This window comes from Peromyscus leucopus, chromosome 13 (genome assembly GCF_004664715.2).
Source record: "Peromyscus leucopus breed LL Stock chromosome 13, UCI_PerLeu_2.1, whole genome shotgun sequence".
NCBI lineage: Eukaryota > Metazoa > Chordata > Mammalia > Rodentia > Cricetidae > Peromyscus > Peromyscus leucopus.
In genome coordinates, this window is record NC_051074.1 from 33096494 (window position 1) to 33206689 (window position 110196).

At 44.6% G+C, this 110196-nt stretch overlaps 2 protein-coding genes and 2 pseudogenes across 2 annotated transcripts; 1 reads left to right on the forward strand and 3 right to left on the reverse strand.

Moving 5' to 3' along the window:
* Positions 1 to 11361: 11361 nt before the first annotated feature.
* Positions 11362 to 75398, forward strand: Serpine2 (serpin family E member 2). The gene is made up of 9 exons (XM_028884103.2): positions 11362 to 11507; positions 45610 to 45890; positions 50423 to 50650; positions 56816 to 57013; positions 65067 to 65265; positions 66501 to 66601; positions 70157 to 70243; positions 72708 to 72791; positions 74645 to 75398. Exons 2-9 carry the CDS (start codon positions 45632 to 45634, stop codon positions 74680 to 74682), a joined length of 1194 nt encoding a protein of 397 aa, XP_028739936.1. The 5' UTR covers positions 11362 to 11507; positions 45610 to 45631; the 3' UTR covers positions 74683 to 75398.
* Positions 75399 to 78496: 3098 nt separating this feature from the next.
* On the reverse strand, positions 78497 to 79064 carry LOC114703327 (annotated as a pseudogene).
* A 10446-nt stretch (positions 79065 to 89510) lies between these two features.
* Mrpl44 (mitochondrial ribosomal protein L44) lies at positions 89511 to 94598 on the reverse strand. The gene is given in 6 exon segments (XM_028884102.2): positions 89511 to 89956; positions 89959 to 89987; positions 91583 to 91637; positions 91640 to 91760; positions 92710 to 93178; positions 94379 to 94598. Coding segments are annotated over 6 exon segments (1008 nt in total). The 5' UTR covers positions 94558 to 94598; the 3' UTR covers positions 89511 to 89801.
* A 5063-nt stretch (positions 94599 to 99661) lies between these two features.
* LOC114703329 lies at positions 99662 to 100834 on the reverse strand (annotated as a pseudogene).
* Between the last annotated feature and the right edge of the window lie 9362 nt (positions 100835 to 110196).

Genomic DNA, 110196 nt, shown 5'->3' on the forward strand with positions numbered 1-110196 from the left:
TGATAACCTCTAAAAGACCCGGTTCATCTAAAGCACTATTTCCCATTTATTGCACGTGATGTGGAACACTTAGGAGGCAGTTCAGAACCAGGACATCTAAGTTAGAATGATGGTCACGACAGCTGCTGATTGAGAGTTTTCTGGATGTTTTTCTGTTTGTTTGTTTTTTTTTTTAACATAATTTCATTCCAACTTCCCAGTGAGTCTGTGAGGTAATATGATGACCTTCAACAACAAATAATGGAAGGCTTCGAGGTATGTGGAGAATTCCCTAAGATTGCAGGTTAGTAAAGTAGAGAGCTTAGATAGAGATCTCACTGATCTGTAAGGCTCCAGGCACAGGCTCTTATTACCTCAGTCTCTTCTTGGTTTACCTACATCCTAGGACAAGTCAGATGGTTTTTGGCCCCTAGCAAGTGAGATCAACCCTCTTCTTTTTTTTTTTTTTTTCCTCAAGACAGGGTTTCTCTGTGTAGTTTTGGAATTCATCCTGGAACTCACTCTGAAGACCAGGCTGGCTTCGAACTCACAGAGATCGGCTTGCCTCTGCCTCCCAAGTGCTGAGATTAAAGGCATGCACCACCACTGCTCAGCCCAACCTTCTTAAACTCTAATGTTCATATGGCTCAACTGAACATTTTAACATTGTTAAAAAAAAAAAAATAGGTTGTTGGTCCAGAGTAGTGGAGCACATTTTTCATCCCAGTAATCAGGAGGCAGAAGCAGGTGGATCTCTGAATTCACCACCAGTCTAGTCTACATAATGAGTTGTAGGCCAGCCAGGCCTGTGAATTGAGACTCCCTATCTCAATAATAATAATAATAATAATAATAATAATAATAATAATAATAAAGGTTGTGAATGTAGTAGGTGTGGCAAGACCTGAGATGCTACCAAGCAGGCAAGTTTCTGAGGTTGATGGCGTAGGGTATACATCTTTAGAAACAGGGCACCATGTCAGTTTTGATTAGTATGCATGAGTAAGTCTTCTTAACAAGTTCAGATTCACAGGAATGCCACATGAGCAGATGTGAAGAAGGGATTCCCTCGTGCATTATTTAATGAGAATCTCAAAGATGATCCTGCAGACACCTTATAGAATCCACTTTAACACAGCAGCGAAAACAGTGAGTGATCTGTAAGGCCCCTTCCTCATCCTAGAAGTCTTTGAAGATATACTCAGTGTTATGATGTTATAGATACAGCTACTCAATGACTCTCACTGGCATTCTTGGTGCTTAGTTGTTTATCCCTAAGCCCTTTGAGGCAAAAGTCTCCAAAGTAGACCGGAGAGGCAGAAAAACGTCCTTTGGATGGCTCTTTATGTGATAATTGCTTCAAAAGTTTCCATAGCTCTCTATGTCTGGCATAACAATAATTGGTTTCTATTCTTTTATAAGAGCCTGTCTTTCCTCAGAGCTTCATAAATGTGGGGTCAGTGTTACCCTCGTTAAGGCCAAAATGCTGTTCAAGTAGAGCTGATAAGTGGAAGCAGGGTACTTCCTCATCATTGAGACCCTGGTGGCTCGTAAAAGTAAGAATTGCTGTACAGTAATGCCTCAAGACACAGCACAGGTCAGCTGTGCCCTGCGGCCAGCTAGAGCTGATTAAGAGTCTGATCGTTAAAGACTGACTCATTATGATGATAAAGAGTGTTCTTAACTCCAAAGCTATCTTGAGAATTAGGTTGTCTTCTCCATGTGACCTGAGTGAACTTTGATGATGGCCCATGGGATCTTCCCAAACATGTATATACAAACCAACACAGTTCTTAGAAATCTTTTCTGGTCTGGCATGAAGTCAAGAACTTAAGAGGATAAATTATTTCTTTCTGAAAAGAACTGGACATCTCATGACACTTGTCTTCATCACCCCTTCCCCTCTCTGACATCTGTCAATAAAGTCTAGGGAAACCCATATAAACACTACCATTTGCTGCTCTACAATGTTCCAGACATACTAGCAGGTGCACCAGGAGGGTTGGTGTGGGAGGCTACAACAAAATACCCTAGACTAGATGACATATAAGAAACAACAATTTATTTCCCACAGTTTTTGAGGCTGAGAAGTCTAAGAACAAGGTCCCAGATGAGTCAGTGTCTGGTGAGGGTCCATTTCTTGGCTCATAGAAGGCCGTTTCATCTTCTCTCTATACTATAGAGAGTCTATGGCTTCACAGAGCAGAAGGATAAGGGTCTTCCTTGGGCCTCTTGTATAAGGGCACAAAATTCCATGCATGAAGCGTCCTCACAGTCTAATCATGTCCTGAAGACTTTACCTCAATGCCATCCATTGGTCATCAAGTTTTGGCATGTAAACTTTAAAGGGACATAAACATTCAGACCACAGCAGTTGGTGTAGAATAGACCTAACAAGAACAACTTGAGCTGGACCAGGAAAGATAACTGTGTGTTTCAGTATGATCAATAACAACAATATACATGAAATGCTTTGGAGTTTACAGTATGCTTCATCCAACCCTATGAAAGACATTCTTTTATTCTTCTTTTAGACTTAAGGAAACTGCAGCCCAGAGGCATTAAATGGCTTCCAGATGATCATGAGAAAGTGACAAAAATGGACAGAAATCCAGGTCGTACTTTCCGTCGTTCAATGCTGCAAAGGAGGAAGGCCTCAAGTATAAAAGAAGAAACAAAAATATGCAAATAATCTAGGTACCAAGTCTCACTTGGATCCTCATGTGGATGTCCCCCCTTGGAACAGTGAAATTAATTGGATCATCCATTCATTCAATAATCACATTATAGTTTTCTGTAATAATATTATATTAATATTAATATATCAATTATATCATAATTAATATAATCTATTATTGTATTAATATTATATTATTAATGACATTAATACTATATTAATAATAATATTCTATGATAAATTATTATAATCTTCTCAATTGAAGGAACTGTATGAAAAAAATAGAGATATCTGGAATTGAAGATAGGATATGATTGTAGTAATGACCTATGATGTAGGTCAGTAAGTAGCTGACCCTCAGAGCTACAGGGCTGCTGAGGAAGGAGAGGTTGAGACTGGCTGAGAAAAAAAAATTGCGATGGTTTTCATGAGAGAAAGGTGGTGGATTATGCCCCCATATGGTCAAAGTAGCCCGTTCCATGCCACATATCTTCTTGAAATGTAATTTTGCGATTTACCTTATTATGAACGGAATTCCTGGTCCCCCAATCTGCTATGTTGAAGTCCTAAACTCACTAATGTGGCTGTATTTGAAGACAGAGCATTGAAGAAGGTAATTCAGGCTAAATGAGGCCTAAAATGGGAGGCCTTGACCCAGAAACGCTGGCACTATGGTTTGTTTGCATGTGACATGGGCCCTCCCCAGGAGCATGTGCTTGCACACGTTATTGCTTGCACACTTCGTTCCCTGTTGGTAGAACAGGTTTGGGAGGCTCTGATGCAATTTCCAGGAAAGGAGGTATGACTGCTGGAGGTGGGTCACTGAATAGGGACCTGTGAGGGATAGAACCAGCCCCACTTCCAGCTTGAGAGCTCTGCTTTTGGGCTTGCTGAGACGTGAGAAGCTTCTGATGGGTGTTTTCACTGCCATGAACATGGCTATGCCTTCCCTGCCATGGCTGACCGTGAGCCAATAGAAATATTTCCTACCTTAACTTGTTTCTGATCTCTCTCTCTCTCTCTCTCTCTCTCTCTCTCTCTCTCTCTCTCTCTCTCTCTCTCTCCCTCCCTCCCTCCCTCCCTCCCTCCCTCCCTCCCTTTGTTCCTCCCTCCCTTCCCCTCTTCCTCTCCCTTCCTTCACCTCTCTGTGGCCAGTGAGGACACAATAAGAAAACAACCATCTGCAAAGGTACCTAGTCCAGAAAAATCAGCACTACCAACACACCTTGTTCTTAGACTTCCAGCTTCCATAAGTCAAATGTTCATCGTATGTCACTCAGTCTACAGTATGAACAGACAGACGGCTATGCCTCTCAGCAAGAGGAAGAGTCAGCTCTTCCTCTTTGGATCTTAGATAGTCCATGACCTGCTTGAATCTTGGCAACAGAAGTGACATTGTACCACATCCAAGACAAGTCTCTAAGAGAAGTTTCAGCTTCGGTTTCCACCATCTGGTGGTTTGAACTACAACACAAAGTCTAACTACTACTGTAAACACCACACAGAGGAGATGCTTTTGAGTATGAAGTGTGACAAGATGGAAGAGGGAACATGGAGATGAGAAACACAGAAGGCAGAGGGTAGAGTTCCAGTCATCCCCACTGAGGAGGCACACATGTGAGGGAATCCACCTTCAGCTGGTGCCTGCACCAGCGAGCACAGAATGAATTAGATACCAGCCATCCCAACTGAATTCTGCTGGGGCCAATACGTACAACTATAAACAAGCAAATGGCAGTTGTTATTTAAACTATGGAGATGTTGGCTGATTGGTAATGCAATGCTAGACATCACAGGTGAGAAATGGGGCCAGAGAAAATGGTTTGAATAATAGCACATTGATAGAAAAAATGTAATATAATTATAGATAAACAATTCTGATTGATAAGGCTTTAAGGAATATAGCAGGAAAATGAGAAGGTGAAGCGAGCAAGGTAGACTAGGGTAGAATGTGGGGGCCTTCACTGCACTTTTTTATTCTGAGCAATTAGGATGTGTGTTGTGGAATATTATTTTAACTAGGCAAAGATGTGTTACATTTGTTTATGCTGCATTTTTTAAGGATGTTATGATGTGTGTTTAATTACTTAAAAATCAAACGTCTGCCTAAGGCAGGTACCTGATTGGTCTATAAAAAGCTGAACGGCCAATAGGTAGGCAGGAGAGGGACAGGTGGGGCAGCAGACAGATAGAATAAGTAGGAGGAGAAATCCAGGCAAAAGAGAAGAAGAAGAGAACCAGGGAGAAAGAGAGGGACACACCCAGGGCCAGAAGCAAGGAAGCTGGCAGACAGACAGACAGACATGTAAGTAAGATGTTCAGAAGGAAAGAAAATTAAAAAGCCAGGAGGCAAAGGCAGATAAAGAGAAACAGGTTAATTTAAGTTAAAGGAAAAAAAAAAAAAAAGAGCTAGCCAGAAACGAGCCTAAGCTAGGCCGAGCATTCATAACCAAGGAAACAGGCTCAGAAATTAAATTACCCTTACTTAGTGCTGGGGCTAAGATCTGAAAGCAGGCATTCTACTCTGGATTGTGAGCCTAGCCTTGAACGGCTGAGCCATCTCTCAGGCCCAACACAGGCTTTCTAATGCCAGAGTATTCACCCATCACCTCTGCAGAAGATTGCCTATGCCAGAGATTGGACTGCAGGGACAAGAAGGGCGTTATCTGAGCAGATATCAGACAAACACTTTGGAAAGTGCATACATCTGTAGACAGATTATGGGAGCTGTAAGAGTAGGAAGGGGGACTTGGTGCGGTCTGGGTGTTAAGTAGTAGGGGGTATGAACTTGTTGGGAAAAGAAAAAGGAAAGGGAATGAACAAGTGGGATTTGAGGAAGAAGCACCACCGAGGACTAAAGCCATGGAGGGGGACAGAGTCATTCTTTTCTTTATGGCTTCAGCCATTCCTGTTAGCAAGCCTGTGAAGGCGAACTGGTTTGGGGACTGGCATGACTCATCCTAATGGTCAGCTTAATGGGATTTGGAGTCACCATGGCAACAGACTTCCAGGCCTGCCTGTAAGAGATTGTCTAGATTAGGTTAATTAAGGGGCAGAGAACTGTCCTAAGTGTGGGTGGCATCATTCTGTGGGTTTAGGGTCCCAGACTGAAGAACACAGAGAAAGCTCTGAGCACCGACATTCATTGCTCTCTGCTTTCTGACTGCAGATGCAATGTGACCGGCTGCCTCGGGCTCCTGTTGCCATGATGACGACGGGCTGTACCTTTGATCAAGCTATAATAAAACCTTCATTCGATTGCATTTGTCAGGAGTTTTGTCACAGCCATAAGATAAATAATAATTACATGGGCAGAGCTATCCATTTGTCTTTAGACTTGTTATGTGGAGGTACTGACTAGGCATTTGATGACATATATACATACATATGTATATATACGTATATGTGTGTGTGTATATGTACACACACACACATACACACACACACACACACACACATTTATATTGTTTTGGAATCCATGCAGAACTCACCAACTCACAGGTATCCAGTAGTGTCAGTGAGGGGTCCTTGATTATACTACAGAAATAAATGTCCCCATAAAGTAGAAAGGGCTCACAGAAACACTTGTTCCCGAGCTTCTGTTCAAAAGGGCAGAGACAAGGACGGTGCTGAGCCCCAGACGAGAACTCACATTCTCATCAGGCTGGGATGAGCAGGCTCCTAGCTATTCTCTCCAATCCTTGGAAGACTCAGAGCACTGGGAGGAAATCCAGTTAACTTGGTTGCATGCCCACCCCTAAGCTAGGGGAAGCAAGGACAGTTTGACTTCTATTCCCAACAAGGTGGTACATGGAACAGAAGTGCTTCAGTGGGCAGAGAGATGGGGAAGAATGGGTAATGGCTGGCTACATATCCATCAGTGTGCATCCTACTTGGGGAGAGTAGAAAAGACGAAGCCAAGGTCAGTTGGTCTCACCTATGTGAAGAGGAAGATTGGATGAGGGAAAGATAGAGACAAGCAAAGGAGTTAGAAGAGTCGTAAAAGACAAGAGTTGTAAAAGCACAAGAATTTACTGTTAATATTCTGATCCTGCCCTTTGGCTCCACCCTATGCCCTGACATAAAAACCTATTCTCTTTGAAACCCTGTCTGGAAAAACAAAAACAACAACAAAAAAAACCTTTTTTTTTTTTTTTTTTTTTTTTTTTGAGACAGGGTTTCTCTGTGTAGCTTTGGAGCCTGTCCTGGAACTCATTCTGTAGACCAGGCTGGCCTCAAACTCACAGAGATTCTCCTGCCTCTGCCTCTGGAGTGCTGGAATTAAAGGTGTGCGCCACCACCGCCTGGCTTACAAAACCTATTCTTAAGGGAAAACTCCACCTATTTTCTCTCCCATTTTCCTCCCACGAGGTGAGCACTTCTCGAACCTCTCACCCCCATCTCCCTCTCCCTATCTCTCTTTTCCTCTTTCTCTCCCTCCTTTCTTCCCACCATCAAATAAAACTTCACTGAGTGCTGTCTGCATGGCATCTCTGTCTCTCACCCGCCGCGGCTACCCGCCAGGACCTCCAGCATGTGTAATATCGTAACATTTACTACTGCTGGAAGATCATGGAGAACGATAACCATCTCCTGGGTTTATCAATGTTACTGGTAACGTTGGGAAGAGAAGGATGGAGTGGACAGCTGGTGAAGAGGGAGGGGAGACTAATGATGAGCCTGAGTGGCGGGATGAAAGAAACTCCTGGAAGTAGGCAGGCAGCATCCGTTGAGCGGTGATGAAAGGCATGCTAGGTTAAGTGGTGGGAACCTCGGTGATTCTCAAACCGTGCACCTTCTGCTGTGTTTGGTGAGATGTAAGTAGAAAGCAATGCCTAGCCTAGCACCTAGCAATGTCTGTGCTCTGGAGTTGTTGGTGAGAAGTAGGCAAGGAGAAAAGAACAAATCGACTCTCGGGCTTAATCAGTTTCAGAAGTTACAGAAAGAGGAAATTGGATTTACTTGAAAGCCAAGTTTAGAGGGAAATAAAAAAAGCAAATGTCTTTTATAAGCTCAGCCGGGATACAATGTAGCAGTGCAACAGTCTCCGAAGGTAATTGTCTGAGTGAACTGTTCTAACCAGGCTCCCCTCTCTGGGTTGGAACAGTCTTACAAAACAGGATTTGCATCTGTAATGTTGTGTAACAAGCAGCTTTGTGGTATAATATCTTTTAAATGGAGGGTAGATAGGAGAAAGGCAACTGTCACTATCTTAGTATCATAATCTCTCTCAGTCTTCCAGACAAAACACCATCCCCCAGTGGGAAGCTAAAGACAGCTTTTACTCAAATACAAGGTCACTTTCTGTGGGTCCACGGGGGAGCAGTGGAGGTGGGGTGGGGGGATTCGCATTTATTCCATGGCACTCAGCACTGGACCCCATCCAAGAGAGGAAACCAGACTAAATAGATCATTTGTTTTATTCTGTTTGGGAATTTCTTGCGTGTCTCTCCCAACTGCAGCTTAGGGACACAAAGCCAAACTCAGAGCCCTGGCTAGAGCTGGCTAAAAGCCAGGTCACTTTTTTTTTTTTATTTTTATTTTTAAAGGACTAAATAGCTTGGAGCTGTAGCTGCAGATTAAGGCAAGCCACACAATCGAAGGATGAAATGAAATTCTACTGTGAAGGTGAAGTTGGGAAGAAAGGGCCAGGTAGGAGTTAAGTGATTTGTATTGCTCAAAGAAAACGGAGACAGAGAAGGGAAGGACATATCATGGCCTGGAAGCACCCATCTTTGAGAAATGGACTTGCAAGAAGGGTCAGATGCTGGGAGGAAGATCCGCAGTTGGAGTCCTCCAACAGAGGTAGGGCCCACGCCATCTCTGGACCTTCGCACCGATGATGGATGGCCAAGTGTCTGATGGTGTGAGTGGCATGGAAGGTGTTCCCGGGTCTTTGCTGTTGTCCTGCCTTGTGAGCACGGGGAAGGCAGGCCAACGCCAGCCACGCACCCTCAGTAACCAATGTCGTTGGTATTCCTAGCAGATCGCGCTGGTAGAATGAGGCTTTGTTTCGAATCCTTTCCTCTGGGGGGAAGTTCGCAATCCATCTCATCCAATGGCCAAGGAGAGAGAAGCATCCATGGCTGGGCTTACTTTAGTGTGTTGGTTAACACTGCATCCTGTCTGACTTCAGAAATGACAAGTCAGGGACAGTATTGCTTAAAATGCTTCTTCCACACTCCTGGGGAGAATAGGGAAGTGAACGGCAGTCGTAAAAATGTAAACAAAAGAGGCACCTCCTAAAGACTCCTGAATAACATTCTTGATAGATGAAGAATCTTGACCAGTGGTTCTCAACCTTCCTGATGCTGCGACCCTTTAATACAGTTCCTCATGTAGTGAGGAACCATATTATCATTTTCTTTACTACTCATAACTGTAATTTTGCTACTGTTATGGGTCAGTAGCAAAATGTGATAATGTACATATCTGATATGTAGGATATCTGACATGTGACCCCCTATGAAAGGGTCATTGTCCCCCAAAGGGGTCATGACCCCACAGGTTGAGAACTGCTGATCTAGATCCTCTTTATGCTCTAACTGGGAAAATAGGTTTTTCCTCTTTGGAGACGTTAGCTGCATTACAAGACACTCAAATCCTTCAGTGTTTGTGCATTTCTCTCAAAACAGTTAACTGGAGGAAAAGTATACAACGGGAAGTAGTGTTTGAGATACGAACCACCGTCTCCCGTATTAACATCCTGAGAGTGGTATTACGAAACGGCTTTGCAAAACGTCACCCCTGAGAAAAACCGGGCAACAAGTACAGGGATCTCCACCGCACACCTAAAACCACCTCAGTTGGCAACGTCAATGTGAAGACAGTGTGGTCCAAGTGTGGACGCGGAGGACTCAGCGAGCTTTGCTTATCTGTCTTCACTCATACTTCTTCTAGTAGTTTCTCTAGTAGTTTCTTACACGCCCCCACCCCCACTACGCCCCCACACACACAGCACTTGGTACACACACCAGGGTCTTGTGCACCTACCTGAGTAAGCACTCTACTCCCTAGCTACGATCCCAGGCCCTGACGCCCCCATCTGGAAAGCAGCTCTTGGATTTTTCAAATGGGGGTGGGGTGGGGGTGGGGGTGCGCTGCTTCTCTCCGGGCTGTCTTCTCTCGCCTCCCCACCAGACCCCATCTGAATTCTGCCTATCCACAGCCCACCCTCCCAGGCAAACTCAGCTGCAACCCTGTCATTACGGCCTCTGAAAGTCTCCTTGCATCTCTGTATCCTATCTACACACATATCTGAGCCATTGCTGTGTGTGGAATGACCCCCCCTAGGCACAGAGGATACCCTGAGCTGGGAACCGTGTGAAGCTGGTCTCTCTCTGCTGCTCTCTGGTGACATGTCCTGAGGAGGGACAGAGGAAACGTAGCAAGAAGCAAATAGGGAAGGGTTAAAAAAAAAAAAATCAAATCCTAATGAGGTTTATGAAGAAACGGAGAGGGCAGGAAGTGACTTTAACTCAGTAGTCCAGAAAGGCTTCCCCGAGGAGGGGATAAGGTGTAACTTGTGACCTGCAGAATGCATGGGCAGCCTCTCAGGAGCATTTGGGACAGAGGGAACAAGAAAAATGGGATTTGTAAACTGTCATGGCTGTAGAGCAATGGAAGGTTTTCTTTTTGTGAGTGTGATTGTGTTTCCTCATTTGGGGTGGGGGTGGGGGACAAACCTCCCATAGCATGTGTCCCTACAAGAGGAACTGTGAGACACACACACACACACACACACACACACACACACACAGAGTCTAGCAAGGATACAGGCACACCAGTGTGGCTGCAGGGCGATCTGAGTTGCTCTAACAGTGGGTGCAGTTTATCTCACGGCCCTAGGGAGATTGACCGCCTTTCTTCCTCGCAGGGGCCAAACGTGGGGCCTGCCGGAGGAGGGTGTTGCACCCAAGGCAACAGAAATGACCATGAAAGTTGGGCCCCCACAAACCCGACTTGAGCAAAGGAGGCCTGAAAAAGGCAGAAAGGGAGACCCAGGTGATGGACCACGGAGCAGGACAACCATCTGTTGCTGGCCTCGGGTCTGCAGCAGTTTCCTACTCCAAAGGTCTCATGAGCAGAAGGTGCAGGTTCAGAAGACCTGGATTCCCAGAGCTTTGCGCGTGCCTCATGCTGTCACCACAAGCAAGGGCCCAGTTCTCTGGATGCCCTTGCTTGTCATGTACCTAGGAGCCCCATAGCTAGCTCATCCTCTGAGCAGGGATAAGTTGGCTCTGGGGCACCTGAAGGGAGGACCTGTTCTAGACCTCCAAGTCCTGGCACGGTTATCCCCATCACCTGCAGGATCGTACACTGACGCGGGGCGCCCCTGCTCTCTCTAAGTCCCAGGGACACACCACTGGTTTCGGTGTCGCCCACTCACTCCCCCACATGCCCATCTGGACGACCCACGTGCGGCTCGACCCCGGGGTTGGCGCCGCACCTCGGGCCGGGCGCGTCTGGCCGGCGCTTTCTGGGGACTCGGACACCGCTCCCCCCCAACCCCCGCCTCCTCGAGGGGGCAGCATCCGGCCGCCGCGGGTCCGGCAGGGGGGGCGTCCTGGAGTCCCCTGCGGTGGAGGGACGCTGCGGCCGGCTGCCACACAAAGGCGGCGGCGGCGGCGGGAAGGCGGGGCGGGGCGGGCCGGGGGCGGGGGAGGCAGGAAGGGGCGGGGGCGGCGGCGGCGGCGGCGATAAAGCCCCCGCGCAGCCCGGCCGGCTAGTGCTGTGGTTGCACGGGAGCGCGGGCTGCACGCGTCCCCGCCGCCTGTCCCCCCCTACCCCCGCCGCTGCGCTGTCCTCCCTCCGGGCTCCGACCGCCACCTGGGGATCCAAGCGAGGACGGGTGAGTACCGGCTGCGCGGTCCCCGCCGCTGGGAGGGGAGCCGGGGACCGTCCCCGGGGCTGCGCCGCAACCGGGCGCCGGGGCGGGAACTTTCTCGGGCCGCCGGGGCCACTGCTGCGAGCGCGCCGGGCTCCCGCGTCCCCTATCCCCGAGGGCTGGGGCGCCCAGGTGTGCTCGAGATGGAGGGAGCCGCTCGCCGAGCTCGGCGTGGCTGCGGTGGGTCTTGGAGGGCTGCAAACCGTGACCCTGAACCTGAGGCGTCGGGCCACTCAGGGCTATCATCGACCCCGCACTTTGCTTGTGCGCGCCCGGGACAGGGACCAGGAGACCCACTTTCACTGGTTACCTTTGCCTCAGCAGCGTGGAGGTGAGCAGCGATTTAGAGGAGAGCTTCAGTTCACACTGGCCTTTGCAACAGGCTTATCCATACTATGCAGTAGCAGCTCTTTGCTATATATTATTTATTTCCATCAACTGTAGACCAGGGTATTGCGAGGCCGCTGAGTGACTCCAGGTAAGGTGAAAGTACTCAGAAATCCTGGGCGGAATTCGGTATTTAATTTGCCCCCAAGATGAGCAGAGGGAAAGCTGCTATTACATAAGACAGCACTCCACCTTCAGGTATTAGAGAAGGTACTGTTGAGGATTTTTAGTGTTTTAATGAACAAAACAGAATCTCCGCGTGTCTCTCTTGAGAAATCTCCAAACGCGGCTGGATCTTGCTTTGACTACTTTGCAAAGAACGTTCTTATATTTAGCGTCAACATAAAAAGGTGTTTGAAGGTTTGACTTTCTCTTTCAAGCTAGGAAGCCGTTTACTTCTCTGAACTCTTCTGGAACAATTGATCTGATAGTTTTGTACCGTGGGAGATTTTGTATCGGAGTGGGAATACAGATAACTGGGAGAAATGGCAGCTTTACTGATTTGTGTATCTAAAGCACACTTAGAAATTGAAGGTCCTTTCAACACTTTCTGTGGCTCTAAAGCAGGAATTATACGCTGTTTGCAACATTTAAGCAAAAAAAAAAAAAAAAAATTCTCAAGAGACATGCGACCAATAATGCTTCCATCAACTCTCGAGTTTTGGCTGTTTTTCAAAATAGTGTTTGAACATTTCGTTCGGGGGAAGGGTGACGCCTGAAGGTCATGAGACGATGTCATCTTTCTTTTCTGGAGATCCCCAACAAAATCTATGCAGGAACCACCCCCCCCCCCCATGAACTTGACATATTAGCACAGTTTTGAAAAGACAGAAATTACTGGCTCTCCAAAGGATGTTAGTTTTCAGCTTCACACATAGATGATTTGACAGTGGTCAGAGATGGCTGAAGATGGTAGAATTGGAAGCGAGATGATGACCTGACCAGGCTCCTGGTCCCGTTCCATGTTGCTGCCCTCTTGTAGCGGTTCCTCTCCCACATGGTTGGGGACTTGGGCCATTTCTTCCTCCTGTGGCAGTGATGCTGCAGGCTCAATTCCAGGGCCATCTCAAGTCCAGTGGTTTCCACCCACTCCATTCACTCAGTCCTCTAAACATGTTCGAGACTTGCCCTCACCTGCAGGTGCTCCGCCTCTGTCAGAAACCCGGCATCTGCCGGGCATAGTAGTATATGCTCAAAATCCCAGCCCCTGGGAGGCTGAAGCAGGGTTGCTGTGAGCCTGATCAACATAGTGAGCTCCAGGTCAGCCAGGGCTCATAGAAAGACCTGTCTTAAAAACAACACACACACACACACACACACACACACACACACACACACACACACACACACTTCATTATCTTTAAACCATAAGCTCCTCCTACTTCCCCAGGCTACAAACTGGCTCTCCCATTGGGAGTCTTCAACACAAAGGATTTTCAGGGGCCTTCCATGCTTCAGGTTCTACAGATGACCTAATGACCCTGTAGAACTGAGACCATGCTCCTCAGAAAGTAAAGGCCACCAGACTTGTCCCATGTGGTACCTCTGTGCCACCCTGTAAGCATTTCCATATTTACCCACCCGTCTGCTCAGTCTCCCCAGGCCTGTGTGTGCCTTAACGTTTTTCTTTCGACATTTTCCACCTTTGCTAAATATAGCAGGTCCTTGCATTCCTAGGATTATCATTCTTACAGGGGGGAAAAAAACAGACAGAAAAGCATACCTATGGTAAATACTGTGGGGTAGAATGGCAGAGAAAATAATCAAGTTGAGCTGGGAATTTGCAGAAGAGGAGAGAAAAGGCTCCTTGTGTCAGTGAGTAATGTCCCCAGCTGTGTCCTGAATCCCAAGCCTCCCTCTGCTGAGGAATCTTACCCCTCTCTCTCTCCGTCTGTTCATTCTTGCTACAAGCCCCATTGTCCTTCAGCAGGAATTTTGCAGTGCTCTAACTTCCCCTGTTCTGGCCTTTTCACCTTTCCCCTGGTAGTCACCAGATTCTTAAATTAGTTGCCACTTCCCAGTTTCTCTTCTTCGCAGGCCCTGCGAGTGTCCCCAGAACAGAAGAGCCTATGATTTCCTCTATGAGCCGTCTCCTGGGTGCCCAGCTGGCCTCTGCCATCTCCTGGGTGCCCAGCTGGCCTCTGGCATTTGACACCAGACACTTTCTTCCATGCCTTTCTCCAGCTTTCCTCCCTTCCGTCATCTCTTCTCCTTTCTGTGGTTTCCCAATACCCTGCCTCTCCCTCAGGAACGCTATCCGTAGAGTCTTTGGCTGAACCATTTTCCCAGTTTCACTTGTCACCATTAGGAAGTGAGTCCCAGGTTGCCGTCCGAGCTAAGAGCGTTGTCGTATATTTCCACTAGTTGCCAGCTTGGAGATCTGAGACTGACTTTATATGTTTGCTCGTTGTATGCAGGTATACATGTATGCATTTACATGCTTGCACAGTTCATCTTGTTTTTGTTTGTTTTGTGTTGAGATAAGGCTTCTCACTGGCTTGGAGCTCCACAGCAGACCAGGCTGGCCGATGAGCCTGAGGGATCCTCTTGTCTCCGCTTTCTCAGCCCTGGGATTATAAGTAACACCATGCTCTTTATTTTTTTAATATTGGTCCGAGGATTGAGCTCACATACCTACCTGTACCTGTGCTTGGGTGGCAAGCGCTTTATCACCTAAGCCAGTGGTTCTCAACCTTCCTAATGCTGTGGACCTTTTAATACTGTGCCTCATGTTGTGGTGGCGCCACTTTGTTGCGACCTCATAACTGTAGTTTTGCTACTGTTATGGATCGTAATGTAAATATCTGCTATGTAGGGTCTCTGATATGGGACCCACAGGTTGAGAACCGCTGATCTAACGAAGTTATCTATCTCATCAGCCCTGACTTTAGCTTTTATGCCCACCCCATATGTCCCTCATTAGCCAAAGTTTTTATCTTTTTTCTTAATGGCTATATAATTCCCCAAGGTATACAAGCGGGAGCCTCCAGTAATGCCTAATTTCTGTATATTCTGCTCTGACCAGTCACAGTCCCGTTGCTTCTGTGTGCTGTGTGAGCCCATGAGCTTGCCTCTGTTTTCCCTTTGTGTGTAGAAACGACAAAATGGTGGCCAGTGCACCGCTTTTAGCTGGCCGACATATATTGGCCTGAGTGAAATGTACAGAAAAATTAGCTAATATTTAGATTAGTTCTGGAGATTAGTACTTGGAGATAACCTTGGGTTTATTGCTTCCCTTAAAAGGCAGAAGGCGTGGAGCATCAATGTGGAAACCCTCGGTGGGTGCTAATCTCCTTGCACTTGTCCATGATGGAGGATAGCTGCTTTCTGGTCCCTGTGGACCTGTGACCCCCTCCTTGACATCAGCTTTGTGGCTTTAGAGTTAGGAACTGTGGGCTGGGGCAGCTGTCGGCAGCCTGGGAGTCCTGGGGGGCTACTGCAAGTTGCCTGCACCGAGAGCTCTGCATCCTATCTGTCTGTCTCAGATCTCTGCAGGCTCCCTCCACCTGCCTGCATCCCTCCTGACATAATCCAGTACCTCCCTCTTGGTGTGGAGTTAACCACCACTCTGGAGGGGCGGTGTAGAGTCAGGAGATTCTTCAGGTTGGAAGGTGACGGCTCAGTGGTCCTTCTGCAAGGTTGTCCCTGAGCGTCTCAGAACGCTTTCGCTGTGGCTCATACAGAATTCTGGTATTACCTTACCTGTGTCCAGACTGCAGCCTCTGCTGTTTCCACATACCTCACTCCTTTCTCAACTCCACGTACCTCCCTACACACACACACACACACACACACACACACACACACACACACACGCTCCAATAGGAGGATAGGGTTTGGTCAACTCACATCCCAGGCAGTAGTAGTGAGGAGACTATAAGTATGAAGGCACAGTCCCAGAGGTATGTAGTTCCCAGAGTCATGCAGACCTTCCACTGCCCGCCCCCCCAGCCAGTGTCTATGGTGCTCAGGGAACTTTCCATAACATATCAGGAACTCATCAGGCTGGTGGCTGTCCAGTGACCTGACCCCATCTGTGCTCTCCTCTACCCTTCCTGCCTCCCTGCCATGTCCTCTTCTGGAAGGTTGTTTCTTCTACACTGGGCTCCATGGGGTCCACATACAGGATGCTGCACTGTATCTCCCTGCCTCGGTCTTGTGGTACCTTTGCCTACTATTTTTCTTCCATGCTCACTGTCTGGATAATTTCACTTTTTTCCAAACCCAGGTCTAGTTATCTTCTGTTCCCAAAGCCATTGCTGATAATCACTGCTTCCAGCTCTTGGTTACACACATGCACATGTGGTATACACACCACACACACACACACACACACACACACACACACACAGTGCGTACACACCTCTGTGGTGGCAGCTGCCGCCTTATAGTCAAAGGCTTTACCTGTCCTTGTTTTAATTTTATTTGCAAGCTAATGTGCGAACTAAACTGTCACCATTTTTTTTTCATAAGTCTGGTTCATATTCTGTGTGGAAAAGGGGCTGTATTTCAGGCTCAAAGGGGAACTCTTTAAAAAATAACCTCAACTTCAGGTTATGGTACTTCTACTTTTAACATACGTTTTCATTCTTCTCTGTGTGGATAGGTGGATATGTATGTGGACTTTTGGGTGTGATGGCCAGAGGACAACCTCAGATGTTTCTTCGGTGGTAGCCACCTTGCTCTTTGAGAGTCTGGAACTCACCAATTAGGCAAGGCTGCCTGGCCAGAGAACCCTGGGGATCCATCCTCTTGTCTCTGCTTCCCTAACTGGGATTCCAAGTGTATACCACCATGCCTGACATTTAAAAAAAAAAAAAAATGTGCTCTGGGGATTGAACTTGGGTTCTTGTGCCTGCTTGGCAAGCACTCCTGCTTTCACTTTTTTAGAAAATGTTCTGAGCGACCACATGTTTTGAGGTAGAACATTAGGAAACAAAGGCAGTAGTACCAAAAGTGCTTCTCTGCCTGTGACCACTTGGAGGATCCCCCTGACCTTTCTCAGCCTACTACTGTCTTCCTTGAGATCCGCTGGCTGGGCTGCACTTTGCCTCTCGTGGCTTGTGTCAGGAGGGATGATGCAATGTGGACCGTGGTGTACTTGGTGATGATGGTGTATACCTTCTTTTTTTTTTTTTTTAATTTATTTAATTTTATTTTATGTGCATTGGTGTGAGGTGTCAGATCTCCTGGAACTGGAGTTACAGACAGTTGTGAGCTGCCATGTGGATGCTGGGAATTGAACCCGGGTCCTCTGGAAGAGCAGCCAGTGCTCTTAACCACTGAGCCATCTCTCCAGTCCCTGGTGTGTACCTTCTTAATGACATTGGTTTTCCTGTTTGTTTATTTTGTTTATTTTGTCATGGTGCTGGCTCTCTGCAGCCAAATTTGGTGAAAAGGACCCTGGACTGGAGAGGATCTGGGCTGTGTTGCTGACAGTGTATAACCATGTAGAACTCGGTTTCCCTCTGTATACAGTGGATATCACAGAAATAAATGGTGTTCACGGTTTCTTATTAAATATCTTATAGATTTAAAAAAAATCTATAACTTCTTGGCTTTCCTTTCTAATCTAGCTTTCTCATAAATATCAAGTCTAGATGACTTTTTTCCTTGAGTGCATTATTCTGTGCTTACATACCACGACGTTCCCGTCCATCTCTTTCTTTTATAATCCTGTGAAGTCATTTAGCATTAGAACGTAGAAATAGCACCATGGGCCAAGGGGAAGATTTAGTTGATGTTTCTACTCGGAGGCAGTTATGAAATTGTTAAATGAATTAGGACCCTATGCTTGGATCTTCTTTGTGAGCCCGTTCCCCATATATAAATGTTCTCAGTCTTCACTTCCAAACCATCTTTCTTCATGAATAGATTGCATGCCTGAGGTGGAAATCAATGTTGGTTAAAAAAAATATATCCTTGGGAACTAAATGGAGTCAAGCACAGTAAACTGCATCTTAAGGTTCTTTCTTATCGGTATGTTCACAATTTGTCTAAGGATGCTGAAAGCTTACTACTATTTTATTATTCTTTAGAGAACCACCATCTTCTACTGAGTAGGCTGGGTCTTTTACGTAGCCCACAGGGCCTTGCTTTATTTTACTGTTTGATTTCTAGGTTTGGATTTAAGCCCAGGCTGGAGAAGTCAGCATCCCTACTGAATCCCTTTCTTTTTTTTGGATGGGGGGTGGGGGGCAAGAATGGCCACCAAGCCTGCGCAATCTCCTGTTTTGTAATCCTGTTGGTGTATTTTGATAAACATATCCTCCATTTCATGTCTGGATGTCTCTCAAGGTTGGGTAGACATCCTAGTTCATGATCATATCAGGAACACCCAGACCCATGCTACTGCTTGACCTTGTACTCAACCTCTCCTTCAGAAGATAAAATAGGAATCCACTGTGCCATTCTCCTCTTATCAACTGATCCTTAGAAGAAAGAAAATGTAGACAAAATTTTAACATTAAAGCTCCCTTCCTCCCACCCCACCCCCTCTCTCTCTGAAAAGGCTGCAGGCATCTCTTGTTGTGGCTGTAAACCTTGGTAGATACGCTTGGTTTTTACACCTTTCCCTCCATGCTCCCTGACAGCACCATATGAGGGTTTTGGTGACTTAAGGCATTTCTCTTGAGAGTAATACCAAACATAGCATCAGGGCCCCGCCACCCTTCTGCCCATCCCCCTCTGTAGAATGCCGCCAACACATCCAGCTATAACAAAAATAATCACCTGTTTTTATAGGCAAAATCCGGGAAAAAAGATATGGGTAGCAAGAGCGTTTCTAGCAAACACAAAACCCACTTGGGTTGAGTAAGGTGCAGCTCTGTGTGTGGCAGAAGGCTTGTGCATCCTGAGTTGGAGCCTTAGCAAACCACCAGACAAGAGATTTAAAAGCATGTAAAAGGCAAGTGACACCTTCCTTCCAGAAGGGGCCCCTAGGAATAATAGAGATGCTTGCTGATAGCATTTGGGTTTTGTTGTTGTTGTTGTTAGTTTAGTTTTTATTTGTTTGTTTGTTTTCCTTCATATTCTGAATACAGATCGACCTGAGAAGTTCCTTTATTGAGGATTTAGTCTCTGTTTGGATCATATAAAAAGCTATTAACACCTGCATTACCTTTCCCTTACAGGGCAAAACCCTAATCAAAACAACCCCAGCAGAAATGTGTTCCATAAGGAGCTCTTGCCCTTCGCTTGCTGACCCTGAGATCTGGCTCTGAAATGGGAAGCAGAGACTCAGGGCCTTGAGGGTCACCTCTTCCCTTTGGTCTCTTGATACCCCTTCTCTCTTCCTTTCCTCGAAGACCAGGATTGTAACTAGCTCCAGGCTTATCTCCCTAGAGCACCGTGATAAAGAGGGAAGGGGCTTTCTTGCCAATTCCAGTTGAAGGGCAGGGGGAACACTGGGAAGAAATCTGATTGGCTCAGTTCTGGTCACTTGCCTTTGTCTGCACCAATGGCTGCGGTTATGAGAATGGGGCTTTTATGAGTGGTTGGATCTGGTCAGGTGTTCCATGATGTGGGTCATGCTGGGGTGAGGTGTGCTAAGCTCATAAATTATCTTCCGGTGACAGAGACTTCTGCGTGCTCCTTGAACTTGCTGCCTACCTCTAGAATAAGAGCTAATAGCTCTTCTACTCATACAGTTGTGAAAGAAGGCTGGAAAAGCCAGTGTGTCCATGGTTATACAGCCTGTTTATCGTGACGGAGTTAGGTCTAAGTTTGTGAGCTATGAGCTGGCAGCACAGATCACCAAGACTTCCATCACTCCTCAGCAGTGTTTATGTCTTCTCAAAAAGAAAATCTGCCCAATCCCACCCTTCCTTCCAAGTCACTGCCTTTTCCATGATAGCATGATAGCCCAAGTGCATGAGGGAGGAGTAGGCCAACACTTTTCTGTTGTTTGAAGTAACGTGTTTACTTTTGTTAACATTTGGCCTCCCAGTTTGGTCCTTAGACATACCTCCCCCTTCCCCCGCCCCCAACTGGAGTCTAAAATTAGTGCTGACCTTTGGATGGAGAATGCATTTCACACAGTCCTAAGAGCCAACGTAGACTGAGCTGGATAAAATTCCACAGAACCAAGAACGAGTGTAACCTGATTTTTAAATTCAACTCTATTTGGGATTTAACTTTTCTTTTTGTAAAGTTTATACTTTATTCAAAGCTTGTCACTTTTATATAGCAGAGATTTCCCCTCCTCCCTTCCTCTGCTCCTTCTCCTCCTGGTCCTCATCTTCCTCCTCCTCTAGATTTGGAGCCTCATAGACTTTGGTTTGAATCTAGATCCCATCAGTTGCAAGCAGGAGAACATAGCCAGGTTTCTAAGGTTTCCTAAGGCCCAGCTTTGTCTGTGAGTTGAGCATGAAGGTACTCACCTCTTGAGTATTGTGGGCATAGAGTGGAGAGTGTATCTTATGTAGAGGTTGTGCATAGTGGTAGGAATGGAGTCTAACAGGACAAGAGGTGGCCATGGTCATAGTTCTGGATTGTATTTGCCATAGTGAGATAGGTGAGTGTTTGGCTTCCCCAAGATTCCTATTCTGTGTGTCTCAGACCTGGTGAGTTGCTCTGTGTATTGGTACCCTTTATAGTCAGTCTCCCATCCTGTGACACCGAATAGGCAACACTCCCTGTGATCAGCCTCAAAACAACAGAAGTGTCTTCCTCTGTTTCTCCCTACTTTGTTGAGGTGAGGTCTCTCGCTGAACCTGACTGTGGCTCTTCTTGCTAGCCAGTTTGTCCCAGGGATGCTCTATGTGTGCATCCTGAGTGAATGCTGAGATTGCACATGGACTACCTCTCCCAAGACTTTGAAGAGAGTCCTGGGCATCTGAACTCTGGTCCTCACACTTCTGTGGCAAACACTTGACCCAGGACCATGTCCCCAACTCAGAAACGACTGCTTTAAAGATATGCTGAATGTATTTGGAACACTCGTTCATTTAAGTATGATTGGATTCCCTAATTATACAAGAATTCTAAGAATGTTTAACTTGCATGTATTCCCAGGTCAGACATGTATTTTCCGCTGTAGTTGATAGAGTTGTCTTAGGATTTTCCTGGAACTTAGCCACTTGAGACTTAATACAATGCTCTGAGTATGTGCCTGCACCTGAGCTGGTGCTGCCAATGGAGATTTGGCGTGGTGGATAACTTAATTATAAAAGGGCTTCCTTTCTAAAGACTCGGATTTTCTTTCTGAAATTAACTCACTAAGAGATTGACATCACTTTCTGCCAAATCTAGGTTAGTTTCTTAATATGACATGTGAGTTAAGATAGCCATTTAGAAGATTGGCCAAAGATGCTCAGATGTGCATAATAAACCTATTCTTGTGCAACAGGGTGGTAAACTCTGAATTTCAAAGTGCTGATCATGTAAATGTTAATTAATTCAGCATAGTCAAAGGGCTGAAAATACAGTTGTTCCTACAGGTATGCGTCGCTTATTTGACTAAAATTTCTTTGTGCAAGGTAAGTCCACATTTTGCGTGTATGATGATTAGGTTATGTTTTCCTGCCCATCCTTTTTTGTCTGGTTGTGGGTGTCTTATCTGGCCTGTGAGGACCCACATCCTGTCTTGGCCTTCTGCATTCCTTTTACTGTACCTGGTATCGAGGAGCTGAAAAGAAGTTCCAAGGCAAAGAAGGAATTGAAAAATTACAGATAATCCGTAGGTCAATTGCTGTTAAGCACATTTTATACTTGATTTTGATGAGTCTTAGCAACACTTACAGTAAGGGCAGTGGGTCATAGTTTACAGTGAGAAATCATGAGACGCAGGTGTGCGGAGCAACTCGCTCAGACGCTCATGGATGGGAGAGAGTCTGGAACCACGGGTCCCCATGGAGGAAACGTTTTGTTCTGAATCACTGTTTGCAGTGCCCGAGCAACAAGGCAAGGCAGCTCAGATAAAAAGGTCTTGACCTTGATGGGCAGGGAGTCACCTTGGGAGTCAGAAGGACTCGGGTTTAAATCCCAACTCCACCTGCATTTGCTGTGTGTAGCCAATGTCAACTGTTCGCCTGTCTGTGCTCCATGTCCACAGGTGGGAAATACACATGGTGAGGTGTTTTCCTCTTTCTTAGAGAGGGATTGTGTCTGTCCCATTTCACACCGAAGGAGCTAGAAAATCCCGGGACTTATATCCACATCGTGGTCAGAGCTGTGACAGAACTCCCCCTTCCTGATTACTGTCACCCGTTGCTTTCAGGATGTCAAGTCTGGGTACAGTTTTGCAACAGGCTGCCCTGCATCCCCCTACCCCTGACTGGACCCTTTACTTGTGGGCTATCCCATCCATTCCCTAGAAATGTGTGGCCAACTCATGTCTCCTCCTGTCTGGATTCACTCCCATCATCCTGATGAGGATTCTGTCTTGGGAGTGGAAGACATTCTACAAATGGGCTCTTGATGGGTGTGCCCCTCTCATGACATCCAGAAATTGAATGACTGTCCTGTCATCGGGGTGAAATTCAATTTGAGAGCTGGGCTTTGAGCGCCTACTCAGTAATAGTTACCTGGAGGCACCCAGGTATAGAGACAGGACAGGCGTCACCTTGAAGATTCTCAGCCACTTGTGTTGAGAGCATGTCTATGTTCAAGATAACCCAGCCCAGTTATCTTGAAGGGCAGCAACCCCATAGTGTTCTAGATCAGTGTTCTCCACCTTCCTCATGCTGCGGTCCTTCACAGTTCCTCACGGTGTGGTGACCCCCAACCACAAAATTATTTTTCGTTGCTTCTTCGTAACTGTAATTTTGCTGCTGTTCTGAACCATAGTGTAAATATCCAGTATGTAGGATGTCTGATATGTGTCCCTTGTGAAAGCATCGTTCAACCCCCGAAAGGGCTGTGACCCACAGGTTGAGAACAGCTTCTTTAGAGGGTACAAAAGCTACAGGGAAGGAGCTCAGTACTAAAGTGTTGGCTGCACGAGTCCAAGAACCTGAGTCCGGATCCCCAGTGTTCATGTAAAATCTGCAGTGTGTGTCTCTCGTCCCAGAAGTGGGGAGGCAAATAGGCAGATCCTTGGGGCTAGCTGGAAGCGATTAAGGTCCAGGTTCACTAAGAGACTCTGTGCTAAAAAAAAAAAAAAAAAAAAAAAAAAAAAAAAAAAAAAAAAGTCAGATTGCAAGCAATAGAGGAAGACACCTGGCGTTCCACAGCTGCACGCGTGCTCATGTACACCACACGGACACGCACACATGCCCATGCTCAAAAGTGACAGTCCAGTTTCCAGGGAGTTGTTTTGCTCTTTATCATCTTGCACTGGCATGATCAGTAGTCCTTCACCAGAGCAGACTTGATCCTATGACCTCCACCCTGCCCCTAGTCCTTCACCAGGTCAGTCATAAGCTGCCATCATTAATGACACTAATGGGGTATTGGACAGGTTAGACTGGCTGGTGGTCAGTGTGGCTTGGATGGTTGAGAAGGCGGCTGTTGAGTGTCTCCCTCCTATATCTCTTATAAAAGGAGTATAAAAAAAAAAGTAGCCTGTAATCTTGAGAGGCAGAGAAGCCACTGATGTCCCGATGAGCCCATGGGCTGGGAAGATCTTGCCAAATCCTCCAAGTGGTCTGCAGCAGCTTGTGGTTCTGTAGATGAGGGTCCCAGACTCCCCACTGAAAAATACAGGCAAGTGACAGGATTCCCTCTGTGACATGTGTACAGTGATAGCCAGTTCTTAGGCAGCTGGCTGGGGGGGCATGGGGGGGGAGCCCCCGCATGTGAAACCTGTCATGCAGAGAAATGACTTAAATGTGACAAGGATATCTGGGAGGTAATCTATGCACGGGTGAAGGGTGGGGACATAGCTGATGAATGTGGGTGTCTTGATGCCCTGTGGGTAGTAGTCTTTGTTTCTTTGACTTGTATGTCCGTGAAATTCCATTTGCCATAAACTTTGGTTTTTTTTTATTGATTTGTTTCAGCCAAGAATTGTTGGTTTGGCTCCCTGTGGCTGACGACAGGTAGACAACTCCTTTACAGAGGAGAAATTAGCTTGCACACAAAAGATGAAAGTTTTAGTGGGTGCCTTTGGAAAGTGTGACCCGCTGTTCATAGGAAGCTTGCACTTCCATTCAGTATGCATGGTTACAAGAGCAGGCGCACGAGGAACAGTGTGCACGCTCAGAAGGATTGCATGATGGGCCAGGCCCTGGGATCAGCGTCTGTCATCTCCCCTCTTTGTGCTAAGTATTCAGTCTGAAGTTCACTTGCACCTTCAGCATAGGCCGAGAAATGTCATTCAGCTCTGGGACTGGAATGATGAGGAAATGGATTAGCTGAGCTCCTTCTTGGGTTACTTGGTTACTATTGCTGTGATAAAAACACCATGGCCCAAACAGCTTGGGAGGACAGGGTTTATTTCAGCCTACACTTCCAGGTAACACTCCATCACTGAGGGCAGGAACTGAAACAGGACAGGAACCTGGAAGCAGGATGATGCAGAGGCCATGGATGAGTGTTGCTTACTGGCTTGCTCCCCATGGCTTGCTCAGTCTGCTTTTCTTATATCACCCAGCACCACCTGCCCAGAAGTGGTCCCACCCACAATGGGCTGGGCTCTCCTCCATCAATCACTAGTTAAGAAAATGCCGTACAGGCTTGTCTGCAGGCTAATATTATGGAGGCACTTTCTCAGTTGGAGTCCCCTTCTCTCTGATGACGCCAGCCTGTGTCAAGTTGACATAAGATTTGCCAGCCCAGCTGAGGCCCTGTCTACTGTCAAAGGAAAAGACCACTAAAGGTCGCTTTATAACATCAGCGCAGTCAGTCATCGGCCCTAGGGGTCATAGATAATTATATTTTTGCCTCTGAGGGCAATTGTACTGATGCTCTCTCAGAGGCTTCTTATAGCAACCAAGCCAACAATTCAGGGTCCGTGTCTATGACATGTCACTTGGTCAGGAGCTGCAGTGCCTGGGAACATAGTTGGGAACTACAGAAATGATGATAGCAGGTACGGAAGGATGACCGAGGAGAGGCCAAAATAAAATGCTTCTTGGAAGATGGGAGTGGAAAGAAAAGTGCTATTTCTAGCTCACAGTACATGTGACCTCATGTCTTAGTCAAAGTTTGTTTAGTCTGGTTAACCCAAACTGGTGAGGGTAGTGAGGATCTTCCCACTGAGAAGACTGGAAACTGAGTTTGCACGATAGTCATCCGCCCTTGGGAGTGAGGAGTCCGTTAATGGAGTAGTGAGACCCTTTCTTGAACAGTCTGGAGAGGGGTGTTGGGTGTACTGGACATTCAGCTCTGAATCTGGGATGGCTGGGAGGGAAAGTCAGGCCAAGCTTCGAAGTGGCATTTTCTGGAAGAAGCACTGGTAATGCCAGCCTTGAGGGAGACATACCTTACATGTTCCCTTATATCTATCTCTCTGGCTGTGTGACATGGTCGGGTTAGATATCATCTGCACATCTCATGTGTGATGTGACATGTCAACAAGGCTGTGTCCTTGATAGGAACTTTGTAAGTCGCCAGTGAAACCACCCACTTTCTACATTGTTGCCGATTATCATCTTTCTTTCTTAATTTTTTTGTTTGTTTTTTGGAGTTTTGTTTTTGTTTTTTGTTTTTTGTTTTGTTTTGTTTTGTTTTTTTTTTTTTTTTTTTTTATCAAGACAGGATGTCTCTGTGTAGCTTTGCGCCTTTCCTGGAACTCACTCTGTAGACCAGGCTGGCCTTGAACTCACAGAGATCCGCCTGCCTCTGCCTCCTGAGTGCTGGGATTAAAGGCGTGCGCCACTGCACCCATCTTGGATGTCATCCTTCTTTGGACATGTAACTATGAGGAGAAGCCCAGCCAGTCTGCCCACCCTTCCCATTCCCTGGTGCACCATCTGTTCCAGAAGTTAGATAAATGGAGAAAGGGAACTTTAAATTCTTGGTTTGTTTTTTGTTTGTTTGTTTGTTTTATTTAGAAACCTTGCTCTCCTGCCATAGCTTGGATCTGGCAGAGAGAAGTGGTCAATCCTGTGAGGCAAAGCTCTCAGGTTTATGTCAGCACTTCTCACCACAGCAGTTCTCTGAAGTAGAGGGTGGAGGAAAGGGGTTAGCACTCAGTATAGAGCAGGGAAACTGAGTCACTGAGCAGGTATGGGGTCTATGAAAGCAGGCAAAGATGATGCTTCTGGTCTGCGTCCCACGTTTGTGTTGAGTGAATGTAGACATCTTATAGGAAGTAGCTAACTGGCCCTCTTGTTGCCTCTCTCCTAGATGCCTTCAGAAGGTGTCAGCGTCTACTCTAGCAAGGGAGCTTGAGGCAAACCAAGGGAGGAGACTGAGTTTGAAACCATGCTTCCTATTACTTCAGGCGGTTTCCAAGCTTTGAAGAATTATTTTGGTTTCATGGTGAGGATGACTTGTAAATATAGAATTATTTTTTCTCTTGCTGTGATAAAACACTATGACCAGAGTCAACTTATAGAGGAAAGTGTTTACTTGGGGCTGACAGTTTCTGAGGGTTAGGAGCCCATGGTGGGGAGCTAAGGCATGCCAGTACGGAGAGCTTATAGCTCACAAGTGGCAGGCAGAGAGGGGAAGACTGGGAATGAGAGGGAAAGGCAAGTCTTTGGAAACCTCATGTCCTGTTCCCAGTGACACACCTCCTCCAACATGCCCACACTTCCTAATCCTTCCCAAACAGTTCCACCAACTGGAGGAACCAAACATTCAAATATGTGCGCCTGTGGGGCCCATTCTCACTCAAACCACCACAAGCCTAGCCTCCCCCCCCCCATGCTTCTTACCCTTCTCTTCTTTCCTCTATTCCGATTTATGCGTTCACACATTCCTTGTAACGAAAGACTTGGAATCAAGAGGCTAAGTCTCTCCCTGACCCCTTGTAGTACCAGGTCAAACCCAGTCAGTGCCTTTCACACACAGGGCAAGCACTTTATCACTGAGCTATATCCTCAGACCCACAGGGACCTCTTCCCTTTGCTCATCCCCTTCTTTATTGAGAAGTATTTCCAGATTCTCGTCTTTGGACACATATGTGTTTATTTATGTATTAGTTGATTTTGGAAGGTGGCTCATAGAGTTTGTTCCCACCCACTTTTGTCTTTGTAATGCTTTCTTGGCAGCTAGTTTTCTTCCTATATAACTCACGAGAAAGTTCTGCTTAGGAAGATTGACTGCACCAAACCTGGGTGGGCGGGCAGGAAACTTGGTTATGAGAACGACACCCCCCCCCAAAAGAAAGGAGACTAAATATCACGGGGTCACATCAGTGGGTGCCATAGCTTACCTTACAATAGCCATAGCATTCATAATAACAAAAGCAAAACATTGGCTCCCTGTTTCCTGAGGGAATCCATTTTAAATGTGGTGTCTTCAATGAATTTCGAGAACTTTTTCTTTAACCCTGAATATTTAGTTTCTATATCTGTTTGGGAACATGGATGTCTTAGGAATCTGATTTAGCTACATAGATCTTTTCTTCTCCCTCTCTCTCAGCTTCTGTACCACAGGCTCAGCTTTTGGTTATGTCTCTTGGGATTGCCTTGGGAGAAAAGATAATAAATACTGTCTGGTGCCAGGGGAGTAGGAAAAGGCATACAGCGAGGGATCAAATGGTACTACATTTTCCTTGCGTGTCAGAAAAATTGGCTGCTCAGATGACATTTCCTCCTGGGGTCCACAGCGTGAAATGTGGAATAAAAGCTCAGAGTTTGTCAGGATGCTCAGTGTCATTTAGAGTTAGAGAGACTAACAGTGACCAATCCCACAGACAGATGATAGATAAACAGAGTCCTTTGGCTGAATAGTGTACTCTGTGGTGTGATGGCTCAGAGGCAGAAGCAGGAGGATCTCCATAAATTTAAGGTCAGCCTGACCAATTATTGAACTGCAGACACATCAGGACAATTTAGCAAGACCCAGCTCAAAAATTCACAGTCAAACCGACGCAAAACAATAAGTCTTGATTGATTGGCAAGGTTGTGCAAATTGCCTGGTGTGGTGGTGCATGCCTTTAGTCTCAGCACAGAAGCGGGTAGATCTGTATGATCATCTGGATATACATAGCAAATTCCAGGATAGCCAAGGCTATATTAAAAAAAAAAAAAAAAAAAAAAAAAAAAAAAAAGCTGTGTAAGTTAGTGACCCAATTCATAGAAGTAAAACCCTGAGGTAGCTCCATGTAGACTGTTTCCTAGCCAGTAGGCACAGGTAGTTAGCTCATCAAAACCTGCACACAACTCTATCCCTTTCATTCTTATGCGTAACTATAGATAATGTAAGAGCCTCACCCCCAGGGGACAGTTATTGAAATTTTTAGGTTGTGAGTTCTTTCTTCCTAATTTCATTTCTTCTTTTATAGACCAAAGGTGAGGGTTCAAAGTATAACAGGAACTTTCATGCCCTCGGTAGATGTATATTTGATGTCCCCTGTGTTTCCCGGCTTTCGAGTCTAATGATTTTTGTTCTGTGCTGGTAGTTATTAGATACTAGTTGCTACCACTGTTGGCCCCGAATGGCTGTTAAGGGGAGCAATACCTTCCCCTCCTGCTCTCATGGTCTCTTACTTACTACGTGGTGGGACACTAATAATCAAACCGTTTATAAAGGCAAGTAGCTGCCCCTCTTGTTGGCCTGAATCTCTTCTTACTGCAAGTCCCTTTCTGTCTTGCTTCTTTCTCCTTAAAGGATGTCTGCCATTCATCCATCCTGAAGGTTCTTGGCGTGGGACCTCAATCACAGCTTTGTTAACTTGGGAAGGGCACAGGCTCCTTCGAAACCAGCAAAGCTCTCAGAAACGGAAGGTGGTCACACATGTCCTTACTCCCTTCTCCCCAAGAGCGTATTTTAAATCCCCAGGCTCTGTCTTCATCCTCATCGGTATTACTGTCAAGCACCCTGATCTCGAATGTCCGAGGGGCTCGTGTATCTTGAATCATATAGTTCTGGGCACTCTTGAGAACTCAGCTGTGCCTCCTTGGTGAGTATGTTCTTAAGGCTGGTGCCTTCTTCCTGCCAGGCATCCTGGCATCCTGCTGCCATTTTGAGCTTTCTCCGCTAGGTTACTTCTCACAGGTTTGAACCAGTCAAATCTGTGGGAGGTTTGTTTTCTCCAGAAAAAGAGCCCCTTTCAAGCCATTGTTTTTAAAAGTCACTTGGAGCCTTCAAAGCCTCCATTCATTAATTCACAGTGCTAAAATTTAGTAGTGACTGGGGCTTCACGCACACTATATTGAATTAAATGTGTAGAGCACTTTAAGACAGCGTTTGATTGTACATTTAAAATAGGCAATGCAAATTGAAATTCCTCCTGGGTGCTTTAAGTCATGCATTATATGTGCGGTATTTTCAATTAGCGACAGAAAAAAAAATCCTTCAGTACGGCTCTATTTTTACAGCTGGGAATTGCTCAGAGCACACAATCGACTATTTTATATATGTAAGATTTATTTAAATGACTTGTGGGGCATTTGCGATTGAGCCAATAATTGAAAATATTGTTGCAGGGCGGCAGGTAAAACGAGGAGGTCGTTTTGCATTCCAGAAGAGGGGCTATGAGCTCAATAGTGCCTCAGTGTGCGTGGCTGGACGGGGAGCTGTGGTAGCAGAGACTTGGTCCTTCACATTTCACGCCTAGCTTTGGCCCCACTGTAGAGAGGAGAATGATTGGCTGCGAGGTGGTGCTTTCTATGAGAACTTCCAACTCTAAGGCGTTATCCATTTTCTCCTTTTCTGTCTTTCTTTCTTTCTTTCTTTCTTTCTTTCTTTCTTTCTTTCTTTCTTTCTTTCTTTCTTTCTTCTTCTTTTTTTAATGTGTCAGACACAATTAAAAGTCCAATGGGATAGAAGGAACTATGACTCATTCTCTGAGTCCTGTCCTACCCTTTTCCATTGTTTATCATCATCTCACTTCAGACATCACCCAGAATATTGATGCAGAAAGCAAGTTGATGCCCTCAGGGTGGACTAGCCCATACCTCCATGGTTGTTCCATAAGCATGACTGGGGCGGGGCGGGGGATGGTTAATAACGAATACTCCTGCTGAAATAAATGCTGTTTTAAGTGGTTGTTAAGCCACACTACTGAAACCATCATTATTCTGCTGCAAACAATGAATATAGATTAATTAGGCATTTTGTGCCCAGAAGGGGGAATGGTATCCGTTTATTTCTAACCTTTATAATAATGACTGCTAACCAGGGTCAGTCTTCCCTCTGTCTTCCGGGATGTCTGTTAATGTCTCTAGGCATGTAGTTATCACAACTGGGCGGAGGATGCAGTAAGCATCTCTTGGGTAAAGATGCCGCTTAACAATTTGTAATGCACAGCCTCTTACAACCAAGAATCATCCAGCCCAGCATGTGAAAAGTGCCAAGCACTTTCCAAACATGTTAGACTGCGTGAAATGGTCCATGGTGCACCACTGAATTAAGTTGGTCTTTGTAGGCCTGCCTACTTCTTTAATGCCTTGTTTGTATGTTGAACACCTGGGTATCCATGTGTCATCCTGGTTGCTAGGGTACAGTGATGGACACAGCAGATAAAGGAACCAAGGGGAGACAAGATGATACATGTTTCATTTGGGAAGAACTTTAATGTGGAAGCCTGATGCTGAAAAGAAGCCAGCAGGTTTGGTATATCTGGAGAAAGCAAGCTTGATCTCAGCCAGATAATGATGTATATAGGCTGCAGGATGGACTTGCAGTTGCTAACAAGATTATTGGAAAACCATGGGAGAGTTTGGCACAGATCTTTTGCAAAAGAGCATGGTCAGCTCTCCTTCTCAGCAGTCAGAGAGCAGTGTGGGTAGTGATTTGGGTACAGGAAGTCAGTGCTGCCTTCCAGAGAAGTTGGTGATTTAGACTGGAAACAAAAAGATGGAGAGAATAGATGAGATATATTCAAGAGGGAGAATGAATTTGTTGATGATTCTACTAGGATAAAGGAAAAGATAGTTCCCAGACTTTTGGCTTGGATTCTAGGATGGGGAGGAGGTGGTGGGTGGTGCCAGTTATTAAGCCAAGTTTGGTGGTTAGGACTGGCCCCTCCCCCTTCCGAGTATAGCCATGAAAATTGCTAAGGGAATATCATTCAGGAAAACTGTGTGTTGGGGTCCACTTACAAACACTTAAGGCTTTTCTCCCAGATTGCCTGTTCTTCTGGGGTCACCCTAATAGGCTTTTTAGTGTGCACCACATTATTTGTAAGTGGTCTCTTTGGGTAGTTGTCAAGCATTTCCTATTCCATGTTATTCTATCCATCTAAACAAACAAAATGGTTCTGACTGTCAGCTTAAAATCCAGACGACTGCCATTAAATCTCATGACCCCGAGACAGAGTTTGTCTGGTCGCACCACACTGAAACCTTCCAAAATTGCTTGAGTCTAATCGCACCCTGTTTCAATTTCGGACTGGCAGGAAAACACTCCGTATTCATAAGCTTGAGAGCCTTGGGGAAAACATGATGCCCGTTTCCCAAGCTGACATGGTGCTCCGCAGTCATTTCTAAACCTGTCATGGAGTCTGTTGATAGAGCAGTGCAGCATGCTGGTGCCCTGGGGAAGACACAGGCCTGTGTGTTATCTTCTCTAGTGATTTGTGCCCGGATGCAAAGATCCTGTAATGTCATATCCTAGACCTTTGAATCTCCCCTACATTGAGGAAACATAGGAAATGGGTCAGCAATGGAAAAGAAAGGCAAGTCAATAAGTAAGGCAACGTTCTTTTTGTTTTCAGGAATCCGTTTGAGTCTTTCGTACTTGAAGTTAAGGTGGTCTGTAGTAGAAACCCTCAGAGAATGAGATCATCATCTCTGTCCATGATGGTCATGGTGGTAAACAGTAGTGATGGCAGAAGCCAGCATTGATAGAGGCCTTAAGAACTGGCCTACGCTGGAGAGATGAATCAGCAGGAAAATGTTCTTCCCGAGAACCTGATTCGATGCCCAGCACCCGTATGGTGGCTCACAACCACCTGCAACTCCAAGTTTCAGAGGATCCAGTGTCTTCTTGGCCTCTGAGGGTACCAGGCACCTCAGTGGAACACAGATATGCATGCAGGCGAAACACCCATCCATATAAAATAAAAATAAACCCTCACTCTATTTAAAAAAACAAAAGCTAAAAGAACTAGCTTTCAAACCCATAACACATTGTGTTTCTTAGTAACTATAATACCTCATTCACCTTTATCAGGTCTATACAAAGGTGGTGCTTCACACAACAATGGAGAAACAGTACAACCAGCAAGTTGATATGTGCAGTCTGCCCCTCTCATTCATACTGTACCAGTTTCATGGGGGAAATATTTATATTTTCATATATATATATATATATATATATATATATATATATATATATATATCTGTGTGTGTGTACACGCGCACTAGAGGTCAACCTTAGGTGCCATTCCTCAGCAACTACTCACCTTGTCTTTTGAGACAGGGTCTCTTCCTAGCCTGGGGCTCACTACATGGGCTGTGCTGACTGGAGGGCCAGAGAGCCCCAGAAGTCTGAATCCCCCCCCCCCCTGCCAGCACTGTATGATTGCATGCCCACACCACTATACCCAGCTTTTTACATGGATGCCAGGGATCAAGGGAAGACTCAGATCTTCATGTCTGAGCAGCAAGTAATTTCACCAACCGAGCTATCTCCCCGGCCACTTTACAGGATCTTTTCTGAAGAACAAATGGTTTCCATTTTTATCCGTTTTTCTTGTTTATTAGCTTTACCTTTTTGGATATGGATGCTTTTAGTGTGAAATCTGAGAAAGACTGGGAGTTGGGGTCCTGCCTCTTATAATGTGCGGTGACTGGTGGCTGTGAACGGGCAGTGGAGGAGGTAGACACGGGCTTGAGAGGTGCTCTCTAGTTTGGGTTCTGGGTTATGTTACCCTTGAGCAGGGTTTCCTGCTCCAGGGTCACCTGTGCCTTGCAAGACTGTGAGGTGATGTTGGCATGAAAAGAGCAGAAACAAAGTCATCAGAGGCATTTCACCCTCCAGACCGTCTTCATGAATGACTTTCTGACCTCTCCCCCTGCTCCTTGGACTAGTTACACACACAGCTCATTCTCCAGTCTCCACTGGGGAGGCGGGGCTTACCTCACACTGCTACAGGCCCTCTCTGTGTGGGTGCGCCTGGCCTCCTTGGCTGTACAGCCTGCTTGCTTTCAGAGCGTTTGTGCCAAAGATAGGTAAAAATGAATTCAAGAGGTTTGATGATGGTTTGATTTAAGTCTTCTCTGAAGCAGGGCCTACCAACCTCTGTGTTCTGTTGACAGATTGGACCATGTAGTTCCTCATCGTTGGGGGCTTTTTGTGACACTCAGTGTCCCTGGCTTCTCACGGGGATGCCACAGCACTTTCCTCCCCACCCTGATATGTTTCTTAAAAAAAAAAAAAAAAAAAAAAAAAAAAAAAAAAAAACACAAATGGCTTTAGAGATGATGTCCAAGGGTCCCAGACCACTTGGGTTGAGAACCCTGAGGGGAGATTTTAATGATCCTGATTTGATCAGCGATTTGATATGCATGTTGAAACAGCAGATGCACCTCATTAGTACCATTATCATATGCTAATTAAAAAGTGCTCGCACCAAGGCCTGGTTCTCAGCAATGAGCCCAGCACACTCACTACCAGAGTTTTTGTGGAATAGAGGAGCGGATGGCTGTGCTTAATATCAAAAAACTCTTAATGCTACCTGACTTTAGGGGAGCCAAGAGGCTTTGGCTGTGAAATTGAGCCCCAGCGGTTTCAATCCCTCTCCACATGGTCGAATGTGGGTTTCCTTGCCCACCACCCCCATGGACTGAAATAGGATCACAGGGCCGTCAGGTTCCTGCCTGATTAAAACCCACATCCTCTGTTAGTGTTATCAAAGCTGGGTCTCACAGCTCGGAAAAAGCATCTCTGTGCTTTGCCGGGCTCGGATGTCAGCTACCCATTTACTGGTCTGCTAAAGAAGGCATCCTTCCTCGTGAAGATGGAAACCCCTCCCCACCACCACCACCACCACCACCACCACCCACACACACCCCTTCACTTTTTAGGGTAATTTGACACGGAGTCATCTTGAGACCTAATTCAGAACTTATTTGTCGAGTCGTCTGGCTTTCCTGGCTAGACAGACAGGTCCCCTCAGATGAAGGCGGGAGTAGAGTTGGGGTCGGGCTCAGAGTTGCTTAGCTCGGCGGGTCCCTGAGAGAAGTGGTTCAGAGACTGCCAGGGAATAAGTACAGAGGTGTGAAGCATAGCACGGGGTGTGTGTGTGAACGTTTTGGTGCTTCTGTCTGTACTGCGTTCGCAGTTCCGTTTCCCAAATGATATCCCCAACATGAATGATAGAGTAGCTTTGGTTTTAGCAAAAGCAAGCAGCCGTAGGGAGAGAGAGCTGACAGTGGGAAAGAGGACAGACCAAGGACAGAAGATGTGATGCCATCCGGCTTCCTGCTGCTGCTCTTCGGGAGACTTGAGGGAAGTAACTGCCCATTGACTCAGCCTGGTATTATCACCTCCCCATGCTTCTTGCTGGCAGCAGCAGCTCATTAGAATGCCTGTATTCCTGCTTCCAGCCTCAGACTTCCTCCACAGGCTGTGGCGAACTGGAGCTGACACATTGGATGAGGGGAACTGCCAGGCTGACGCTGTAATTGCTGGTCATAAGCCTTCCCTTCTAGGATGCACAGAAGTAATTGGCTGGATTCCTTCCTCTTCCACATAGTCATGTTTCAGGGTTAAAAAAAAACCAAAAACAAAAACAGAGAGAATCATGATATAAATTGGTGTCAGTACTACTGTGGCTCTGGCTGTGATTCTAAATGAAGGGAAGCCAGGGACATTGTGGTGTGGCCTGGGCAGGGGAGGAATGTTTGTTCTTCTGTGCATCAGAACATAGGTTCTCTTGGAGTCCTGAGCCGTGAGGTATGGAGCAGACCCATACCCTGAGGCATGAGGTATGGGAGCCAACCCATCCCCTGAGACCTTTCTACCCATAAGGTGCTGTATCCCTGGTCTCCACCCACTAGATGGCATAGTGCCACTTACCCAAGTCGTGTGACAACCAGAAGTGTCTCCAAATATCCCCTGGGGACAGAGTCACCCCCACCCTGGCTGAAAGCCACTGCCCTAGAGTAACAAACACTTGGCACTCTTGAAAGCTGTGGTCACTTGTTTGCTCCAAGTGTTTGGTGAGTTAAGCCCAGGTAGAGGAACACAGTGTCTCTTCACCTTTTCCTCCATTGGCCTTCAAACTCCACCGAAGCAAGAGCCGAGGCATATTAGCCAAGAGCCCAGGCTCTCCGCCTCAGGTCTCTCTACCATGCATGAGATGTGCAATCTAGGTAGATTACTCAACTTTTTTTTTTTTTTTTCTGGTCCTCCGTTTCCACCATTTGTAACATAGAAACAACTACGGCCTACTTCTTATGTGGAGGATTAAATTGCATTTTCAATGTAAAACACAGTGTCTGGCATTTAGTAGATGTCATGTTCATGTTCGTTTAAGCTGCTGTAATGAAATATCATTGACTGGCGAGCTTATAAACAACAGAAATTTATTTCTCACAGTTCTAGACTCAGGGAAGTCTAAGGTTAAGACACTAGCATGTACAGTGGCTGGTAGGGGCTTGCTTTCTGTTTGTACATGGTACCTTCTAGTTGTTTCTTCATGTGTTAAGCAAGATTAGCTGCCTTTGGAGTCCCCTTTATAATGGCTCTAATACCATTTGTGAAGCCCCACCCCCCAAGATCTAATCATCTCTCAAAGATATTATTTTTGTTATTATTATCATTATTATTGAGATAGTCTCACTGTATATCCCTGGTTGGCCTGGAATTCACTATGTAGACGAAGCTGGCCTTGAACTCATAGAGAGAAGTGTCTGCCTCAGGAGTGCTGAGACTAAAGGCGTGCACCACCGTGTCGGGCAAGAACCAGCTTCTGATAACATTGTAGGTTAGAACTTCAATAAGTGAATTCTGGGAGGATACAGACATTCAGACTGTAGCAGTGTGCATCCAGTTAATGATGGCTATTATTCCCAAGTACTTAAGGGTGTATTCTATAGCTCTTAAGCAAGTTAGAATTGGGGAAGGATTTAATTGCTGCTGGCACATAGACTAGAAAAGGAACAGTTAACTTCCATTGAATTACAATTTGTTTCATAAGCATCTATTGAATTCCTCCTGTAATCTAGGCACTGTCCTAAATACATGGCATCAAATATTAATAATTATCTCTCTCTTTAAATGCCTGATATGGAGATATAGAGACATAGATCAAGTTGCTCATCAGAATAGAGCTGCCTCTCTTTATTGACAGAAGAACATGAACAGCCTGTAGCATTCCCCTTAGTTATCAGAAGGGAGTTCGCTGTGTGTTGCATGTATGCGTTTCTCTTTGTAGTGGATACCACTTCATTAGTTTTTCATGGTCTTCTGACTTGCGTCTTGTTCCTGTGCTCGGCAGCTCTTTCTCTGCTTCCTTCCCATCCAGCTTTCACCTTTCAGCTGATGTTAAGTCCAAGCTCCTGTCATGTGTGTTTTTATACGCAGAAAAAAAAAAAAAAAAAAAGATTCTGTCTTAAGTGTGGCCTTTCATTTCTGAAGCTTTGCAAACTGCGTACCAAGGTGCTGCGTGAAATCATCATCAGAAACAGTTGTCTAGTGGTAGCTCGGCGAAGTCCTTTAGTCTTTTGGCACATGAGGATAACTTTTGCATAGTTGATCATATCATAGTCTTGTTGTCAGTTGAAGTATATCTTTCCCAACCCTAGGGAGGCTGGGGCACAAGATTGAGCATTTTGAGTCCAGCCAGGGTTATATATCACAAAAGTGTTTCAGCAACAAAAGTAAACAGCCCCGATTATCCAGAATCAATGACTACTGATATTACTGCTTGATTTTCATAACAGTGGGTGACATTGTTGGGTGGATGCCATTAACTATTACTCAGTGTTGGGTGGCATGGGTCATGAATGTTCTCCCAGAAGCAGCAAGGTAATTTGGTAAGCCACAAATCCAGCGGTGGAGGGGAGGGGGGGGTAGGGGGGAGTGGGAGGGCTGGGAAAAGAGGGTCTTAGAAAAGGAAGAAGCTAAGCAAGAGATGGTATCAGGGCCAAGTCCCACTACAGAGCTCACGGGCATTCTGGAGAGTCATTTACAGGGAGACCAGGAGTCAATGGCTATTAGCCTTCTGGGAGGAAATAGTGTCTGTAAACACTTAAGGCCCACGAAGAAAAGTGGGCTTTGCTTCCCACTGGCAGCTGTCCAAAGGTAGCAGGTGCAAGCGGTTAGCAACAGAGCACACAAAAGCTAGAGGGCAAGTACGCAGAGCTGCTAAAAGGCTACCCACAGCGCCGCTTCCATTGGAGATTCAGATTGCAATTAAAATTGCCAGCTTAGCTACTTACTGCAGTGATTTTTTGCTTCTAGAAATAATCAGTTTTGGGCGTAGATCTTCTTTTATTTTCTTACAGTTAATTGATAAAGGGAGTTTGCTGTTTAACAGGTATGTGCTTTTTTTTTTTTTTTTAAAGAATACATCTTTATTCCAGATTGGCTTTCAGAGTTATTTTTTACAATCCATTTGTTCTTACAACTCTTGGCCTTCATAGTTTGCTTCAGTCAACATCAGTTTAAAGAGCACTGAGTTCTCACCAATGAGTGGAGGACCCAGAGACAGCATCGGTGTTTCTGCAAAGGACTGGTGAAGTTATGCTCACGGTCTGGCTTTGAACAATATCTCAATGGGAGATCAAAGAAACACGAAACGTATTTTAGGCTCGGACAGTAAAGGCATTTGCCACCAAGTCTCATGACCCGAGTTCAACCCCAGAGCCACATGCCAGAAAGAACAAACTGAGTCCTGCAAATTGCCCTATCTCCACATACATGTCACGGCACACCCTCCTCACACAAATAATTAAAATGTAAAAATGGTTTTAAAAATGTACCTTAATTATGTTATATTAAAAACAATTTCTTTTTTATTAAAGTCTTTGTAAATTCATGACTATTTCATATCACCCAAAGTACAATATCTGTTATAACATCTTTTTTTTTTAATACAATGAAATTGTTTCCCTGTTTTTAAAACATGTAAGCCACTGGTTGATAGCACTGTAGTACGGGAGTCCTCTCTTGGTTCCTGGATTAGGAAATCCCCCATCTGAAGCATTACAGATTTAATGGTCTAAGTCTGCACACTGAAAGGCATAAACGGGATATACACCACTTTACCATCCCACCGCTATCAACCACTGTATTTTTTATACCTCGTACCAAAGTACATCGCCCCACTCAATTTCTCACTTAAATTATCTGGGGACACTGGAAAGGCCCACCCGGAAGTAGTAGAGGAGAAAGCAAGCTTGACCAAGAGGGTCACTTGCTCTGCATCTCCGGCTGTGTGGTCGGTAGAAGTTGGATTTGAACTCCAAGCAAATTGTGTCTGAAACCTTGAAGGAAGTGAGGGAAAAAAAAGTCCCCGATCTTGTATTTTTGGAAGTAGACAACCAGCAAATCCCCACAATCTTCTTCTCTAGCCTACCATACCCCCCACCCCCCGCAAAGAAAAATCTCAGTATGAAAAATAGATGGGTACAAGGCACTTTGCCAGAGTACACTTTACCAATAAGACACACCCTTTTTCCTTCAGCTATTGCTGCCATGCATTTCAATGGTTGGAAATGTCTTTCCTAAGCATTTGTAGGTTGGTTCTTGACCCAATTAATTAGTGTCATAGATCAAACATAGATGCATCCCTCTTGGATTCAGGTTTAAAAAAAAAAAAACAACTATGACGAACTTCAGAGAGTTTTAAGTTTCTTTGTGGTAACCTGGAAAAGCATTTAAAGCTGCAGTCGTTCCAGCTGCCATCTCCTGTTTGTTCCTCCCTAAGGTAGGAAGATGCCGACTCAGGTGGACTGTGGCGTACTTACCAGAGTTACGCATCATCATGATATGTTCTAGCTTGCTTGCTCTTCTGGTTTAGTTATCTTAAGGAAATGTGGTCTTATGTGGAAAACAAGGACAGCCCAAGGGACAACAAGGACAGCCCTAAGGCCATCATTTCAGGAATGGCTTGGAAAGGTTTCAAATGTTGTCTTCTGGCTTCCATATTTAAGGCTAGCCTCTTGGCTTCATAATCATAAACCCAGTTACTTGTGGATGAACTGTTACCACTGCTCTTCAGAGAGCCTTCAGTCTTTTTAGACCAGCTCCTGAAGGGCCTCTAGAACGCTGCTTGTGAAATGCTCTTGAGAGTTGGAAACATTTTTCTGCTGGCAAAAATAGCGATGGGAAAGAAGTACTCGGTCTGACAGCGGAGCGTTACAGACCGGTGTAAAAAGTTTCATTGTTTTCCTTTGAGAAACTAAAGTCCCTCCTTTGAGAAGTCCTCGGCAAAAGCTGTTGGCAGATGTAGTTTGCAGGTGTGTTCCTACCAGCCAGACCCCCTTTAGAAGAAGGGCACAGGGGCAGATCAATAAGGGAGCATCCTGGTTTGAAGAAGAACCTCAGAGCTTTCCCAGTTGGCTGTCTATTGGGCTGGCAAGAAGTTATGGAGAGAAACTGGGGGGTGGGGGGTAGGGGGGTGGGGAGGTGACCTTCCTCCCTATACTATCAGTTGCTCACTCCAGGTGCCTGGCATTATTGTGACCCTACTTTTTATTATAGGCACAATTCAGGAGACTCGTTGATTTTTACACATTAATAGTATGCTTTGACCAGTCTTGCCAGTTTTTAATGTCAGCTGGCTCCCCCATTTTGGCCTTATCTAATGAGCCTCCTGTGACTTTCCTGGCCCTGGGAGGTAAGGCAATTTCTGTGCAGGCAGTCTGCCTTTCAGGATTTGGATACACCCCCAGAGAGTGACATAAATAAATGTGGGCTCTTTAGTATCTCTCTCTCCCAGTATTGCTTCAGTTTTCTTGGGATTTACGAGATGGGGCTGCTCAGATGCAATCTGTAAATAGTGTTTCACTCTAAAAGGAGCCAGAGAAGTGACTGACTGTACTTGGAACAGGAAATGTACAGACGAACCTAAGGACATCTTGTCAAATCAGAAGCCAAGGAAGCCGAGGACACTACATGTTCAAGTCGAATGTTTCAAGAATCAACGTGAAGTGACTTTCTTTGAGTCTCAACAAGATGAATATTGATAGTAGATCAAGCCTCTAGAAAATGTTGACAACAGGAGTTTGCTATGACAGGAAAATGAAACAGAACAAACACTCTGGTGAACTGAGAATTGGTTGACAAAGTCCTTTTCAGTGGACAACTGTTCTAGTATTTGTTCCACCTTTCTCACACATGCTGAAGCTCACGGTCGTCAGCTACGGAGCCTTTCTTTTTATCTATATCCCTGCTGGTGAATGAAGGAAACTTAGTTATAAGGCACCTACCATTTTGGAGCCCCTTAATTATATGTGTGTGTGTGTGTGTGTGTGTGTGTGTGTGTGTGTGTGTGTGTGTGTGTGTATGTGTGTGTGTGTGTGTGTGTGTGTGTGTATGTGTGTGTGTGTGTGTATGTGTATATATATAACCCCTTGGACAACACCACCATTACAAAACAGTAATTCTTACCAGAAGAACTGAGTCAGTCAAGTTGCCTAGCCTCTAGATCAGGGTTGCTGACAACCTTCCAGGTAGTAAGTCTTCTTTTCTTCCTGCCATACTGTCTCTGTTGCCAACTACCCTGTTCGGATTCTACCAGTTTTACATAAGACAGAGGAACACAGTTACCAAATTCCAGTGGGTATTAGGACCACAGTCAAAAATAAAGCAACTTTAAGATTTTTTGTTGTTGTTATTCTGAAAAAGCAAAAGGGTTATCAACTTGTCGTAATGGATATCTTGAATCAAATAAGATTATACATGTAGCAGAAGACAATCAGATTGTGTTAACACTGGATAATTAGCAGATGAAGGGGTTACTGATTTTGCTAGGTGATAATGATATTGTCGGTTGATATCCTAACTAGGGGATATGTATTAGAATGGTCCTGAATGCTGTTCTGTGATGTCTATAGTTTACTTTAGAATAGTCTTTGACTTGGAAGAGATAAGCGATAAAGTAATCATTGTCATTGTCAATGACATTGTCAATGTTGAATAGTGTGGACTTTTTTTTAATCAAATTTTATTCAAATATACATAAAATATTTTTCCATATATTTTATGTACATTTGAACACATGATATAGTGTATATGCTTATACATATATGTGTGTACACATACACACATATAGTTTATTATTGTTAGCTCTTCCAACATATTTTAGTGAGTAATGGAGGCTGGACTGCTGTCCTTTTTCTGCCACTCTTGGGTCCCCCAGAGCAGATGAGAAGCACCTGGCAAAAGTCTCAGAACCTGTAGACTTCTGTTGTGTTCTTTTCGCACCAAATTGTTTACATATAGCTTGCTATGTTAAACAGAGCATGTGAACATGGAATTTATTGTCTGCTTGTGCTGTGGATAAAAGGTCTATTTTATATAAAAATAGCTTGTTAAGTAGAAAACAAATGCCACCATTTACAAGGCTACCTCATTTTCTGTTACATAGTAGGTCAGCAATGAGTCAGTCTAGGGGTCTGTTTGCAAGTCCTTAAGCAGCCCAGGCTAGTGATGGACAGCAGCCTCTCAGGCAGCGGGCACAGAGCTGTGGAAATCAAGGCACATCACCAGCCCCCAGAGGGGTGGCACAGGAGCAGGACATGTGTGGTACGAGTGAGGGCCCCGCAGTACCAGCACGTCTCTTTCTTCACATTTCCTGTGAGTGACTCTAAATCCAGACTTGTATGTGCTGTCTCCTGAATTTCAGTTTCCAAAAATATTTTTGGAACACCGCATTCCAAACCAAACCCCGGGCAGTGGGATTAGGCCCTGGCTCCTGCCTCTGATTTAGTGCAACCAGTGGTGAGGCTCTAAATAGACCCCGTAGGCTCCAGGACTCTATAACAGCCCCTGGATTTGAGCTTCCTGGCTAGTGGGAAGGGGGTGGGATCGTTTGAAAACAAGCCAGGTGAGAGGTGCAGAGAGGGATGATGTATTCAGAGAGGAAGAGTTGGGGAAGCTCTGGTGGTCCCTAAGTGAACAGTAGAGGGGAAAAAAAAAAGCAAAAAGAAGGCCATCAATAGAAAACAGTCCTGGAAGAGGAGATTTGGGAAAGTTTGCAGGCTAAGGGCCTCCAAAGCCCACCAGTGAAGGATTTCTATCTCTATCTATCTATCTATCTATCTATCTATCTATCTATCTATCTATCTATCTATCTATCTTTGAGGTCAAGAGAGTGTCATGAACAATCAGGAGGGAATAGGTAGCAAACATTGAAAGCCTGCCGGTGAGATTAGCAGAGATTTCAGCTTCGCCTGGGTAGACGTGACAGTTGAAGCCACTGAGTCTATGGCATGTGTTTCTCTCGCGTCTGCCATCGGCAAGTGACACATTTTCAAGTGTGCATATTGAAGCTGGCATTTGCAGAACTAGCAGCCCGTTATTTACTACGCTAAACCATGCTTAACGCTCAGAGCAGACCCAATTACTTCGGGAACGTTCCCCTCGCTGGAAAGTGAAAAGACTTGGAGTAGGAGAAAGCCAACATTTGCAAGGCTGTGCCGGTGGCAGTAGCTTTATGGGTAGGCTTATGATCTCCCTCAATGATGGCCTAAAGCACACGAATTGCTTTTTATTGTTGTAAAAACATTATTCAAGAAATTGAAACACTCAAACAGATTTATGAACCTCTATATCCACGCTACCCAATATGTTTGGGCCAAGTACTTATTCTTCCTCTCGTACCCAACTTCGAAGAGTGATTTCTTTAAAAAAAAAAAATGAAAATAATAGAAAGTTGCTATATTCTTCCCATTGCGGGATTCTGCTTGGCCTAGAAATGAAGCATTTTAAAACCAGCCACACTTATTTCATGTAAAATAATATTGATAGGGGTATGAGTATATTTCATTATTAGAACTTACTCAAGCCTGGAGTGATTTATGGATCCACCCTTACTGCAGCCTCCTGAGCTTATTCTTAGACATGTGTACAAGCCAGGTGAGTTTCAGTTGGAGAGCGTTTGGCCAAGCAGAAGTTATGCCCAGAACATCCATCAAAAATTGCCCAGATTCCAAGTTCCACACAGCCTGGAGACTGCCCAGTGTGTTTTTCTGAAGCCGAACATGGACATCTCTCAAAAACTTCCCTGGGCAAAGAAACCAAGAAAAACACTCCCACTATAATGAAACTGTTCTTTTAGGGGAGAAACATTATAACTGAACACAATTCTGGTAACTGAAGTAACTTTGTTCGGAGACTGTTTGTGTTGATGCGAAGATATTAGGGATGTTAGGAATTTTAGTCTATCTTCCTCTCCTTTCTCTGGAGAGTTTTATTTTTAAAGGAGGAAGGGAGAAGGCGGGAAGAGGGAGGGGGAAAGAGAGAGAGGGGGAAGAGATAGAGAGGAAGAGAGCGAGCGAGCAGAGGGTCCTCTTCAAAACTCCTCTCTCTCTCTCTCTCTCTCTCTCTCTCTCTCTCTCTCTCTCTCTCTCTCTCTCTCTCTCTCTCTCTCTTTCTCTCTCTCTCTCATATGTTGGCAAAACCAACATGATACCTTTCTGTGTCTTTTGAGCATACAAATCCAACCATTTGTTCAAATAGCCCTTAACCCAGCAGAGTTTCTTAGGAATCATTAACTGAAATTGATGAGGTTAGTTGGTACAAAGATTCTACACATTTTTTTTTCTTTTTGTATTTGTGAGCACTTTGTAGCATGTTGAATTTCAAAGGGGAAATGCATTCCCTGAGGGAGAAAGGGGAATCAGAGCTAGCTCAGAGGAGGAGTGTGTAAAGCTCCCATGGTCAGGGCTTGGAAGTCCCCCAAGGTCCAACAGGCTCCAGGAAACTCAGGCGATTGTCGTGGTATTAGAGCCAGTCCAAGGTGCCAAAGTCAAAATAGGCCACTGCTGACCACAGCAGAGGCCCACGTGGGAGCGTTATGTAGGTCACTTACACATTTTGCATTTAGACAGGCTGGATTCAGACAATTATCTTATAATTAAGCGTTGGAGAAACCCCGCATGTTCTGAATTTTTAGAAGTTACCTATTTCACAGTGTGTAAGAAAATTACAACCTGTGTTTGAATGGTGTGTCCTTGGTGGCTCATTGTGTGTGGACAGCCAGGTGGGGAATTCTGTTTATGCTGACACTTCTTGGCCCAACCCGGAGGCTGGCATTTTCTTGGACCAGTTTTAGAGTTCACCGTGATGCTCAGGACTGAACACGAGCATTTCCTCAACCACATTCAGCAAACTCTAGTTTGATGCAATGAGAAATAATAAAACTAGAAATTGGTGCTCATAGCCCCTAGGGCTTTATTCCCACAAGTGTTCTTTTGAGTATCAGCCATGCATGACCTAGTGTGGCAAGTTCCCAAAACAGGGAAAGGAAGGCAGGAAGACATGGTTTACCGAGCCCTGCCCACACTCTTTCTTTTCCCTTGTGGCCACTGATTTCCTCTCACTCCAGGTCACCTGTCTCTTCAAGTGCTTCCCTCTGTAACCTCCCAGAGGTGACAAGGTGGTCATATGGTTCCATGGGAGATTTGTGCCTCGTGAAACCTCAAGCCTCTAAAGCAGGGATCAAATTAGTAACATCACAAATTCTGCCTTTGTTTTTTGCTAAGTGCTGCTGTTGAGTTCTAACTTAATGGAAGTGTTCGCTTTCCCATAAATACACGTAAACTCCTACCCCTTGTCGTTGCTGAAGAAAGCCCTGTCAGTGGCAATCCAGGACGGCAGCAGCGTAGTTCAAGCAAATGGCTGTAATTGAAATTCTCAGTGTAAGCAATGCCATCCGCACCGTTTATGGATTTACCAATTGTTCTGCGCTGTTGTAGCTCTACAGCTGCCACTGGAATTTGTTTTAATTAACAGCCCTGTAATTTCAAAAAGTTGTATGTGGCACATAGAAAAGAATCAAGTCGGTGTGGGTATGCGAAAATCCCGACAACCTGAACCCTTCCCTCTGTTTCAACCCCTCCACGTGGTCTCTTGTGACCCTTGCTTTCTGTCTACCTTGGCCTCCGTCACACAGCCTGCCTGCTGTTCCCCGGTCCCTGCTGTCTCTTTGCTGGGCATGCTCGCCCCGCATCTGAGCATGGCTGGTTCATTTCTCCATCTTCAGTTGACCTCCTCTGTGTTCCTCCCGCAGAGGTGGCCTTCCCTGTAATGTGACCCTCCCGTGGCCCTTCATTCACCCACATTGCTTTGCTTTATGATCCTGGCTTTTATTCTTCTCTGCAGTTACCTAATAACTTGCTGGTTTATTTTCTCCATGTCTCTCTAGAAGGGCACTCTTGAGAGGGCCAGGGTCACACCCATCAGATTTACAGTTGTCTGTCTAGAGCTTACAAAAGGGCTTGGCACATAGAAGACCCTTGGAAATAACACTTCAAATGATTGACAGTTATAAGAATTAATACTCATACCAGCCTAGTGCCTGGTATGTACTAAGGACCTAGCAGGTGGAAGTTTACGGCTTTCCAGCCCTGTTTGTCTGAACCCCATGCATTTGAGACTAACTTAGCACAGGATTCAGTTATCATGGGCACAAGAAATCGGATGGAGTTAAGTTCAGAGTATTCGTCCCATTGTGTTCACAAAAGAGTGATGTATTTCTGTCTGGTTTTTCTTTTCTTTTTAGGCTGTCCTTGTTGGAAGGAACCATGAATTGGCATTTTCCCTTCTTCATCTGGACCACAGTGACATTGTCTTCCGTGTACTCCCAGTTCAACTCTCTGTCTCTGGAGGAACTAGGCTCTGACACGGGGATCCAGGTTTTCAATCAGATCATCAAGTCCCGGCCTCATGAAAACATCGTCGTCTCCCCGCATGGGATTGCATCCATCTTGGGCATGCTGCAGCTGGGGGCTGACGGCAGGACGAAGAAGCAGCTCACGACGGTGATGAGATACAGTGTAAACGGTTCGTGTGCGCGCTCTCCCTCCATGAGTGAGGCCTTGCCGTTGGCCCTGCATGTGAAGGGTCGTGGCTTGGTCTCTGCTTAATCTGAGAAGCAGGGCAGCCAAGAGAAGTCATACAGTGTCATCTGGAACATAGGGCCAGGGTCTTCTAAAGGCGACATGGTATCCCCAAAGTTAAGAACTGCACTTTTGGTTCTGTAGCTGTTGGGTCTGGTGCTACCTCCGTCTACCCAGCACTACTGTTTTCTCCTAAGGGAAATCTTTTGTGTTATAAGTGAGCGTCCTTGTAAAACATGTCCATATTAGAGACTGGAAGTATGGAAACTTTATGATGGTGGAGCTGCTCCGCATTGATGGGGTGATGTGAGTCTACATGACTCATAGAAATGCACAGAACTGCTGACACACACATGCACGCACATGCACCAGGCATGTATGAAAAATGAGTCAAGTCAGAATGAGTGCTATAGACTATACCAATGACAGTTTCCCAATATGGTCACCATGCCATTGAGGAAAACTGGATGAGGGAGGGGCACAAGGTATGCCTCTTTGCTATTTTTGTTTTAATTTTTTAAAACTCATTGTGGGCCGGGCGGTGGTGGTGCACGCCTTTAATCCCAGCACTCAGGAGGCAGAGCCTGGGCTACCAAGTGAGTCCCAGGAAAGGCACAAAGCTACACAGAGAAACCCTGTCTCGAAAAACCAAAAAAAAAACAAAAAAAAAAAAACCTCATTGTGGGGGTAGTGTGTATGAGTTCATGTGTGTGTAGGTGGGTGCAGAAGTGTGTGGAGACTAGAAGAGCAAGCATGTTGGTGTTTCCCTCCATCCCGCCCCTTATTTTTTAAGCCATGTCTCTCACTGAAGGTCACCAATTCAACAAGAGGAGCTGGCCAGTGAGCCCTGGGGATCCCCCTGCCTCTACTTCCCCAATGCTAGGATCGTAGGCATTTAGCACCACACTGGCAGGTGTTACACAGATGCCAAGGATCCGAACTCAGATTCTCGTGCTCATGTGGCAAGGACTTTACTGACTGAGCTCTCTCCCCAGCCTGCCCTGTTTGCTGATTGGAGGCCACTTAGAAATGTGAAATAAGAAGCTAAGTGTTCTTTAAATAAATAAATGTCTGGCCATGACCAGTCACTGGTCCTGGTAACTACCATGCTTGTATTCACAGCCCTTGAGAAGTGAGAGAGGAAGATTGAACATTCGAGGCCAGCCTGGCTACATACCAACCTAACGCAAAGATATGAACTGAACCTGGAGATGTAGCCCAGTGCTGGGCCGGGGGGGGGGGGGGGGGGGGGGGGGGGGGGGGGGGGGGGGGGGGGGGGGGGGGGGGGGGGGGGGGGGGCTTGCCCGACATATACAAAGCCCAGCGTTCGATAGTTAGTTCCACAAAAGGACAAACAAAATAACAACAAATACAGGCAAGGGACAGTGAGAGGAGCTTGGTGTTATTGAAAGAAAGCTTGTTTTCAGTCGCCGGTGTAGCCAGCCACAGGAACCCGTGTGTGCAGGCAGTAAGTAGTTCCCTGTAGGTTAGATTTCCCTTTCCACAACCGCAGCGCCCGAGGGAACAGGACTGTTTCTGAGCTCTTCTTTGCTGTTGTGCACACTGAGAGCGAACAAGTTATGTTTCATATCGAGGCGGCAGTCACCTCATTGGAAAGGGAGGGAGCTCTCACCACGTTCTTCCCCGCTCTTCTAGCCATGAAGTTCGTTCTTTCTTTTTTTTTTCCTTTTTTTTTTTGGTTTTTCGAGACAGGGTTTCTCTGTGTAGCTTTGCGCTTTTCCTGGAACTCACTTGGTAGCCCAGGCTGGCCTCGAACTCACAGCGATCCGCCTGGCTCTGACTCCTGAGTGCTGGGATTAAAGGCGTGCGCCACCACCGCCCGGCCCCTAGCCGTGAAGTTCTAAAACTCTTGACTACCTTGGTCCTGTTGGCAAGAGAGCTGGATTCGTGGTAGAATGCTTTCCCTTGCCTCTAGCTGCCCCACCTCCTTTGTGTGTTCAGTGTGACCCTCATATGGGAGGGGTCATCTGTTGGGAGCCCCATATGCCCAATGCTATCCCCTGTTGACAGAGGGACAAACTTTGCTTGGTTTTGCAGTTTGCCCGCTTATTAGATGTGAGGAAAGGCTGAATTCTTGGAACATGCTGTTTTGTCTCTGGCTGGGAAGTTCAGGGTTGTTGGTGATTTCTACCGCCTTCCTGAGTCACCGCTTAAATTTATGGCCATCCAGGCCCTGTCAGCCAACATAGTTCCAAAATAGCAACTGGGGTTGTGTCTTGTTTTGTTTTGGTTTGGTTTTAATGCTGATCCACTGTGATTTTAAATCAGCATTTTTTTTTTCCCAAGACAGGGTTTCTCTGTGTAGCTTTGCGCCCTTCCTGGAACTCACTTGGTAGCCCAGGCTGGCCTCGAACTCACAGAGATCCTCCTGCCTGTGCCTCCCGAGTGCTGGGATTAAAGGCGTGCGCTGCCGCCGCCGCCGCCGCCGCCGCCGCCGCCGCCCGACTTAAATCGGCATCTTCTTGATGTTGGCTACCAGTCTGCTACTTCCCTTTCTCTCTTCAGAATTGCCTGCAGTCATGTGCAGAATGTGATGTCAGGGTCCATGATATACTTACGCATGCTGGAGGCCTTCCTGGGGTTCAAACGCTGAGGGTTTGTGGTAGTGATGTTCACAGAGGAAGATGAGAGATTGTTCGAGGAGGTGGAAGATGAGCTCTGATCTTTTCCCCCCAGGAAGTGTATTAGTTCCTTTTATTCATGGCTGGAACAAAATAGCATGGCAAAAGCCAAGGAAGGCAGGATTTATCTCAGTTCACCGTTTGGAGGAAAAATGATGACAGCCAGAGCTGGAGGCAGCTGGCCATGTTGTATCCCCAGTCAGAGAGTAAAGAGAAAGAAACCCGGTGCCCAAGTCCCTTTCTCCTGTTTTATGATGTCTGCGACCCTAGCTCAGGGAATGGTACCTCCTAGGTGCAGGCTGAGTCTAACCACCTCGATTAACCCAATAAGGAACTCCCTCACAGACATGACCAGGGGGTTTTATGTGATTTTTAGATCCTGTCAAGTTGACAATTGCTTATCACAGAGAAGGACTGTACATGTCGAGGGAGCAGAGTCTGAAAGTGCCAGGGCTGGCATGTGGCCTTGGAGATGACTTTTGGCCTGCTGTTCTCCATATGATAGTTTCCCCATAGCATGGTGTCCAGGTGCCAAAGTTCTGTCCATGATACAAAGCTCTCCTTGGATTGGGAGATGTCCTGGCCCTGGCATTCATGAAATCCAAGGACGATGCATGTTCAGAATGACAAGTCAGCCCTCAAGCACCACCAAGCTGACTCTGGAAGGATGCTTTAGGACAATTTTGAAAAGACCTCAGGTGATTAGGGCAGTCCTGTAATTCAGCTCCCTGTGAAAACCCATCTCATCCTTATGACATATTTTTTTCTTTTTCATGCCCCCAAACTAAATGGAGCATGAATGAATGGCTGGTGTAAAATAAAGCTTATGTTGCCATAAAATTAATTTCTTTACTTTCCAAACTCAATATCAAGTAAAAATCACAGTGTTCTGGTTGGCGGCACATGACAATTTATAATAGTCTTCCTAATGCTTATTTTATTCATCTTCTTTTCTCCAAATAGTTTTTTCTAATCACATTGTTAGATCCTTGGCAAGAAAGAAAATAGCAATTGAGACTGTTAGGCAAGAAAGTCTGCATGAGAAAGCTTCCTGCCATTCATTTCTTCCATGGCTGCCAGTCCCAGAGTAGACCAGCATTCATGCTGACTACAAGAACATCGTAATATATTGGTACAGGAGCAACTGTCTCCCAAGAACTTTTATGGTCTAACACTATCGATGCCTCCAGAGATAGAGACCCCTTACAAGGCAGACTTAGTCTCTTGTGACTACTATCTTGCTTGCTGTTCTTATATGCTGTGGTATGAATGAAAAGTTTTTTTGAAGAGGTGTGTGTGTGTGTGTGTGTGTGCGCGCGCGGTCATGTCTACTTGCATGGATGAGTTTAAGAATACACATGTGCATCCATGTGAAGATTAGAAGCTGACATGGACTTCCTTCCCTGATTGCTCTTAACCTTATATATTCAGGTAGGATCTCTCACTTGATCCCAAAGCTCACCAAATTGGCTTGTGTAGACAGCCAGTTCTACTTAGGAATTCTCCTGTCTCCACCTCTTTCTGAGGGCTGGAACTGTAGGTGGGCTGCTGTGCCTGCCCAGCATTTATGTGGGTGCTGGGGATTTGAACACCAGTCCTTATGGGCTGCAGGACAAGCACTTGACTTGCTGGGCTGTCTTCATGGAGTCTTGTTTTCTGAACAGCATCTTGCTTTGTAGCCTAGGCTGACCTCAACTTAAACTCATGATAGCCCTCTTGCCTTAGTTTCTGAACTCCTGAGATTACAGGTATAAGTTACAATACCCAACAAGAATTGTTGCAAATGTGTAAATTATTGTAAAAATATTGTCATGTTTTCTGATTTCCCCTTCAGGAGTTGGTAAAGTGCTGAAGAAGATCAACAAGGCCATTGTCTCCAAGAAGAATAAAGACATTGTGACCGTGGCCAATGCTGTGTTTGTCAAGAATGGCTTTAAAATGGAAGTGCCCTTTGCAGCCAGGAACAAAGAGGTGTTTCAGTGTGAAGTGCAGAATGTGAACTTCCAGGACCCAGTCTCGGCTTGCGATTCCATTAATTTTTGGGTTAAAAACGAAACCAGGGGTGAGTGGCCTTCCTGTTTCCTGTAGATTCACAGTTTGTGAATGAAAGAGTAGAGACTCAGAGGTTTGGGCTGTAGTCTTCAAGACCAGTGCTTGCTCCACCAGGAGCCACGTGGGCTTAGGCAGGATCTGACCGACCTCTTCACTCTCCATGGGCCAGGTCTCAGTCTGCCTGCCTTCCCCGCTTCAGGCTGTTACTGCTCACGATCGGGGGTTTTCCTCCGGCAGGATAGGCAGCAGGAAAGAACACAGCCCTCCCTCTCTTTCCTTTGCCTGCCATACCCTGCCCGCAGAGCCCTGACCCATGAGTTTGGCGGGTTTCCTTGTTTGTCTTGCCTGGTTTTTTTTGCACCTACTGTTTTCTTGGCCTGGAACAGCCTTCTTAAGCTTTGGCTTTGTGTCTCCTGTGACCCCAGCCTCATCTGCCATTGCCAAGCTGTAGGTGCCCTCCACTGGCTTTGTGTGGCTTGTGATTACACTGCTTTGAACCCCTCCATTATGGCATTTTCAACATCGCATAATGACTACTTGTTTCAATGTCTCTTCTCATTAAATGGAGGAGTTTTCCAATGTTGGTGTTTCAAACCTGCTGACTTGTAAGCCGGAAGCCTCAGAGACATTCAGGAGGAGCTTAGGCCCTCCCACAACAAAGCGAAGCCGTTCTGGTTTCTTTTCTGTGGCTGTGATAAAATAACCCGACAAAAAGAAATTTGGGGAAGAAAGGGCTTATTTTAGCTTACAATTCCAGATAATAACCCATCATTGTGGGGAAGTCTGGCCAGAGATTAAAGCAAGTAGTCACATCACATCCACACTCACAAGCAGAGAGAAATAAATGAACGCATGCTCAGTACTCAGCTAGCTTTCCCACACAGTCCAGGGCCACAAAACCAGGACATGGTACTTTCATGCTGGGTTTTCCGGCATCAGTTCAAGCTGTCAAGACAGTCCTTTGTTGAGTCGTTTTTCCCAAATGATTCTAGGGTTAACAGTTTAACACTCACAGTTTAATACTCACAGGTGCTAAGACTGAAAATGTGCTCTTGGACTTAGATCATAAAAGAAGCAGGAACTCAATAGGGTAAACCCTGCCTTTGGGGACAAGCTTCTTAGAACCTAGTTCCTGGTGCACCTGAACTAGGATTACCCAGGGATGTGTTTAGAGTACAGTTCCCTGGCCCCGGAGTTGCTGGGAAAGACTTTCTGAGGGAGGGGCGGGGTACCTCCGGTCAGGCTCCATGACCCATCATCCTACTTACACACGTGAAAACGTGATCATCTCAGAGGAGCTGATGAAGAGGGGGAAGGAAGATGTGCGGGAAGTGGAGGAGAGCCAGTAACTTTCTCAATTGCTCTACAGTCTGGAGTCCGCTCCCTGTGCCGCTCTCGGAAGAATAATAGTTCGTATGTCCAGGGCTGGTTGGGGGATGCTGGATCCTGTACATCTGATGGTAGCAGATGGCAGCAGCTACATGCAGACATGGCTGTTGGTCCTGATGCTGGGTGTGTGATGCCGTGCCATTGTACGCTCTTGGCCTTCTTTGCCCATAAAAAGATAATGGTGCATTGTGTTGGTGTGCCATCTGATGGAGTCCCTGACCACCTGTGCTGGGAACCTCAAGCAGGGTTTTTCAGTTCTGTTAGACCTCCCTCCCTCTGTTAGTTTGTTCATTGTTTATTGACAGTGCTCCTGAGGGAGTGTGGGGCTTTACAACCAGGCCAAACAAACCCTCCACCAGTCAGCTGCACCCTTAGCCTTCAGCTCCCTCCTTCTAGCTTGAAATTCATAGGTAATATATATATATATATATATATATATATATATATATATATATATATATATTTAGATATAATCTAGCCAGATTATATATAATCATAGATATATATCATAGAATAATATATCATAGGTAATATTATATATATATATTCCCATTGCATACATAAACAGATTTTTTTATTAAAAAAATTAAACAGTAATATAAGGGAAAACAAAAGGAATTTATAGTTGTGGTTAAGCCTTTGGGTTCGAGTGCATGTGAATACATGATATATTTTTTTTTTATTCTGAAATTTTTGCCAAATTCTCAGGATAAGTGTGAACTGGCAATAGTAGACTAAGTCAGGTACATTATACCATGACACAAGGAACCATAGCTGTCACCATTGCTGATGCAATTTAAAAAAAAAAAAAAAAAGCAAACCAACAGGAGACTTTTTATGTATCTCTCAGTTATAATAACCCCAAACGGGCTGTTTCCTGAGCTTTTCTGCTACAATAACAAACAGACCTACCTTTCACTTCTTGTCCTTAACGATTATCGTGACATAATTGAAACTCAGTGAACCACATGGGGCGTAGTGAAGAGTGACTCCCAGCTCTTGGTTATGACTGTCATCATTAACTGATGCAATTTTTTTAAAATAGTGGTGCAGAATTCTTGGTAAATTTCCAAACTTGTCTCAGAGCAAACCAAGTGGAAATATTTAAAAGTAGGAGCTGGAAAAGATGGCTCCATGCTTAAGAGCACTGGCTGCTCTTACAGAGGACCAGAGTGCATTTCCCAGCACCCGTGGTGGATGGCTTATAACTAACTGCCTATGTCTTCGGTAACTGCCTATGTCTTCGGCGGGAATCCAGCAACCACAGGCTACCATGGGTACCTACACTCGTGTGCACACACCCATACAGAGACCTATAGATGTAGTTAAAAACAGTAAAAATAAATCTTTTATTATTTTTTTTTAAGAGAGACATTCTCCATTGTGTGGGACGGTTTTGAGCACCACGGAACGTGTGGCATGCCTGACCAGGGCCCACTCAACCGAAACACGCCCCCAGAGCTCCAGACAAGCAACCTCTGTCCCCAGACTGCTGAGCTCATCTAAGGAGATGCGCTTCCTGCAGAGAGAGATGGCTAGCACCAGGATGCTTTGCTCACCTTGTGACAGGTCTGACTGGGAGGCCAATGCAGCTGCAGTCTCAGCTTCTCCCTGCCACGAAGGCTTCTCTCATCACCACCACCACCCCCCTCCCCCCGCCATCACATACCGCCCCCATCCATGCATGTGACAGCCTGGAATGTTTCCCCGCTTCTCGCCGGCTAGGTAGCTCCTGCTAACTTTTGTGCCACCACATGCGTGACGCAGAACCCGCAGGCTCCGTTCTTTCTCAGTCTGAAGGTCTGTTCTGCCACCGCGGTGAAACTTTGGCAAAATGTCTTCCCTTCTTCCTCCCCCTCCAGCCCCTGATTTGCAGAATGTTGATATATTAGTGATAACTGCCAGGACGACAGGTCCATGAAGGCTTTTTGATGATGTGAGTGAAGACATAGGAAGCACTGAGCACAGGGCCTGGCCCTTCACAAAGTGTGAGCTGTTTTCACAGCGGCTGGCTTGGTGGTTCTCAGCCTCCCTAACGCTGCGACCCTTTAATACAGTTCCTCATGTGGTGCTGACCCCCAACCAAAACATTATTTTCTTGCTACTCCATAACTGTAATTTTGCTACTGTTACGAACTGTAATATAAATATCAGTGTTTTCCAGTGGTCTTAGGTGACCCCTGTGAAAGAGTCATTGACCGCCGCACCCCCCCCCAAAGGAGTATAGCACCCAACAGGTTGAGAACCGCCGGAAGTCCTGCTTGCCGGGCACCCTGTCTGCCATTTCAGCTGTACCTTGCACTTGCTGCCACGGACTTGAGTGCTTTCCCTTCGGTGTGTTGGTTCAAATGGAAGCTTTATGCTTTTCCAAATCCTTTTGGCATCTGCCTCTAATCCTTATTTCTTTGTGGGAGGGACCCACTTGGTGCGTGCTAGGTAGTATCCCAAGATAGATGGAGGATGATAGTCCACCTATATCTATGGCAACAGCAACAGCAGGTCTTTCAAGCTTATCACTAACCTGTCTTACCTCTTACCTATCTGTCCATTTCCTAGTGCTTTTTCTTTGCCATTTCCTTTGGCATTTCACCTTGCCCTCCTAGCACATACTCACCCTGAAGGTAGCGATATATCTATAAGACATTGCATTTTCGTGTTTGTTTTTACTTTTTTTCAAGATGAGGTATCATGTATCCCAGGTTGGTAATGAACTCATTATCCAGCAGAGGCTTGCTTGAACTCTTGAGTTCTTCTGCCTCTACTTCCTGAGTGCCAGGATTACAGGTGTGCACTGTGATACTCGTCACCCAGCCCAGAGTCATACTTTATCACTGCAAAATGATCTGAGGTGTCTTCGGCTAATTGAGCCCTGACTTCATTCTGAAAAGGGAATGGTAAAATCCTCGTAACGAGGCAATGCGTGGTGTGGTTGGGGGAGGCAGGCTCATTCAACTTGGCTAGAATATAAAATACCACCATGGTGGCTGGAGGCACTAACCCTCAACTCTGGAAAGTGAAGGGCAAGGAGGGGATGAGGGTCAAGGGGCATGGGTTATAAAAAGAAAAGAATGGATTCAGTTGGGTAATGTTCTCTACAAGGGCAGAAGCACATCCAAAGTACTGGGCATTAGCTTCAAGGAATGCTGTTGGAGGAGCATGTTTGCAAGGATGCTTTGCACTGAACTGAGTGATTGATGGCTACTTATAGCCTGTAGTTTTCTTCCAGGACCAGGCTTAGGTGGTGTTGATGCCCCCTTGTGGAAGTAAGAGTACTGAAGACGCTGAATGTCGGGTACCACAAACTTCCCCTGTGCTATTTTTAAGGAGTTTCAGAGGTTTTCATGGAGTAATAGGACTCTTCTTTCTTGAGTTTCATTTTAAGAGACATGAAGATCTCTGGTTAAATTAGACATCTGGCCTCCATGGAAGCTGTTGATTTTACTGTCACTATTTTAAATATTATAGCTTGAATATATATTATGTGTTGTTATATATCTATGGATTAAAATCAAGCATGTTAAATTTTAATAGCTTTGAGTATAAGGAATTCTTATTTAACACACATATACACCTATGTGTTTGTTTATTTGTTTGTTTGTTTGCCTTTCGAGACAGGGTTTCTCTGTGTAGCTCTGGCTGTCCTGGAACTTGCTCAATAGACCAGGCTGGCCTCAAACTCACAGAGATGCGCCTGCCTCTGCCTCCCAAGTCCTGGAATTAAAGGCATGCACCACCATGGCCCAGCATATACCCCTACCCTTAAACCTTCTAAGACCAAGCAAAAAGGAACCTGAGCAGCAAGTGTGGGTGGCATTTAAAGGATTCTTCCAACACTCTGAAATGAGAAGAGTCTGTTTGTTCCTTTGCTACTCATGTGCACATCTTGGCATCCCAGCATCCCAGCATCCCAGCAAGAGAACACTTGCCTTCAAAGTCATTTCCTGTAGGCTAACCCCATTTCTTCTCATCTCTGTACTCTTGGAGCCTAGCTCAATGCCTAGCCCTTAAATGGGAACATGATACTCAGTTTCAATTCCTCTTGGAGTCATCAGGAGGCTTGTGATGACCAGGGATTGATTCCATGCGTTTCTGACGTCTTGGAAGAAATGAGTTTAGCGTGGATGTTTCACAAGGTGGAATGTTTACTTTGACGAGGACTGCATGAACCTGGTTGCTGAAAAGCAAAGAGAAGCAAAAACTGTTTATCTCATGAAGACCAAGGACCCTCATCAGCAACCCCATCAGAGTTGTCAGTAAAAACATCTAAAACAAGTCATAATTAAATAATGGCATATTCTAGATGCATAGACACTTTCTAAAACAAGGGCCTTACAGAACTAGTTGTCATTTCTTGAGCTGGTTTGGTAAACTCTTAACTAACCAGTAACAGTCTTCTCTGGTGATTTTAATGTGTTGTTTGCTTTCCTTGAAATTTTTAAATCTGAGCAAGAAAAATTAGTATAAAAAGTGTGCTTTGGAAATCCAGTTGAGGGGCTGATGATGTGCTTCAGCTGGTAGAGTGCTTGCTTAATTCAGTTTCCAGTACCACATAAACTGGACATGGTGCCACACACAGAAATCTCACCACTTAGGAGGTGGAGGCAGGGGAGTCAGAAGTTCAGTTAGTCTCAGCTGCATAGAGAGTTTAGGCTGCATGAGACCAGAATGTCTGATTTAAGTCTTTAAAAAAATTTTTTTTTCCACTCTTGTCTCTGTAGCTAGCTGCCATTTGCCCTCACTGCGGATTTCCACTGCTGATGTGTTCCCTTGTTCTTGGACTTCACAGGCATGATTGACAACCTGCTTTCCCCAAATCTGATCGATGGTGCCCTTACCAGACTGGTCCTTGTCAATGCAGTGTATTTCAAGGGTTTGTGGAAATCCAGGTTTCAACCCGAGAGCACAAAGAAACGGACCTTCGTGGCAGGTGATGGGAAACCCTACCAAGTGCCCATGCTGGCCCAGCTCTCCGTGTTCCGGTCTGGTGAGTATGGGCTGGTTGAGGTCTATTGTAGAATGTGCTGGTAGCAGATTCAAGAGCACATCTTTGTTGGGGGGCGGGGGGAAGGTTGGAGGAGGTGACACACATCTGGAATGCCAGTACTTCACAGAGTGGGCAAGGTTTCTGAGAGGCAAGACTTCTTTCTTTCCTTTTTAATAGTTTTTTGAGACAAGGTTTCTCTGTGTAGCCCTGCCTGTCCTAGAACTCACTCTGTAGACCAGGCTGGTCTCAAACTCACAGAAATCCTTCTGCCTCTTCCTCTCAAGTGCTAGGATTAAAGGCATGCACCACTACCACCCCGTGAGGCAAGATTTTGTAAAGCATAAAAGTCTTTGTACCATGCAAAAAAAAAAAAATTGTGCATTAACAAGTCATACGTGTAGGCTTCTGGGATGAAAATGTAGGATGAAAAGATAGTTAACAAAACCAATATAAATGGACATTAAACTTAGGAAGGAATCTAACAAGTCACCATTAACAAACATATATTACTAAATAAAAATTGTATTTCTTTTTTACTTCTTGCATTACCAAAAATTAGGAAGGCTAATAAAACTCACTTATGGCTACTGCATGGGGTGGGTAGGCTCCTTGAGCATTACTAGTTAGTGGTGGGATCTGTAACCTACAGGACTTTCTCTATGTCGTTATCCCAGCAGCCCCCCACTCCAGAGAACTTGCTACCTGAAGATAGTTACCCACTAGAAAATAGAAACCTGGTACACATCTCCATTCAGAGCCCTGGGTTCTGCATCTTTGGACTTAACCTACCTCAGGTGGAAAAATATTTAAAAAGAAAAGTTAACTGCATATCGAACATACACAGATATGTTTTCTTGTCGTTGTCCCCGAACAATACGATGAAGCAGCTATTCACATTGCATTAAGTTCGATAAGTCACAGACGAGTTAACATATTCAGTGGGATTTATATAGGTAGATGGGAAGACTACATTTAATAGGAGGGATTTCAGCCTGCTGAACCCTGTGACTCCTGAGACATGACTGTGCCCTGGAACACAGGTGGTAATTAGATTGAGCTCTACATAAATAGAAAGATTATGCAGTGTGTATCAGATTTCAGAAGGCAGGCTATAGAACAGCAGATGCTGATGAACCATGCTTACATAAATACTTTCTGTACATTTGTCTATACAGATATGTCTTGGCGAATGTTCAGGAAAATGTTCACTGTGGTGAGATTTCACATAGATTTCCTCATTTGAAATTGAAATTTCCTGTGTATGGATGTGCATGTGTTGGTGTGGTGTATGTGTGTGTAGGTGTGCGTACCTGTGGATGCCAGAAGAGAACATTGCGGGGGAGGGTCTGCTCTGTCACTGTCCACATCTTTCTATTAAGACAGGATCTCTCCCTGTTCCTGGAGCTAGTGGTCAAAAGGCTCCAACCATCCTCCTGTTTCCAGATTTTCCATGGTTGCTGGGGATTGAAACTTAGGTCCTCATGCTTGCTTGCAAGCTTTCTTCCTCTCTCTGCAGCCCCTGAGCTTTCCTTGTTAGGAGCATGTATCATCAACCCTATAGATGAGGAAAAAGTCTCCCACGCACGCCGTCATTCCCACAACACAGATAACCATGACTGATTATTTTTGTACATATCTCTTCATGGGAGCATTCTTGATCCACCTTAAATCTCCACAGGCTTCAAGTCTCCAGTCTATACTGGTCCCCCTTTTCTTGTCTTCCCTTTAAAAAAAAAAATGGATTTATTTATTTTTATTCTCTGTGTGTATGCCTGTGTGCAGGAGCCCATAGAAGCCAGAAAAGGGTGTCAGATACCCTGGAGCTGGTTATGGGTGGTGATGAGCCACCAACATGGGTGCATGCTAGGGACTACGAACACTCGTCCTCTACAAGGACGGTACACACTCTGAACCACGGAGCCATCTCTCTAGCCCCTAAATACCTACCTTCTCATTCTCAGTCATTGTCACATCCAAACAGATGACCGCGTCGCCAGCTGCCTGCCGGAGAAGTCACGGCTCCTGAGCGTCACAGTCAGAACACTTCCCATCTTGTCGGCCATAAGGCAGTCTGCTAGGAACAAATTTTCCAAAGTTACTAGTCAAAAAGTGTTCATTGAGAAACAGTATATGCTTACAGCAGCACAGGAAGTTTGTCCCGAGGCAAACATAGTAAATAGCTTCTTTCGCCTGAAAGTCACTTCTTCTGTGACATTGACCTCCCCCTCTTGGGCTGTGCTGTTCGAGGACACCCTTGGAATGCTGGCAGCACCCCCAGTGCATATCCAGACAGAAATGTCTTATTTTAAATGGATCCTTGTATAGTCTGCGTTCTATGAAGAAAAAAAAAAACAGAAGAATATAATGCAAGGGTTCTTTAGATATTCCTCTGGGAGATTCAGACATACAGTTTTTTCCCTCTAACAGCCCTGGCTGTCCAGGAACTCGCTTTGTAGACCAGGCTGACCTCAAACTCACAGAGATCTGCCCACCTCTGCCTCCCCAAGTGCTGGGATTAAAGGCGTGCGCCACCACCGTCCAGCTGACATACAGCAATGTAGCCTGCTCTTCCTGAGTATATAGTCTGTTCCCAGAGGGAAACACTTGAGGGCCTGTTCTGAGTTCAGAACTGATTTGTCCAAGAACATATGTGTGCGCTTTACCTTGGGTATACACAAATGCATCTTTTTGTGGTGCCCAGGATCAAACCCAGGGCCTTGGGCAGGCTGGACAAACACTCTATTGCTGAACTGCATCCTTGATATAAATGCATTTTTATCAGTTGAGTTAGAGAGAGGAGATGGGGGTTGGGGGTGGGAGAATGGATCAGAGAATGAATATCATCTGCCTTCCTTGATTCACTCACTCTCTCCTTTCCCACCTCCTTCCACCCTGCCTGCACCTGAGGCTGCCTTTTGGGCTCCCTGGCTTCCTAGCATCCTACGGGAGTGGCCAGTGTAGACATCCCAGGTGACTGGTGGGGGAGGAGAGGAGAGCTGGGGCATCAACTTCCCAGACTCTCCTCACAATGCCATCAGGGCTGCAGCCTTCCTCCCCACAAAAGTCTCAAGTCCTTCCAGAGGAGTATGATCAGGAACTCATTCTCTCTAGGTCACCCTGCCCTTTAAGGCTGGGCATGGTGACCACTGTCTATAACCAAGCCATAGCAGTTCCTCTGTGTTCTTCCTGTGCTTTATATAATGCTGGCATCGGGCTCTGCTTAGATGACCCAGCCTGATGGCACATCTGTTTCCTGTCCGCTGTGACTGCTGTACCGAGTGCAGGACAGAGCCATCTAAGTGTTCTTGCCTCTATCCCATTTCCTTGCAAGTCGGGACGGTGAGCAGCATGGGCTCATCTTTCTCTCCTTCCTTTCTGTGGCTGTCATTGGGTTTACCTGGAATCCCAGCTTGGAGTCTGGCTTCCTTCTGGAATGGGTGGTGTAAGAGTGTCGTACCCTCCCTAGTTTTCTACTTTCTGCCAGAGCAGCTTGTCAGGATAAGGCCGGCTTATGCACATGGGCCTGTGAGCAGGGTCCAGCAGGCTACAGTGGCTTCGAGTAGGCATTCATTTTCACGACTGCAGACCTCTTAGCCTGGTGGCCATTTCTGCCCATCTCCTCACCCTCTGCCAACGCTACCAGCCAGGACTCAAGAGGCTGATGTACCCAAACCTGCAGGATCTCCTTGTTGGGTGTTTCTTGGGCCTCAGCCAAGTCTTGGTTCCCCTTGCTGAAACACTCCCATTCAGAGGATCTGCCTTCTTTACTTCTCTCCCAAGTTATCATCGGCATCTCTGAGGGGACCCACTTGGCAACACAAGGTGAAAGGGTGGGAAGTTAAAAGAGGGAGGAAGATGCTTCTGACTTGCGCCTGCTAACAATAAGCCTTCAAGGACAGACTTCTATTTAGGAAGAGCTTTGAAGTGCTGTTTGGTGGACGGCTATCCAGGCTCACTGCAAAGCCAACTGCCACATATATAAAATGAAAAGAAAACATGCTCCTAGAATCCCAGTTCCTAGGATAAAAAACCCTTTTAAGCTCTAGATATATAATTTCTGACCTATAAATATGGAGTATGTCTTTGAAGCCTTTTGGCATGCCTAGGATCACACTGCAATATTTATTCCACAATCTGTTTTATTCCTTAGCTGCTATAATCATGGGCCTTTTTTTTCCCATCAGTTTGTTAGAATTTACAAGTCTGTTTTTTAGCTGCACATTATTTCATAATATAAACTTGTGTAACATTTTCTGACTAGTCAGTTACTTTTTTCCTCTAATAAATTGCACGGCAGTGAGTGTTCTTATGTGTAAATTTGTAAAGGCTTTTATCACTATTCCTAGGGGAAATTCGCTTAAGTAGGAATTGCTGATCAAAGTCGTTATAAATGTTCATCTTAAACGCTTGAATTTATACTGTAGAGACCTTATCCTGGGGGGAGGGGAAGACCCACAATAAATAACTAGACTTCTCTGTTTGTATATGTGTGCACATGCTCATATGTGTGCAGGTGTGCCTGGGTCTGAGGGTATGTTCCTCAATCACTTTTCACCTTATGTTTTGAGGCAGGGTCTCTCACAGAACCTGGTGCTCACAGATTCGGCGAGGCTGGCAGGCCACTGAACCTCCAGGACTTACCTGTCTCTGCTTCCCCAGAACTAGAATTACGAGTGTGTCACCATATCTGCGTTTTTAGATGGATCCTGGGAATTGAACTCACGCCCTCATGCTTGTGTGGCGGGTGGTTTTTTTTTTGTTGTTGTTGTTGTTTTTTTAACCAACTTTGATGCCTCCACAGTCTCCCATCTCTGGTGTCCTTTCTTCTCTGTTTCCAGCTCATATTTATCCAGCAATATGACTTCCCCTTTGGCTGTCTGCTAAGTTAGAGTTCCCAAGACTAGGTGTATTCTCGTTCTTGCCTGCCAGATTCTCCCAGCACAGCACTCACCTAATGACTCCCCTAGTTGTTTAGGCCTCACTTCTTCCCTATCAGCTGTCCTCAGGCCTGCTTTGGACTCTGGTCTGTGACGTAGACAGCCATACTCAGAGGATCTATCTGTTGTGTCCAAACACATTTCTCAGTTTCTGTTCAAGTGGGGTCAGGAAATTCACTCTGGCTGGTAGCCAAAGGTCATTACAGGGACAGCCATCTATAATGCTTTCCTGATAGTCTTTAAAATATTCTCCTGGATTTTACAGACCATAAAGCATTTGTAGCATTTCAACGAGTTGTGTCCTTCCTTGTAGGACTTAAGGTGGGAGTCACAGTGTTACAAGGGCCTTTCCAGAATAAAAGCTCTCACTCTAAATGGATCTTCTAAGAAAAGTCTCCAATCTTCACATTTTTCATACTTGACTCTTGACTAATATTATATCATTCATCTAAGAGAAAGGGCTTCCTTGTTTCTTTTCGGAGTGAGGGAATTTCTTCATGTGTTATACACTGTAGAAATCGTCCTCACAGAAGAGCATATGATGTACTTTGCAGATGTTGAGGTCTGCTTAGCTTAGGATATGACACTTTAAAGGGAAGATCTGTGGGACAGCCAGAGGCCCTGTGCCCTGACCCCAGCCCCCAAATACCCTTTCCTGTCTGGTTTGTCCTAATGGGGAGGTGTCATATCCACTGCCACTGTGTGGTTCCCCGTGGTAGGTCAGCTCTGTGTCTAAACTGAGGAGTAACCAATCCTTCCAGAAGTAAGGCAGCCAGGCATCATCATGGCTGCGCCCTGTGATCCCTGCATCTGGTTGAGAGAGAGAAGTATCTTATGCTTGAGGTCAGCCTGGAATCTATGGCATGATCTTGTTTCAAAACGTGGTCGGGCACCACCTCCGTCACTATGAAGCTTTCTGCTATGTGCCACATTGCACTGTGTGTTGTAGATGTACATTGTCTTGATGAATTGGACTGAAGTCACTGTGACCGAGTGAGCCGTGGAATCCAGGTTCTCTGACTCCAGCCTGTGTTCCCAATCTCACATTTGTCCTCGGCAAAAAAAAAAGGTGATGGGTCAGCACCATAATGCCTGTGACAGGAGAGGGAGCAGAGATGTCCATCCATCTCCCCACTTCTCAAGCTCATGAGTACATCATGGGTATGGTCTGATGCAGCCCGCCTGCTGGCTCTGGTCAACCAGTCCTGGGGTCAGATGCCGAGGTAGAAAAAAAATCATACATCCAGCAGATGTGTGACTATGTGGAATGGCTAACGTGTGCTGGTTTTACTGGTCAGTAATGGCGTCTCCAGTCAAGGTTCGGTTAACCTGTGAGCCTGCTTACCTCCCCAACTCCCACACCCCAGTTCACAGTTCCCAGCATTCATAGCTTCAACCCTCCCTCCTTAGCTGGATTATACACACTTCTATAGCAATTAATCTCTCAAGGTCTTTGTTTCCTGCCCCGGAGTAATAATTTAGTAACTACTTCCCACATTTCACAGTTTCAAAAAATTAGCTCCACCAGCGCTGGAGACTTGATGTTTACTTCAAGGATTAAAGGACTCATTAGGAGGTGTTTTTTTTTCTCACTCTCTCATTGATTTTTCAGTTTCTGCTGAGACTGTTTTATCACTCAGGCTAAAAGTAAAGGTGAAGAATATTAGCTTTGATTCTTGGGTGGTTTAACCCAGAACCCCAGCTGCTTTGTGCTCACAGCAATTCCAAGCTAAGTCAGGCCGCACTGGATTCCCAAGCTGTCCTACAGCCTGGTGCAGCCTGTGGTTGGGGAGAACAAGAGATTCCACCAATCCCTGGAGACGTCTATTATCCTGTGGTGTCAGAGTGCTCGTGACAAAAACCAAGCTTGCTCTCTGTCTCTTGCTGTCCTCTCTTTGGCCTTCTGTCCTCCTTCCCTGGGGATGTGGCCTGTCCAGAGTTCCTCACCTCAGAAGCTATGATCGACTGAGGTCATCGGCCAAGAAAGGTCCAGTGAAAATCACAGGAGCAAGGGGCCAGAGAGATGGGAGGGAAAAAAAGGAAGAAAATCACAGGAACTCGTTTCCTCTTTTCTCTTTCTTGTGTTGTACTTCATGTGGAGGAGGTAGAGGAGGGCCCCATGGGTACCCTGCATACTACTACATATATTACCTTTTCTCATTTTGTCACGCCAGCAACCTTGTGGGGTCCATACTTTGGTATCTCGATACTTCTATCTGTATAAAGGGGGGAGGGGGCACGGGAAGACCATGTCACCTCATCAGGCTCACGGAGTTCATCTTTAAAGGTTTAATGTTCGGTAAAGATTTTAGAAATCCCCCCCATGGATCTAGAAGTGCCAGCAGGGTCCTTTTGACGGCTCGGTTGTACTATGTATGGTGTTGCTGTTGTAGTCTGGTCTCTGTTGCTGGGTTACTTACTTGCTTGTTGTTGTGAGAAAATGCCTGACCCAGGCAGCTAAAGGAAGGTAGGGTTTATTTCAGCTCACAGTTTGAGGGTCTCGTCCATTGTGGTGGGAAGTTAATGGTGGCAGTGGAATGAGGCAGCTGGTCATCCTGCATCTGCACTTGGGAAACAGAGGTGAAACCTGGTGCTCAGCTAGCTTGCTCCTTTTTTACTTTGACATGTAACTGAGAAATGATGGATAGGCTAACTGGCTTGACTATAGACATGCTTTTGCTGCGTCTTACCTATACCATCATATTGTACACCTTAAACACATGACAGGGTGTTTTCTAAAACAAAGTAAAATGTTAAAAAAAAAACTCAAAAGTAGCTTTAATTTATTCTTTTATCCATATAAAGGTCAACCTCTTACAAAGCACTGTGTGGTGAGTTCCTAATGATCTACTTACATTCTATTCAGCGGAATTACAGTGAGTTTAGCGATGCCCAGAGGCATTCTGTCTAGACTGAAGACGGAGAATTCTGCACCAGGGAAGAAAGAAGTCATTGTCCTTATCTTTGTCCTTCCGAGGGGAAGCTATTTGTAGCAAAGGGAGCTTTGTGGACTGAATTGCTGTCTTTCCCCTGTGGCTTCCCTGGTGACTGGCAGCCACTTGTGCCCTGTCTAGAAGTCAGCAGGCATACACTAAATCTACCTCTGATTTCTTTAGGGTCTACCAGCACCCCCAATGGCTTATGGTACAACTTCATTGAGTTGCCCTACCACGGTGAAAGCATCAGCATGCTGATCGCCCTGCCAACCGAGAACTCCACCCCACTCTCTGCCATCATCCCTCACATCAGTACCAAGACCATCGATAGCTGGATGAACACTATGGTACCCAAGAGGATGCAGCTGGTCCTGCCCAAGTAAGTGTCTCTTCCCTGGAAAGAAAGGATGCGCTGCTCAAGGGATACCTGTCCTACTGCATAGTAGAAATGGAGAGCTAAGATTGTTTGTGGAAAGTGTGTTTGGGGGAACAGCAGGCTATGTTTTATGAAAGCTTTCTCTGAGACCCTGCAGTGCCTGCTTGTGGTGGGATAATGATGATACTCAAGGAAAGCAGGCAGCCGTGGCCTTGGAACCAATCCCACGAGTGCAAATTCATGAATCTGTAACCATTTCTAAGGTATCTTTTCCAGTCAGAGAATTGAAAAATCTTCATTTAGTACGGGTGAGAACACAGTAGTCTAAGGAGCTTGGTGAGATAAGGAACACCGCTGGTCATTCAGGCATCAGCTAGAAGCTGGGAGAGCCCAAGGCCTGTGGGGCTGTGACCAGCTAAGTTCTTTGCCTCAATATTTAAGGTAGCTTTTCTTGTATACCCTCAAAGTAAATGATAAATGGAATTTCTGATGTTAATGACTCCAGCCTAGGGCAAAAGCAGCCCATTCTTGGTGCATCCTAATTCCCAACAATTCAAAGGACACTTTTTCCAACGTGCAGAGGGAGTGATGGAATTTGTCTCCCTTGTGAACTTCCCATCGTTACCAGCTTTCTCACTCTCCAGAGTGTCTAGCCACACCTCAGTGGGAGTAGAGAATTCTAATAGCTTTTAATTCTCTAGCCACTGAGTTAAGTAGTCAAGAGTAGTACATTTACATGCATTAGAAGTCTTTCTCCCAAGGGGGCTGGAGAGGTGGCTCCGTGGTTAAGAGTGCTCACTGCTCTTGCAGGGGACCTGGATTTGGTCTTCAATAACCATGTGGTAGCACACAATCATCTATAACTCTACTTCCAGGGGATCTGGTGCCCTCATCTGGCTTCTTTGGTACTATGTGTACATGTGGTGCACATAAATGCATGCAGACAAAATACTCATACATCTAAAAGATAAAAATGAATACATCTTAAGTGTTAATTGCATCCTAACCACTCTTATAGAAAGTCACTGAGATATGGAGTGCCTGCCCCACGTGGATGGTCATGCTCATTGTGAATGGGTAGAGGGTATTACTCATTTAAATATTAGAAGTCAGGCTGCAGTTCAGAGTGGTGACAAGGTCTTCCTTAAAGAATCTGTGTGTAAACGTGCTGATTTCGGTCATGTTTGAATCATTCATAGCATTTTGACCCTCCCCCATATTATTCTGTATTCCTGTAGGTTCACGGCTGTGGCACAAACAGATCTGAAGGAGCCACTGAAAGCCCTCGGCATTACTGAGATGTTTGAGCCATCAAAGGCAAATTTTGCAAAAATAACAAGTATGTCGAGTTTAAAACTTAAAACTCCAAGAAAGTGTTACGGGTCCTTATTTCCTCAAAAAGAAAAAATCACGATCAGGAGTGTGTTGCCCTAAACCTATGCAAGTTTTAATTTGATGCATTGCCAAAAGATGCTGTTGACTGTAAACCTGTCAATCAGCGTTCATCATTTACTTGTGCATTTCATGTGAGGCCCGAGGGACCACGGGGATAAGGACTTCTGCATATATTGCCTGTTACCCAAAAACTTGTCCATGCTGAGACTTGAACCCAGGGCTGTATGCTTGTTAGACATGTGCTCTACTGCTGAGTGAGAGATATCTGTAACCCCAGAGTTTGCCTCTTAATTAGAACTTAGTTGTTCTTTATTTCCTTCCTTCCTTTCTTTCTTTCTCTCTCTCTCTCTCTCTCTCTCTCTCTCTCTCTCTCTCTCTCTCTCTTTCTTTCTATTTGATTTTTTGAGACAGGGTTTCTCTGTGTAGTTTTGGTGCCTGTTCTGGATCTCTCTCTGTTGACCAAGCTGGCCTCGAACTCACAAAGATCCACATGCCTGTCTCTGCGCCACCACCACCCAGCTATTCTTTATTTTCTAATACAAACTTGGGTTTGAAGAAAAAAAAAACTAAAGATTTTTTTAATTCTCAAACATTAATTTACTTCCATGGAGCAACTGTAGGCTTGCCTGTATCCAGAAATGTATTTTGCCATGTCTGAGATAAGTAATTCAATATGTCTGATTAGAACTGTCATTCACCCAAGCAGCTATTAATAGGACATGCCTAGTATCATCTCCCATATTTGCCATCCTCTGTAACTCTTCCTGGAGTTGTTTGAATAGGTCAGGTCTTTTTCTTCTACATTTAGAACACTTTCCAAAGAAAAGCCATAGTTTGGACATGCAAAGTACTCCAGGGTGGATTTTAACCCTTGACCGGTAGAGAATTTGGTTTTATTGCCAACCTCACTTACATGCTCCAGAATATCTGAGTATCTCTGGTGGGGAAGAAGCATTTCCCCACCTCATCTCCCCAACACACACACATACACAGACACACACACACACACACACACACACACACACACACACACACACACAGAAGCACTTCCCCACCTCATCCCCACACACACATACCACACACATGCACCTTTGCTGGAACTGTAGCTCTATTGATCTTCCCATTCCCTGTCATTCCTGGTTCCCAGCCCAGAATATTAGCATCACCTGGGACTGTGTTAGAAACGCTTATTTTGGGTCTGTTCCAGACCTCCTGAATCACCACCTTTATTTTAATGGGATCCTTTGGCCTAATAAAGTTTGAGCAGCACTTCTTGTTCAGATCACCTGTTAAAGTCTGAATACTAAACAGGAGGACCACGGGGCCCTGAATCTCCTTATGCTGTTCTCTTTAACCTTGTAGGTCACCTGAGCCACATAAACATGCACATAGTCGCAATTAGCCATATTAGAGCTGAGTGTTTTTGCAGACAATGCAACACCAGGTGACCTCCCACCCCACCCCCCAAAATAAAGCCCTTTGCTCTCTTCATCCAGACCCACGTCCCATCAGGCTCATGCTGACAGGAGTTGGTGTCCTCCTGGACAGTGCCACCCACTGGGAATCATTTGCTCCTTGTGCTTTGGTGAGAAGGAAGTGAGGACCCTCACTAAAGGGTCCCCAAGACTCATCTGCAGTTCTGGGCCTGGCCTTACCCAGGAGTTCCCTCATACTACTGTGTTGATGTAACCAACCATCTTATTAAATAAGAAACACAGAAACAATGTAAAAGAGAAAGCCAAGAGGTCAGAGCTCAGAGCTAAAATCTCACCCTTCCTCCTGCTGTGTCCCAACTTCCCGAAAAAGAGCTATTTCCTTGTGTGTCCGTCGTTTCAAAGTCATTCTGCCTTCTCATTGGTTGTAAACCCAAACACGTGACTGCCTTGTCACTGTCTGTATGCACAGCCCTCTAGGTCTTAAAGGCGTATGTCTCCAATGCTGGCTGTATCCCTGAACACACAGAGATCTATGGGATTAAAGGCGTGTGCCACCACCGCCATGCTCTTTCTATGGCTCTAATAGCTCTGACCCCCGGGCAACTTTATTTATTAACATACAATCAAAATCACATTTCAGTACAATTAGAATACTACCACACTACTGTGTTGGTGGATGAGTGGTTGGGGCTAAAAAAGCCAGCACTTCCTGTGCCTAACTAACCGTGTGACTAGGGACAGAGTTCTTAACCCGTGAGCCTCTGTTTCCCCATCTGAAATCCTTTCTGGGATGGACAGTCTATATTTGTTCCGCCTCAGGGACAGTTCCCTCCTACTTCTCTGGGCTTAGATCATCCCGAATCAATGCCCATAGGCCAAAAGCTTCCATGAGAATCTTTTCTCTGCCTGTTAAGTTCTTCTTTGATAGATATTTCCTCTGATCATTCCCCAAGATTTTGCATTCATAACCCCATAATTAGGCTTATCTTATCCTACTTTACCCTAAGCTTTTTCTTTTCTATATTCCTAACCCATTATTTCTATTTTCTACCTTAATTTTTATAGATGAGAGAGAGAGAGGGAGAGGGAGAGGGAGGGGGAGAGGGAGAGAGAGGGAGAGGGAGAGGGAGAGGAGAGAGAGAGAGAGAGAGAGAGAGAGAGAGAGAGAGAGAGAGAGAACCTGTATAGAGAGAAATCTAATGCTGCAGCCAGCCTTGCGGTATTTCACCACCTAACCTATACCCCCAAGAATAAAATACCGTTGCCTTCATTTTTCAATTCCTTATCGGCATGCCTACACTCTCGATGCCGATGCCCCCTCAATGCTTTCGCCAAGTCCTAGGGTTATGTTCTTTTCTTTTTTGTCCCTTTCTTTTGTCTCTGTTCAGGTGCCATCTGTGGCGGACCAACCCCCACATTTATTTACCCCAGAGACTCTTGAGGAATGAGGGATAAAAGACTTAGTTAGAAATAGAGAGGGGAGAGAAATCAGAGAGAATACAGGTTAGACTCAGGTGTGCCTGGATCCTTATCTTCCAGCCCAGAATTTTATTCCAAATATCTATTTATCACAACACCAAGGGGTGGAGCAAAAGCCCTCCCCCTTGCTAGTTGCAGTCAAGTGTAGACCCTCACAAACACCTGGTACCCAGGCCCGTGGTCCAATCAACATCTTACATAGTCCTGCTGGGTACAGCCACTAGGAAACCTAGTGGGCTAAAACAAATTGGATAATACCATTGTCTTTCTTCTTCTGGAAAAATGGCACCTTTACAAATCTCTGTTCTTTTCATTCTTAAAATCAATAGTGACCTGAGTTGAAATGATTAGAGACATTTGGGGTCTGGGAGTCCCTTCCAGAAGTAACAGTTACAAATCATTTAGCAAAAATTGAAATCCACCGAAAGTGACAGCCCCCTCCAGCCCTCAGTCTGTAGGACGGTCAGAGGTTACTTCGGACCCTTTTTTAAAAACTGGAAGTTGCCATGGCTTTGAGGTTACTCTTGACACCGTAGATGGCATGCTCATTGAGCAACTGCTGATTTTGTGTTTTCTGGGAACAGGGTCAGAAAGCCTTCATGTCTCTCATATCTTGCAAAAAGCAAAAATTGAAGTCAGTGAAGATGGAACCAAAGCTTCAGCAGCAACAAGTAAGTTCTGGGTCACGTGGCAAGGTCACGTCCCGTGGGAAAGCAGACACACGCCAGTTCACTCATCAGCTTAGCAAATCTCTAGGGAGCCTTGTTGCCAGCTGAGCCCTGGGGAGGTAGGAAGGGGAGACTGACCCTTGAGACAGCAGTGGGTATAGGTAGATGATGAAGTGTTTCATGATGGTGATGATGAAGAAGATGATGATGATGATGATGATGATGATGATGATGAAAATGTTGATGTCAGGGGTATAGCTCAGTGGTAGAGTACTTGCCCAAGATACTTGATGCCTTGGATTTGAACACTAATACTGAGAAAAGAAAAGTCATGTTAGTGTAGGAATTCCATCTAGGAGGGGAGTTGGCATTCCCCTGGAAAGAGCCAGACAGTATGCTTTTCATCCTTGTGGGCCTCCCTGTCTCCAGCAAGACTCCTCAAGTCTGCAAGAAGGCAGCCAAGGGTCTGCAAGTGAGTGGGTACGGCTCACTTAGTCTTCCAATAAAGCTTTGTTTATTAAAGCAGGGGTTGGCGCTGTAGACTTAGCCCAAGCCTAGTTGCATGTTGGTCCTTGCTCTCTGTGATGGAAAGCACAGATGTGCTGTAAAGAATCTGCATCATTTTCAGGACAGGCATGGTTTACAGGACAGGAGAGCTGTGCATCCTTCCTCGATCATTAGAACATCTACATGTGTCCCCTTGGCAGCTCGTAAGGAAAGAAAGCCTTCGTTTGTCCCCTGCCATCAGTCACCCATATGGGAATGGTGAATGAGGAGATTGAGCCACCATCTGTAAGCTCACAGAATAACTTCACTGCACACACCCTGCTGGGTGGTTGACTCTTTCTAGTTATGAAACAAAGTTATCATTTATTCTATAGAATCAGCACCTTATTACCTCCCAAACAAATACTTAATTTTTTTTTTTTCTGTTACTTTAAAATAGCACTTAACATAAAGACCTAGAACATGAGGTTGGCTATTTTTAAAATACCCTTTGTCTTTTCTGGGTGATTGCTACCTCTTAAATTTGACCAAAGTGATTTGTCAGTTTTGCCAACTAGTATTTCAGTCAGGACCACCTACATGATTTGTAAAGTAAACCTATGTGAATGGAAATATAGCCGCATTGCTCTAAATTGTACTAGGAATTTCAAGACCACTACAGCAGAGTATACTAGACCAAGTTCAGGGCTCCAGTCACCACCCTGTCGCTGCTGAATTAGTCAGCTCAGGCTCCCATAACAATGCCAGAAACTAGAGAACTTAACAGATAACTTATTTTCCCACAGTTCTTGAGACCAGAAGTCCAGGGTCAGAGTGGCAGGAGGCTTGGCTTCTCTTCAGGTCTTTCTCCTTGGCTTGTGTGTTCATGGGGTCTTGTCACATCCCTGGTGTCCCTCCCCATCTTAATAAGGACATCGGTCCTGTTGGGTCGGAGCCTCACCTCTAGGTCCTCTGTGTCCCTTACAGCCTCCGTGAAGGGCCTGTGTCCAAATGTAATCATATTAGGTGCTTAGTGCCCCAACATAGAAATTTTAGGGAGACCCAAGTCAGTCTGTAATGCCTGCTGTCTATTTGTAATTCTGGGTGAAGTGGTTTGCCCAGCATAATTTTTTGAGTATTCCCTTTCCAAGAGCAAGCCCGAGTCATTCATGTGTATCTTTCAGAAGTCTGAGGAAAGTACTGGGCCATGGTACCAGACACTGGTAGTTATACCAGCCTTCTCCCTTCTGCTAGCCTTCAGTCTTGTTAAATGGGGCCGGCCACTGGTCAGCAGAGTAGACTGATATCTATGTGTCTAAAGAAGTTTTCGTTCAGGGTAGAGTGTAGTTCATTGGCAGATGATGACTTGCTCAGCAGTCGCACTGTGCTGGGTGTATCCCCAGAATTACAAGAATAACAGAAAGTACTTTCTAAAGCAGGTCTCTGCACTAACGAGCTGTGCAGTAGTGTAGCACAACAGATGCAGATGAGCTAGCTGTCTCTGTTGCCGTTGCAAAGGGCACCGGAATGATGTACCAAAGGAGCAGGCGCAGAACCAACAGTTGAGCATTCTGAGCTAGTCTTTGATCTGCAGAAAGGATGTGGGTAGGCTAAAGAGGTCCAGAGGCTTTATCGCCATGGCAGATGGCGTGAATAAAAATAGCTTATAATAACAGCAAGTATGCACTGGATGCCCATTTGGTGGCAGTCTCTGTCCTGAGAGCTGTAGTGTGTTTTATGTCATCCAGTCCTCATAAGCCTATGAGGACTGAGTACATGTATTGTGAAGATGGGCTTTTACAGAATAAAGGAGAGAGTGACTGTGAAAAGCCCAGCCCAGTGTTCAGTAAATGGTGACCGTTGAGACCATTAGAGTGTGCCAGCTTAGGGGACAAAGCAAACGTGTCCTCAGACACCAGCATCTGGGAGTGCAGTCACTGGCCTGCTGCTGATTGGCTAACACACCTTCTTCTTTCCGCAGCTGCAATCCTAATTGCCAGGTCATCGCCCCCCTGGTTCATAGTAGACAGGCCTTTCCTGTTTTTCATCCGACATAATCCCACAGGTGAGTGGTTCTTCTGTTTCATCCCTGGCTCTCCATCCTCAGACAGGTGTTCTCCAGCTACAGTTGTCCCCATCCGTGTGGCCCTTAATCCATTTCTTCATGTCAGCTGCAAGGAGATGCTATGGATACTATAACCACCCTCGTTAAAGAGGAAGGAAAGTCAAGTCTGTATTATAGAGTTTGATGGGATCTTTTGAATATTGCCCAGATTGTAGGTTTGGAGGAAGGTGGTGGTTTTTAACATATAAGAAGGTTCAACACACCCTTCATAGTTTTAAAAATCCCTTAAATTTTTGCAACACACTCTGTCTTCAACTTATTATTATTATTATTATTATTATTATTATTATTATTATTATCTTATCATTTTGTATGTGTATGGGTGTTTTTTAAGAGTTATTTATTTATTATATACACAGAAGAGGGAGCCAGTTCTCATTACAGATGGTTGTGAGCCACCATGTGGGTGCTGGGAATTGAACTCAGGACCTCTGGAAGAGCAGTCAGTACTCTTAACCTCTGAGCCATCTATCCAGCCCCTGTCTTCAACTTTTGTGATATAATGCCTTGGGAATTGTCTATGCAATAGATCTTAGCCCAGTTCATTTCTTAAACGGGGCTCTGATCTTTAGTTTCTGTGGGGGTGGGGGTGCAGTGTATGTGTGTGGGGTGTGTGTGTGTGTGTGTGTGTGTGTGTGTGTGTAGTATAGTGTAGTGTAGTGTACGGGGGCAGCTGTATGGACGCATGTGCACATATATGCATGTATGAAGGCTAGAGGCCGAAGTTGGCTGTCATCCCTTAGGTACCATCTACCCTGGTTTTTGTTTAGAGAGGGACCTGGGACCTGAAGATTAGACTAGCCTGGCCTGCCAGCCCCAGGAACCCTCCTTGTCTCTGTGAGATTCTAAGCTATAAGCATACACCACCATATTTGGCTTTTTCTGTGGATGCTGGGATTGAACTCAGGTCCTTGTGGTTACATGGCACATCCTTTACCTACTTAGCCATCTTACCAGCCCACTGAGTTCATCTTTAAGAAGAAATGGTCAACATACATTGTATGAAAATTTTTCTTAATTAAAAAATGATGTTTTAAAAAAGATAAGTAACAGGGCGGGGGTTGAGATAGTAGGGATGGAGAGATGGCTCGGCAGTTAAGGGTGCCTCCTGCTCTTGCAGAGGACCTGGGTTCTGTTTCTAGAGCCCATCATCAGGCATCTTACAACTGCCTGTCACTTCAGTTCCAGGTGATCTGATGCCCTCTGACCTCAGCAGGCACCTACATACATTCAGTGCACACAAGCTCACGCAGACGCACACAAAGAAATAAATGAAAATCATAGTTTTGTTTTTTTTTTTTAAGTAAAATAAGCATAGTAACAGTCTCCCTCTTTTTATTTAATTATGAAGTATAAACCTGCCTTCGTGGAAAGGTTGGCTTCACATCTATACACTGTGGGTGCTAATAGGTTTTATCATTTGCTATTACTTTAATCAGAAGGTGTAATTCCTTATTCTTTTATCTCTGGTTTTGCCTGTTGTATGTCACACCTCATGAGTCCAGCCCTGGAGCTTCTCACCATTTGTGGCTACTTAACCTAAACTTTCATTAAAATGATAATTAAAATGTCAACTTCTTGGTCACACTGTCCTCAGTGCAGCCACCACATTGGAGCAGTGGGTGGGTACCATTATTGCACAGTGAAAGTAGAGACTGTTTCTACCCTTTGAGAAAGCTCTATGGAATGGCACAGATGAGCAAGAGGTTTCCCTCCCCAGCATGCAGCACCGTCCATTTTGCACTGTGAATTCGTTTTAAGGAGTCCAACGTTATCTCTCTTTAACCCTGTAGGTGCTATTTTGTTCCTGGGGCAGATAAACAAGCCCTGAAGATTAGACAAAAGAAACCCATGCAAAGCAGAAGACGACTCGGTTCTGAAGAAAGACTCCCTTCCCCCACATCTTTCATAGTTCTGTTAAATATTTTTGTACACTGCTTTCTTTTTTGAAACCAGTTCATAGCAACAGTTCGGTGACGCAAGTGTTTCTGGTCAGGGCTGTGTCAGAAGAAAGGGCAGGATGGCTGGGATGCTGTAGTGAAGAATGAACAGGAGGGCTTCCAGATGTCTAAAAGATTTCCTTAAACTACTGATCAGTTACCTAGATTAACAACCCCCTTGAGTATTTGCTGTCTATCCAGATCAGGATTTTTGTTCTGTTTTTGTTTATATGTGTGACTTTCCAGGAGAAGTTTAATCAGTGTGACAGGAGGAGGGGGGGAAGACATTTTATCATTGTTTTTATGGGGAAAAAAATATCATTTGCCTTTTTAATTCTTTTTCCCTTACTTCCACCCAAAGGCTTGAAGGTGGTAAGGGGTGGAACTAGTGAAAGCTGTAGCCTCTTCGTGTGTTGTTTTGTTGTTGTTATTGTTCTTTTATATAATGCATGTATTCACTAAAATACAGTTGGAAAACTAATGTCTTGCTAGACACAATTTGCTGTCAAGCCACGTGCCCGTCACTACTGGTCTGTACTCTTTGGATTGGCATTTTTTTGTATTTTGTATAAAGTAAAAAAATAAAGTGTTACAAGTAGTAAAAAAAAAAAAAAATTTAAAAGAAGCCATTTCTCTGTTTGAAAAATGACATCAAAAGAAACAGCCTTTTCAAAACCCTTACCTCGATCTCTTATGGTAAGCCTTTGTGCCTCGGCAGCTTGTAAGCTCCTGGGCTGTTTCTGTCCTTTTTCTTGCAATCTGACAAGCAATTGCTGTTCCTTGCCTCAGTGCGTCTCAGTTTATAGCGCTGGTCCAGCAGTGACTGTGATGGTAATCCCAGCTCTAGCCTCAGCTGCAGTTCACTTGAGCAGTAGCTAAGGATCCTCCACAGACAAGCACTCCATAAAGTATAGAAAGAAATATCTGGAGATTTCTGTCTTTTGAAAAATCTAAGCAGCAGTGCATGTTTTGGTTTCAGGGACCGGCTAGAGGGGTTGCTGTTTGAATGGACAATTTTTGTTTCATGTAAGGGGGATAGTTTTTCACGTTGAATTTGAACATCACAATTATGTTACCATTTACGGGAGCTTTTAAAATGAGTGTCTCGAAGAATTGTATAGCCTGTCATCATAACAGTTGAAGACTTTGAAGCAGCAAGATGGGTCAGCAGGCAGAGGAACTTGCTGCCAAGCCTGATGGACCTGAGTTCAATCCCCAGGACCCATGTAATGCAAGAACTGACTCCCATAGGTGGTTCTGACCTCCGCATGCACACTGTAGCTTGCACACAAACACCTCCAAATAACAAGTATAATTTAAAAAATTTAAGACCATCGAAAGCACTTCTTACCAAAACTTAAGAATTTATTACTTAATTTATTACTTTTTTAAGCCCAGAAACTCCACAATTTATGCTACATCAAAATGTCAGTCATATTCAGCACTATTTGACCTTCTTGTTAGATACAATAATTGTTACTTATAAAGTGAACTAAACTATGTTGTTTGCATATGCTTAATTATGGGTATTTGAAACCACAGAAGAAAAGGAAGCAAATACCAAAAACCTATTTTGAATAATTCCCTCAAGTCACATTCTAGCAAACATGCCCTTGCTATTAATGCCTATTAGATCCAGTCTTACTGGGTTTTATTCTGCTGTGAGTCAGTAATATATTATGAATTACTTAAAACAATAATGCTAGGGCTGGAGAGATGACTCAGCGGTTAAGAGCACTAGCTGTTCTTCCAGAGGTCCTGAGTTCAATTCCCAGCACCCATATGGTGGCTTACAACCATCTGTAATGAGATCTAGCGCCCTCTTCTGGTTTGCAGGCATACATGCCGGCAGGACACTGTATACATAATAAATAAACCTTTTTTAAAAAGTGGTCAGAACAATTGTGCCAGTGGCAATGGAATGAGAATTATAACCTGCCTTCATCTACTTGTTATTTACTCAAGTCCTCTTTTGTATTGGAGTTTCCTGGGGAAGGACTAGTAAATGCAGATAGAGACACACAAGAGGGAGTTTGTTACAAGAATTGTTTCCTATAGTTATGAAGGCCATGACTCTCGCAGTATACCATCTGTAAGCTGGAAAACCAAAGAAGACGACCACACAGCTCAATCTGAGGCCTGAGCAGTGAAGGAACCATGATAGAACTCTGTCAGAGGCCAAGGGCTTGAGAAGCTGGAGCGAGAAGGTCCAGTCAGGAGATGGGCTCCCACCTCCAGAAGAGAGGAAATGTTGCCTTTCCTGTATTGTTCTGGCTTCCTCTCCATGGATGGGATGATGCCCTCCCACCCTGAGTGAAGGTGGGTCTCCCTTTGTCCACTGATCCAAGTGCCAGTCTTCCGGAAGCAGCCCCAGAGACAAACCCAGACACAGTGCTTTACCACCTCCATGGGCATCCACCTTTTGTTCCAGGCAGTTGACACTTAAACCTCACAAGTGTCTAGGTATCAAATACTGCCAGGTATCAAATGCTGGGGAGTCCTTTTCCCAAACCTTGGCATGGACAGACACAGTCTTGGCATAGCAAAGTACTTGCCTATTTCAAGTACATTGATGATATACAGAAGCAGGACAAAAAGAAGATGAGTCCAAGAGAGAGATGTCCAAGGTCAACAGAGTCCCTGGACTCCCAACTCTTCCCTTACAAAGCTCCTTCTAAAAGGACCAGAGAGTTTGCTGGATGCTGGAGTGGCTCTAGTGTATAGTATAGAGATGAATATGTTGCTCACACTTCAACTGGTTACTTGAAATTTCCAAGTGTCTGGTAAAGTTTCAAAGGTCAGTGATGCACAGAACTTGGGAAGTCGTGGCATTGAGGTACCAGGCTATCCTCTTCTCCCTTAGTTCTCCCAATCCGCCATCTCTACTTTTCCTCTACTCAACACCTACACTCGGCTCCTGGCCAATTTGGAATCAAATCTCTTTGCAATCCCCCGGACCAGAGAGGAAATGTTCCTCTCATCTTTTTTTTAATGCATAACCTTTTACCTTGTGATATAGTTAAGCCAATCAGTCTGCAGGCCGTGTCTTCAAAAATACCAATTTTCTGAAAGCTCTTTTCCTGGAGGGAAACTGGGATAAATGTAAGATATGGACACTGCTAGGAAAATTACAGGCCTGTGAGAGACTACTTTTACTCTGTAGACATGGTTGAGCGAATGATTTACCATAGATTAGATGCCACACTGAGTTTGAGCAGGAGGCAGGCTGCAATTTTCTTAAAGTAACAAAATGGTAGACCTAGGAGGAAATGGAGCCAACTGCCAGTGAAATCACACTTCTGTCACTTAATGAGATGGGGACTTTCAATTTTTCCTGAGATGCTGGGAAATGAGAGCAGACAGTGACCCAGATACGCCAGCTGCTATGATGTCTTACTGGCCTATCAGTATCTATCCCATAAAGGAAATAATGACAGGTGACCCGGAAAAAAAATTCCAGTCACCCAGAACTTTACAAAAGGGTTCAAGGGAGTGTCCTTTATGCCTGTCCCTTTGTTTTTCTGAAAAATGAACTGGGTGATGCCTGAGCTTCACATGAAGGGTCTGAAGAACTTCAGGGATTCAGTGAGTCAACAGAGCACCAAACACTCCCTTCAAGGACCCATCGACAGTGACTTCTGGGAGAGATGAGATCTGGCTAAGCTTTGGGTGATAGTTGAGTCCTCAGTTGTGGGTTTTTTTTTCCTATGTAAATGCTTTATTTTAATGTCCAGAGTTTTAGAATGAAGGGCTGGCGCTCCCTCCTGGCCTGTTTCACAGGTTCTCATTGGGCTGTTGAGGCCAGTACCGGTACTTCTTCTTGTCCAGCTTGGTTTCTGGGAAGATTCCATTCAAGTCGTCAATGGTCATCTGATCAAAGGGGACAATGTTCTTTATTTTCTCCAGCTTTGTCTCATATTGCCGGATCCTGGCCTGGGATTCAGACACAAATGTAGCGGTTCTTCATATCCTCCTTTTCCTCACTGTCCACCAGGGCTGTGTATTTATCGTCAGGCACTGGAATCTTTGGGGCATTATGCTTCTTTCCATATTCATCCACCAAGCCAGCCTTGGCCACATTGGCCCTGTAATAAGCCCAGTCAATCGCTGGTGGTTTCTCAGACACATTAGCCAACCTGGTATGGAGGGTCTCACTCCAGGACTTTAGGGAATTTCCAATTGTCTTTTGGTTTCAGGGTATAACCTCCACAAAAACTATCCAATCAATGGTTTTTAGAGCAAATTTACACCCAGCCATCTTGGGATCCTTTACCGACCCTGGCAGACTGCTGTCTCCAGCAGTAAAGAATGGAAGTCGAGTCCTCAGTTTAATGTGACTGCTGAAATAGTGTGTCCTCCGCCTACTGAGAATCCACTTGAAAATGCCACAAAGTGCATAGCCATTGCTGTTCTTTTTGAGACAGGATCTCATGTGTCCTCAAACTCTATGAAGCTGAGGATAACTTTACTTCTGGACCTATTGCCTCTGCCTCACTATTGCTGGGATTACAGCCGTGTACCACCATGCTCCATTATGTGTTACCGGGGCTTTGTGCATACTAGGCAGGCACTCTATAAGCAGTTGGGTCTACAGCCTATAACACGAATTGCTAAATGGTCTTTTTATTAAAAAACAAGCAAACAAAAAACGGGAGCCTGATATTGGGGCGAACGCTGAAAGATCAGAGAGACAAAGGAACAAGCCACCTCTTACCTCTAGGAGTTCTCAGCCTGAAAAGCTTTCCTCACACCTTATATATGTTTCTCCGCCCACCCATATAATTTCCTGTCTCAACTTCCCTAGTGCTGGGATTAAAGGCGTATGACTCCAAAGTATTGGAATTAAAGGTGTGTGCCACCACTGCCTGGCTGTGTTTTTTCTCCTAGACTGAGTCAATCTCATGTAGTCCAGAGTGGCTTTGAACTGACAGAGATCCAAATGGATCTCTCCCTCCTAAGTGCTAGGATTAAAGTTGTGTGCCACCACTGCCTGGCTTCTATGTTTAATCTAGTGGCTTGTTCTGTTCTTTGATCTTCAGGGAAATTTATTAGGATACACAATACATCACCACCACAACAGCCCACAAAACATTGTCTGGAGAGTCCCAAACTACTGTACTTTTTTAAAAAGTATTTTTATAATCTTTTGATGTTATAATTACATCATTTCCTCCTTCCCTGTCTTCCCTTCAAGCCCTCCCACAGGCCACCCACTCTTCTTGCTCTCTTTCAGATTTCTTGTCTGTGTTGGTGTGTGTGTGTGTGTGTGTGTGTGTGTGTGTTCCTAAATATATAAGTACAACCTGCTTGGTCTGTATAATGTTACTTGTATGCAGGTTTCAGGACCGACCGTTTGGTATTGGATAACCAGTTGGTATGCTCTTCTCCAGGGAAGACTTGCTTCCTACTGTCAGCATTCCTTAGCTGCCTGGAGTTCTTTGTCTGGAGTTGAGCTTTCCTCCGACATTAGCATGTCTGTTGATGTCCTCCTTGTTCAGGTCATGTTTAGGCAGCCATGTTGTTGAGTCTTCATGGACGTAGCTTCTCTGACATCTCTAGGAGACACAATATCATAGCAAACTTCCTGTTCCTTTGGCTCCTACTAATCTGCTCCACCTTCCACAGTGATCTTTGAGCCTTGGGTGCAGGAGTTGTATTGCAGACATATCAATTGTGATGGAGTTTCATAGCTCTGCATTTTGTTTGTTTGGTTGTGGTTTTGCTGTAATGGGCTCCTTCTGCTGCAAAAAAGTCCCCTTGATGAGGCCTGAGGTCTACACTTCTCTGTGGGTATTAGGATAATATTTAGAGTGTATTTGAGGATTATGATAGTTTAGTAAAGTGGAAGTTTTAGATTCTCCGAGATCCATGAATTCATGGATCTCTAGGTCGTTGGCTAGGTTTCCAGTACCAGGTGAAAGTTGCCTCTGATTGAGTGAGTCTTAAGTTCAATTAGAGAGCTGTTGGTTACTGCCAAGGTATGCCTAGATAGAAACATTTCATTTAAACTATATATGCAGCTGGGCATGGTGGCACAGGCCTTTAGGCCCAGCACTTGGGAGGCGGACACAGGTGGATCTCTGAGTTTGAGGCCAGCCTGGCCTACAGATAGAGTTCCAGGACAGCCAGAGCTACACAGAGAAACCCTGTCTCAAAAAATAAATGAATAAATAATATATGTGTATATGTATGGATATGTTGAGTTCTATGTAGTATACGTATTTTTAGGTAACTAACAATATGATTCCTCATAACTTTTTCGGACATCCTGTTATTTTACCCTCCTTCTATATTCTATCCCCAGTTAACCTCCCCATTTCCCCCTTTAGATCACATATACTGCTCTTCCTCCTCTATCGCTTCTCCCTGCCCCCACAATAGTCCCTCTCTCTCTTTTTTCCCCTGGTTTCTGAAGTTAGTCCAGGGTATATATTCACATCTGAAGACTGGGAGCTAGGAACCTCAGATGAGAGAATATGCAACGTTTGTCTTCCTGGGTCTGGGTTTCCTTACTCAGTATGGTTTTCTCGTTCCAGCCACTTACATACAATTACCTGTTCCTGAGTTCGGTTTCTCTACAGCTGAATGGTATCCATAGTGTACATGCACCACATTTTTACTGTCCATTCACCAAGTGAAGGACAGAGCAGCAATGGACATGGCTGAGCAAGTATCTGTGGAGTAGGATGTTGAGTCCTTTGGGCATGTGCTCAGAAATGGTATAGCAAGATCGTACGGTAGATTTGTTTTTAACTTCTTGAGAATTCTCCACGCTGATTTCCAGAGTGGCTGGACCTATTTGCAATCCTATCAACCCACATCCCCTCCAACGTTTGTCAAATTACTTTTGTCTTCTCTGTTGAGTCTTGAGGAAAGATACAGATGTGATTTAAATGAGAAGCAGGATAGAAATCAACGTTTTCCATCATACCAAGAACACTGCTGACTAATGCTTGCAAATGTAATTAACTGAATATAGGAACAGCCCTTCCTGAATGTGACACCTGTCCTAGAGCCAAGAACTGAATCCTAGTGACCACCTATCAGGCTCCCCATGAACATCTCTATCAAGTCGGTCAGCTGAGCATTCTCTCTCTACCTTTGTCTCATTAGCCGTAGGTCTCTGTTAAGTGTCTCCAGGCCTTCAGTGACATGCTGCCTTGATATGAAGGGGCTTGTGTAGAGGGGACATCTTCAGCAAGCTGTTCTCGGGGCTAGAAATAAATAACCTTTCTCCATCTGCAAATGACCTCATGACTCCTCTCTTGTGCAGAGAAAGAACCAGAATAGATTAAACTCATTAGACCACTTTGCAATTTTAATGTACCACAATCCTGGCAAAAAGTTTCTTTGAATAATCAAGTCATGCAGGCTTTCCTCAATGGCAGGGGTGGTAAGTTTTTCGTTTTCTCAATTATTTTTCCTCCAAGAACATTTTCTTAACTCATTAATTGTGTATTAATTACGAATACATAAGTGCCAGTGGAACCCAAACACAATTGAGCATTTCTTTTTCTCAAGTATGAAAGTGCCTATGGCTGTGAGTTGTGTAACTTAATTGTTTTGAAATAGGGTCTCACTATGTACCTAAGGCTGGTCTTAAACTTGTGACCTTCTAGCCTCAGCCTTTCTCATTCTGAGTGCTGTGATTCCATTCACCACACCCAGTTTGTGGTTTGTGATTAAGATTTTTGACAGGGGGACTACAGAGTGGGGAGGAAGTTGGAGTCTTCCAGAGTTGACAGGCCTCCAGCTTGTATTGCCAGAGCTGGCCTTGAACTCCGATCCTCCAGCTTCTACTTTCTAGGGGCTGTGATGACAATCAGACACTGCCGTGCCTGGCCTGAAGATTTTGATGGCTTGGATTTTCTTCTGGTGGCACGGTGGGGGCGGCATTAGTTTGCAAGATAATAAATCAAGCCGTCCTCAGTATTCTGCTGAGACTTCGTGTGGTCTCATACCCAAAGTCAAGAGCCACAGCTCTTAGGTCTTCAACTACAAGGGCTGTAGGTCTTCACAAACTGAGGACTGGAAAGATGATGGTACAGGATACCTGTAAAAGGGACTGGAAACAGTGGACATCAGAACACAGGCCTGGATGGTACACCAGCAGTTGCAGGATGTTTGAGTGCCTTTTCAAGTAGCAATTGTTGGTTACGCTGCGGTGCTCGGCGGCCATGCCGGCGGAGGAGAGTGCCGATTGGAAGAATCACAAGCCATGGTTACCTTTCTAGAGCTTTATTGGAAGACAGAGAGAGAGAGAGAGAGACAGAGAGAGACAGAGAGAGAGACAGAGAGAGAGACAGAGAGAGAGAGAACAGAGAAACAGAAACAGAGAAACCACGAGGAGGGAAGAGAACGGAAGGAGAGAGTGCGGAAAGGAAGAGAACGCACAGAGGGCACACCCGCTTTTTACGCTGGGATGCCCTCACAGGCTGGTGATGTAATTAAGGACATACTCCTTACAGTAATAAAGGGTAAAAAAAAATCTTTAAAAATTTTTATTTTCAGCATCTCTACTATTTTCTCTTTTCCCAGGGAAAGTGGGAATGAAAAACCAAACACTCATATCTTGGCATCAGAGGTGGAGTATGCACCTATCAAATTCCTAACTACAGCGTCCTGAGAAGCAGGAGGAAGTGGGCTAGCTCAGGCAGACATTTTCATAGAATTATAAAGATGTGTGTGACCTGGGAAAGTCATGTCACATAATCATATGCCATATACACATATGCCTGCTACAAACTGCAGGAAAATATAATGGAATCCAGCTACTATCACAAAAACTACTACCTGGAAAAGTCAAGGACTTTTCCAAAGGTCAATCCATGGCTTAAGAAGCCTTGGTGATATTTTAACTTTTGTAGATATATTTATAAGGATTATGTCCTTAATTACGTCACCAGCCTGCTACGGCATCCCAGCCTAAAAAGCGGGCGGGCCCTCTGTGCGTTCTCTCTTTTTCCGCACTCTCTCCTTCCGTTCTCTTCCCTCTGAGAGGTCTCTCTCTTTCTCTTCCTTTCTCTTCTCTTTTCTTCTTCTTCTTCTTCTTCTTCTTCTTCTTCTTCTTCTTCTTCTTCTTCTTCTCTCTCTCTCTCTCTCTCTCTCTCTCTCTCTCTCTCTCTCTCTCTCCCCCCCCCTCTCTCCCAATAAAATTCTAGAAAGGTAACTATGACTCGTGATTCTCCTCCCTTGGCATGGCCGCTGCCAGCCACGAGTGCCACCGCTTAACCAACAATATTAGCTGGTTCCTACAATGATTTTCTTGTATGCTATGTACTCCCAAGAACTCCTAACAGTGTATTTATCTAAAATACCTATCAAGCATCTAAGGCCAAACGATCTTCTAAACTAAGGTAACACCCTTGTGGAAACAACGCCTGTCTCCTAGGTCAGGCGGATAGCTTTATTTCTTATGCAATTTAAACTGAGACCCTCCTTTCTCATACAGTCTTACTAACATTATAGACTCTTAACTTCTTACCTAACCACTTCTAGGAATGTAATTTAAGCACATAAATTCCCTTTTTGAAATACTAACTGATATTAGCTCTCAGTCGACCTCCTTTAACCACTCCCTTTGGGTTGTAAAAGAAAGCCTGACAGTCACTGCCTGAGGAAAATTTTTACCTGTCCTATAATTCCCTGTAGGAATTCAAGCCTGGTAATGTAGCTGGAGGTGGGGAGGGATTGCTATTTCTTGGGTTTATAACTGAATACCCTAGAGAACTTAAGGACGGAGAACTGAGAAGGATAAGGAGGACTTTGACTAGAGAACTTGAGGACAAGATGGAAGATGAGGAAGAGCCAGATGGGTAAGAACAAGATGAGAAGAACCTAGATGAGGCAGAATTAAGATGATAGAATTAAGATAGAACTTAGAGGAGACAGCAGATAAAGGTAGAGAGAAATCAGGCAAGAAAGGAACTAGGCACAAGAGCAGACCTGAAGCTGTGTAGATAGGATTTTATCTCAGAGGAATAAAGTAGATGGACTAAGAGCTTGATGTACTTAGATTCATTTCCCGAAAATAAATCTCGCTGTTCGTAGTCTCTCTTCTGGGCCCCTGGGAAGAATATTATTAAGGCAGGTCCTTTAATAACATTCGAGACACACCCTTTCTTTCCTAAGAGGAGGACAGCAGTCTCCACTAGGTGTGTGACATCTTAAGCTGTGCTGTAGGGATGGAGCACCATCTTGTGGTCAGGATCAGTCCAGGACTACAGAAACAGCTCTTGCTTTGTTCCTTTCTTAACCAGAACTATATCATTCCTAGTACATTCTCTTGTGGCTAGGTAACACTTGAAGAATAACTGTCTCCATGCTATAGATGCACATAGTAAAATACAGTTTGAATTTAAAATAACATGGTTTATGTTACCCTGTGTTCTTCTAGATGTTTGATCTTCCATTTTTGGCTTAAGACCTTGTGCACTTAAAATATAGAGTGAAAAAAGACAGGAGAGTTAAAGCATAATGGATGACTCCTTTTTCAGTGCCAAACCAACAATGTCTTCATTGCTCAATAATTCCCTTATGTTCTTACCTTTACAATGTGGAGAAGGCATTGGTCAGAAAGCTAGCACTCCCGATGACCATTGGATGCGCTTAGTCACATGCTCCGCTCACCATCCTTGTAGCCCACATGTTCCTCCAGCCCACGTACCATGTATAAAGTTTACTCTTATAGGGTAAAACTTGTACAGAGATCGATTCCAAGTTTTAAGCTATTTCAAATGGAACTGTGGGAATATGCTGATCTCTCTCCATTCCAGCCCATCATCACATTTCAGTGGTTTTTAAAAAGATTTAAAATAAATATAGCCTAACAATTTGAGTTCAAAGATTTTACTTAGAAGTGTGTTGAAACTCTATTCCTTATGAAAAATATGGGTATTTTTAAGTAGACTATTTTATGCACTAAAGCTACATTTGCTCCTTATATAAACCTATGCTCCTATATTCAGCTTCAAAGCTGAAGGAAGTGTCACAAGCAGTTTTTGCCCCTAAACTGGTTCCTTTTTCCTTTCTCCGAATTCGCTCAATAGCAAGCAAGTGGAGGTAAACTAGAAAACCAACTCTGCATCCCTAGGGCCTGGAGGTTCCAGAGTAAAGAAATGGGAGGCTGCGAAAAGGGCAGGAGTAGCCATGCTTTCTTGTTTATGCTCTCTAGTCATCTCTACAGTCTTCGTCACCTGTCATGGCACTGGAAGTCATGCTGTTCAGCATGCGCATGGGATCATGATGAAGTTAGAGGCAGGTAATCATATCAGCCCAAGGGAACAGAGACCTCCAATGTCCCGTTCTCAAAGAAAAGCAAGGTGAATGGGCGTAGGAATTCAGCTAGGTCCCCAGGCACTGCTGTAGATAACACAGAGAGTTCTCAGCCTGAGCAAGAGAAGTCCGAAACTGCATTTCCTACACAAGTCTTGAGAGAAAAGGATTACTGAGTTTGCCAGTGAATTCACCAAAGACTAAAAGGAATGCTTACCTAAAGAAACCTGCAACGGGTTCTAAAGAGTCTGGCATTTCACACAAGCTGGGCTGGTGTTGGACATGCTCGTTGTCTTGTGTTTCATGGCATCACTGACTCCATGGTTTTATTGAGATGCTCGGATGAAGCTGACTCATGGATGACAATACAAATGACGTCTGCACTGGGTTTGGTCTGTTAACCTTGGCATTTAACTGAAACTGAAATTAAAGCTGAAAAAAAACTAAAATAAAAAAAAAAAAAAACAGCAACAACAACAAAAAGAAAAAAACAGAAACAGTGAACTAGAAAGATGAGAGGTCCAGGCAGGCCTTGGCCATGAATGAGATTCAAAAGAAAAATGAGTACTTTATGAAAACTGATTCAGCTGACTAGATGCCTCTCAAGCGCCCTCTGGAAACAGTCTCATTTACCTGTGACCTTGTGTCTTTCACACAAGACACAAGTTCCACCTTGCCCTTCAGTCTCAACAAGAGGCTTTTCTTTTCCAGGTGGGTTGGGGTGTCACTGGCAGCGACTGTTCAAACAGCTGCCTGCTCCCCTGTCTCAGAGGCTTCCTCACTCTACGCAGACCAAGGCTTCACAATATATTGTCTCTCATCTCAGAGGCGTTTCTTCCTAGCTTCAGAATGAATGCTGGGTAGACTATTTCATCACAGGCCTGGGGACTCTTGCTCCTGTTTTCAAAGGGGGGCAGCCCTGGAGAGGCCAGAAACAAACAAACACACTCAAGGCTTTGTGAATGAGAGTCAAGATGGTACTGTGGCCATATAGTGGTAGTGCACGCCTTTAATCCCTATGAGTTCGAGGCCAGCCTGGTTTACAGAGTGAGACTCAGGACAGCCGCCAAAATAACACAGAGAAACTCCATCTTGAAAAAAAACACCACAAAAACAAAAACAAAGAAACAAACAACAAAAAAAGATGGTACTATAACCCAGCTCTGGCCTGCAGTCGTCCCCTACCCATGTGATCTCTGTCAAATGAATTCAGAAGAATCATGGGGCTTCATGTAGAAGATAGACAGGGATGATTACAGAATAACATGAAACACTGTCAAGGGTGAGAGTGTACAATGACCAAAGAGGCTACTGTAGAGGAAAATACTCTCAGGTGATTGGCTCACGAGACCACTATGATGACCTATCTGTCTAAGTTGCCATATACTGTATTTTCTAGTGTCTGGAACAGTTTCGCTGAAGTGTGTTTTCCAGTTCACATGATCAACAGGCTCTTTGGGATGAACCCTTAAGGGGGAGACATGGTGTCTTTGCCCTTTCAGAGTCCCCTGCTAGATAGTAACCTTTAGGGCAGTGCCGAAAGTCATGTCTCCACCCAAGGCTAGAGATATGTCTCAGATTCTATTTTTTAACTGCCCCCCCCCCAAATCAAGTAATGGGGCAGATTAAAAAGAAAGAAAAGGTGTTAAAGCTATTAGAACAGCTGTGCTATTTCAGGTGGAAATGGGTTTCTTTCTTTCAGTGGAGCCCAACAAAGCCCCACCTTGACTTTCCTCCCTTCCTATGGCACTGGAAAGTTCACTAGTACTTCCCTCCTCTTTACCTATGTTTTTCACACACAAAATTTTTATCTCTGGAGACACAGGAGGTAGGCTTGGAAGCTGGTGATGAGGCAGTGGTCCTGCTGAGATCATGCTGCATCCTGCTGTAAATTACCCCACACTGGGTGAAAGTTCCAAAGACTGCTTGGTCCTGATAGACTCCATTCTCCATTAGTTTAAAAAACGTATTGACTTAACTTTGTGTATAAGCATGCATATATGTGCACAACATGCACGCAGTGCTCAAGGAGGCCAGAAGAGGGCATCAGTCACCTCAAGTTACAGAAGGTTGTGAGCCAGCACATGTGTGCTGGGAACCCAACACCTACAATAGTAGTAAGTGCTCTGAACTGCAAGTCCTGAGAGACAATTTTACAACCAGCTCTTGACTCCATTTTGAGGACGGAGGATGACTGTGTACCTGTGCAAACATTTGAATGGCAGCATCTGTCTGGCACCACCATGGTGATAAATGGCTCATTCCTGCAAGCAGGAGATTCACCAGTGTATAATTTATTGGGGGAGAATTAAGACAATAGGGACACATTGGCATATTAAAATCCTATCAGGGGCTGTGCGGTGGTGGTGCACACCTTTAATCCCAGCACTCAGGAGGCAGAGGCAAGTGGATCTCTGTGAGTTCGAGGCCAGCCCAGGCTACAGAGTGAGTTCCAGGACAGGCTCCAAAGCTACACAGAGAAACCATCTCGAAAAACAAAAACAAAAAACAAACAAAATCCTATCAGGAAGAACTTACTGGACACACCTGAGACAAGCAAGCCAACCTGATTCTACTTGGGTAGACTATGAACAACTCCCTCTCCTCATAATGCACTTGGCAATCTACCTCCTTTATCTACATGTACTATGCACACACACCCCTTTCTATACAATACACCCAAATTACGCCCTTAGGAACCCCCCTCCTCCTTCTCTTAGACCCCATAATGGAAAGACCCAAACAATAATCATGGCTACTGAGAATCTTCCCTCTTGTGGCCTGCTGCTCCCTGCAGGATATTTTGAGCTTTTCTATTGCTTTAAATAAAATTTCCTTGCAACTCTGCAATCAGTGTGGGTTTTTACTTCATTACTGAATGAACACCAAGAACCTGGAGACAGCCAGCCCAGCAACAACCTGAACTACCGTTAGCACACTAGACCAAGGAAAAAGGCCAGCCAGCAGGATTTACCTTTGGTAGCGGCAGCCAGCCCATGATGCCTAGGCTAGGAGGGCCCTGGGTGAACACAACCCCTGGTCTCTTCTGTTACTTTTCTGGGGCTCAAATTGGCCAAAATCAACTTCAAGCCCAAAAGAATTCACCTGGATCCTTGATGCGAATAGGCGGAGGACACTTAATGCTGCATGGCTCCCACTGACCTGGCATCTGACAACCAAATGTAGGCATCAAGGACCAATAGGCAGAGAACTCCCAACTGTCCCTCGGGCTTTAACTCAGCTCAGTAGCTGAGATGATGTGGCCTCCTCCACTGCCATCTGCACTTGTTCAGCAGCCCTGCTCTCCCTGCAGTTAGACCTGGTCCTGCCCCTTCGCTCTACAGTGGGACCCAATCCTGTAGCTTTGCTCTCAAACATGCAACACTCACAGCCACCGCTGTTTCTTCGGCCTCTTTCTTGCATCAGTATGAAATGGAAATGTATCTCAAAGAATAACTTTTTATTCATATTACAACAAACTTCACACATGACATATCTGAGTAGACTTCAAAGCTGGAGGGGAATAAAATACACCTAGCTGTACAAATTATACACATAGAAATAAACCAATATATAAAACAAACAGAAAAATGAAACAAATACCCTTCACCTGATAAACATTTGTTTAATTTCAGGAATACAGTAAAAACAAGGAGACAAGACACGTCCCTCCCTGTATCTGAGCTGCTCATCCTGGAGCATCTCTGTCTTACTGCCTGCTCTAGATGTGGTGGTGTCACCGGCTTGCCGCCGAGCTGGCAATGTTGCTTTTCTCTGCTTTCGAGCTCTCTCGGGGCTGGGAATAGTCCCAGGGCCGTCTGTTCTCTGTGAATCCGTAGAGCTTCCTCAGGGCTACTCGAGCGGCCTCCTCCTCTGCCACGAGGACCGTTTCCCCGGGCCTTCTGCAATCAGCTTTTTATCACTGGAAAGAAAGCAGACAGTGAGCCTGACTGACAGGAGAGCCGAGCACGTGGGCAGTCATGCCTTGTCTTCCATTCCATGTAAGTATAATAACCCAGGAGGCCCATAGTTTCCAAGTCAGAGCACAACGAAGCAAGAGGATCATGAGTTCGAAGATTAGAGCTGGCTGTGGTGGTGCACTCCTTGGGTACCTGAGTCTGAACCAGCTGGGTCTACATGGCAAGTTCCTTAGATCAGAAAATCTTCAAAGGTTAGGAAAACGTTTGCAGAAATTTTAATCTAGTTATCTTAGATACTCAATGTTCACACCTAGCACTCTAGTTAATCTTTCTTTCTCTCTCTCTCTCTCTCTCCTCTCCCTCCCTCCTCCCCCTCTCCCTCCTTCTAGGCACGCTCCTATCACTGAGCTACACCTCCACCCTACTTTAATCTTAAAACCTGAAATCAATTTAAGGCAGGTCCATTTCTAACAAAACTAAAAGGCTCTAAATGGGTTGAAACTTTGATAGACAGCAAAGCTCCTTTCTTCTAATCTGAGGTTAGTTGAAGCTGCTACCAAGAACAGATTAAGTTAAAAGCTCCAACAGATAGTGTGGGAGACTGTGGGAGTCCGGCTCCCACCTTTCCCACCTTTTCCAGGGTTCTTAGGAGAAAAGAGGGCTAAAAAAATATCAGATAGAATGATAGGCTTAGCCGAGAAGACAGACAGAAACACAAGACAGCTTCAGGAGGGCTTGGATCAATACCCAATGGCCTCTCCTGCCTCTTCAAAAGAGGCTTTTTACAATATGCCAAGGGGCAGGGCAAAAGACCTCCCCCTTGCTAGATCAAAACACACCGCACAGCCAAGTGTTAGAACCCTTATTCCAAACACCTGGTAACCATGCCCGTGACCAAATCATCTCCTCATGCAGCCCTGCTGGGTAAAGCAAGCTCAGATTCTCAGACCCTGAGTAATTCTGGGGGCCTCCACAAGATAGAAATCAAACTTTTATTTTTTATATAGAAAATATGAGGTTAGCTTATACCCCACGAAATTCTACAGCAAACAGCTGGCCAAGAGTGACTTAGCAGGAGCTAGAGGGAAGGCTCAGTGGTTCAGAGCACTGGCTGCTCTTGCAGAGAACCCAGGTTTGGTTCCTAGCAACAACACAGCAGCTAACAACCATCTGTAACTCCTTCTCCTGGTCTCCACATGAATGTGGTACAGACACATATGCAGGCCAATACTCATACACATAAAATCTTTACAAGTTACTATTAGCAAAACAAAGATACCTTGACTTTCTCTAATAGGAGAAAGGAAAAAAAAAAAACAAAACAAAAAACAGATAATCAGAGATGACCCCACCTTCACCCTGCAGGTCTCACTGTGTATCTCTGGCTGGCCTGGATGTAGACCAGTCTGACCTTGAACTCACGGAGATCTGCTTGCCTCTACCTCCTGAACGTTAGGTTAGGATTAAAAGCATGCACCACCATGCCCAGTTCAGAGACACAATTTTAATGCTGCTGGTAGAAGAACATTGAAAAACTGGAAGTCTATCTTTAGGGCTTCCGATCAAAGTTATGAAGTGAAGAAGAATTTTTACTCACCAGTATAAGCCAACAAAATACAGAGGCAAAGCAGTTGTGCTTCCTGACTCCCGGTGAGCCTGGACTCGGGAGCTGAAATGTTTCTCTTCTTCAGTTCCTCCACCAGGAGTCCCATGGGGTTTACGACGGTCCACATCTCAAAGAGCTCTTTCCCCGTCATTTGCGTAATTAAAAAGTCCTGTGCAGAAAATGACCGTTCACACATTTAAATTAGAACAAAGAATATTACCACCAGATTCAAATCCATTTTTACCACAGAAACTGATGGGAATGAGTGGCAAATGTACATGTTAAGTAGTTAGCCTGAAATGCTCCAAAATTGAGAACTTTTCTATCAAAGTGTTGCTTATAAAAGTTCAGATTACAGCTGCTACAAGTAGAAAGCGCAAAGTAACAGAAAAGTTCAAAAAAAAAAAAAAAAAAAAAAAAAAAAAAAAAAAAAGTTCAGATTATAGAGCGTTTTCAGTTTTTGGCTTTGGAATTCTGGTTTGGGCTTCTCCACCATGGGCTCACACATACAAGACAAGAAAACTCTACCAGAGTTATACTATAAGTTGTTGTTTGTAGTTTTAATTAAAAAAAAATCATAGTTGAATTTTAAAAAAATTCAATTTCAAAACCAAAGAAAACAATGCCAAGCAATATAATCTATCAAAATTATACAAAAGGCAGACTCCTACTTTACAATTCAAGAATCAAATTATCAAAATTCATAGAAGACAAGCATGTGTCTACACGTGGGGCTACCTACCTCCTGACTAAGGACACACTCACGTGGCCACACCTTCCCACCATGGCAGACTGCATTCCTTCTTAGACTCTAAGCTAAAATAAACCCTTTCCCTTAAAACAAACAAACAAACAAAAAACCTAAAAGCTGAAAACGACTTAAATCCTTCAGAACTCACAACTCAGCATTTAATATCTGTTCTCCATTGTATCCAAAAAAGAAGAAAATTGAAATAACTTCAACAAAACTACCATAAAAACAGTTTGGGTCTTTGTCAGTTTTGGGGGGAGAAACAGTCAGTTCTATAACAATACGTCAAAGGACTGGATGAGACTAAGAATCGTTTCCTTCTGTCCACGTCGAGCGTGTTTGAAGAGGTGCCCTTGGTGATACCCACCCTGATGAAAAGCGCAGTCCTCTCCGGGCCGCTGCTCTGCAGCAGGGCTCCAATCACGGCAAAGAAGGTCCGACGCAATACAGGCAGGGGGACGGGGAATTCCGCGCTGAGGGTCAACTGCTCCACAGCCAGGTTACTAGCCACGTGGCAGACCACCGCCTCGCCAGTGAGAAAGCTAACCAGGCCTTCAATGCCTTCGGTGGGCAAGTCTGGGAACTCATTCGCAAGAGACTGTGTGAGGCACGTCTGTGAAAAAGACAGGCCTCGTTCAGCTAGGTCTTCATTGTCCTTGAGATTCAGAAGAACAGCTTCTTCCTCTATCCCAAGTTTCTGACGTTTCGCCTCTTCACTTTTGATGTAGCAGCTATTGATAAAGGCAGTTTTGAGAAGATCCAAGGAAAAGGTTTCTTGCAGCCGGGCCCCAAAGGCTTGTATCTCCGCATGGTAATCCCAGTTTGGCTTCTCGGACCTGAGGATGTAGAGACAGTGAGACGGTAAGAACAGCGTGATTCCATGTACAATTGTAAAGGGACAAAATAAAAGTTTGTTTCTTTTAATATCAGGTTCTAACAGATTAAATACAAAAAAAGTAATGTAGATGGACACTGGCAATCCTTTGTTACATTCTAATTTTCCCTTTGGCTTAACTGCCACATTGAAGTGATCACATCAGATTAGGCTATTGCTCTAGCTTCTAAATCCCTGCTTTCTGCTCTAACGGTGAAATTATGGTCTCCACCTAAGTATGAACAAATTATAACTATAAAGGTTCAGGACAGAAACCAAAAATATGTTTAGTTTATATCCTATTAATTTAAATTTCAGAAATGCCTACGTATTACCAGTTACTTAAGCTAGTATCAGTATTATAAGCATGTTAAAACTTCATAAACCATAGGTAAGCCTTGGGGCTTTTGTAGTTCAGTGGTAGAGTGCTTGCCTGGCAGACACAAGGGAATGGTGTGTGCATGGACACCTTAAATACATACACAATTCCAAGAATTAGAATTGGTGTAAACAGGATCAATATTCTCCTGGAGAGCAAGACTACAGTAGTAATCAAATTTCCTATCAGGAAAAAGTTCTAAAAAACAAACTAGAGACAGTTCCCGCTTCTTTGGGTGTGGTAACGATCTAATGGAAGTCAAACACCAGTGCAACTTTTAAGAATGAAGTAGATCTGAGTGTTTTGTTTTTTTTTTGGTCCACAAAGACACAGTAAACAGAAAATGCAAGTGCATCATATACAAGCATGATGCACTTCTTAAGAATATAGGATTGGCTTTTTTGCCAGAGACAAGATTAACTAGATCAAAAAACTAAACTTTTCCCCTCTTTTTCCGGACAGTGGACACGTAGTTCAGTTCTACACAGAAGCGAATTTTTCTGCCCTGGTTCTCAATGCCATGGAATGATGTTATCCTTCTTAAAGGTGCCCAAAGAATCTCAGGCCCGAGATTGGGCAATTCTAAAACTGGGCCATTCCCCAGGCGGTTGCTCTCTCTGGGGCTACTGAGATTCTGCAGGGGGAGCAGCCCGGCGGCCTCCGTCGCCCTTTTCCTCAGCCCCAGACCGCGTGCCGCCAGGTCCCCACCCCACCGCCTGCCTGCAGCTGCAGCCCGGTGCCCTCACCGCCACCTTGGCCACTCAACCCTCCTCGGACGCCTACCGTCGCACGGGCGGCGGCGGGCAGCGCAGCAGGCGCCTCCGCTCTAGCTCCTTGTAGGCGCGGAAGGCTGCACGAAACCCCTTTTTCATTCCCCGAACCTGGGGGAGCAGGGTCGGGGCGGCCGGAGCCAGGAGGCAGCGAGGGCCCTGCTGCAGCAGCCGTACCACTGCAGAAGCCATGGCAGGACCCAGGCAAGGGAGAGCGGAAGGAAGCCAGCCGGACCGGTGTAGCCAGAACACAGTTCCCCGGGAACTGTGCAGCCGAGGGAGGACGGAGAATTAGGGGACACTCACGAGGGCGGGGCGGCGGCGGGCTGCGAATACTGCGCATGCGCAAGTGCTCTTTTCCCGCCTAGGATGTGAGTTTGGGTGCAGAAATGACTGGGAAAAGTCGCTTGACCCTGACAGTCTCTCTTGTGTTTATTTCTCATTGAAGTAAAACAAAAAGTTGTTTCACTTTCAGTTTAATGAAAGCAGTTAAATCCCCAGAAGGAAAACATTTCTTGTTTACATTCAGCCGTTAAGCTGCAGAACATCAATCCTGTCACTGCTGAGCACAAGTTCGAGGTTTCATCTGACCCTTCTCCAAAAAAGTCCGGCTCTCAAAGGCCTTGCGTTCAGAAATGTGCTTAATTTAACTAAGATTAAAGTTTGTATTTTATTTTATTTTTGTTATTTTTTATTCACCTATTTTACATCCCAGCCGCATTCCCTCCCTCCCCCCATCCTCCTCTCCCAATCCCTCTCCCCCATTTCCGCCCTCTCCCACCATCCAGAAAAAGGCAGGTCTACTATGAGTATCAATAAAACATGGCATATCAAGTTGCAGTAAGACTAGCACCTTCCCATGTACTAAGGCTGGGCAAGGAGACCCAAAATGAAAAGTAGGGCCCGAAAGCCAGAAAAAGAGACAGCTCCTGATCCTGCTGTTAGGAGTTCCATAGGAAGATCAAGCTGCACAACTGTCCCATATATGCAGAATGCCTAGGACAGTCTCAGGCAGGCTCCCTGGCTGTCTGTTCAGTCTCTGTGAGCCCCTATGAGCACAGGGTAGTTGATGGTGTGAGCCTTCCGATGCTGTCCTTGACCCTTCTGGCTCCTACACTCCTTTCTGCTCCTCCGCAGGGTTCCCAAACTCAGCCAGATGTTTGGCTGTGGGTCTCTGCATCTGTCTTCATCAGTTGCTGGGTGACACCTCTCTGAGAACAATTGGGCCAGGCACCAATCTGGTCACAGAGGACAGCCAGTTCAGGATAAAGTTTGTATTTTAAAACTACTTTTTTTTTTTTTTTTTTTTAACCACGGGGAAAAGACATGGGGTGGTGTCAAAATATTAACAGTGAAAATAATTAGTTTAAAAAAAATCTTTACTAATGTCTTCAGCTTTCCTAACAAAATATAAATGGAAGCTCTGAAGTCACAAAGGGAAGTATGTCTGCTTTTTGTTTTACACTGAACATCATGACCTTTAGAGGAACCTTTCTACAGTTGTATATAAAGGCAGCCGTGCTCCTGAAGTCACTCGATTAGGCTCCTGTGTCTTTCACAAACAGCTTGTTCTGGTTACTAAATTATTTTTCAATTTATTTCCACAGCAGGTTTCTCCCTCCCTCTCTCTGGTTATTGTAACTGACCTCCAACCAAGACATATCTCTCTTTCTGCCCAGACATCCATTTCACCTCCCTTGAAATACAGACCAAGACATGTTACCACCTAGTTAGACAGTCTTCAACACTAGGACTGTACAGCACAGTTTGAGATTCTTAGCTTAACTCTTCAAGATGGAGAATCTGAACCTCTAAAAGGGCTTCCAATGGACATGTAGTTAAAGCAAATTCTCTAAAACAAGTCAAAACAGTATTAAAAACATTGAAAATTTGTAGATCATCAGATGAATGGATTCAACCAAATTACAGGGAATTGCCATGTCTGCAACATTTCATTTATATATTTATTTCATCATTTATTTCTGCAATATTTCATTTATTATTGGGAGAAATAACCTAAAGCTGGTCGATGTAACTGATGAACCAGCCTGCCTCCATTTTGGGCTTGAAAACCGTCTTTATAGTAAAGACACACTAGGCTCATTCCTGTTTATGATCAAATGTCTGTTTCTCAAGGATTGTGCTATGCCCCACCTGTAACCTTAACTACAAATGGTTCTGTATTGCCTGTTCCAGGAAAAAACAACCATGCCTTTGTTTCAAAAAGTTATTATAACCACCTTGTCATGACCACCTTGCAACCCTGTCTTTCTTTTAGGAGAAGAAAAGAAAACAAAAATCACCTTGTTATGACCAACTTGTTAGGTTTATGTTCTGCTTCTGTAGTAACTGCTTTCTGTCTATTTGCCTGCCAAATCCCCCTTTTGGAGACCCCTTACTCCTGGATTATAAAAGACCTTATCTTTCCCCATGTCCAATGCTGATCTCTTGAACCCCACCTCTAGGGAGAGACAGCCCATGTTCACAAATTTTAAAAAAAAATCTTGCTTTAATTAATTTGTCAATGATTTGGGTTAGTGATCTTTCTCCTCACATCTGTGGGATTAGCAGTAACCTCAAGCTTAATAAAGTTAAAGTAATTTGACTCTATGTGCAGAGGCTCTTGGCAACAACAAGAACATAATTTTCTTTTTTTTAAATGGGAAACATACACTTTATAAATGTTATGACAAAATCAAATGATTTCTTATGGTCACTTTTACCAAGGTATCAAGAGAAGTTAAACAACTTTCAAAATTAGTTTAACTTTTTAAAGATAGGACCCTTAAATCTATCCACATGTGCAGAGGTATAAATCTTTGTTCTTTTCCAAGCTGAGCACAGTGAGGTTAAATAAGATGTTTGTTTACACCCAGAAGTTGTATATTAACATCTGAAACCACAAGGCTTGCTGAGTTCTGCCCCATGACATGTAAACTGCCAGCATGACGTCAAGGGGTACTCTGTCATATTTAGACCTAATACTGTTTGACAATTTTGACATTTTCATATATTAAATCTCTTTTTGCTCAGTCATAATTTTGTTTTTATGTACAAGTACACCAGCATCATATTATTTTTTGATGCTTAGCTTAAAAGGGTTAAAAAACCAAAAACCTCATCTTTTGTAAAAGTGGTGAAGTTTCATGCTTTCTTATGACATGTCAATAACTGACTATACTACACCAACTTTAACAATGGACCAAATGCTTTAGACATCCAATTAAGAATGAATTTTAGCCAATACCTTGGCAACACCATGATGTGCTGGTATGTGTTGAACTGATGTAACTGTGATCCAAACAACTATGCACATGATTATTCAAATTAAAAAAGAAAAAGCTAATAAGCTGTAGGTCTGGGTGAGGGAGGGGGTGGGTGGAGCTGCATTACAGGCTGTTTGTCTTCAACAAAACTACAACGTAGACTTGAGTCTTTAAGGGGATTTCCTAATATCCAGGAGGAAAATTCTCATCATGATTTGAAAACGTATGAGAATGTATGACTTAGCACTATGAAACCCAGTGGTTGAGGGCTGATTTTCTCAGAGCACGTGGGCAAACATTAAATGTTGAGAGTGCACTGGGAGATCTCAACCACAAAGCATCCCTGTTAACAATCATCTGTACCCAATGGGTTTAGACATTAAGTGTCTTACATTTTACTGAAAGATCTTTCCAAGTTTCATCAATGCTTGTAATGTGGACTTCTATTTCTTACCAAAATCTTTAGGAAATTTTAAAGCTGATACTAAAACTAGTCAAATTTTTTTTTTAATATTCTAAATCTTGACAGTTTTGACTAACCTTCAAATTTCCAGGGCACAAAAGGCATATAAAGTCACCAAGAATTTGTTGAAATACATGATAATTTTGTTTATAGGTATGATAGAAATACCTTCAACTTTTAGATAAATTTTAAAAATAGCAAATATAAAAGGTGTTTTGGGTCAAGTTACTTCTAGTACAAATAATTTAAATATCAAATTTTCAATCAAATTCTTGAAAGCATTCAGAGCATTTGGATTTCCTAACCTTTTTTTTTTTTTTTTTTTTTTTTTTTTCTGAGACAGGGTTTCTCTATGTAACAGTCCTGGCTGTCCTGGAACTCACTCTGTAGACCAGGCTGGCCTCGAACTCAGAGATTCACCTGCCTCTGCCTCCCAAGTGCTGGGATTAAAGGTGTGTGCCACCACCTCCCAGCAGTGTTAATGGCACTTAACACCCGTGTTAGTACTGAATGACATTTGAGTAATAACTAAGGTTATTGTGTATGCTGTTTGCTTTTCTTTAGAACACACATCAAAGCCATTAACCTGAACCTGATGTATATACACAACACATATTCAACTTTAAGCAAAAGCACTTTCCATAATATTACATTTTAAAAAACTGGGAACAGTGTCCGTGTGGGTTTGTAGTTGATGCAATGTAATGAGAAGGGAACATTCAGCTTGGGGTGGGGTGGGGTGAGCAAGTCACGCTGACAATAAAGCTACAATCTTCCTCTCCCGTCTTACTCACCATAGCTATACCATATCCGGAGAGGATTCACCATGAGACAATGTCAGTCACAGCTTTGACGCACTTCGGAAGGAATGAGAGAGCAAACTGGGCGGTGACGTTCATCTTTGTTTTCAAATAAGTGGTCTTCATTTTCCTTCTTATAGAAAAACTCTTAAATTGTTAGACCCCAAAGTTTAGGGTCTCGAGTGGGCGCCCCAAGAACCCAGACTCCTGTCCAGTGGATGCAACAGCACAAGGTGTTTATTGAAGAAGCGGCTGTACAGTAACTCAGCTCCAAATAGCAAGAGTCACATCGTACTGTAGTCACATAGGTACTTGTAAAGGAAAAACCCACAAAAGCCATAAGATTACAATTCCCATACAATTTTCTTTCACAAGATCATGGTCTGATCACAGAGTGAGTATAGTCTCGTCCCCATGTACATTCTTCCCAAAACCTCAAGGGGGGTAATCAGGTCGGGAGTGGAGTTTACACAAAAGTCACAGTGGTCCTTCCTGGAACACTTGTACCTAACCCAGTCACAGTTGAGCACATCTCTTAACAGAAATCTTTTTACATTGTTACATTGTTGCAGGGATGGTTGAATAATGGCCGAGTCAGGTTGCCCTTGGAACTAGATTTCTTTTTAGTTTCTTATTCTCCTGGGGCTTGGGGGGTGTAAGCCTGAAGGGTTAGGGTCTTTCAAAATCAGTTTATTATAAATATATCTAGATTGTTTCTCTCTCTCTCTCTCTCTCTCTCTCTCTCTCTCTCTCTCTCTCTCTCTCTCTCTCTCTCTCTCTCTCTCTCTGCTTTCAAGTAATGTCCACCACTTTGTTGATACAGAGTCCATCATAAGAGAAGTCAGTAGAGATCATCTGATCTTTGACAGTGACACCATCCACTCAAGTCCTGGCCATAACCCCTCTGCAGCAAGAAGGGCATGCTTGGATATGCCCCTGGTGGTCTTTTATAGATGTTAGCTTTAAAAACTGGGAAATCTCTGCTACTGTCATGCATTCTTCAACATCTTGTTTGCTAGGAAAAATCAGCAATGCAGCTTTTCTTAGGTCCTTGTGGATTCGCATTTTGTAGAGCTCTTCTCTAGTTACAGAAATCCTTTCTCAGTCTGTGCTGTCCATAACTATCACAAACTAAATGTTCGTATAGTAAGTGTTCTAGGAAGAACAAAGGGATTCTGACCGCCAACATCCCACATCAGGAAATGTGTGTTACTAACCACGATCTCTTCCACATCACTTCTTATTGTAGGGGATGTATGTACAACTTCATTCATGGAAAATTAGTAAAGGATGGCAGTTTTTCCTGCATTATCCAGCCCAGCAATGATAACTTTGTGCTCCTGGTGATTGAACAGCCTCCAGATCTAGATGAAGAGAATTCCAATCCTCCGGCTGGGGGCAGAAGGGCACGCCAGGGCCTCTGCTCTGCTTCCAGCGACCCACGGAGAGGACGCAGCCCCCTTGGCACTGGCCTGGACCATGGACATCGCCGCCTCATTGTCTGCTTGAGCCTCGTGAGCCACCGTCCTCTAGAACATGCTTTCCAAATTAAAAAAAAAAAAAAAAAAAGCTGCAAGGTCCCAAGCAGTTTCTCTCACTAATGCCCCACATGGAGCTCAGGAATTAAAGTCTGTACTCAACTTCCTGATGTTCTGTTGATATAATAACTTCAAAACAAGGAAAGGTTTATTTGGTGTGGTGACTATTTTTAGTTGTTAACTTGACTACAGCTGAAATTAACTGAAACCCAAATGGCTGGGCACATCTGTGAGGGATTGTTTTTTCTTAATTAAATTATTTGAAGTGAGAAGGTCCATTTGTCATCCAGATCTTTGAGGTAGGAAAAGCCGCCTTTAATCTGGGTTACACCTTTTTTGCTGGCAGCCTGTATAAAGGGCATGGGAGAAGGAAGCTTGCTCTCTTTGCCTGTTTGCTGTCACTCTTGCTGGCAAGAACATCCCTTTGATGGCATTAGAGCCTACTTCTTGGGGATTCCAGCATATACTGAAGACCAGCTGAGACATCAGCCTCATAGACTGAACAACTATTAGATGCGTGGATCTTATGTTCATAGGCAGCCACTGTTGGATTAGCTGGACCACAGATAGCCTATACGCCATTTTAAAAAGACCCCTTCTCTCTATTTATATAGAGATTCATTCCATAGGTCCTGTTCCTCTAAAGAATCCTGACTAATACATTTGGATTCATATTTTTTGAGATGTCAGTCCATGGTCAGGCACACCCATTTGCTTTTGAGCCCGTGGTAAGACAGTAATACATCATGGCAGGGTGGATAATGGTACAAAGTCTGTTCATCTCATGCCTAGGACATAAGAGAGAGTTAGTTGAAGAAGAAAGGGCTAGGGACCTAGAATCTCCTTCAGTGACTGTCAACCTCTCACTAGCCCTCGACTAGTAAAGGTTCTGCTATCTTCCAGTAATGCAATGGGCAGGGGACCAAACTTTTACAACATGGACTTTGGAGGGCTATTACAAATCTCAATATAGAAAACCTGTTTTTTAAAATTATGTTTCAATGACCATAGTAAGACGACAACTACTTGGATCCAGGATCCAGGCCCAAAAACTTGAAGGAAAGAAAAAACTTTTGTTGTTGTTGTTTTCTCTTAAGAACCCCATTTTCCTCTAATCTGATATAATTCCTAATTTGATCAAAGCCTTACAAGTGTGTTCAACATTCTGTTTCCAATTGGTCAACATTGGGTGGACAGTGGGCAGAGTCATATTTAGGAAGAAGAGAAGATGAAGTCATGAAACTTCACTTTAACTGTTGATGAATACTTTAACCAATGTTTTTATATCAGGGACTTTGCTTATTCAATCCTTTAGTGATGGTGTGGCAGCTGAAACACAGTGCACGGAAAGATGAAAAATAACAGAGGACGAGGTCTGTAGCAGGCTTGCCTGCACACCAGCAATCTCAACCACTTAAAAGCAGTCCATCTTTCATATTAGCTAAGGAATCATATCCAAAATGGTCTGTAAACTCCCTCATGAAGAAATCGGCAGATAGAAATAATGGCCGTAACGTAAAACTACTAGACTTAAAAGCGTTTAAAAACTGGAGTAGCTAAGCATGGATAAAGAATTAAGTCTGCTCCACCGACATTATATTTGTAAAATCTAGTTTGGGGAAAGTTGACTCTGTAGATTTAATAGCCAAAGTAGAAAACTAGTAAAGCTCACTGAAGGCTCACAACCATCTGGAACTCCATTTCTAGGGCATCCGGTGCCCTCTTGTGGCCTCTGCAGGCACAAGTGTAGTAGAAGATGCACATAAAATAATAAAATAAATAAAAACCTATAAATGTCAGTATAGATCTAATGTGAGCATTTTAATAATATACTACAAAAGTCATTATGGGACAGCAGCCACAAATAGAGGCTCCTCTGCCTGAAAGAGCTGGGTTGGGGGAGCATTTATAGAAATAGGGTTACCAGTGCCAGGCTTGACTGTAACCCCGGGAGAGATCCTGAGGCAGAATCACCCAGATACTCTGCTCTCATATCCTAAGCTTTTGGGGACTATGCTTGAAGACACCTAGTTTGATACTCATTTGTTACTTGGGATCAAATTGATTGGGTGAAATGGCAACATAACAAATATTCCACATCCCAGAAATAAAATGAAAGGCTGGGTCTGGATGGATACAGATTTGCTAAATGTGGAGGAGGTGGGAGGAAAAGCAATATTTCATAGCCTGTACCAAGTCACAAAGGGGAGAACTATTAAGACTTTGTGGAGCTGAAAGAAGGGTTTGTTCACTGGAATGCACTGATAGCAGGCACCCTACAACTGAGGTGACATACAAACTTATGTCCATAGAAACGAATCACGAAGCAAAATTCCCCACTAGCCCAACATGATTCAGAACCTATATACCCTCTCATAGGGACTATGCACAACCTTAGAAAGATGTAGATGTTTTGTAGGTGAATTTACTGGGCTTGGAGAGACATGATGGCACGCAGTAAAGTTTCGTGGGCAGGAAATACAGACAACAGACTGCAAGTGGCCCTCGTTGGAATAATGAGTGATGCCCTCAAAGACAATGACCTACAAGGAATACCTGTCCAGATGTGTTAGCAGACTTCAGTCTATCCCCAGAGATAATGGAAACTCAGTGGAGGGACCAGAGGTAATTCTTTATTTCATTGGGGGTTCAGGCTTCAGGTAGGCAAGAAGGTATCAGAGCAGTTTCTCTCACCATGTATTGCTGACTCTCTCTCTTTCCACAACAATTGGTATTGTAGAGTGTATTTTGAGATGGCAGTCCTTGGACTATTAGTAAATTTCCCTTCACCTAGTGAAATTATTCCTGCCATTGAACACCCCATCGTTGTAGATTCTACTTCCTATTATTAGAAACAAACTCTAGAAACAGAAACTGGAGGTGTTGGGTGCAATGTCTACATCTTCTTCATGATTCTTTAAACTGAACGGGACTTGCACTTGAGTAAGAGTGAAGACCATGGTGGGAACAGGAATATTAACAATAAGTAAAACCAGATGGCTAGCGAGATAAAAGTGGAGATGGCAGACCATGTTGGCTATAATCCCAAAGCTTCCAACTCCATTTTTGCTGTTTCTGCTTTGTGTAAATAAACACGTAGAGGCTGTTTGAGCTTTATGAAGAGAACAGTGTGTGAACAGGTGAAATGGCTAGATGAAATCAAGTTTCCTTTCCTCTCTGGAACAGACCATGTTTTTATGTCTTTTGGCAAGGCTTTGTTAGCCAAGGAACAAGATGACACTGAGATTCTACTGTCAGTTTATACCACAGATATTTAACATGCTTCAAAGAGATAAAAGTTTATTAGTATATATAACAGATGCAGAGAGATACTGATAATGCTAAACATTTCCTATTAATTAACCGATTATAGCCACTAAAATTCTAAACAACTTCAATGCTGTATGCACATAATCTTTTTAGAAGCCTATCATTTATATCAATTATATTATTTATACCTACTTTATTCTTTATTTATTATAATGTAAATATATGCTGTCATAGTTCAGAGGTTTTACCATATAATCCTCGTGATGCTATTGGAGATTCATTGGTATCACAGTGTTGGTTTGTTTGTTGGTTGGTTGGTTTGTTTGTTGTCTGTCCTCCCTGCTACTCTGTGTGTGTGTTGTGTGTGTGTGTGTGTGTGTGTGTGTGTGCGTGTGTGTGTGTTGTTTCTTGAGACAGAGTCTTACTCTGTAACTCCAGCTGGTCTCAGACTTCTGGCTTTCTTCTGCCTCAGTTTCCCAGTGCTGGTATACTGGCTGAGCCACTATGCCTATCCTATCACAGTAACTGTATCAGTTGGGGTTAATCATGAAAATGGAACCTATATCAGATGGTTCCTGAAGGAAGTTAATCAAGGGAACTGGTTTCAAGGTGTTGGAAGAACTGAAAGGCCTACATGAGATCATGGGGAAGGAGATATCTCATCACAGCATACCAGGGAACCCCAGAACCCCAGAATCCTAGCCAAGACAGTCCTCTAAGATCAAGGACAAAAGAGGGAGCTATATTCAGTGGAAATTGGAGATGCTGGGAAAAGACTTTGCTCCCTGAGCAGGAAAAGCAGGTAAAATATTCTGGTTTCCCTTTCCCTCTGGTTTTCTAGTCTCCCACACCTGCTTGCCACTGTACAAACATATTAGGGAACAGATTAGCAAGAGTCTAGGAAGACTATTTGCAGAATTAAACCATCTACAACATAGACTGAGCAGGGAAAGGGTGGATAGCAAACAGGAAAATGACTAGCAAGTTAATTATCAAGAAGCAGAGATGTGGAGAGTGAAAAGCCAAGGCCAAATTAGAATGCTGACCTATTAAGCTAACATACTTTTAATTCATCCAAATGTTAACCATAGGAAAAATTTAAAACTAGCAATTAGTGATAATTGTACCTATTACTATTACCATTATAATGAAACCATAAAGACATTCCCTCAAGGAATCTAGTGTAAGTCACAAGGAAGTAGAATTTTAAAAGGTCATGACAAAATGGGTGATTAATGGTGAGATCCAAGGTCAGGAACCTGGGTTAACCCTCATGGCTATTCTACATAATCTTTGCTTCCTACATCACCAGTAAAAGTTAATACTATTTTCACTGTAGCAATTCAATACCATGAAAGACCTCCTGCATCGGCTTCCCTAGGACTGGAATTATAGGTGTGTGCCATCATGTCCAGCTACTCTAATTGGAGTGATTGACTGATTGATTGGATTTTATGTTGTGCTGAGGAGGGACCTAGAGATTTCACATGTTAGTCTCCTATCATTTCTACACAGTACCACTCATCTTTACCCTCAGGGGCCATGAAAGAAAGATAAACATGTGGGCTGATAGCTAGAAGACTGGTTACCACTTTCTAAACTGGCACGATGAGCCGGGCGGTGGTGGCGCACGCCTTTAATCCCAGCACTCGGGAGGCAGAGGCAGGTGGATCTTTGTGAGTTGAGGCAGTGGCTACAAGTGAGATCAGGAAAGGCGCAAAGCTACACAGAGAAATGTCTCGAAAAAAAAAAAAAATAAAATAAAATAAAATAAACTGGCACGATGAAGGAGGAACTGGTGTGCAGTTCGGTTTTCAACAGGAAGCAGAAGGTGTCTATTGGGTCTCCAAGGGAAGGTGACAAGGTGACAAATAAGAGTTCTTCACACAGCGTGGGAGACTGGCACTACTTCCTGCCCTGGAGATGTCACTTTGGAAGGTCAAGGCATACAGATGCCGTGTGCTTAGCAACCAGAGGTGCTCAGTGCTTAGCAGCAACAGAGAGGAACCAAGTTAACTTTTGTTCTGAAGGCAGCAGGATGGTTGAAAATACATAAGAAAGGTAGGTAATCCATAAAGAGCTGTTCAGGAATTCTGGTCTAGGGATGTAGTTCAGGTAGTAGAGTCCTTGAGTAGTGTGTGTGAGGTCTAGGACCACACAAAATGGCATGGTGGCACACACCTGTAATCCCAGTTGTAGAGTAAAAAGGATTAGAAGTTCAAGATCATCCTTAGCTACATAGTGAATCTTAATCCTGTCTGGGCTACATGAGACCAGTGTTTACTCAGGCCTGAAGTCTATCTGAGCACACAAAGCCGGTTAAACCTCATCAGGGACCTTAACCATTCTTGACTGGCAAACATGAGTGAAACTGAACTTGACCCATTTCTTGTAAATGCCTGTAGTAGAGGAAAACAAAACTTAAGCTCAACCAATCAGAAACAGTCAACAAGACCTTAAATATACAACTAGAATCTTCCCAGTGGGACAGATCAAACAAGGCCACATAATAGCTGTGACTAACCATTTTTTATGATTCCTTAACATTCACCCATTAAAAGCTACTCTTCAAAGGATGCCCCCAAACCACTTTGAGTCTGAACCTTTCTGTTTTATTACTTTTTAGTTGCTCAGATACACTCTTTGTAGTTTTATTGTTCATTAGTTTGCCTCCTTAATAGGCCTTATTTTCCAAACTACTTTAAGAAGCAGAGAAAAATGAATCACCCCCTACAGTTGTTCAATGTATATGAAGTCCAAATAACTCTCACCTCAAACTACTGAGGTGGACTGACCAAAAAGTGCATCTCTTCCAGTCTCCTATAACTACGGCTGCTTCTGTATGGTTTCTTCCAAAGGCACATAAAACATTTTAGCTATATCTTGGAGGCAGTTTATATAAATGAATTAAGTTTTAATTTCACTTCTCCTTTATACCATATTTCATCAAATTGGTGTTCAAATGCATGCTAACTTTTAAGTATATATTTTATGCCTACAGATAGGACACTACAATTAAGCCCCAAAGAAAAATATGTGCCATATATGTGTAAACCAGCAGCTCTCAACCTGTGGGTTCATAGGGGTTGCACATCAGATATCCTGCATATCAGATATTTACACTACAATTCATAACAGTAGCAAAATTACAGCTAAGAAGTAGCAATGAAAGTCATTTTATGGTTGGGCATCACCACGGACATGAGGAACTGTATTAAAGGGCTGCAGCTTTGGGAAGGCTGAGAACCACTGGTGTAAGCGAAGAAGACAGAGGAGACCTTGTACACATCACCATTTATAGGTTATCAAGAGACAGAGGTCCCAGAAAGAGGACAGAGGAGGAAGCCCCGTGAATAAAGAGAAAACTAGGCGAAGTGTGTGTTGGTTGGGAGCCCATAGAAGAAGATATTTAGTTTAAGGAGGAGGGAATAGGTTGGCTGTGGCAACTGATGAGGATCAGTCAAGTACGTTGGTGGGAAACCTCTGGAAATGGAGATCGAAACCTGAAGAAAATTAATTGGACTGGTGGCAGTGGAGGATAATTAACAGTCTCTTGAAACCGATGGACTTGGGATACACAGGAGAATTGATTTCTGAGTTGCTTCAGATTTGTGAGTTCAAGACCCTCTTGGCTATATAGCAAGATCATCTTGAAACTAAAGCTCAAACCTAAAAGCAGAAGTCAAGTCTCCTTCAAATCTGTCACTGGCCTCCCAACAAATATGAAGAAAAAACTAAAATCTTTACGAGGTCTCCTGGCTCAGCATGCTCTATTTTGTCTGTCTTATTTCTCTTCTTCATGCTCCACCTGCCCCTGGCATCACTGAATGCTGCTTTGTTCCCATAAACCCCCAGGCCTGCTCACCTCTGGGCCATAGTGTATGCTATTTCCTTGTCCAGGGTAGCATTCTGCCCACATTCCACAGGGCTTACTTCCTTACTGGCTCAAACGTCTTTGCAAGGAGGCCTCCACTGGTCACCTGACTCAGGCTGTATTCTCTACAAGCAGAAACTGAGCTAGAGGTTGGCACCTGGTTTATTATTAGAGCTTAACGCCTGTGAAGGGGAGGGTGCTAGCAAGATTAGGTAGGAATAGTCATTGGTAACATAGGGCTGATGAAGCTCTGTTCAGGCCAAGAGAGCGCTCTGGAGCCAGTATTGACTAGCAACGTGTCCCCTGACGGTCAGGTCTGTATGTTTCTGTCTCACTTAGTTATAAAATGCAAGGTGTCCTGTAAAGGGGGTGGCTGGCACCTGAGGCTTCTCAGCAGCTGAGGCAGATCCTGCAGCACCTGAAGGTTAGAGACTACAGTCATACTGCCTCCATGAAGGTGGCTCTGTGCGGTCGGTCATCTTTGTATTCTCCATACCACCTAGTTAGAATTGCAATACCCCTATAGTCCATGTTACCCCTCATTGCTTTATTTTCTTAATTGCATCCAACATTTTTTAATTCCACATATTATTCGTTTCCTTCAGTGGAATGCCAGTCCCTTCTCTCTCTCTCTCTCTCTCTCTCTCTCTCTCTCTCTCTCTCTCTCTCTCTTTCTCTCTCTCTCTTCTGTCTGTCTCTCTAATACTACTGTAGCTGGAACTCTGTCTTATGACACTATTCTTGGGAAAAGGTGAACAAATGTCTATAGATCCCAGCTAGGGAATCGACAACAGACCGACGTATGGATTACACTAAAATCCAGTTTGGTGAACCAATGCATTTTACTGGGACAGGCTTAGAGGTGACAGAGCAGTTGTATCACCCAGAGCTCACTTGAGCATGGTGACAGCTCATGACAGCTGGAAACCTGGAGCACACCGCACAGCCTACAGGCCCCTCGGCAGGCTGGAGAGGGTCCTTTTTAGGTAGGTTAGTTGATAGGTGCCTCTTCCCGGGAGCTCAGCTGGTCTCCGCAGCTTCCAGGCACCACCTTGGCTGATTTCTATTTCTTTCCCACAGCTTGGCTGGTGTCTGCCGTTCCCAGGCAGGGCAGCTTGTCTGAGAGTCTTCTAGGTAGCTTGCCTTATCTGAGAAGGTCCCTAAGCCATTTTCACTACTTCTATATGCTTGGGGGCGGGGAGGGGTCTAGAGAATCTGGTTAGCTTCAGGAACTTCCTCAAGCTGTTTTGTGTTGTTCACTTCCTGAGCTCAAGGAGCTTTCCTGTGGGCTACAATGTTTCCCTTCCCCTTAGGACACCCTGTTTTACCTCCCTGTAAAACCCCCTGTCTTACTGAGAGCTCCTCGCAGATGGACACTTTCAACCTCAGAGGAAACTCCTACCCAACACGCAGGTTCTAAGTAAGCATTCTATCACCGAATTAGTTACTTTTTTTCACTGCCGTGGCACACACCACCAGACCAAAAAGTAATGAAGGAAAGGGTTATTTTGGCCCCTGGTTTGTGGCTCACAAACCCATGGTTTATGTGTACGCAGCCTAGTTCTGGTGCAATACTGCAGTTTGAGTGATAGTCACTCGATGTTGTGTGGGAGTGAAGACTGAAATGGGAGTTATCTGAAGTTTTGGTCTCATTTATGACCCTTTAAACTTTCTATCAATGTCCTCCAGCCAAAACCCACTAGGAACACGCCTGTACATGAACATGTGAGGTGGGCAAAAGGTGCGTCGTGGGGAGGGAGCCATTGGGTATCTGGGTAAAAGGGAGTCAGAACAGGGCAACTGTAGGATACGGGTTGGTGTTAGGTGATTTGGGAAAAGAGGGCTTTCCTCTGGACAGGAAATTGGCAAGAAGTGTGTGGGTGGGTGGGTGGGTGGGAATACAAAATTTTGTATTCTAACATCTTATTAGATGGATCAAGACTATACAGAAGAGAAAGCTGTAACGGGAAAGAAAAAGCAGTGATCACATTCTCCTGGACAGGAGAGTGTTTAGCACTGTAGTTCACATAATATTAATGATCACAGAGTAGAACTACACCGTGTCTCTCTTCAAAGGGCACATGCTATCTGTGCTCAGATGATGTTATCAGGCCCAGCTCCCAGGGTAGGGCTGCTTGTGTTTTTCTCGTAGCTGTGCCACATTAAGCACAGAGTGGTCTTTCTGTGTGGTTCAGTTTTGAGACAAAAACATTCACCATCTCCATCTCTTAAACTGATCAGCATTGAGATCATCCGTGTAAAGAAACCGGGGTAGCTGGCGGTGGTGGCGCACGCCTTTAATCCCAGCACTCGAGAGGCAGAGGCAGGTGGATCTCTGAGTTCGAGGCCAGCCTGGTCTCCAAAGTGAGTTCCAGGAAAGGCGCAAAGCTACCCAGAGAAACCCTGTCTGGAAAAACCAAAACCAAAACTAAAAAAAAAAAAAAAAAAAAAAAAAAAAAAGAGAGAGAGAGAGAGAAAAGAAACGGGGATGTGTTCACCATTCAGTGCCATCTACTGCAGCTCAAATATTCTTTGATGCACTATTTTCTCACTTTTTTAACATGACTTGAAATCGGGATGTGTCTGTCTTTCAAACAATGGCTTCTTAGGATGCATACCG

Excerpts from the sequence above, each read along its gene's own strand:
- Serpine2 (XM_028884103.2), top strand. The coding sequence starts at position 45,632 with ATGAATTGGCATTTTCCCTTCTTCATCTGGACCACAGTGACATTGTCT. Across the intron at positions 70,244-72,707 it reads CAAAGCTTCAGCAGCAACAA|CTGCAATCCTAATTGCCAGG; the intron begins GTAAGTTCTGGG and ends TTCTTTCCGCAG. Across the intron at positions 72,792-74,644 it reads CATCCGACATAATCCCACAG|GTGCTATTTTGTTCCTGGGG; the intron begins GTGAGTGGTTCT and ends TTAACCCTGTAG.